The 142,434-nt window shown below is 42.9% G+C and overlaps 7 protein-coding genes across 18 annotated transcripts; 5 read left to right on the top strand and 2 right to left on the bottom strand.

Annotated features, from left to right (window-relative positions):
* Window positions 1-11,532: 11,532 nt before the first annotated feature.
* Window positions 11,533-16,137, top strand: LOC105018875 (acidic leucine-rich nuclear phosphoprotein 32 family member E). Its single transcript, XM_010884660.5, has 6 exons — window positions 11,533-11,747; window positions 13,079-13,228; window positions 13,584-13,706; window positions 13,830-13,989; window positions 14,075-14,220; window positions 14,651-16,137. The coding sequence occupies exons 1-6, from the start codon at window positions 11,694-11,696 to the stop codon at window positions 14,777-14,779; spliced, it is 762 nt and encodes a 253-aa protein (XP_010882962.2). The 5' UTR covers window positions 11,533-11,693; the 3' UTR covers window positions 14,780-16,137.
* Window positions 16,138-28,470: 12,333 nt separating this feature from the next.
* Window positions 28,471-56,325, bottom strand: plekho1b (pleckstrin homology domain containing, family O member 1b). 4 transcript variants are annotated; one of them, XM_010884658.3, is made up of 7 exons: window positions 55,884-56,325; window positions 55,068-55,214; window positions 40,378-40,518; window positions 39,313-39,417; window positions 38,087-38,143; window positions 32,106-32,207; window positions 28,471-31,882 (listed from the first exon to the last, which is right to left on the bottom strand). In XM_010884658.3, the coding sequence occupies exons 1-7, from the start codon at window positions 55,908-55,910 to the stop codon at window positions 31,094-31,096; spliced, it is 1,368 nt and encodes a 455-aa protein (XP_010882960.2). In that variant the 5' UTR covers window positions 55,911-56,325; the 3' UTR covers window positions 28,471-31,093. The 4 variants fall into 4 exon arrangements, with proteins under 4 accessions (XP_010882960.2, XP_010882961.2, XP_012994697.2 ...); XM_010884659.3 differs by lacking the exon at window positions 38,087-38,143; XM_013139243.3 differs by lacking the exon at window positions 55,884-56,325 and having other exon boundaries at window positions 55,068-55,536.
* A 15,861-nt stretch (window positions 56,326-72,186) lies between these two features.
* LOC105018873 (retinol dehydrogenase 13) lies at window positions 72,187-82,610 on the bottom strand. 4 transcript variants are annotated; one of them, XM_034288804.1, is made up of 8 exons: window positions 82,323-82,610; window positions 79,963-80,097; window positions 74,922-75,113; window positions 74,496-74,657; window positions 74,280-74,399; window positions 73,938-74,142; window positions 73,500-73,630; window positions 72,187-73,418 (listed from the first exon to the last, which is right to left on the bottom strand). In XM_034288804.1, exons 1-7 carry the CDS (start codon window positions 82,387-82,389, stop codon window positions 73,525-73,527), a joined length of 987 nt encoding a protein of 328 aa, XP_034144695.1. In that variant the 5' UTR covers window positions 82,390-82,610; the 3' UTR covers window positions 72,187-73,418; window positions 73,500-73,524. The 4 variants fall into 4 exon arrangements, with proteins under 4 accessions (XP_034144695.1, XP_010882958.1, XP_019896363.1 ...); XM_010884656.3 differs by having other exon boundaries at window positions 72,187-73,630; XM_020040804.2 differs by lacking the exon at window positions 82,323-82,610 and having other exon boundaries at window positions 72,187-73,630; window positions 74,922-75,133; window positions 79,963-80,049.
* Window positions 82,611-84,136: 1,526 nt separating this feature from the next.
* Window positions 84,137-99,337, top strand: pogzb (pogo transposable element derived with ZNF domain b). 2 transcript variants are annotated; one of them, XM_034288796.1, is made up of 20 exons: window positions 84,137-84,221; window positions 85,733-85,851; window positions 86,026-86,166; window positions 86,626-86,828; window positions 86,926-87,025; window positions 87,166-87,408; window positions 87,504-87,608; window positions 87,727-87,803; window positions 89,533-89,780; window positions 90,223-90,368; window positions 90,511-90,611; window positions 90,706-90,852; window positions 91,138-91,272; window positions 91,493-91,710; window positions 91,943-92,083; window positions 92,207-92,266; window positions 92,360-92,472; window positions 94,429-96,069; window positions 96,794-96,830; window positions 96,937-99,337. In XM_034288796.1, exons 2-20 carry the CDS (start codon window positions 85,737-85,739, stop codon window positions 98,738-98,740), a joined length of 5,775 nt encoding a protein of 1,924 aa, XP_034144687.1. In that variant the 5' UTR covers window positions 84,137-84,221; window positions 85,733-85,736; the 3' UTR covers window positions 98,741-99,337. The 2 variants fall into 2 exon arrangements, with proteins under 2 accessions (XP_034144687.1, XP_034144688.1); XM_034288797.1 differs by lacking the exon at window positions 94,429-96,069.
* A 3,595-nt stretch (window positions 99,338-102,932) lies between these two features.
* Window positions 102,933-110,916, top strand: selenbp1 (selenium binding protein 1). Of its 3 annotated transcripts, none has more exons than XM_010884652.4 (12): window positions 102,933-103,174; window positions 105,725-105,778; window positions 106,128-106,240; window positions 106,406-106,591; window positions 106,897-107,017; window positions 107,315-107,497; window positions 107,583-107,764; window positions 107,885-107,963; window positions 108,102-108,223; window positions 108,606-108,698; window positions 108,941-109,059; window positions 110,434-110,916. In XM_010884652.4, the coding sequence occupies exons 1-12, from the start codon at window positions 102,991-102,993 to the stop codon at window positions 110,594-110,596; spliced, it is 1,599 nt and encodes a 532-aa protein (XP_010882954.1). In that variant the 5' UTR covers window positions 102,933-102,990; the 3' UTR covers window positions 110,597-110,916. The 3 variants fall into 3 exon arrangements, with proteins under 3 accessions (XP_010882954.1, XP_010882953.1, XP_010882956.1); XM_010884651.4 differs by having other exon boundaries at window positions 105,722-105,778; XM_010884654.4 differs by lacking the exon at window positions 102,933-103,174 and adding an exon at window positions 103,482-103,706 and having other exon boundaries at window positions 105,722-105,778.
* A 2,615-nt stretch (window positions 110,917-113,531) lies between these two features.
* pi4kb (phosphatidylinositol 4-kinase, catalytic, beta) lies at window positions 113,532-124,145 on the top strand. 3 transcript variants are annotated; one of them, XM_020041294.2, is made up of 14 exons: window positions 113,532-113,767; window positions 115,788-116,554; window positions 116,657-117,025; window positions 118,399-118,458; window positions 119,206-119,433; window positions 119,596-119,817; window positions 119,940-120,049; window positions 120,157-120,261; window positions 120,837-120,960; window positions 121,246-121,359; window positions 121,541-121,692; window positions 121,853-121,985; window positions 122,134-122,254; window positions 122,458-124,145. In XM_020041294.2, the coding sequence occupies exons 2-14, from the start codon at window positions 115,811-115,813 to the stop codon at window positions 122,637-122,639; spliced, it is 2,664 nt and encodes an 887-aa protein (XP_019896853.1). In that variant the 5' UTR covers window positions 113,532-113,767; window positions 115,788-115,810; the 3' UTR covers window positions 122,640-124,145. The 3 variants fall into 3 exon arrangements, with proteins under 3 accessions (XP_019896853.1, XP_010882952.1, XP_010882950.1); XM_010884650.4 differs by having other exon boundaries at window positions 113,536-113,767; window positions 119,596-119,823; XM_010884648.4 differs by lacking the exon at window positions 118,399-118,458 and having other exon boundaries at window positions 113,538-113,767; window positions 119,596-119,823.
* A 209-nt stretch (window positions 124,146-124,354) lies between these two features.
* Window positions 124,355-139,439, top strand: myo1eb (myosin IEb). The gene is made up of 27 exons (XM_010884647.4): window positions 124,355-124,649; window positions 126,433-126,570; window positions 126,856-126,945; window positions 128,044-128,138; window positions 128,255-128,342; window positions 128,457-128,546; window positions 130,076-130,207; window positions 130,278-130,412; window positions 131,570-131,702; window positions 131,790-131,986; window positions 132,427-132,507; window positions 132,676-132,762; window positions 132,867-132,953; window positions 133,122-133,289; window positions 133,493-133,578; window positions 133,664-133,745; window positions 133,949-134,154; window positions 134,291-134,435; window positions 134,546-134,660; window positions 134,743-134,912; window positions 135,313-135,458; window positions 135,575-135,721; window positions 135,862-136,019; window positions 136,123-136,191; window positions 136,271-136,511; window positions 137,948-138,123; window positions 138,998-139,439. The coding sequence occupies exons 1-27, from the start codon at window positions 124,647-124,649 to the stop codon at window positions 139,072-139,074; spliced, it is 3,342 nt and encodes a 1,113-aa protein (XP_010882949.1). The 5' UTR covers window positions 124,355-124,646; the 3' UTR covers window positions 139,075-139,439.
* The last annotated feature ends 2,995 nt before the right edge of the window (window positions 139,440-142,434 follow it).

The raw sequence follows: 142,434 nt of genomic DNA, 5'->3' as shown, positions 1-142,434 counted from the left end.
TTTGTCTGCTCACTCATGTTTTCTTTACAAATGGTACATATATTATCAATTCTCAAAGAGTATGCAAACTTTTGAGCACAACTGTATTTCACGGGCTCCAAAGTAAGTGGACAAATTAACACAATCATAAATAACATTTTCATTTTTAATACTTTGCTGAGTATTCTTTGCAGACAATGACTGCTTGAAGTCTGGAATGCATGGGCATCACCACTCGCTGGGTTTCCTCTTTGTGATGCTTTGTCACGCCTTTACTGCAGCTGTCTTCAGTTGTTGTTTGTTCATGAGTCTTTCTGCCTTATGTTTTGTCTTCAGCAACTGAAAGGCATGCTCGATCAGGTTGAGATCAGGTAATTGACTCGTCCATTGCAGAACATTTGCCTTAAAAAACTCCTGGGTTGCTTTTGCAGTATGTTTTGTGTCATTGTCCATCTGTAAAGTCTAATCTGGCCTTTCTATTCATGAGGCTTATGAATGGTTTGCACCTTGTGGTGAACCCTATGTATTTTCTCTCCTGAAGTCTTCTCTTTAAGGTGGACTTGGATAATGATATGCCTACCCCTGGAGAGTGTTCTTCACTTGGCAAGATGTTGTAAAGGGGTTTTTCTTTACCATGGAAAGGATCCTACAATCATCCACCTCGGTTGTCTTCTGTGGATGTCCAGGCCTTTTTGTGTTGCAGAGCTCAGCAGTGTGTTCTTTTTTTCTCAGAATGTACCAAACTCTTGATTAGGCCACTTCTAATGTTCATGCTATCTCTCAGATGGATTTTATTTGCAGCCTAAGGATGGCCTGTCTCACTTGCATTGAGACGGGCCACCGCATGTTGTGAGTTCACAGCAATAGCTTCCAAATGCGAATGCCACACCTGGAATCAACTACATACCTTTCACCTGCTTAATTGATAAAGAAGTAACAGGCTACATATTAAAGAGCTGTAATTCCTAAACCCTTCTTCCGATATGGATGTTAATAGCCACAAATTAAAGCTGAGACTGCACTTTAAACCCATATTCACTATTTAACTGTTAATTGAATATATTGTGGTAAACAGCGAAAAGAACAAAACATGTGTCAGTATCCAATTATTTCCGGACCTAACTGTACATATTGTTAGGTATATAAGCCAGTATGCCAGTTTTGGGACATACTACCTTAACAAAAAATTGACTCTGAATGCAAGAAACTGAACTGGAGTTTGTTCTTGCTTGTGGAAGTGCCACTGACATCATTTATGTTCGCCAACAGATATTATGGTTTATTTCCATTTGTTTCCCCTGGCTCTTCCCTTTCTATTGATGCATACAACACATTTATGTCACAAATGGTTCGATATATACAGACTTCTGAGTGGCGTCTGTTGTTAGGGCACCGCCTCTCGCAAAAAGACCACAAAGGACGCATTCTGGTAATGCAGTTACTGTAATATGGACCAATTCAGCTGAACACAGTAAAGGTAAAAAAAGACTAGCACAAACGTAAAAGAGTGGGTTAAGTTGAGTTCATACTTCCACTTAAAAGTGTGTGCATGGTCACCTTTGTACATGTATCGGGTAAATGTGGTTGTTTTCCTGGGTTGTGTTACGAAGGGGGTTTGGCAGTTGGCGCACATTACTTATTTTATAGCTTAGCTGACAAGCCTCTTTACCAACCCTCAGCCAAAAACCAACATGGTTTTACTGTTGAAATTGAGATTTAGTCCAATGAGTCTTTGAAGTCATTGAGGTCACTGGGAAGGTTCAATCATTCAGGGGGTCAAAACAGTCATTCAGCGGCTAGTTGAGGAATATGAGTCATTGAAGGCAGATTAATCTCAGCCATGTTACCCACACAGTGTTAGCTTTATGGTGGGGAATCAATCATGTCCTGTGATATGAAATACTTTTTTGTCAAACTGATGGATTATCTGTATTGAATTGATAGCGGAAAGACATGAAATCAGAAAGAATGTCAATTGCAATGGTCCTGTGTGTATTCAAATGTGGATTTTCTGAAAACAATGAAGAGCATTGTGAGACAATATTTCTGGAAATGCTATCATTTGGAGACCGTCATAGGGTATTTCCATGTCCATGTCCTATGAAACAGTGTTAGGCTTTGGATGTCTGACTTGGCAAAGGGACAATAGTGCATTCATGTTTACTTTTCATAACTAATATCCCATCCCCACCCTCCACCCTACCAAAACAATACTGTACCTTGATCAAGAATATGCCCTAAATATATAAATCAAAGAGCGCTAACCTGCTAGTAAAAACATAAAAACAATCGCAAAACCACAATAACTTTTCTTCATTTTATTAAGATCCAGTTTGGATATGGAGTAACAATTGAAACATCCTTTTCAGACTTTACAAAGCAGTGTCAGGTCCCTGAGAGGCAGTAAGTGGTGGGCGGGAGGGTGTGGTTGGTGATGGGTCATTATTCAAATCACATTTTGCTTAGGGCCCCCAAAAGGCTAGAGCCGGCACTGTCCACAACATGTACAGTATTAGAATGAAATGTGGAAGCAGGCCCATTCAATTTTCATCCTCCGCAAATGAAATATTACAATGCAGTCTAGTGCGAACCGGGGAAGCATTGCTCAGATGAAGAACATGCTGCAATGTTCACTGGAATGACAGCATCCTGGTGTACACATTGTAACATATCAAACTAATTAATCTACTACTATTATGTCATTGGAATGGATAAGAGTGAAGCAGAGGTCATTATTTCCCACATTTTGGTGAGCTTACATCTTGTGTGTGCGTACGTGCGTGCGTTGGGGGGGCAGTGGTGTTGACATGTTGAAGGCTAGCACAAGCTCTGGGGTGTGCCAGTGACACATCAGAGATAATGTGGTAATGTAGTAATCCAGGACCGACTGTGTATTCAGGTGGTTTTCCAAACTACAATGAATTACAGCCTCTTTCTGCCTCCCACTTAAAGGCCACTAAAGTTCTCTAACAGATGGGGGTCAACATTTTAGGGCCAATTGCACCATGTTAAATCAAATCCCACCTAGCATGCATTTACTGATGATACTTACATTATGTTTACTTGCCGCCACAAGCCGCTCCTTTGGATATATCTATGATAAGGGGTCTATTATAAGGGGTCTATGATAAGGGGTCTATGATAAGGGTCTATGATAAGGGGTCTATGATAAGGGTCTATGATAAGGGGTCTATGATAAGGGATCTATGATAAGGGGTCTATGATAAGGGGTCTATGATAAGGGATCTATGATAAGGGGTCTATGATAAGGGGACAATATACATACAGTATATAGCCTTAACTATGCATTGGCGCTTGTTAGTAGCACAGTTAATTGGGAAATGGGGGAAAATGTTGATCCATCTACAAACCCGATTCCAAAAAAGTTGGGAAATTTTACAAATTGTGAGTAAAAAAGGAATGGAATAATTTACAAATCTCATAAACTTATATTTGATTCACAATAGAATATAGATTGGCTCATTTTGGATTTCATGAGAGCTACACATTCCAAAAAAGTTGGGACAGGTAGCAATAAGAGGCCGGAAAAGTTAAATGTACAGATAAGGATGACCAATTTGCAACTTATTATGTCAATTGGCAACATGATTGAGTATGAAAAGAGCCTCTCAGAGTGGCAGTGTCTCTCATAAGTCAAGATGGGCAGAGGATCACCAATTCCCCCAATGCTGCAGCGAAAAATAGTGGAGCAATATCAGAAAGGAGTTTCTCAGAGAAAAATTGCAAAGAGTTTGAAGTTATCATCATCTACAGTGCATAATATCATCCAAAGATTCAGAGAATCTGGAACAATCTCTGTGCGTAAGGGTCAAGGCCGGAAAACCATACTGGATGCCCGTGATCTTCAGGCCCTCAGACGGCACTGCATCACATTCAGGAATGATACTGTAATGGAAATCATAACATGGGCTCAGGAATACTTCCAGAAAACATTGTCGGTGAACACAATCCACCGTGCCATTCGACCTAAGACAGTTGAACAACTACAAGCCTGTATTAGACAAGAATGGGACAACATTCCTATTCATAAACATGAGCAACCTGTCTCCTCAGTCCCCAGACATTTGCAGTCTGTTATAAAAAGAAGAGGGGATGCCACACAGTGGTAAACATGGCCTTGTCCCAACTTTTTTGAGATGTGTTGATGCCATGAAATTTAAAATCAAAGTGATACATTTTCTTAGTTTAAACATTTGATATGTCATCTATGTTGTATTCTGAATAAAATATTGAAATTTGAAACTTCCACATCATTGCATTCTGTTTTTATTCACAATTGTACAGTGTCCCAACTTTTTTGGAATCGGGTTTGTAGTCTAGATAGAATTTACACACACATGCCTGATTTACTGATTGGATGGTTCTGAGCCAACCACTTTATACAGAAAAACAGTAATTGATCTACAATAACCAAATCAAACAGTGACATCCTCCACTTTACCAAATGACCCAATCTCCCCCAAACAGTCTGAAGTGCCTACATTTTCAACCAACTCTTACAAGAGATTTCCCAGATTTTCATAGTGTTATATTTAGCTCAGTGTGAAAATACCATCAAGAAATTAGAACAATCGCTCTGATTACTTCACTGGGCTTTACACTTTTTCTATTCGGGCCCAGATAACATTTACATTACATTTTTTCTGTTGTGTCTGAGCCCAAGATAAACGTTTCAAAGAGCATTTAGGAAACTACAAGAATCATTGCTTGGCTGTGACTGCTTAACCCCAAATAGTTTTGAGCTGTGCAATATATCTCCCTTTTAACAGACTGTCCATGTTTATCTGTTTGTGGCTGGCCAGGATTCAGACCTGGGTGAAAAGTACAATATTTTCATAACAAAACAGAACTAGAATGTATTGCTGATGGCTAACAGCACAAAACAAGGAGACAGATGTTTGACATCTGAGTCATTTACTCATTCCATCAAATGTGGCTGGAAGAGGTAGGTTAACGGCAGAGTAACAAAATGGAGCAAGATGGAACTGAGACGTGAATCTTCAAATGTTTTCATCAATTAATTATTTGATTTCTATGACATTTTCTGTTACTGGAATCTGTTACATAGACAAGGGTGAATTTAGTTATTGCCAATAAGATCACTGTATCTCATGCTTGGCTCGGCTAATAAAGCTGAGGATTGGAAAAGCTTATGCAACTGAAATAATATTGTATTTGTCACATGCTTCGTTAAAAACTTGGATAAACTAACAGTGAAATGCTTACCTACGGGCCATTTGAAATATTCTCATTCAAGTAAATAAAAAATAAAAACATGGAGAAACTGTACCAAAGAATATGTATGTGATGCAAAAAAAGAAACATTGACAAGGAACACAACATGATATGAATAAAAAACATTGGCAGTTTACAGGCAGTACCAGTACAAACTTTATTCCTAATTTTCATTCACACAAAGTAATTGTTGGCTGGATAACCTGAGAACTTTGTGGTTGAGTGATCAGGGTGGGAAGAACCACAACGGCTCAGAGGACGCATATCCCAACCTTTATAAGACAAGGTTAAAATAAAATGATTTGCACAGTTTTCATTTTAGCAAAAATCTCTGTTCCATACCCAGTCCCATGGAAATAATGCACTTGTAGGTATTTCCTATCCTGCCATATAAAACACACAATTCACGCTCAAACCTGTCATCAACAGGATTTTCGGTTGACCAAGCTGTCCATTTCACTGGTGAGACATGAGCAGTGTTGCTCAGCACTCTCTGAACAAAATGATCTATGAAAGCTCAGACCCACCTAACACATCTGGAAGCCTGGGAGTCACACAACTGGCAATGGGATAAGGGTCAAAGGTCAAGGGTCAGGGCATAAACGACAGCAGCCCAGGTGGGAAACAGTCTCTCTGGAGTATTAAAATACGTCACAAATCGAGTAGGGGAGCAACATATGCGTGGGACATTTTCTATAATGTTTAAATTGCCCTTTTTTAGTGAGTTTCCATTTAAAACGATTAGGAATTTGGTAGCTGGGGGAGGATTTGGTGACCAGGATGCTATGAGGGCCACGTTGGAAATGTTGCCAGGACACTGGGGTCAACACACCTACTCTCACAGTCTAAACAATGTAATGTAATTACACAACCCGGTTTTCAACGAAGTTGGGATGCTGCATAAATTGTAAATAAAAACAGAATGCAATGATGTGCAAATAATTTAAACCCTATGTTCAATAGAAAATAGTACAAAGACAACATATAAAATGTTGAAACTGAGACATTTTATTGCTTCTTGAAAATAAAATCCCACTCTGAATTTTATGCCAGCAACATATTTAAAAAATGTTGGGACAGAGGCAACAAAAGACTGGAAAAGTTGTGTAATGCTAAAAAACTAAACCTGGTGCAATATCACACAACTAATTAGATCAATTGGCCACAGGTCCGTAACATGAGTGGGTATTAAAAAATCATCCCAGAGAGGATGGGTCTGTCAGAAGTGAGGATGAGGAGGGGTTCACCACTCTGTGAAAGACTGAAGGCAAATAGTGCAAGAATTTGAGAATAACGTTTCTCAAAGTAAAATTGCTAAGAGTTTGGGGATCTCATCATCTACAGTACATAATATCATTAAAAGATTCAGAGAATCCGGAGAAATCTCTGTATGCAAAGGACAAGGCCGAAAACCAATATTGGATGCCTGAGATCTTGGGCCCTTAGGCAGCACTACATTAAAAACAAACATGATTCTGTAGTGGAAGAGTCAGTGGGCCAGTGTACTGCCCAAAGTCAGTGGGCCAGTGTACTGCCCAAAGTCAGTGGGACAGTGTTCTACCTAGAGTCTACCCCGGTTTGGTATGAACAGACAAAGGCAGGTTAAGACAAGTGCAACTCCTGTAACTGATGATGATTTAAACAACCAGAACTGTTTTTTGTTCAAGACTGTGTTGGCTTGGGGCTGGCTGATATGTTACAACATCACAATCCTAATTTCTCTAACCTTTTGGCTGCATGTTCTTCACACGTTCAGTGTTTTTTCAAAGAGAAAGGGGGCAAAATCTTTGTTTAAGACACATATTTATCAAATTACTTAAAGCTGTCATTGCAACAAAAGGTGACTCTGCCAAACATTTATGAGTGAGGGTTGAATACTTATGCAACCAACATAAAATTAATGTCTAATCTAACAATAATTGATTGTGTCAGTGTTTTAAAATAAAATATCAAACTGATTTTAATTTAACCAGGCATTTTTGTAAATTCTTCTAATTTTTTTCCAAGTCATAATTCATTTCAGGGTTAAAATCCTGAAACGTATTTAATGTTTGGTTGTTTTGAGCAGGTTTGAAGTTGTTTAAGAGATTTATGGGGGAAAAAACCTGAAAGAAATATTAATGTTGTACGTGTACATTTTTGTCCAAAAGGTGTCCAGAGGGTAGTACATTTGAGGAGGGCACAAGGGTTAACTTTCAATTATTTTAGCTTACTACTTTTCCTTTTACAAGATGTGTACTTTCTTCATTGTTCTGGTGTTAATTTAAGCATTTTTAACCTCCAGCAGTTCAGCAGCCAAATGAGTCACCCCCTTGCAAAATATTCACCTTTTATTGCCTTAAAGCCTTAAACGAAAACAAATGAAAATAGACTTTTTCTGGCACATCGAAGTGAACAAAACGTTCTACAAATTTTCTATTAAAATATAAACAGTAAAATAGCCAATTTGGATAAGTGAAAACCCCCCGGAGTTAATAATTGGTGGAACCACATTTTGCTTGAATCAGCCACAAGTCTCTTTGAATACATCTATACTAACTTTGCACACCTTGGTTGCGCAATATTTGCCCATTCTTCCTTGCAGAATTGTTCAAGCACACTCAAATTGCATGATGACCTCTTTTGGACTGCACTCTTCATGTCATTCCACAGATTCTTGATAGGATTTAGGTCAGGGGTCTGGCAAGGACATTCACCATCTTGCTCTTCAGCCACTGTACAGTTGCTTTTGTAGTGTAATTTGGGTCATTGTCAAGTTGAAATGTGATCCACCTCCCCATTTTCAACCTCCTGGCAGAGGATTGCAGGTTCTCCTCAAGAATCTGTTGGTATTTTGCACTGTCCATTTTCCCTTTTATCCTGACAAGTGATCCAGTTCCTGCTGAAGAGAAACACCCTCACAACAAAACAGCATGTTGTTCTTCCGATGGGAAGATGTTTTGGATTTTCGTCAGATGTAAGTTTTGCGTTCAGGACAAAAAGTAAATTTTTTGTCTCATCTGACCACAGCCCCTTTTGCCACTTGGCCTCGGAATCGACAAGTCTTGTTTGAGCTATGGCAAAGTTTTTTTTTCTTGCCTCGCTCCCATAGAGGCCAGATTTGTGGAGTGCTTGTAATATTGTGGTCACATGCATAGAGGCCAGTGGCTACTTCAAATTTGCCATTGGCTTCTTGGTAGCCTCTCTGATCAGTCTCCTCTTTGCCCAGTCATTCAGTTTGGAGGGGCGGCCTGATCAATGTAAAGTCTGAGTTGTGCCATACGCCTCCTACTTCTTAACTGTGCTCCAAGGGATAAAGTCTTTGAAATCCTTTTGTATCCATTCCCTGACTTGTGGCCTTCCACAACTGTATTTCATAAATCTTTTTCTTTCTGCCCATAGTGAATTGTACTGTACTCCTGTAAAATAATACAAGAGCACACCCTAATGGGGGGAAAAAGCGTACAGCACCTGGTATTCCCAGGCGGTGTCCCATCCCAGTTCTAATCAGGCCCGACCCTGCTTTGCTTTGGAAATTGGGTGTATTCAGGCTAGTATGGCCTTAAACAAAGGAAACACTGTCACTGCACTTCATTAAGAAAACAATATTGCTCACTTAGAAAGAGCACGACAAGGAAACGCTGCCAATTTGCAAACCAAACCAATGACACTGAAAACATACTCACATTTTGAGGACGTATATTTGATACTTCTCAAGTATTAATGAGCTGGATCACTAAATGTCCTAACTTGAGAACGTGCCTTCCTTGTGCATGTTTTTTTGTTGCATCCCAGAGCAAAAGCCATGGTCTGCAGAGAGTTTCCAAAGCATCAGAAGGATCTAATTGTTGAAAGATATCAGTCAGGAGAAGGGTACAAAAGAATTTCCAAAGCATTAGATATACCATGGAACACAGTGAAGACAGTCATCATCAAGTGGAGAAAATATGGCACAACAGAGACATTACCAAGAACTGAACGTCCCTCGTAAATTGATGACGAGAAGAAAACTAGTCAGGGAGGCTTCCAGAGGCCTACAGCAATATTAAAGGAACTGCAGGAATTTCTGGCAAGTACTGGCTGTGTGCTACATGTGACAACAATCTCCCGTAATCTTAATATGAATGGGCTATGGGGTAGGGTGGCAAGACGGAAGCCTTTTCTTACAAAGAAAAATATCCAAGCCCGGCTGAAGTTTGCAAAAACAAACATCAAGTCCCCCAAAGGCATGGGGGAAAATGTGTTATGGTCTGGTGAAACCAAGGTTGAACTTTTTGGCCATAATTCCAAAAGGTATGTTTGCCGCAAAAACAACACTGCACATCAACCTAAGAACACCATACCCACAGTGAAGCATGGTGGTGGCAGCAGGGCCTTAGTCAGGGTGGAGGGAATTATGAACAGTTCCAAATACCAGGCAATTTTGGCACAAAACCTTCAGGCATCCATTAGAAAGCTGAAGATTAATTTCACCTTTCAGCACGACAATGACCCAAAGCACACATCCAAATCCACAAAAGCATGGCTTCACCAGAAGAATATTAACATTTTGGAATGGCCCAGCCAGAGCCCAGACCTGAATCCAATTGAACATCCATGGGGTGATCTAAAGAGGGCTGAGCACAGGAGATGTCCTCGCAATTTGGAAGAGTTGGCAAATATTGCCACGTCAAGATGTGCCATGCTAATAGACACCTACCCAAAAAGACTGAGTGCTGTAATGAAACCAAAAGGTGCTTCAACGAAGTATTAGTTTAAGGGTGTTCACACTTATGCAATCAGGTTTTTTTTTTTTTTTTTTGCTCAAAGATTTCAGTTTGTTTTTCAATTTAATTGTTCACGTTATAGGTCACACTAAAGGTGGAAAAAGTTCTGACATGATTTATCTTTGTCTCATACTTTTACATCACAAGAACCTGGCATTTTAACACAAGGGGTGTGTAGACTTTTTATGTCCACTGTATGTGTGTGCGTGTGTGTGTGTGTGTGTGTGTATATATATATATATATATATATATGGGCCATGTCCCAGTTTAAGACTCACTGTTATCACAATATATTTGTATTGTATTTTTCTGTCTTCCTCCTGTAGATACCATATACCCATGTTGTACACTTAAATTAATGAATTATGACTTGAAAACTATTTCAAATGGATTTGTTTATAATAATTTTGTTGTAAAGTCATTGTATGCAGTATGCTATGCATTACAGTGGTTATTTATATGTTATTAACCATTATAACCATTGTAAGCATTATACAAACAAAAAATGTATCATTCGTTTTTATTGCAGCTGGTTTAGAACAGGTCCCAGATAAGAAGGCTGCCAAATTGCTCCATTTTGATGTAGAGGGCTCTACGACATTTGCCTTTCTACAGTGCTGCTTTCAAACACCGACCTCTACTGGGCGTCTTTTTAACCAATTTATATACACAGGTTTTCAACAGTGTTTACTTGAGCGGTGGCGCAGCAGGCAGTTTCCGGGAACTGGTAACAGGTATTACCAAATTGAATCTTCTTTTGAATATATTTTCGGTTGAAACAACTCTTAATTTTTGTTAAAATAATATGTTACATTTAGTGTATGCTATAACACTGTTGCCTACTAACCTGTTGCCCTTTGAAACAAGTATAACCATTGAGCCACGAAGTCTAAACATGCGCCAGAGGTATACTGGAAGTATCCAAATATAAAGCTTTCCGTAACCTCAGTCACATTTACCCCAGCATAACAGGAAAATAATTCTGAGTAAACATGTGATATTCATTTCTGACCAGCAGATGCCACTACTGCGCACTTGTTTTTGAACGCTTCGAGTTATTAACCGTTTTACAATGCAAGCCTCGTTTCTGAAAGTTTGGCCCCCAACTCCCCCGAGGTAAAGCCCATCATTTTTGGTGGCCATATCTTTACTTGTAGGGTCACACGTTTCCAGTACTGGTGACCTGCTTTCGGGGTATCTACCAACAAATATAGCCATAGTTAGTAACTGTGGATATGGTCGTGCCTAGTAAATTATCAACAACAACTATAGCACTGAACGTCTGACTGTGGTCAACTGTGGACAAATTGTGGATGTCTTGTGTCAACTGTCAATCCTTCATAATCGCGCCAATGACAACAAAGAGTAGGAGTATCCGAAATTTAAAAGTGGAGAATTATTCTATTCATTGGTTGGCTTGTAGTTTATTACCTGACCAATTATAAGCACCACCAAGTCAAACGAGGCGGTGTCTGTTTAATGACGCAAAAGCTGGCCAATAGTATGATGTTAAGCAGAAAGACGGAATATGTATGTTCAAGGGGGCGTGTCTTAGAAAGGGGGTTGGGTGCGAGGTAACATGGTGGTTTAGTTGTCACCTATCAGCCATTGACAGAGGAAGGTAGTAGGGACTGAGAGCTTGAGTTTTCAGCTTTTTATTTTAATTTTTTTCTCAGTTTTTGCTTGGTTTTTGCGCTTTTGTTTGTCTTCAAAATGGAGATGAAGAAGAGGATCAGTTTGGAGTTGAGAAACAAGACCCCAGCCGAGGTAGCTAAGCTATAATATTTCGTCTTTATTTATTTATTTTCGAAAGAATTTCAAGAAGGATGCACAGTCGACCATGGATGCAAAATGACGATGTTCGGTTTTATATAGAGAACTAGCTAAATAGTTGGAGAACTAACTCGGGAAAATATTGGATACTAAATCACATAGCTAACTATAAATGGCTACTACAAAAAGGATGCGATAGAAATCGATGCTGACGGAGACCAGAACCTTGATGTTGGAGGGACTTGCACTAAGCTCGCGCTGCTATATAGCAAGGGCATCAGCTTGATACATTTAGCTAGCGCAAATGGCTAGGTAGTTTCCAGCCAGTTGCTAGCAAAACTAAAGCCGGACTTTTAGCAACCCACGTAATGGCGATGTTTTGGATTAGCTAACACTATTGCTAGCAAACATGCTAGCGGGACAGTAGCCTATTTAGCTTGCAATGCTCTATCCCTCCTATACATATACGATACAGTACTTGCTAGCGACGCCTAGCCCGCCAGCTCCACGAGTTGTTTTAAAGAAAACAATAGTTGTTTGCTGTTTGCGTACCTTGAATCTGAGTAGGTTGTGTTTAGTATTTACTTGGTATATTATACAGTAGGACAACTCGCAAATACTACATTATCAATCACATGGCATTTGTAGCTGGCTAACTATATTGGGATTGCGTTTCTTCCAACCTATGCGCCCGCGTGACGTTTTGCAAGGTGGAGTTGTGCGGAATGCTGCCCGTGGTTTAGTGTGGTTAATGCATAGGTAACCGTACCTAGTTAGTTTCCTGGAGTTATTCAAACCAGTATTTGTCCATCCAACATTGCATCAGTCGATGTAGTTTTATAAGAGCGTTTAATGATGCGTTGGGCCGTCATCTTGGAGAGTATTTGAATATCACCGTGTCCATTTAATCAAGATGTTCCTTTCCAACGGCTATGTTGCTGCATCCGTTAGAAGCCACAGTAGTGGTTTTTCGTGCTTGTTGGTTACATTCACGCTACAGTAATGCATTACGCTATTCCGGCTGGTGATGGTGACAGCACACAATCTGCTGTTACCTGAAGCCGTGCTATGACAAACATTTCAAAAGCGTGAAGACCACCATAACCAGGCATTTGATTTCCTTCCCTTAAAGAAAATGATTCCTGCATATGCGTTCTTTGTCCAACAGACAAGCATTTAACGGCATTGACACATTTGATGAAAGCTGAATCCGATGTAACCTCGATTTTAAGTTTTGCCTTCTGTAAACATCCTTATTGTTATTTTATAGCAAAGTGTTATTAATAGTGCATAATTGACGTGTAACTAAAAACGTGGTTTGACAGGTGGCTGAGCTAGTGGTGGACAACTGCCGGTCAAGTGATGGAGAGGTGGAAGGTCTGTCTGATGAGTTCAAAGAACTTGAGTTCCTCAGCATGGTCAATGTGGGACTCACTTCCCTGGACAAACTACCCTCACTGCCCAAACTGCGCAAGGTGAGAGAAAACATCTGGCCTATAAGTTGCTATGAGTCATAGAGGTTATGACAATGACCATTAAAGTAATTATGATTATAATGCAGGTTGTTTAAGCCCTGAATCTTGGTCGACTTGTCAAAAAGCAATATTACGCTTTGTTTTATTTGCATTGGTAATTGGTTTATGTTAGCATTAAGGCACCTTAGGGCTTTGTGAAAGTTGGCCGAAATGCCACTGCTTAGGACTGTATTCAGTGAGTCTGTGTTCTGTTGCCCGTAGGAACTGTTCGTAGTCATGCTGTATTGGCCGTACGCTAAACGCTAGAGTGTCTTATTGCTTAATTTAGCTCGGTTTTCTCATCTGTCCCCTTCAGTTGGAGATCAGTGATAACTTGATCGTTGGCGGTCTAGACAAACTGTCTGAGAAGTGTCCCAACCTGACATACCTCAACCTGAGTGGCAACAAGATCAAGGAGCTCAGTACTGTGAAGGCTCTGGTAAGGGAAACCCCTTAAATGCCCTTAATAGACCCCAAGAAATTACAAGTTGCTGATAAGATGATGTATTTAATGAATGATGTTGTGATCACGGTTTTTACATCTTAACATTCATAATTGCAGCAGAACCTGAAGAACCTTAAGAGTCTCGACTTGTACAGCTGTGAGATCACCACGTTGGAGGACTACAGAGAGAGGGTTTTCGAGCTACTACCCCAGGTCACCTTCCTGGATGGTTATGACCAGGAGGACAATGAGGTGCCGGACTCAGAGGCTGATGATGGTGAGCGACCAACTGCGCTGTCCTGTGTCCTGTTGGGTCCTGGCCCTAGAGTGTTAACGTTAACTCTGTGTTGTCCTGCCTCCAGACGATGACGACGATGATCATGCTGCTGGTCCCACTGGAGACGGGGACGACGACGATGATGACGACGACGACGAAGACGATGAAGATGAGGGTTCTGTGGGTGAAGAAGAGGTGGGACTTGCCTATCTGATGAAGGATGGCATTCAGGTAAGCTTTAATTCCAGTGTGTGGGCAGATGACTGTCACAGGCTGTAAGGGCGACAGGAAAACACCTTTAGATCAAAGGCAGGGGAAAGCCGGCGACTGTTTTGTGATTTCTGCCAGCAAAATCAAGGCTACAGTCTTTGCTAGCAGCAGCTATTACAAAATAACTATGCATCAAGGAAACACCCCATGTCACTGGCGTTGACAGCAACGGCAGTAACCACTAGTCCCTCCTCCATCACCATGCTACGGAGAACGAGATCCAGAACCAAGCTGCAGGTTTTGGCAGTTTGTCTTTTCACTGCGTGGCAGTATTGCCCTTTGGATCCTGTTGAGATTATGTAACCCCTGGGCAAAGTAGTTTTGATTCTCCTATAATGTACTGTAAAATATCAATTATAGTTTTGATATAAATCTCATTTATGGCCCGTAGGATGAAGAAGATGATGATGACTATGTTGAGGAGGAGGAGGAAGAGGAAGATGGAGTAGGAGTCCAGGGAGAGAAACGGAAGAGAGATGCCGAAGATGAGGGAGACGACAGCGATGCCGATGATGACTAACCCTACTTTACCCCCCCCCCCACCCCCTCTCTGCTGGGAAGCAGAACCAAGCTGTAGAACAGGAAATGGATTCGGGAATTTTTGTATACCATAGATATCACTGTAGAAGCTGTGTCATTTTTTTTTGTACATGTTCCATACAAAAAGAAATTGGTTTTTGTTTGAAATCTTTCCAAAAGTAACGTCACGAACCTGGACGTGAGGTGGACTATAGTATCCAATCTAGGCATTTACCTTTAGCCGTGGCTCCCGGTTCCGTTTGCATGTAGTGGCACGTTTGGCCCATTTCAACCGAGTCTGGTTGTGGTTGTCCCCTATGCCATGTTCAAACCCAAATAGTGAAGTATCGCACCCATTATGTTAGGTGAAATTGTAGACTTGGCCTAGATGTTCGCCATCCCTGTGGCTCTTAAGGCTTGCGCTTCAGACCTTGTCGTTGAGCGCAAAGCCCCGTGTACTGTGTGGTTTTACGTGGACACCTGGCCGGCGAGACGTGTTGAGCAGTGATCCGTGCAGAAGGGAACCCTGTAGTGAGTCCTAACCCTCTCCTAGCTGTCCACCCACATCCCCTACAACACAACGTGTTCATGTGTCGTCTGGTAGAGGCGGCTGACTGTTTCCCCCAGTACTTGTTTTAGGAACCAGGATTTGATACCTTGATAGTGCGTTTGATCATGTTTTGTCGGTCGTCGATTTGCTTCTTACTCCACAGTCAAACAGCAGATTTGTAAGATTATTTTGTTACGTGTGTTGTCCTAGGGCTGCAATATCCCTCAGGGGAGATGTTGTTTTCAGGTCTCTTTTGCTACATCTCCTGATAGTCATCAAGGAAGCCCAAGTGGTCTAAGATTTTAAGATCCCATTCATATTCAGGCTACACAAAGTTAATTTTGACTCGTTTGGTGACATTATGAAGCTCAGGTGGACCCAATCTCTCAGAAGGACCTGAGTAACGGGAACGCAGTTGGTCCTGTTCTGAACCCAACTTCGTGCCCTTCACTTGGGTCGAATCCCAATCAAACCCTTTTGTTTTCATTTTGAGTTTTATGGTTTAACTGAGCAAGAATTTTTAACTTGTTTGTATGACAATATGTAAATAGATCTTGATTCATCTTTTCTGTGGTATTTGCTTGTAATTTTTGGTTTGTCTTTTTAAACATGCAATATCTCTGTCCTTTTTGTTTTGAATAAACACAAAGCACAGGTCAGGATGTAAAGATTCAGACCCTACGCTCAATATGGTTTTTATCATTTCTTTTTAATTCCACTGCTGTTGAGAGTTGTGTTTGGATTTTGTGTGCTGTAATCTTCTGAAGAGTGTTTTTTTTAATAAATAGAAAATCATTCTCTTAAATGAATTCTCATATGTAACTTCACCCGTCACTCTGGTTATTTCTATTTATAAGACTATGTGTTAACCAATTTGAAGGATCGCAGTCTTATCTGCTGATACCTAATGGATGTGACCTGCCATAGGTTTTCTGGGAAACGGTGGGTGGTAGGTAGTATTTTTAAATAGTTTCTATATATTCCACTGGGTGGGGCTGTAGCCTGTTAAAGATTAACTGAAAGACACTGCCCTGCACATTACAAGATCATCTCTGCCTTTTAACAATGAAATGTTTGTTCTTGTGTGTGTTTTTTTTTTGTTGATGGTTTGTAAAAATGTGACTTAATTTTCAACAGTTTTTTTCCCCTCAATCCGCAGTCTTTGATCAGTTTAAGGCATTCTGCCGATTTACCATTTCTGTGTTGCCGAGTAGCTTTGTACTCTGCTATTGTCATCCCTCAACCACAGCCTGATAATCATGTTCTGTGATCTCTACAGCTGTTAATATACTACAAAGCGTAGGTCATGGGGACTAATCCTGGTCTAGAGGGAGCAAAGACCAGTGTATTTAGGTGAACTGTGGCTGGCGGAGTGACAGGCAGAGCTGCTTAGCGACCCACGTAGGGCAACACACTGAACAGTTCCAGAGCGTCTGGAACACCCCAGGCAGTTCCACTCACAAATAAGATGAAAGATTTCCCTCCCTCAGCCACCCAGTGCCAAAATCCAACCGGGGGATCGCAGCTCATCCCACACTGGGAAGCATACTACAGTCACAGAAGTGTCTGTCACATCTGCAAGTAACATAGGCTGGGCTATCCCTCTCCCCTCAGTCACACTGTCCTCTCTCCCTTCCCCCCATCCACGCCCCGTCAACTGTGGACTGGGCAGAGGAGGACACAGCAGGGAGAACCAGTCTCCACAACCTGACCTGAGACGATTCCGCCCATGACTTGACCGGTGTCTGAGTCAGCCAGTACGCCGTAACGCGCCCCCTCCTTGGTCCTCCACGTTCCCTGCCTGGGGCCATACCATAGCGGAACGACAAGGCACCGAGTGCCCCATTATGGGCTCCTCTGGGGCCCTTCTACAAGGGCCAGGGGGACAGCTTCATTCACAGACATGCAGGGGTGTCCTACTGGTTGCTCATTAAAATCAATGATGCCCTGTGGACTGCTTCAAGTTGATAGTAGCAATTGAGTGTGCTGGAAACTGAAGCTATTTCTTTAATACAGGTTGTTATTAAAATCAATATATATTTTTTGTCTATATTTTCTCTGTTAACATTTCAAATATTTGTGAATGCAAATAAAAGGTATTTCTGACTTAACACTTGGCATACATCCATCAGTAAAACCCACCAGAAAGGGGTGTTCATGTAATGGTTGAACATTTTGAGTACATTGGTTGTGCTGTATGATCATCTTCCAAACACATCACACCAGCCGAAAGACAATGGCTTTATTAAGCGCTTGCTGATATGACGCTGGGGTTTTTCCTGCTTCATGTTTTATGTCTGAAAGCTGAGCAGGGTTAGGACTGTCTGCCGGCTGATGAATAATTCAAAGCCACGCAGCAGGGCAGACATGAGATCTGTCATTGTTGTCAGGTTTGGGTGGAAGCACCACTTAACACTGTTTGGCAAGCAAGGGAGTAGGGAGCAAGACAGAGGTAGATTAGTTATATATACTGTTGTGTCAATTGCACAGAATAGTATAGATTGTATACAGCAGGACCCAGGCTGTCTGGTGGCTGAGGGACGGTCCTTGTTCAGAGTCAGCATCCCTTGCTGTCTGCTCAGTCAATATGGAGGCGTTGTCCACTGCTGTTATGTAACTCTGTCACAGTGCAAATCTATAGCTTTTCTAGGCCCCATAAGTTGCTTCTGGATTAGAATCATTATAAACAGACAGACCACGTACAGTCCATTGAGCAATATCAGCACACTTCAAACTACTGCAAGTCAACACACGTTTTACATACAAACAAATACTACCATAACCTCACATGTGCTAAACTTTGACATGCACACTGATATTACCACTCAACAATTACACCCTGTGATATTACTGCTCAACATTTCAGTGTTGTTTTTTGGTTAGCCCTCGGCTACTTCCCCCCTTTATTGCAACTCTAAATATAAACTCGTACATTCACTCATGTGCATGCACACATGGACGCAAACACACACACACCTCATTAACCTCCGTCCTCGCTCTCTCTGTCTCTAAGCCAGCAGATCGTAGCACTGGGGCTGCTCCATGCCTTATATGGAGAATCAGCTTTTGAGGGGAGGGGTTTCCACATGCTTAGCAGATGCAGCAATGCTAGGCTTTTGTTGCGGAGGCTCTGCCTGCCTGCTACCCACACGCACAAAGGACTCAAGCTTATCTACTTGAGATAAGCACGGGTAACTTATCCATAATTGATGCATGGATGTCAAAAGGTGATTTGTGATTTTTTTTCACAAACACACACACACACACACACCCACACAGGAGTAAGCCAATGCCTTCTTACAGGGGGTCAGCATAAACGCTGGAGCTTCAGCTGTCCTTTAAGACAGGCTGCTGACACTGCGAAGAACAGAATCTTTTGAAAGGAGTGTATCAGCAGACCACATCCCTGCAATATACCTGTTTTGTGCCCTCTTGAGAACAATCACACACACACACACACACACAGCCCATGTCTCACTGCTGCTCATTGCTCACACATACACACACACACACACACATACACACACGCAGTCACACACACACACACACAGCCCATGTCTCACTGCTGCTCATTGTTCACACATATACACACACACACACACACACATACACACACAGCCCATGTCTCACTGCTGCTCATTGCCCACACATACACACACATACACATACACACGCAATCACACACACACACAGCCCATGTCTCACTGCTGCTCATTGCTCACACATACACACACACACACACACATACACACACGCAGTCACACACACACACACACACAGCCCATGTCTCACTGCTGCTCATTGTTCACACATATACACACACACACACACACACATACACACACAGCCCATGTCTCACTGCTGCTCATTGCCCACACATACACACACACACACATACACACGCAATCACACACACACACAGCCCATGTCTCACTGCTGCTCATTGCTCTCACCACCCTGACTCCACAGAGCCCTGAGGCTTTGTCCCGTCCCCAGAGAGGGGCAGCTGCAGACAGGGACAAAGGCTTAGCTGCTGGGGGGCTCTCCCCATAGACCTGGAGCTTCAGCTTCGCATTAGCTCCCTGTCTCGCCCACAGTTCTCGTAAACACGGTATCAACTCTCCAAATCCGGTCAAATAAATCCCTCCAAAACACAACACATTCACAAAACAAATAAAGCTTTGACGGGGTGATAGAACTTGCAAATCGTCTGAGGCAAAACAGATTTAAAAAAAATCAGTAAACAAAGCAATATACAATTCACTGGGATAGGGCTAAAGGCAAAACAAAATGTAAAGTGGATGTACTAAGGAAAATAAATCATAGCCTACTCCAGTAACTTCTGATCTCTTTAACCTGTACGTTTCAGACTCAAAGGGCTAATATTGCTTGGTACCAAGTTGTCCACCAACACAGTTTGGGCCTCAACATTCTTTTTGCAAGTGCAATGGCAAATTAACCCATCAAACTTTGACCTTGTTGTGGTACTCCAGGGCTGGAAACAAATAGGCATGCAAAGCAGAGAGGAAGAGTGTAGATTTCCACAACAACTCTTTACCTGGGTGCAATCAGTAGTCGTTGCCTGTGTCATTCCCATTATGCACTGTGCTAAAATGAAACTGGACAACCAATGTGAGAACAGCATTAGAGTAGAACGTAAGAGAAATGTGAACCATTTTTGGGTAGAGTAGATGAAAAACATTCCACAATGTCAATGAGGACATTTCACAAACAGTATATTACGTTCTCACTAGGTTCTCCAAACCTGTTCCTTGGAAGGCTGCTGTCCTGGTTGTCCTGGTTGGTTCTATCACCAACAACTCAGAATCGTTCTAACATCAAATGGCATTGTCATCATATTCATGATGTCATAGTGTTCTTACAACCATAAAGTGTTGAAATATCATTAAGAATAGCAAGTGGGTTGTGTGTCTGTGTTTCTCTGTGTTGTAACCTGTGTTGCCTTTGTCAGAGGCTGAATCATTTTTTAGCAGTAATTAAAGATGAAGTTATAAGAAACTGTAATTTGTTTATTTCCCATTTCAGCTTTATTAATAAGTTCACTATGTTGATCGTAGTTGGCTGTAGTCACAGATTAACCAAAACATCAGAACTCAAACGTACAGTTGAGGATCTTTCCCTAATGGAACATTGTCCTCTTCAGTTCAATGCCATCTGACTCAGAATCAGAGCTTCCTGGGCTGTGGTCTGATTCTTCCCAGATCCTTTTCTGGGAAACAGAAGGCACCCTTGAGGCTAACACATTGCTTTGCTCATACTTCATCTTCTTTAGAGGGATCTCGCAGTGACCTGGGTTAGTTGAAGGGGTCAGACTCCTTGGGCTTCTTGCAAGATGTGGTCCCTCTAGTGATGGGAAAACTGTCCTTTGATGCTGTCTCTGTCTTAAGGGGGTGTCCACTGCCGGTGGGCCTGCTGGGTTTCCAGAAATGGCCCATTCCGCCGCTCTGCTACAGCTGGCCTCATGCATTACAGACACACAGAGAGATCATGTACTTTATTAATGTACACTCAAAACACAGTTGTCGTGCAGAACTGTAGGGGTTTAATGGGAACTTACCGAGGTCCTCCATGGGCCTCTTTCTCTCAGAGAATGTGCTGTCGTTGGAACTCTCGCTGCTCTGGGACCTGGCTGAGCAAGGCCTTGCTGGGCCGGATTGACTCCTGGTAGCTCCTATAGGTAATGCATGGTGGTGCCACCAAGGTGGAGGGCTGGGCACATTCAGGGCTTTAGTGTCCTTGGGGCTGGAGCTCTGGAGGTTCTCATGCTGATCGTGCTCCATAATTTCTAGGTCCAGGGAGGCTATTGCTAAAATCCAAGCCTTGGAAGCTAGGGCTCTGTTGTGGGAAACTAGGTCTCTGTCTGGAGAAACAAGAAAAAGATAGTTTTTTGCCTGGGAAACTAAGGTTTGAGCCTGGGAATCTAGGGCTCTGGTGTGGGAGTCTAGGTCTTTAGCCTGGGAGCCTATGTCTGTTGCCTGGGAACCTAAGGCTGTAGCCTGGTAAACTAATGCTCTAGCCTGGGAACCTAGGGCTCTGGCCTGGGAAAGTAATGCTCTAGCCTGGGAAACTAGGGCTCTATCCTGGGCTACCGGGGCTTTAACCGGCCTAGCCAGGGCCTCTGAGCTGGATGAAGGCATCAGCGTCGTCATCAGACTCAAAGTCAGACCAATAACCAGCGTCGCAGCCTGAGTCAAAATCCTCCTGCTATACAGTGTATCAAAAAAAATGACTTCTTCTCAGAATGGTTAAGTAGTTTATGACTAGTATTAAGTTGAATCCGTTGAATCTGAGGAATTCTAGAATAAAAATATAAAAGTTTCCATGCTAATCCAAGCCAAGGTTCCTTATGATGCGGATATCAGAATGTTGGGTTGTGACATGCTCAAACTGCCTAGAGACTCCTAAATACAGTGGGGAGAACAATTATTTGAAACACTGCCGATTTTGCAGGTTTTCCCAATTACAAAGCATGTAGAAGACTGTCATTTTTATCATAAGTACTCTTCAACTGTGAGTGACGGAATCTGAAACAAAAATCCAGAAAATCACATTGTATGATTAAGTAATTAATTAGCATTTTATTGCATGACATAAGTATTTGATACATCAGAAAAGCAGAACTTAATATTTGGTACCGAAACCTTCCTGTAGTTCTTGACCAGGTCTGCACACACTGCAGCAGGGAGTTTGGCCCACTCCTCCATACAGATCTTCTCCAGATCCGTCAGGTTTCGGGGCTGTCGCTGGGCAATACGGACTTTCAGCTCCCTGCAAAGATTTTCTATTGGGTTCAGGTCTGGAGACTGGCTAGGCCACTCCAGGACCTTGAGATGCTTCTTACAGAGTCACTCCTTAGTTGCCCTGGCTGTGGGTTTCGGGTCGTTGTCATGCTGGAAGACCCAGCCACAACCCATCTTCACTGAAGGAAGGTTGTTGGCCAAGATCTCACGATACATGGCCCCATGGTTTTCTTTGAGACTGCGGTCCCAGCTCTCTTCAGGTCATTGACCAGGTCCTGCCGTGTAGTTCTGGGCGGATCCCTCTCCTTCCTCATGATCATTGATGCCCCACCAGGTGAGATCTTGCATGGAGCCCCAGACCGAGGGAGATTGACCGTCATCTTGAACTTCTTCCATTTTCTAATAATTGCGCCAACAGTTGTTGCCTTCTCACCAAGCTGCTTGCCTATTGTCCTGTAGACCATCCCAGCTTTTTGCAGGTCTACAATTTTATCCCTGATGTCCTTAAACAGCTTTCTGGTCTTGGCCATTGTGGAGAGGTTGGAGTCTGTTTGATTGAGTGTGTGGACAGGTGTCTTTTATACAGGTAACAAGTTCAAACAGGTGCAGTTAATACAGGTAATGAGTGGAGAACAGGAGGACTTCTTAATGAAAAACTAACAGGTCTGTGAGAGCCGGAATTCTTACCAGTTGGTAGGTGATCAAATACTTATGTCATGCAATAAAATGCTAATTAATTATTTAAAAATCATACAATGTGATTTTCTGGACTTTGTTTTAGATTCCGTCTCTCACAGTTGAAGTGTACCTGTGATAAAAATTAAGTAGGAAAGTAGGAAATCTGCAAAATCGGCAGTGTATCAAATACTTGTTCTCCCCACTGTATGGTCGCCTTGGTTGGTTCAGCAGTGTAAGCCATGTACTGCTGCAGCATGTGTTCAAATCTGACCCTCTGCTCTTTCAGCAGAAACTCTCCTCTATCGTTTACAGCTGTCTAAAAGAGCATATGTAAAATCCTAAAACATGATATCTTTGAAATTAAAATGGAGACAACAAGTGTGTGCAATTGTTACCTTGGCAACTGACCCGTGAGCACTAATGAAATAACTTGAATAAATATGTTTTTAGCACTTGCCTTTTAAAATAAAGAATAATCATCATGCTAATACTTCCATAGTGCTTTTCTTGACAGAATTTAAAATATTTTACAAATATTGGCTCACTGACTACTTTTGCTGTTTCTAATGATTTTAATTATCTGTCTGCCTTTGTCTGTTTAAAGGAAACAATAACTAGATTGAGCTCATATCCCCTTCACTCTTACGTTCCTGTCTGATCAGCTCAAGGAAGAACAGAGATGAAAGAGAGCAGTGCAGAAACAGAGAGAGACCTTGATGGCATGCTTTATCTAGAGTCTACAACATTGTTCCTGGAGAGCTTCTGCCCTGGTGGTTTTCCAGGATTAAAAGAAACTGGATGGAGCTAAGTACAGGCAAAATACTAGAAGAAAACTCTCTTTAATCTGCTTTCACCAGAGACTGGGAGAGGAACTCAGGAATTCCTTTCAGCAAGACAATAACCCACAACACAAGGCCATACCTACACTGGGGTGGTTTACCTCGAATGTTCCTGAGTGGCCAATTCACTGTTTTGAGTTCAATCGTGACCATCAATGGCAAGACTTGAAAAATGCTGTCTAGCCATGATCTCAAACACTTTGACAGAGCCAGAATAACTTTCAAAAGAACAGTGTGCGAATATGACACAATCCAGGTGTGAAGACTCAGCTGTGATTACTGAGAAAACTAGGTTGTATACAATAATGAGCAATATTGTAATTCTGCAACATGGGATGTATATGGTACTTTATTAGAAAATATTAAAAAAATGATTCCCACCTGTGTATATGCCTGGATAAGGACACTGAGATGTGGGCCAGTCCTCCATACAGAATCGTTCCTGATATTTGAAATAATTCTAGTATGTACTTAAGAACTGGCCTCTTCTATTCAAACCCCAGGTTTTCAATGGTATTTAATTGTCCTTTTGTGGTCAATTAACCATTTCCTTATGGATTTCAGTGTGTGGGACCGTTTGTTTTTGCTGATATAAACACCTACTGGATAAAGTCAACCATTTTGTTGACTTTTAACCTGAATGTAAATTAACCCATATCAGGGGGTACCTCTGTTACTTAAATACGTCCAGTCTTATATTAGAACTGTAGGCCCCATCTAGTGTGACTCACTAGCACAGAAATCAATAAAATAGTAGAACAGGGTTTTACATATTTTTCAATGGGTGTAGTACACCCCTCTCCCCAACAAACAAAAGCAACTCCCAATCAGGGCTTGACATTTGCATCGGCCCACCCACCAAATGCGGGTGGAATTCGGCTGTGGCGGGTAACGCAGTCACTCTTACTGGCCACTTTGGCAGGTGGCATTCTATATCTATACACAGGGTTTTTCCAGCTTTCAAAACTCAAAGGCGACAGCCTTGCCAAAATTTTGCACCGCCTCTGTGTGTTGGCATGGTAAAACATGGTTTTGCACAGGAGAATAGCATGACTGTCAATGAAATTTGGCAACCTTGTATACAGGACCACATGGGTCCTGACATCACGGAGGTGAGATCAGAAATACAAGTGGATCCTAGTTTTCTTTTACACCCACGCATGTCAAAATATTTCAATAAAATGCAATAACCTCAAACTACATCCAATCCGTATACATTTTAAAAACTTTTCAGGTGAATTCTAGCCTACAATTATAGATTTATTTAAAGAGAGATCGCCAGACAAATGAAGATGACTGGTAAAAAGATAATCAGATTAGGGTGTGTACTGTCACCAAAAACATTGGGCTATATATTCAAAATACAGTGACATTTTTTTTACGATTAATATTTTTAAGTCACTGAGAATATAAATATATGAACGTAAAGACTTTGGATCAGCGACAGCAGCAGAGCCTAGTACAGCTGAAGGAAGTCGAGAGAGGGGAGATTAACGATGTGGCGTCAAGGCAAGGCAAGGCAGTAATATATACAGCTCTGTTTCGTTTTTATGCAAGGCTATATTAATAACAAGAATATAGCAAAACAACGAAAATAGACAACAATAACATTGACTGCTATTTATTATATAGCTGATGAGTGAGTTCAAATTTAATTTAAAAATTACATGCTAATAGGATTATGTTTAGAATAAATATATTGCATATATATTTTGGTTGATATTAGGGAGGCTGCTCAAGTGGAAATGGACAACAGGGCAGATTTAATAGTTGTCTTTTACAAGTGTGTTGCCACATATTATACAAAGTATTTCACAGAGGGGAGTCCGGTAGAATGCGAGGGTTGTGGTACCACCTTTCTCTAATTTTCTCTTGCCAAAATATACATGTATACACTTGACTAAAGGATTATTAGGAACACCTGTTCAGTTTCTCATTAATGCAATTATTTAATCAACTAATCACATGGCAGTTGCTTCAATGCATTTAGGGGTGTGGTCCTGGTCAAGACAATCTCCTGAACTCCAAACTGAATGTCAGAATGGGAAAGAAGGGTGATTTAAGCAATTTTGAGCGTGGCATGGTTGTTGGTGCCAGACGGGCCGGTCTGAGTATTTCACAATCTGCTCAGTTACTGGGATTTTCACGCACAACTATTTCTAGGGTTTACAAAGAATGGTGTGAAAAGGGAAAATCATCCAGTATCAGAGGAGAATGGGCCGACTGATTCAAGCTGATAGAAGAGCAACTTTGACTGAAATAACCACTCATTACAACCGAGGTATGCAGCAAAGCATTTGTGAAGCCACAACACGCACAACCTTGAGGCGGATGGGCTACAACATCAGAAGACCCCACCGGGTACCACTCATCTCCACTACAAATAGGAAAAAGACGCTACAATTTGCACGAGCTCACCAAAAGTGAACAGTTGAAGACTGGAAGAATGTTGCCTGGTCTGATGAGTCTCAATTTCTGTTTATTTTCTGCTTTCTCATTTCCATGTCAAAATCACAACTGGTCTGTGTGGCCAATGGCCTGTATATTATAACACCCCTGAACTTGTATGTACAGCGGAGGCCTCATTAGAATATTTTGTAAAAGCACACCATCTCTGTCTACAAAAGAAAAATGAAACCTCAAAGTGAAAAACACATTCACAGTCAAAGGAGATCCAGTGATGTTTTTTTTGGCCTCTGCCTTTAACGTTTACATGGGATCATGACGAGGGAAGAATACCGAGCCAGTGTCAGAGATGCAGGTGTCTGTCAAAGGTCCTAGGTCTTCCAGCAGGACAATGTCGATCCCAAAAACACACTTAAAAAAGCACCCCAAAATGGTTCAAGATAAAATACTGATTTGTTCTGAAGAAGCCATTACTGAGCCCAGCTCTTAATCCAATTGAAAACCTGTGGAGAGACTCAAACAGCAGTTGAGTGGCATCTTTCATCCCAAATCTGGGAGAACTGACGCAGTTTGGACAAGAGAGTGGGCCAAACCACCAGTGCAGAGGTGCAGGACACTCTTCCATGTCGATAGGAAGTGATTAATTGCAGTTACTGAGGCCAAAGGCTTTGCAACAAAATATTTAGGATCTAGGGTGTCAATAGTTTTAGAGATTTTTTGTAAAAATGTAAATGGATGTATTAGGTTCTGAATCAATAACAAAGGTGTTATTGACAGTGAAAAAGAATTATTCTGGACATCAAATATTTTGGTAAATTTCAATTCTTTTTTAGAGCTGTAGAAACTTTTAGTTGTTACACAGAGGGCCAAGGAATTTGTCTGTTACTTGAAGAAAGGGCAAGGGTGCCAATACCTTTGACCACGACTGTAGCTTTTGAACCAGGGTGCTGAAAACTTGGTGCCAAGTGCCAATGTCAGTCAGATTTATAGTGGGCTGGGCTGGCCAAAATCAGGCCTGATTGTTTACCTCATAAACCCTTCCATTGGAGGGAATTCCATTTCAACCCTTGAAGATTGGATCTTTGATTACCTAGAAAAAACTAACAAATTAATCCTATAAACAGACCAGACAGACAGAACAGACCAGACCTGACAGACAGACACAGCAGACAGACAGACCACACCGGACAGACAGTCCAGACTGACAGTCCAGACAGACAGATTGACAGACCAAGCAGACCACACCAGACAGACAGAGCAGACAGACTGACAGACCAGACCACAGCAGACAGACAGACCACCCCAAATAGACCAGCCAGACTGACAGACCACACCAGACAGATTGACAGACCAAGCAGACCACACCAAACAGACCAGACAGACAGACAGACCAGACCAGTCTGTGTTCCGTTGAGATGTTATTGGCTCCAAGCTCTGTCCATCCTAGAAGTAAACACCAGCAAAAAACAACAACATGTTCAGCCTCCTCTTTCTCTACCCCTAGTTGAACTCTCGCCGAACTCTTACATTGACCGGCTGTGACATGCAAGTGCTCAACCAAAACAAACACCTGAAGCACACTTGAGGTGTCCAAGAGAGGCTTCTCCTCGATGCGTGATGCAGTACGACATGGTGTAAGTCACCACGGGTTCACAAGCACATATATACACACTCCAGACAGGTCAGAGTGTTAACATCTGGAGGGTGACCGCAGTCAGTCACGGACCAGAGCCGCAGAGGAGCATGACTTCTAATCAGAGGAGGCTGAGGGGAACTCTCTCAATGAGCGGCGCTTGGTGTGAAGGAGGCTACAGGGGCTTTCTGCCCTATGGGAGAGGATTCTGCCTGCTGGGGTGTTAGGATCTCCTCAGGCCTGGAGTGGGAACCTGAAGCGTATGGTAAGACCACCGTATCTGTGCACTGGTCTCAGAATTACTAACTGGAAGACGCTCAGAATAATGCAGGGTCTGCTTATTGGCTAAAAATAAACTTTTTCAGATGGTGTTTTTTTTTGTGTGTGTGGTTCAAACAGAACAGGCCTGTTCGTACCGCTTCTCTTCCTGCCTAGACCTTGCTGGGGACATTGGTCCCTTATTCGGTTCTTATTAGGCCATGGTCTGCACATATATCTGTGTGTGTGGGCATGAACAAGCTACTGCATCCAGAGGGTGTGTGAGTGTGCACTGCTCTTAACCAGTGTTTCCTAATCCAGGTCCTTGGGACCCAAAGGCATCTTTTTGTCTTCGCCCAAAGCAAGACAACAAAAACACCTGATTCCACTAGTCAAAGGCTTGATGATGAGACGATTAAGGCAATCAGGGGTGTATTGCAAGACCAACAAACAAAACAATGTGCACCATTTTAGGAAGCACAGAACCAGGATTATGAAACACCGCTCCAGGCAGTGGTCTGAAACAGATATGTCCAAAAATAAATATACAAAGCAATACTCCATTTATTTATTTTAGCACATTTATTCAAATGAAACCCTGAGGGAGCAGGATTTAAAACCTCTGAGTCTGTGTACAATGTGTTTTCCATTTACATCAAGTAAGAAACCAAGCTCATACTCTATTGTATTCCTATCATACAATCTTCTTTTAATTCATTAAATGCAATAATTCAGATTCTGTAAATAGCAGGGAAACCATCTTTTGAGTTGCTGAGTAATTGTCCTATAATTGTGTTGGTTTTTAAGGCTATGGTAGCTACTGTTAGACCAACAATTGGTGAACAGAATTGAAAGGGAAAATTGACTAAATAAAAATATCAAACATAAAGAGAAATACATTTCACCTTACAGGAAGAACAACACTGGTTAACACTTCAGTCATGATTGGATGTTATGAATCTTGTGACCATGTGTGGGCAATGTTGGCTGGATTTTGCTACTTATATCCACAGATGTGATCCCAGAATACAGTGCAAAGCCAGATTTAGAGGAGGTTAGGTTCATTTTGTGTTTGTGATTCTGTTGGATTTTATGAATTCAACCAACAATTTTACACAACATGTAGCTTTTCAACAGTTTTGTTACCTTGTACAGCCATCTTTGGCATAGCTTCACAATGGTATTATTGCTGCCATAAAAAAATAAAATTGGATCAATCACTTTATACCTCAGCATTTACTATGAAAAACCTCTATATTCCAGAGCTTGAGGGGCATCGGAGGGGCATTCTTCTCAAAGGACATACAAAATCACATTTCTTACAATTATCGACTAGGTTTTGAATTAAAAAAAGCAAACATTCAATATAGAACAACAGTAGCTGAATGAGGCTGATTGTTATAATTGCACAAATGGTTGTGTCTCAAGAACTTTGAGGGTTCAGAAGTGAGGAACTTCAGTGCAAAGCAAAGCTACTTCCGTTTTCATCATAATGTAACGCAATAAGAAAATACAGCAACAACCTTTGAGATGATTACAAATGCAAAGAGTATGTACAGTGCATCCAGGGTGGGGGACATTTCTTCAGAAAAGCACAAGCATTTGGTTTCAAGTTCAGCCTCACGAGACAGTACTTCAGCCCAGACAAAAATACAATGACGCCAACACTGATAGAACAACAGGAAAATATAACATCTGTCTGACAAGGTTATATTTTTTTCTGGGGAAATATTGGATTCCTGTTGTCTTGTTTCTTTTTCCACATACCTTTCTCCCCTCACCCTCTTTTGCGTTCATCATAAAATCTTTAAAAGACTGGACGTGAAAATCTTTACATGACTTCTGTTATTGGGTCGTAGTGGTTGAACAGAGTAAAAAAAGAAATGCAGAGGTGAAACCTCGAACGTTCAAAAATACCCTGCCCACTTCCTTCTAAAAAGGTTGCCTTAAATAGTCCTATAAAAGCATATTACAAATAAAAATGACAAACAATGACGATAACACCATAATACTGTTAGTTGGTCTGACAGTCCACAGCAAACCGCTACCCCAGCACTGCTGAACATACGTAGCTATAGACCAGAAACCAAATACGGGGTGCTTGGGCAGGACGCGCTGGGTGTTCTGGTCAGGCGCTGCAGTCCAGTGGCTCTATTACCATACCTCTCTATCCCTGTATTTGTGGTTGTGTGCATGCCTGCTACGTTGCATATCTCCATTCTCCACCGTAAACCCTGCACGACTCCAGGCGCAACAGCCAGGTCTGAGGCCAAGTGCTAGGCTCACAGCTCACTAGTCGGAGTGGTGTGTTTGCCGACACCCCTGTTTACAATGATTATATCGATGAGGAGCTACGATTTTTTTTAAGCAGTAATCCAGCCCCTCCCTAAGGTGTGGTGTTAAATGCGGGACCGTGGTTTTCATACACAGTAGATTGTCAGAGAAAAAGGTGCAGAACGGAGTGATACGCCAGCTCCGATCCCTCCAGTTTACGCCCGCCAGTTTTATCTTGTTTCACAGCCTTCCTTTATAGTGCAATTATGTACTTATTGGCTGCAGTGGCAATGAAGACGGAAGGCCAGTGAGTTCCTAATATGTGACCCCCCCCCTCCGTCCCATCCCTGTCCCGGTTAATAATGACGGGCCAGCAGAGATGAGGGCTTTACTGAGCTCCATTTCCTCAGCAGCCATGGGCGCTGGTGTTACTGTCCTGACTACTTTTAGAGTGGGGCTCTATGGGAATCTGCTGGCTCAGACCCACCTTCCAGTGTGTTATGTAACCGAAAAAAGGAAAACATTCATATTCTCAATCCGCCGGGCACTGTGTTGCATCGGATCAAAAGTTATTCTTGACCAGCGTGTGTCTAACCCTGGCGAGGAGAGCCCTTCTGATTCCCTGCTCAGACCTGACGTGGGGAACATCCCCTCTTTTACAACCAATGTTGCGGAAAACATTGAGACTGTGAAGCAAATCCGACCCTGGACCTCTTTCTTGTAAGGGCACAGTGGTCAACAACAGGGGATGTTGTCAGGCAAATAAATGTCCTCACTTTGTCACAACATCAATAAAGTGAAAAGAAACAGAACGGGAGACACAGACATCTTTTACAATATTGTGGCTTTGCATGTTTAGGTCTTTCTTTTTTTTTGCTGAGGGATTCAAGGTGGAGTCCGATCCGTACTCTGACGGTCACATCATGCTCTTCCTGTAGTGAGTCTGCTTGCCGCTGCTAGAGGGGCTGAGGGGCGAGAGGGAGGCGCACGCGGTGGGCTGGGAATCCAGCTGCCGGTAGAGTGCCCTCAGCTCCTTCACCTCGTCCAGCACCTCCTTGGCCTGGCCCCACGTAGCTGCTGCCTCCTTCAACAGCCTCTCCACCTCTGCCCGGCCCCCTTCGGAGCAACCCTTGGAGCCCCTGTTGACTGGCGAGTCCTTCCCTTTCCCTTTCCCGCGCTCATTCTCCTCCCCCTGTGCCCCGCGCACCTCCGTCAGCAGCTCCTGAGTTCTTTCCAGTTTCTGGGCAATGAGGTCCTGCAATTGGCTTATTGGCGGCACATTTCCCGGGGGTGCGGAGGCCGCTGAGCGGGGAATAGCCGCCCTGGGTTTAGTCGCCCGCGTCTCGGAGTGTGAGAGGATCTCGTCCATGGAAGCGCAACGGTTTTTCTCAGCCGGCGTGAGCCTCTTGCCTGGCTGAGGTGTGCAGCACTTCCCCACGGGGCTCTGAAGATGCTGTTCACCGTCGCAGGCCACGCCAGTCTCGCGCGGCAGGCTCTGGGACTTCCCAGCAGCCTCTGCGGGGGCCGCTAGGCGGATATTACTGATGGCGCTCTCTGTTTTGGACCTGATGCAGTCAGGGCCGACCTGGCCGGATTTATCTGAGTCGACCCGGAAGCTCTCACAGTCCTGACCATCGGTGCTGGGGCCGTCCTCCTCCTGGATCAGGTCAAGGGTCAGCATGCCGTCGGAGGTGGAAGTGGATGCCTTGACATGGAGAAACACTCTGTTAGAGATATTAGGTCGAATTTCTTTCAGTCCACAGAAATTAACTGGATGAAACTCAAGGAATCCAATCCCTATAGGAAGAGACTGTTACAGTGGATTGTAATGGTCCACTGAATTAACCTAGTTGGAGCAGCTACCAAGGAGATGTTACGGTAATGAGGAGAGCTCAGACAGGACTAGCCAGGAGAAACCGGATACACACCACAGCCATGAGGTGTCCTCGTGTAGGCAGACGCCGCGTGTGAGGGATCTTAGCCCGGTCCCGCGTAAGGTGGGATAGAAGGTTCTCATCCTCAACCGTCACCTGAGAGATCAAAGGAGAGGGAATCAGAGGGGGGGGGGGGGAGTAAAACAGAGGGGGTGGGGATAGATGAACAGAGAGAATGTAATGAAACACAGTCAAAGGGAGCAGGGTTGACGTGTTCTCATATCAGCCAGAGGGTTGTGTTTGTCTTGTAGTGGATTGATAAGTATTATTGACCTAATCATCGGCTTCTTATCTCCAGGCATGTGATTCCCTGGGCCAAATGGGCCGAAGCCTATTGCATAAGACCTCCGACGCCTGTGGGAACGGAGTGTTAGCCTAACACAGCGTAGCGACACCGGAGACCAAAGCCTCTGCACTGTTGTCTGGGGATAACACCCTTTCCCTGGTGGAGCTAGAGTCTCGTTTGTTCACTGGCTTGTGGCCCCGGGCGACGCGTACAACTTTGATTCACTGGGATTTTACGCCCGGTATCAAAGTTAAATGCTAAATTGCACTGAAAGCATTTAACCATTACATTATCGAGCGTAACGAGAAGAGCTTCAGCGTGCGAGCACATGGGCCTTCACTCCTTCTGACCACACCCAATCAGACACCCCAAGAGCCTAGTCCAGTGTCCTAAACAGAGAAGCATTGGGGTTGGGTGTTGGATTTAGGTATTTATGTGAAAAAATGAAGCTAATCTGTATTTTATGCTCCAGAGGCTTATAAGAGAGGTTGGGGGTTGTGTGTTCAGGCGAGGTGGAGGCAGTCCATTAAGGCATAATGCAACTCATTCCCAACATTTTCAAGGATGTTGACTGTCATTTGTTTGCCAACATCATCCGTGACCAGTGTTGGACATAACAGAGGAGGTTTAAATGGTGGTTACATGAAGCACGCAGCTGTTACGTTGTTCCAAACACACCACTGTCTCGAGTGTTGTAAGCACCCTGCCGCTATCATTAAATGTATGCGACAACAACTATGACTAAGCTTATTTCTTTCCAACTTGGCAACCACCAAGAAATCCCAGTCATCACCCAGAAAATGCTTCCATCTTCTCATCAACTGTCAAATCTATTGTATCTACTGCATTTTAAGTGAACTACGTGATACAGCAGACCAGGATGAATCCATACATTTAATAGAAATGTAATGGGACAGTTTTTTCATGTGAATAATGTGACTGTCTTTTCAGAGTTATGCTGTTTGTATGACAGTGAATATAAGGGCACTTGGTTACCTACTACATACATCCCGTGTTACCGTGTACACAACAGACATGTTCAAACAATGCTTTCTTATGAATCAATGTTGTTTGATCAGCGTGGATCTATGTGTGCCAGCCATCACGTGACTCCACCCGCATAAAGCCCACAGTTCTGTTGAGGGCAACGAAAAAAACCCATTCTCTGGACTAGTGAGTCCCGTCTCTGATTTCAACTTATTGAGCGGCATAGACACTGGAGCCCTGGAGGTAACTGATACCTCTCGCTGCTGGTGCTGTTCTAGCTTTGCCATCCTCACCACTATCTATTTGTCCTCCAAATTATGGGTTTTAAAATGTGAAAGTAACTGATGCATTCTGTATTTGGTCAGTTACTGTGAGTGTAAGCATGGATTTGGATGAAGCCAGTGAGAGTCCTTCTGCTGCTCCCAGCTGTAACTGTTTAGGCTGCGTTTATGGAGGCGCAATATTGATATACAATAAGTCACTGTGTCACTACCTGTATTGTCCTGTCACTAACTGTGTCACTAACTGTGTTTTACTATCACTAACAGTGTTGTCCTGTCATTAACTGTGCCACTAACTGTGTTGTCCTGTCATTAACTGTGTCACTAACTGTGTTGTCCTGTCACTAACTGTGTCACTAACTGTGTTGTCCTGTCACTCACTGTGTCACTAACTGTGTTGTCCTGTCACTCACTGTGTCACTAACTGTGTTGTCCTGTCACTAACTGTGTCACTAACTGTGTTGTCCTGTCACTAACTGTGTCACTAACAGTGTTGTCCTGTCACTCACTGTGTCACTAACTGTGTTGTCCTGTCACTAACTGTGTCACTAACTTTGTTGTGCTTCTGTTGTTGTCTGATTTTGGTGAGCTTTACAGTTTTTTTACAATTGCTAACAAGTATTGTTCAATACTGCGGAAACGTGCAAAAGTCTATAAATACAGCTACCAAAACAACATGTAATTTGGCAATGCACATCCTATATGTCTCAAAGGCTAACAGTCTCTCACGACGTGCACACTTTGTCATTCATAGTAGAATGACCTACAAAACTCTAAAAAGAGTTACCACTATAATGTGTCAATATGTTTTTAATATTATATGTTTTTAGATTAACCAAAAGTACTTTTTATAAAAGATGAGTGGCAAACCTGTACTGTATAGAATGTTCTGCAAGATATGTAAACAAATAAAGCAGAAAGGCTGCAATATGCTTCAACACAATTCACTGTATTTTTGCAAATTACTATATTTGAGTAATTCCAAAATACACACAAATAAATCATTACAGTACTGTTAAACAAACCATAAGTGTATACACACTATGAATATGTTTAGCATATTGTCCAAATGAAACAGATACATAACAATGCTAGTCAACCCTGTCTGCTGTAGTGTTGTCAAAAATATCGATATTTTGATAAATATCGATACTGAAATTTCTGAACGGTACCAATACTCATTTCCCGAAGTATCGATACTAGCCGCGCTTTCACTTTCACTTGTCTCCAAAGGCGCGTTGACAACCACCACACGCGCACGCGCACTCGCACTCCCACTCGTCTCATTCGCTCTGGTTAGCAAAGGTGAAGTGAATGGAAAGATGGCGAGTGCAGCGCCCGTGCGACCGGCTTTGGTTGATAAGGAACACAGCAGGAGTGCTATCTGGAAATATTTTGCATATGAGGCAAATGAACATGGAAAGCCGAAGGACACAAGCAAGCCAATATGCAAGAGATGCTACAGAACAGCGCTAACAAAAGGCGCTAACACCACTAATATAGCAAAGCACTTGAGAGACCGACACCCGGATCTGTATAAAGAATTTCTCAAGGTTGGTATTATTATTATACATTACTGACACTCTATCCTCCAATTTGATACTGTTAAGAGCTTTGACACAATCTGTATTGTTAAAAGCACTATATAAATAAAGGTGACTTGACGACTTCATGTCGATCCAGTGAGCACAGTTTTCGCGTGTGATGCACGCACGTTTGCGTTTAAATCTGTTCATCAAATTAATGTATTAACCAGCTTTTATGACCGATGAGCAATGCATTTGTTACAGTATATTTTAATCTTTGATAACTGTAGGTATTAGGTAATAAAAATATAACGGATCATGTTAGCTCTGGTCCAATGAAAAAATATTAACAAATAGAACTTTGGATTTTAATCAGTACATGTATTAGTGAATGTTAGTTTAAATCAACTTTTAACTTTGATTAAAAAATGTTTTGTAAGTATTTTTCATTGCTTATTCATGTTAACAAATATCTATTACCATTAACCTAAGTTTTTAGATTAGTTCATTCAGTTCATTTTAAAAGTGTGGTCTAAAATGTTTATTAAAGTTTGGCATTCTCTTGTAGCACCAGAAAGAAGATGAGACTCGACCTGCAACAAAAACAACACAATCACAACCTACACTACCAGCTGTATTTGAACAGCAAAGTAAGTATGAAGCAAACTCAAATGAAGCCAAGAAGTTGAACAGGGCTGTAGCAGTGTACATCTGCATGGATCAGGTTCCTGTGTATACTGTTGAGAAACCTGGCTTCAAACAACTTCTTGAACATTTGAACAACAGGTATGCCCTTCCTTCACGCAACTTTTTCATGCACACTGAAATCCCAGCCCTATATAACGAAACAAAAGAAATAGTAATGAACCATCTTGGAAGGAAAACCTTTTTTTCATGCACCACTGATCTGTGGACAAGCAGAGCCACTTCCACGTTCATGGCAGTAACTCTGCAATTTGTCCCTGAAACCTGGGACATGCAGAGCTGGTGTTTGGGCTGTGTTGGGCTCAACACTGAGCACACTTCTTGGCATACTTTATTGGTTTTTGAATGTAATGCAATCTGAGAGGCTTTTGAACAAGTGCACTACCTCAGGACATTTTTGTTAATGTAAAATATATGTTCTAGACTTGTTATATTTAGCTTTAAATAAAAAAATAACCCCTTAATATTGTGGCAGTTTTTTTCTCTGTGGTATCGAAAATGGTATCGAATATCGATATTTTTCAAGGTATCGTATCGAAGTTAGAAATTCTAGTATCGTGACAACACTAGTCTGCTGCATTAGACCACAAGTTCTCATCCACATCACACCATATGGCCTCTCGCGCAAAACACCTGGGAAAGAATCTCTTTGCATGCCTCATCCATCCCTGACAATCCTCCACAGAGATGTCCAGGCATCCTGCATTCACTGCATCCAAAAGTGACATTGGATCATGTGGATGGTGGTCATCCACCTCCATAAGGAAAACCATTCTTCTATGGGGTTGTGGAAGGGAGAGTCATGGGGGAGGAAAAGTGACACCATCCTGGGATGGGCTGCAAACCACTCTGTGACTGCATGGGAGTGGTGAAATGTCACATTGTCCCATACAATCACCCAGGTTTCCATAATCCAAACCACTCTGTGACTGCATGAGAGTGGTGAAATGTTACATTGTCCCATACAATCACCCAAGTTTCCATATTCCAAACCACTCTGTGACTGCATGGGAGTGGTGAAATGTTACATTGTCCCATACAATCACCCAGGTTTCCATAATCCAAACCACTGTGTGACTGCATGGGAGTGGTGAAATGTTACATTGTCCCATACAATCACCCAGGTTTCCATATTTCTTCGGATTTGCCGTCTTTCTTCACCTGACAAAAGTCTTCCATAAAGATCTTCCATTAATTAAATAAATAAGAGTTATTATTATTATTTTATTTACATTTTTGAATTTTGCTTTTGCTGTAGAAATGGAAAAATGTGCAGTCTAATTAAAGCTTTAATAGCTATTGAACTTAAGTTTAATAGTTTTGATAAGGGTGTCTTAATGTTTGCAAAATGGTCTCTAGATACAAAGAGTTTTGTTGGTAAACGTATTTTTGTGAGATAAATATTTATGACATTTGAAAGATCGAAGCAATGAAAAATGATCCACAGATTGCCACATGGAGTGTTGTTTTGATAACTGTATTTAGAGTTTTGCATGTATCCTCAGTATTGAACAATGCTTGTTAGCGATCGTAAAAACCTGTATTATTACAATTAGAGCACGCAGGTGCAATACATTATATGCATGTGTGTATGTGTACACATATATATATATATATATATATACTCACCTAAAGGATTATTAGGAACACCTGTTCAATTTTTCATTAATGCAATTATCTAATCAACCAATCACATGGCAGTTGCGTCAATGCATTTAGGGGTGTGGTCCTGGTCAAGACAATCTCCTGAACTCCAAACTGAATGTCAGAATGGGAAGGAAAGGTGATTTAAGCAATTTTGAGCGTGGCATGGTTGTTGGTGCCAGACGGGCCGGTCTGAGTATTTCACAATCTGCTCAGTTACTGGGATTTTCACGCACAATAATTTCTAGGGTTTACAAAGAATGGTGTGAAAAGGGAAAAACATCCAGTATGCGGCAGTCCTGTGGGCGAAAATGTCTTGTTGATGCTAGAGGTCAGAGGAGAATGGGCCGACTGATTCAAGCAGATAGAAGAGCAACTTTGACTGAAATAAGCACTCGTTACAACCGAGGTATGCAGCAAAGCATTTGTGAAGCCACAACACGCACAACATTGAGGCAGATGGGCTACAACAGCAGAAGACCCCACCGGGTACCACTCATCTCCACTACAAACAGGAAAAAGAGGCTACAATTTGCACGAGCTCACCAAAATTGGACAGTTGAAGACTGGAAGATTGTTGCCTGGTCTGATGAGTCTCGATTTCTGTTGAGACATTCAGATGGTAGAGTCAGAATTTGGCGTAAACAGAATGAGAACATGGATCCATCATGCCTTGTTACCACTGTGCAGGCTGCTGGTGGTGGTGTAATGGTGTGGGGGATGTTTTCTTGGCACACTTTAGGCCCCTTAGTGCCAATTGGGCATCGTTTAAATGCTACGGCCTACCTGAGCATTGTTTCTGACCATGTCCATCCCTTTATGACCACCATGTACCCATCCTCTGATGGCTACTTCCAGCAGGATAATGCACCATGTCACAAAGCTCGAATCATTTCAAATTGGTTTCTTGAACATGACAATGAGTTCACTGTACTGAAATGGCCTCCATAGTCACCAGATCTCAACCCAATAGAGCATCTTTGGGATGTGGTGGAACGGGAGCTTCGTGCCCTGGATGTACATCCCACAAATCTCCATCAACTGCAAGATACTATCCTATCAATATGGGCCAACATTTCTAAAGAATGCTTTCAGCACCTTGTTGAATCAATGCCACGTAGAATTAAGGCAGTTCTGAAGGCGAAAGGGGGTAAACACAGTATTAGTATGGTGTTCCTAATAATACTTTAGGTGAGTGTATATATGTGTGTGTGTGTGTGTGTGTGCATGAAGAGTATGTAAGTGTGTGTAATACATGTGGCTGTTCATGGCTTTTCATTTGAAGCTGCTCCTCTCTGTCTATAGAAGTGTCGAGGGAAACGGACCTGCAGCGATCCGGGCCGCCTCCAAACTGAGAGGCAAGTGAGAGGATGTATTTTTGATAAGCAGCCTCAGCTTGGAGACATCTGGCCCCATCAGGCTCTTCTGTGTGGAGTGAATGACGTCTACAGTACACAGTGGGATTGGAGCATTGATAAAGTCACAGCGGCCAGGATGCATGAATGGTTAGCCTTGCTACAGTGAAGCTGTACAAATTCCCCCGTCACAAAACAAGACAGCTGATGTTCTTTATAAAGCACTTTTCACCAGGCAACATACTGGGGATCGGTGAGGAGGATGGGAGGGGCATGATGTAAAATATTCTGCAGCCGCTGGTCATCAGACGGATTAAATATCGCTAGTAAGGCCACTCAAAAAATGACATTCAGAAAGGATGTTGTGGTTTGTGTGTGTGAGTGTGTGTGGAGCAGTGGGGTGCAGCAGTGTCTCACTTCATCCAGGATGCGGTTCTTGGCTCTAGTTATGGCTCCATTTAAGGCATTTATCCAGGACTCCTTCTCCTCTGGACTAACAGCCAGGAACACTAGGTTGGAGACCTGGAGGAGATAAAGGACACAGAAGACAGGTCATAATCTTACACAGCCTAAAGGAGTGCTGTGAACCACAACACAGCTCTCTGACTGACTGACTGACAGTGTCAAAACACAAGCTGTCTAACAACCTAACAGGAAACCCTGACACCTCACCCCACCCCATGTCGCTCTGGGGGATTCTGGGAGACCCTGCATGTAGCGTGCGCGTGTTGCTGTGTGAGTGCATGGGCCTGTAGGGGTCAGAAGGGAATCGCTGCCTAGGCATAACAGCCTCTCCCTGTTTCCAAGTCAAACCGGGCTGGTCAATCGTCTGATTTGAAGTTAACAAGCTTTTGGAATTGGACACTTCCACTCTGTTTCTCAGGTCAGTCTGTTCATCAGCGTTGGAGTCGTACAGTATGTTGTAGGAGATGGAGGCGTGGCAGGGCTGGAACACAATGTCCCTCTGGGAGAGAGAGAAAGAGGGAGAAAGGGAGGGAGGGAGGGAAAGAGGGAGGAACAGTCTCTGGGCAGAGGCAGAGGACATGATGGGTGGAGCCAAAGGCGATCACAGCTAATGATTATGGCCAGGTAGTACGGGGCGGCTGCCCGGTGATCCGGGATCAGGTTAGCGCCAATCAAGCAGTCAAAGGCTGCTGTTACTGATCCGACAATGTTAAAGGCTGCCTATAGTACCGAGGGACTCCTTTCAGAGGTGTGTTGTAGAGGGAAGTACCGCGCTACGCTAACGGTGGAGTAAATCTAAGAAAGGTCCTGTTCTTTGATGGGTTTGGACAGGGGTTTCTATTGTGAGTTCAGTGACAAGGCTGAGTACATCTAGGTGCCCAAGGATGTGGTCAACCCGCTGGCCTCTAACTGCCCCTCAGCCTGGGCTCTGTCAGGGGATCTGAGAAGTACATTGGTACCTAGAGGTTTGCACTTGAGAAGGTTTAGGTGTGGGTGTCTATGTGGACGGAGACTCACGGTGTTTCCTGGCGTTCGGGAGCGCAGCAGTGTGAACTTGCTGTGGTTTTTCTTGCTGCGGCTCTTGGCCTTTCGCAGCTCCTCGGAGCGCTCGTAATCCGTTAGGTCAACCACCTCCTGGATCTTCTTCTCATCCTTTACCTGAGGACAGACACAGTGGACAGATTTAGATGTTGCATAGCAAGCTAAGACCCCAGTACATGCGGGAACTGTATGAACTGATTGTATTAAGTACTATGTCTCCAGGGCAATGTGTGAGGTTGTGTCATGAAGGCAGAAGGAGGCTAAAATAGAAACAAACACAAGCATCCAATTGTTGAACGACAACCCCCCCCCCCCACCCCCCCACACACACCATGAAAGACCTCCCCATCCTCCTGCGCGTTATTAATAACTGCCGTTACTTTTCTGCTTGCCCACCGTGCCCCCACTCTCCATGCCCCATGCTGGGCACACCTCGGGACAAAGGCCACAGGCCTCCACAGCACCCAGTGACAACACAACTGCTAATTGGATTAAGGTCAGTCGCAGCTTTGTGACGTACCCCGTCCTCTCACGCATTAAGGCTAGGCCGCTGTTGTTGTCTGTGGGGCATCCAGTGTCCCTTCAGCAGGCTTAGCCCGGCCTAGGCTAGCCTATCGACAGCCCCCTGGGGTATCCTAATGCCATCAGCCCAGTCAGTAGTATGATGCAGCAGTTTGGAAGAGGAGACCAGCAACCGTCACCAGCTCAGCCCTTCCCATGAAGCAGTGGGTCGTGGTGCCACCATCACGTCAGCCTGACCTGAGGCACTCATTCCGGCCCTTTCCCGAGGTTGGAGGTCAGGGTCTGATGTTTGGAAGTTTAGTCAGAGGCAGCCAGTTGCCTAACGGGGCACAGCTGTGACTCTACGACACATCCCCCACAGGATTGTCTATCACAGGGCTGTGTGACCAAATGACAGCCAACCCCTGATGTACATGTGACCAAATGACAGTCACCCCCTGATGTTAATTTGTATACAGAAGACTATGATAATTTTGTTTTGCCTTGTACATACTTGTGCCTCTGTGAGTCAACACACTGCTGCCAAGTGTTTGCATTGAGATAAGATACCTGTTATCTAGTTGCTATGTCCAGGCAGCCAGCCAGCCAGAAGAAAATAATAAAGGGTAACAATGAAGGGTTTTTAAATGGGTTTATCTGTGCTTTCAGACAGGAATTACAAACAAAAGTGGTCATTGTTTTATCCTGTGTAAAAAAAAGAAGTAATATATATAATATATAAAAATAAATAATCTTGTGTAATTATTTCAACTAACCACACACTTCAATAAACACGATAAAATGTGGGTGATTTAAAGTGTTTACAGCATTACCACGACTTAAGTAACAGCTGAACAGCACAGCTGTTTGGAGATGTGTTGTGGCTCTGGGTGAGGGAGACGGGCCGTCTGTGGGCTTGGGATTGAAAGAGTGGATGGCACTTGACAGAAGGTTTTTGGGGAATATCAGACCCCATGAACCCATCACCCCCACTCCCCAACACATGTCCCCCCAGCCACGACACTCACATTGGTTTTAATCCACTAGCCCCTCCCCATCACACTCACTTCTCATCAGGCCATAAGGAAGGGGAAGGCGGGTGTCTTCCTCTTTCCCAGTAAAAGTACATGTGACTAACCACCCTCTGTTGGCATCATATTATATATATATATATATATATACAATGTCCACTCAAAGTCACCAATTCCTTCCAATACAAAAATCTTGCCACAGGTACTCTGACACATATTTTCAGTGACAGGGGTATGTCTCATCATGATGACTGTGTAACTTTCCCGTTTCCCGTGTTGTTCAGTGAAGAGACACTTTGTGATTGATGGACAGAAAAGACAATCTACAGCCAGACCTTACCTAACCATCAGAAAGCCTCTCTCCCAACAGGTTCCAAGCAAACACCAGGACCTGCTTTGACATCCATCAACCCCCAAGCACAACAAGCACAAACCCCCACACGCAACCACCACTAAGTGCCAATCAATTTCCATTAGTGGAGCGGGACAAAGTCTGATGAAACTGTCTAGCTTCTGTCTAGGACATGTACGGCTGAACGCATGTCTGGACTCATGGCTGGATGCATGCCTGAATGCATGACTGGACCCCTGTCTGAATGCATGGCTGGACCCTTGGCTGAATGCATGACTGGACCCCTGGCTGAATGCATGGCTGGACCCTTGGCTGAATGCATGACTGGACCCCTGGCTGAATGCATGGCTGGACCCCTGGCTGAATGCATGACTGGACCCCTGGCTGAATGCATGGCTGGACCCTTGGCTGAATGCATGACTGGACCCTTGGCTGAATGCATGACTGGACCCCTGGCTGAACACATGTTGGACTCCTGGTGGAATGGATGGCTGGGTGCATGACTGAATGCTTGAATGCATGGCTGGACCCCTGGCTGAATGCATGGCTGAATGCATGGCCGGATACATGACTAGAAACATTTCCGGATACATGACAAGACGCATTGGTTAGACGTATGGCTGTATGCGTGGCTAAATGCATGGTTAGATGCATGGTTAGATGCATGGTTAGATGCATTGTTAGATGTATGGTTAGATGTATGTTTAGATGAATGGCCAAATGTGCGTTTAGATATATGGTTAGATGCATGGTTAGATGTATGACTGAATGTATGGTTAGAAGTACAGTATGGTTAGATGTATATTTAGATGTATGGTTAGAGGTATGGTTAGATGTATGGCTGAATGTATGGTTAGATGTATGGCCGAATGTATGGTTAAATGTATGGTTAAACGTATGGTTAGGCATATATTTAGATGTATGGTTAGAGGTATGGTTAGATGTATGGCTGAATGTATGGCTAGATGTATGGCTGGATGTATGGCTGAATGTATGGTTAGATGTATGGCTGAATGTATGGTTAGACGTACAGTATGGTTAGATGCATGGTTAGATGTATGGTTAGACGTATGGTTAGATGTACAGTATGGTTAGATGTATGGTTAGATGTATGGTTAGACGTATGGTTAGATGTACAGTATGGTTAGATGCATGGTTAGATGTATGGTTAGACGTATGGTTAGATGTACAGTATGGTTAGACGTACAGTATGGTTAGATGCATGGTTAGATGTATGGTTAGACGTATGGTTAGATGTACAGTATGGTTAGACGTATGGTTAGATGTACAGTATGGTTAGATGCGTGGTTAGATGTACAGTATGGTTAGACGTATGGTTAGATGTACAGTATGGTTAGATGCGTGGTTAGATGTACAGTATGGTTAGATGTACAGTATGGTTAGATGTATGGTTAGATGTATGGTTAGACGTATGGTTAGATGTACAGTATGGTTAGAGGTATGGTTAGATGTATGGTTAGACGTATGGTTAGATGTACAGTATGGTTAGATGTATGGTTAGATGTATGGTTAGACGTATGGTTAGATGTACAGTATGGTTAGATGTATGGTTAGATGTATGGTTAGACGTATGGTTAGATGTACAGTATGGTTAGAGGTATGGTTAGATGTACAGTATGGTTAGAGGTATGGTTAGATGTATGGTTTGATGTATGGTTAGATGTATGGTTAGATGTACAGTATGGTTAGAAGTATGGTTAGATGTATAGAAGGACAGGATGGTGCAGCAGAAACATAGGGGTTCAGACCAAGGCAACGCCAACACTATTCCAGTCAGCTGTGACTCTACAGACTCTCATCTCTCAGCCATGGGGTTCTCCAGCTCGGAGCACAGATCTGCTTGTCGTGGAACATAGGGAACAAATTCCCTCCGTCAAGCTTGATTTAGCACCTTTTTGTAGGAGATCTATTTCAAAAGCCGGCTGTACACTGTGGAGGTGGACAAACAGAATTGCAGAGTGTTCTGTGCCCCTGATACCTGCCTAGGAAGTAACAGATCTTAAATTGCCATCTTGTCAGGCTTTGTATGAGGCTCTTTTGTAGTATGGAACTATTCCAAGACTTGGCCTGGGCAATACACAGATCCTCATCACATCTTCTATAGGTGGGGGAAACCCAAGTGCTCTCCACACAAAAGATGCCTGATACTAATTCTGCCTGAAGACGGGTTGTGAGGACAAACTACGGGGGACATTTTCCATAGCGCACTGAGGGGGGTGTCGTGAATAATTAACAGCACGTCTGTGTTGCATTACGATTTTGGTTGGGGCGTCCCTTTTCTAACTAAACACCTTCCCTAAAATATGAGAAATCTCAAAAACGCCTAGCCCAAAGACACTGATGAATAAAACTACATATCTCTCCTGTCACACATAATCACGTACGATACGTGTTTTCCAGTGGTGTAAAGTATATTTGTGAGGTCACAAGCAGGCCAGAAAATGGTCTGATTATGTATCATGTAACCACTAATCACCATCACAGGTTTTTGCCAAAGCGCAGCAAATACCCTGTAATACCCTATAATCATTCATCATGAAACAACTTCCATGCTTGGGTGACGGAAACATTTCCTTCACTGTGAATTTGCTGCAACTGTTTTTTCCACTGTGTATTTAAAAGCAAGGCTCTACATAATATACAGTAACACATGCCACTTAGCGGACCCTTTTATTCAAACCAATTGACAGAATTGTGAAAACTCAACAGAACCAACCACCGGCCGGGCAGAGCTGCAGAGAATGAGCACCAATGCTGAGCCGGAGCTGCAGGACTGCCGGCCCTGTGATTGGCCCTGTGATTGGTCCTGTGATTGGCCCTGTGATTGGCCCATACATCTCACCAGGGGACGACTTCAGCCACCGGTGAAGACGCTGTATTTTTTCGATTCAAGTCCTCTGCGTATATCTACTGAGTTCAACCAGTACCTGACGCAAGTCAAATCCTGACTGACTGGCTGATCAATGAGGATGATGGCAAGTGACGATGTGTGCTCATGGTCTGAGCGCTTTTAAAGAGTAGAGGGGCCCATCAATAAGCATGCTGGCTCCAGTTTCCATGTAATCACAGTCAGTTTCACACCAGCTGCCTCAAAGTCTCCAGAATGCGTCAGCTCTCGGTGTGCACCTATTGTTCTGCTTTCTACTGTTTTCCAGATTATTTCCGGGTATGTTGATCATCTGTAGCCCCATTTGGGTTACCAGACTACTCCTGCACTTTTTCCTTTATGTTCCAAAATGTATATTTGCAATAGTTGGTCTTTTACATTTCTTCTGTGTGCAGATGAAATCAACTAAAATAACTAGATAGAAAGGTCAGATGGAGCAGGGGAGGTGTGCACTGTGGGTATACCCTCAATAAAGCTGAAAGAATCACAGTTCAGAGGCTACCAGAGAGGCAGGTGGGGTAGGACCATGACTACATGCTGGAATAGAAACCCAGTTGCACCAGTAGCACCTCCTCTCATGCTCCCAACTCTGGCAACTTTTTTCGACAGAGGGACAGGGGTGAAGAGGGAAGGCAGGGCTGGGAGAGTGAACTATTCACTGTGCTTTTGATGGGGGAAAAACACAGAGAAGCTCTAGAAAACAAGATCAAATGTTTGGAGAACTCCCCCTGGGATCCAGAGGCAGAATGGATAGACTGTAGAGTACACAGAGAGATGAACAGTGTGAGCGATTAGTTTCCGCAGTGTTCTGACAGGAAAAAAAGTACCCACGAGGCTGCCTTCTTTGTCTCCAAAGTGAAAAAAGATTCTCTCCTTTGTCAGGTTATGATATTGACCGAGGCCCACTTCAGCTCAGGACCAGCTTCAACAGAGCAGCACAAGAAAGGAAGAGACAAACAAAATGGGCCATTTAAACCCTATGCGCCAGGTGTCATATTCAATATACAAGAACAAACCAAATTCTGGTTAAAAACATTTAGGAACGTTCAATCACACTTTCATTATCTGGAGGTGTTATTAACTTCAACACCTCAGTTTCCAATGAAATGTGCCTCAAGCCCGTTTTGTTTCAAACTCAATTGTGTGCCAGCACAATCCATTGTGTGTGTCCACAGGAGAACCAAAATGCCCTCCTACATTCACACGAGTGAGTCACAGGCTCTCCGCATGAGTCAGGAATCAGCTCAGCGATGTCTTCCTAGACACAGTGTTCACAGCAGATGAGGTTCCCAAATCAATGCCAGGTCTTAAAACAGCCACTAGCCCTGGCCACAGCTTATTGTTAGCAGAAATGAAGCTAACCAAATATTGCAGAATTGCCTTCTGCGATGCTAGGTGTTGCAGTGGAGCCGGCCTCACACCTTCACCCAACTGGTCCGTTGAGATGCCCAAATCCCAGTGGGAGTGGCACTGCAGAAAACTGACACAGTCACTTGTCGAAACCCCAGTTAACACGTCGAAACTGTAAGTGGTTAACACGTCCTGAAATACAACTAGGCTGCACTAATGTGTACGCAGAAATAATGCCTTTTCTCACCTGTTCCCTCAAAGTTGTACACAGTAACACAAAGGTCTTCAAATTCAAATGTAACCCGTGTGCTTATGTATAACAAACAGTGGTCTATTAAACGGCAGAGAATATTGGTCCAGAGGTATTCCACGCTCTCCTCAGGGAACCCGAGCCGTTCCATGTATTGTGTTTGATCTATTCCAAAATGAGCACACCTGATTAGTCAGCTAATCACGAAGACCTTGATTAATAAATTAGATGAGCCTGCTCAGGGCTACAACAAAACGGTAACATGTCTGGGGCTCCGTGAGGAGAGGGTGGAAAACCTACAATCTAGCAGTGTTTCTCAAACTCAGGTCTGCGGGCACAGCCAAGCCAAGCACCCGGCTGTGCTTGGCTTTGCTAATCCCTCAACAAAACTTCCTGTTGATTGCATTGAAGCTTCCTTCATAGAATCAGAGTTATGCAAGAAATCACTGATGATCTCCGTTATTTCACAGTTGGCACATACGGAGTGGTGTATATTTAACTCCAACAACTTTTACTCTAGGGTGTAATTACATGTCTTCGTTGTCCCTCTATGATGCTCTTGGGCTGTGTGCGATTTGTTAGAAGGGACTGTGGTAATATAGAAATTGAAAAAAAATGCATATCTTACTTTGTACTCTGAATTATTGTTTAATATAACCTGCCAGTTTTTCATGGGCAACTTTCCAAAACCATCTTGATGAATTTCGATCACAACAAACCAGAGACCTCACTCATTAAAATGTAATTTACCTACTTTAAAAGTGTGTTATTCACATGTGTTTATTAACATTGTGAGCAGCCTAACTAAAAAGTGATCACGCAATCAATCCCTCCACGTTCATATAGTGTTTCCCCCAGTATTTACTGAATCCTTTAAAATGAATCACTCATCACTTCAAGCTTTATTTCCATTAGGTGCAACTAAAAAACTTAAATGTAATAAATCCCAGGTTGAGATCCTGGCCCGTGCCTGCAACCAGAATTACAGCTATGAGATCTGGCCCTGCATTCTCAACATGTGCAACTACAACTGTCAGTATCACACAATGCCATCAACGTGATTCCTCAACTAAACATTGACTTGTGCGTTCACTTGTTCAAAGTGCCTCTCTCAACCTGAACATGTAAAAAAATTCAGCATCTTTTGTTGGAGCAATTCCTGCTGCAGGCACCTGCTATTTCTATAATAAGTAGTTGTACACTCTAAATGCAACCCCTAGAACCCATACAGAAACATACTGTTTACTTGCCTTTTACATGGAAGTAATTAGGTACCATTGTTATAAACTTGGTCAAACACGGACAAAAAAACGAACAGCTAATAGCGAATGCTGGTAAATGCTTGGGTTCGTTCCATTGTTTCACTTTTGTATAGAAAATGTGTTTCTCCATAGAGGGAGAGTAAGTGGAGCAGGATGCTGCTGATATGAGGATCAGCGATGTCTGGCAGGATCCCATTACAGAAGTGAGTCAGACACAGCTGAAAGCGAGTCATAGCATACAGAAATGATTTCTACTGTATGTGTGAGATCATTCTGATATCATTTAATGCTGGGTTTCTAATCAGACCTGTTCCAGTCTTTTATTGTAATCATCATCACACCACACTTTCCATCATCCTGAAATTTAAATTCCTTCAAGCTGTTATTTTATTTCTGTTTTCCTCATTACTATAACCATGGCATGAATATCCATGACTAACAGAACCTGCTTCTCTGTTGGAAATAACGAAGGCCCGCCTCAGTAATGTTATATGGAAACACTATACTTATTCTGGACTACTTCATTCAAAACAAGCAGATGGTTGCTCCAATTTACTGCTTCTGCAGCAAAACATTCTGAGCTCACAAACTGGTGCTCAATGGAAACTGCATTACCAGAACTTTCCATCTTCCATTCAGATTCCACACGCTGGTCGTGGGCTTTCAGAGGGACCCGCTGAGTGCGTAGGTAAGACGGGAAACATCTAGGCAGGTGCCTGAACTCTTCATTGTATTTATGCAACTCTCACAACCAGTGGATAATATTTGTGTTAGCATAGCATTTCTGGCAAGGCTCGAGCGTGACTTAAATACATTAAAACGAAGGAAAGTGCACTGAGTGTTACAGCCTTTTGACTCCATTATCCTCCATGCCAGAGGTTAATGGCCCCGGTGCATCCAGTCATGGTGCTTCTGGACGCCTTAAACCGCCCGGTGTTGTCCACTTCTGATCTGGATGACAGCTGGGAACACCGTCGACTCAGCACCAGTGCCCTTCGCAGTCGGTCCAGATTCCACCGCCCCGTGTCTTTGAAACACTGGGGGCGAGTTCAACAGCAAGCTGCACATCTATAATATATGTGTCAGCGGTGTCTGTTCATCTCACTCACACCTTGAGTCCAGCCCATTATTACCCTCAGCCTGGGAGGAGGAGGACTTCAAGGTCCGCCCCGTGCCAGGGCTTTGAAGGCTTTCTACCGGTTGGCAAGGAAACTAGCACCCCTGCTCGCCCTCCCAATCCTCATTTTCTGGCCAGAGTCACACGGGCAAACACCCGCCGCTCCCATGTCAGAAGAGAGGGACGGAGTAGGCGATGACGAACCAGACTTAATAACCTCTGTCCCATCACAGAGGAATGGGGAGAGACAGATGGACAGGAAGACGTTTGGCCATGGCAACCTGGAAGCCTGCCGCGACAGAACCACCTGCACGGCTGGTTATGTGCATTGGTTTACATGTTGTTTCACTGCTGTGCTATAAGGGCCACACCCAATGACACGCTCTCCTGGAGCTGGTCCTGACCCTGCTATAGCCTGGCATGAGCGGCCAGTTGGCAAACATTAGCGTGCGTTATGCCAACACTCACCCTCACATAGCTGAACAAAGAAATTTACTAAAAGGGGAAGTTCACTCATTTTTACTTGCAGATGTATTTTTCAGGATCTTTGTTTGTAGTTCTTCGCCCAGACCTAATTCCTCATTTTGTTTGGTTTCAGAGAAATGTGCTTGTCACACTTTATTGTGTAAACACATGCAACGCTATTGACCAAGATGCATTATGAAAATTACGTTTTAGAACGCTTCAAACCACTCAAAACCAACTCATGTTACATCCAAATCTCATTCTAGATGACACAGCAATGGACTTTAAATTATGAATCTATGTTTTCATTCATTAATGTTGATGTAAATATTCACTGATGGCACAGAAGGGGAAAAAACTAGTTTTGGAGAGTTTTATCATAAGCTTTGGCACATTTTTATAATGCAGTGTACACACACATTACCAGAGACCATGCCAATCGGACCAATTGTATGTGTTGCAATACAGAATATATGGTCAGAAACAAACCTACAATCACAGAAGGAATGAAATATGTAAGAATGTGTGAACTTCATTAAAAAAAAAGTATTCTTTGGTTTGTCTTTGTTCTTTTTCTTTCCCCTCTCACTTTTTCCGTCTTTCAACTTTCCTCCCCCAGTCACCCCCACCCCTCATGCAGCATTCACTTTAGAAAACCATTGAAAAAATATATATCCTCCCTTCAGTCAAAATGCTATAGCAGCAAGCAGACTGCTTGGGGAAGGCCAGTAGAGAAGAGAGGCCACAGAGAAGAGAAATCCATTAGCTCTTGGGCTCTGATCAGGCTAATCTGCAATTCAAACAGATGATCTTTCACACATTGCACTCTCTCATCACATCACCATTGCCAGCCTCAATAAGAACAGGCCCAGAAAGATGAGCTAGTGCATTTAAAAATATAGTTCAGGAAGTATAACGGTACCAAAAAGGATACAGAATGTATGTTGAGGGATGTGTACTAGTAAACAGTGTTCAGAGAAGCGATGCTGAGAAAAAAAGCTATTGGATCCTGTAGCAAATGTTCTCCTTAAAGATAAGAAACCATGTGCAGAGGGTTTCAAAGACCCAAGCCCTTTGGTCAATGAGGTTATCAGCTAAAGTGAAAGCTGGGCCAGAAATGATAACTAGCAAATCAAGGAATAGAGGTTAGTGGGCAAGCCAGTTGGCTCGTCTTGGGCCATTAGTATCTCAGTCAAACGCATGTGTTTGTTCAGTGACACTATATCACGGTCAAAGTTTATTTTCTGGTGTTACCTAGAGCACAGACTGGCTCACTTTATGTTTTCAAAGTGCTCTTAAAAAAATATAAAAAAGGTTTGTCTTGAGACAGATGTTTGAAGAAGAGAGATTAAGCTGGTCTGTTTCTGAGAGGAATATATATTTTCTCATGACCATTATAACCACTAATACACAAAGTCCAACCAACACAAAGGCTGTTTTAAAACACCCCAGAGGGAAGTAAAATCTTCCCTTTATTTGAAAGAGGAACTCCTTTATGTCATGGCACATCACCGCCAGTCAAAACTTTTTTCATCATCCTTATCCCTTTGGTTGAAGACAATATAAGCTTAATAGCGAACAGGGACAGGGGAATATGGTTAGGTAAACAGATAAAAAAAAAAAAAAAACACTTATAGTGAAAGTGGACTGAACCTCAGAACACAAGAACAGGTTGGCCAGTGATGTGAAATCAGAGCTCTCCCACTTGCCAGCCCTGATTCCTCGCAGATGTCCCAACTATGGTAGGGCTTCACTCACTAGATCTCAATGAAATCTGACACTAAGACCAGACTGCCTTAGAAAACAATGTTCTACTTCCACAAAATGCTTAAACCAAATAAGGGGACTACAGTGTTTCTGGAAACTCTCATGTGACTGCATAGTTAACAAAACAAATTACCACTAGATTGATGTAAGTGATAAAAATGTACTTTTGCCAGGTACACTTAAGTTACTTAGTAAAACATAGATGACAAAGAACATAAAAAAATATATATGTTTACAGAAATGTCATAATTTGTTAAACAAAATGTTTCCAGTAGGCCCTATACTTTTCTTAATCTGGCCATACAAACCATAATTATTAATATTATTACTAAAAGAGACTTCCATCTCTTTTCTTTTGTCCCTATGAACCCCCAGAGAAGAGGGGGACACTTAGAAAGCCTCTATATCATCTGTACCCATAGTAGAATCCTTTGAATAACCCCTTTTGGTTCTACATAGGACCATGTTAGGTGACAGGCCCTTTGTGTTTCATGCCTTTTGTGTTTTCAAGATCCCTTTCCACAAATCTAAAAGATGAAACCAAAAATAGCTATTCATGGAAATAATCTTTTTAGAACCCTTTTTGGAACCTTAAGCCTTGTTTATGCCCACCATTAACATGTGTCCTTTTTCTTGATGTTGACCTGATCTGGTTTGTTGAACACTTGTTTAAGATCACCTCAAAATCAAATTACTATACAATGTTTAGTAGTCCAGATTTATCATGAAATGAGAGAAGAATCAGATTATTAACAAGAACAGAACAAAGGGTTCATGATAGCGGCAGTTACAAACCAGGCATGAGAGTGTATAGAAAGAAGGACAGCAGTTTGATTACAGACTGGACCTACTCCAGCTCAGTCTCTCTCTATCGTAAATCTCTCACAGGACTGCTGACACATATATAAGACAAGGCAGTCAAATAAGTAAAAGCTTAGTGAGTAAATACTGTAAACTATTAGAGCAGCACAGAAATCACCCATCTTTACAAGCACCTTGATGGAATTTGAATGGGAAATTGTCATGAAACACATTTTATCTGACAATGATCAAATCAAATGTAAGGTTCTGGTTGGGTTTGTACTTGTTAAGTACTTAGAGGGTTATTAATTCTGTGACAAATGACAGAATGGCACTACATACACGCATTGGGTTGTCGGTTAGTTCCTCTTCATGTGACCAAAACCTTGGAAGGCATTTCTTGGCCACATACCCCTTGATATTTAACTCCAACAGACTATACTTTCCCTCAGAGCTTTAAATAGATCAGGATTGACCACATCACCGTTTGGAATGTTCATCTGTCGGATTCCACTGTGATCCTTAGAGTTCTCTTTACAATAAGATAAAGGTGTTAAAGCTCTCCCTGGGAGCACCCAACACTCTCTTCTGTAAATGTCAGCCGAGCTTGGCAGAATGTTAATACCCCACAACTCTAAAGCAAGCCAGGAAGGACAAGTTTACCTTGTGGGACAATTTCTGAGAAGCCCATGGGCAAAAATGCTGTCTTTTGCTTTTGGGTTAGGTTTAGGGTAAAAGTTATAATTGGGGTTAGGGTACAAAATAGGATAAGGGATTAGGTTCATGGTTAAAGTTAAGTGTTTGGGATTAGTTTAAGGGATGCATTTTCAAAGTGTGAGACAGTGGGCATCCATTTAGAGAACATCAAGATGAATGAACACAACGTAACGCGCACGTAAAACAGTGCACAACAGGGACGTCAACAGAGGTCAGAACATTTGGGTCTGAGCAGGTAGAAAATACAGATTCAAATAAACACTGCAGGTATATTTCAGGGTCCAAGAAAAAAAATACTTTTTCAACAACCATAGAGTAGCTGCATTTCTAGGTCATTTAGCGAGACCGAAAAATGTATGTTTTCATAGACTAGTCTAAAATGACTGACAGGAAATTACAAGATGCTCTGAGACCGACATGTTGAGAAGAATAAGCTAATATATACCACATAGGCAGATAATACAATAGAAAAACAACATAACAGTCCAAAAACCTTCTAGTGACTCTGACCACTCCAAACAGTTTTTCACTCCAGTAAAATGTTTTAAACATTGCCAGAGGTCCAGCCAGCTGTCCAGTGACAACCACATTGAAAGCCCTAACAACAGCAATACTCTGTTTGATATTTACTGTTCATGTTGTCAGTTGCGGGCTTCCCAGATGAAACTACTAAATGCACGCATTACATGATAAAACAAAATCAACAGCATTACAAAATAAAATAAGCTATTAATCTACATTGATTGCTAAATAATCTGTGTATTGAAGAGGAAAACTTTCAACTGGATTGTGGAAAACAGGGTCTAGTTGACACAATTCTCTCCACTATTGCGCCCTGCCCCCTGCCAAATTTTTCTTAATTTATTCCAACAATTTCGCTAGACGGGATGCATTTTGTTTTTAAGACCAGTATTCTGAATATACAGACAGTACGAAGTCTACATAACCTTGGAAACATATAAGTGTAGTAGGTTACATTCATAACGATTATTGCTAGCGCTGTGTAAATAAATGCATTCACCATTCACCACACCCGCCTGTCCCCTTAGGAATCTTTGTGTAGACACACAGTGATGGCTCTGTCCGAAATTGTTCTCAAAGTTCTGTTTTCAACAAAGCGGTAGTTGCACTGTGGCTCGGGTTTGTAGCTGACAAGGTGAGCGACCAAGACAGTGGGAAAGTGGTCAAATTCAGATTGTCAGCACATCAACCCCTGAGGGATGATCGATGAGACGGCCAATTGCTGTGGAAGCCGGGGGGAAATGCTCAGCCTCAAGCTCAGCTTAGCACACAAACACAAAGCTTTTAGAGTTGTTCATTTCATCCAATAGGTCAGAGTAGATCCAGAACAGAAGAGACCATGTCTCATGGGACTGCTGCATGACTTCATGGTTTAACTTGCCTGGCTACCTAAACTCCTTGCCCCAGCCAAAATGCTACGCCTTGCTCTCAGACGTTTCTCAGCTACAAGGAGTCTGGATCTGACAACATCCCAGGTGTTTTCTACTAATTTATGTATAATTCCACGTCAGTTTCCACTTAGAAGCGTTCAATATATATATATTTGTTTACCTACGCAGAAAAGCAAAAGCAACATTCTGAAAATTCGCTTTCACAGTGTTAGGTTAAAGGAGAACCAACCACTGAAGACTTGGTCTTGTTACAACACCCGTCATTTTGACTAACATAGGAAACAGCAAGAGAAGGAGACTCAGACTGAAACACATTAACGTCTGAGTTTCAGTCATCAGATAATAGTTGCACACAGGATTGTATACAGTTACGTTGCCGTTAGAGATGGGCTGCTTACACATAATGCAATGGGGGGGGGGGGGGGGGGGGTATGTACGAGTGGCCTGTCATAGCTATGGTATACTGATAACACACCACAAACCATGCATTGCCTTGGTGCTATAATAAACCTGTTACCAATGCATTTAGAACACTAAAAAGTAATGCACAGAGCTTTCTGACAATCAGCATTGATGGTTTAAACCAATCGGTTAATAACATGGTTTATTAACCGCAGACCGTAATGTCATTCAAAGCATAATGTCATAACGAATGTAAAAAAGTTCAGGGCTCCCCAAACTTTTAACTGTTTAGGCCTAAATGTAATTGTTTCAATATAGAGAGGTCACTCACCTCTTTCTCTGAGATGTAAAGTTGGTCCCCTTTGAGTATAACAAAACGATTTTTCCAGATCTCCCTAAAAATCCCCTTGCCACAGAACTTGCGAATCCAACCGATTTTGTCTGGCTGCGTGGGGTGTTGATTTGTCTCCTGCAGGCCCTGCATATTGAAATAAAAGACACAAGCAGAAATGACGTGAAATGACCAGAGCCGCTCATGTAGATTCAACACTGCACGGATAAGAAAAGAGGAGAGACTTTTTGTAAAGGCGATTCTGCCCCCTGTCATTTCCTTTGTCATGTAGATGCTGTCACATTCCTTGCGCGCACCGTTTTTCTTGGTCTTGTATTTTTGTCAGCATCTCAGTTACACCAACCACGTTAGCCAATTGTATTCCAAGAAAATGGCCTTCTTTTAAAGCCTCTGGCTACGTGACACAAAAAGAGCACTCCCTAAAAACATTTGTTTCATATCCACAACAAGAATATCATGAGGACACTTTTAAACTCCACATAGACTAGACCTTTAGTAGAATATTTTATTAATCAAAGTTAAGATAGTGGTACGCTAACTGAAGAATGCCCCCCCACACCCCTTCCACTATGAATAAAGATAGCAAAGCAGCATGTTAAAATAACAAATGCGTTACTGTGGATTTTAGACAGAGTAGACTATGAAGTAATCGAGTCAGTATGTATCGAGTATCATTGATGTGCGCAAAAGTCGTTACACAGTTGCGGTTTGATGTTATTGGGAATAACGGCTAACCACAACCCCTTTATTACAGACGGTATGTGTTCATCTCTGGTATGGTTTCGGAACCCTTACCCGTTTTGATGAATTGTTTTTCTTCATTGTGAAGGATAGGGCTGTTTATGACTATCCCCGACCCGACTTCACCCAAATATAAATCCGTAATTTAGCCAAAAAGGCAGATGCCAAGAATCGCAGAGAATTCGGGACACCGGGTGTATTGCCCGTGCAGCTCGGAAGCCGTCTGTATTTCTTGTCCCTTTCCTCGCCGCCACCCTACGTTGAACACTTCGGTTGTCTCCCTCTCGACTCCTTTGTAGTTATAACTGAATGGGTTTGGTCTGGCTGCGCTCTTCTACAATGAACTGAACTGGTGTCTAGTTACGCGGATGAGTCTGTATCATTGTCTCCCCATTGAGTCCCCCCTCCCTCTCCTCCGTTCACTGAGACTTCGGTTATTACAGCACTTTCAGCTGCGGAGTGGATAGGCTGATCCTAGCCGCTGTAAAACTCGACAGCTCCATCTATCTAAAGCCGGAGCGTTAGGCCTATATACACACGCGTGATGTCATCAACAGAAACAGAAAAGAATACAGGAGGAATACAAGCACGAGGTTCTTGTGAGACACGTTATGAGCATGTGGAAACGTATATGTTTTAGGTAGTGGGAGGTGTAGAGGGTGGGTGTTAGACGTGCAGTGATACTTCGAAAAAGTATATGTTATATCGAATTTTATGTCATGATATTAATACAATACAAATAAATAAAAAAAAACATGTTACATTTTGCGCCTAGGCCGCTAGTCTGTCAAACATGTCACACCTAACTATATAATGATATTTGTAATTAACAAATGGTCATATTTTGATTGAAAAATTGGTGACCCTCTTAGGTTTCCTAGAATAATTATAACCAGGGTTAGAGAAAGCTGATGAAAGTCTCCTCTGAACCTTTCACACATTTGCTTTTGTAAACTGAAATGATCCACGTACAATTAAATATAAAAGCGTGCGTGGTAGACAGTTTATTTTCTTTTTGAATACATCACCACCTCCTTTAAAAAAATTTAATTGTTTTCCGAAAATGGCAGTGTTAGTTTCCTTTGTAAATGTTGTGTCTTTGTCAACATTTGTCAGTGTCATTAATGTATTATCCAGATTTCAGTTTGTACTTTTGTCACCTTCGTGATTTGATGTTGCTTGCAATGGTTGGGATTTGCAGATCGCTAGGGCATGTGCTTTTCCAGATAATTAACAATTTGGATCTTCGATGTTATACATTAGAAGGCTAAAAGACGTTAGTAATCAGGATTACACAACATACAATACCATTAGGTGGAGAAATTTTACATTTCAGGTTTAGTTTTAGGGTTACTTATCCTAACCTAGGTGTATAGCAGAAAGTACATAAGAACATAGGATAATACATATTTTAATTAGTTATACTGAGTCAGTACTGCATTGACATCAAACTATGTACGTTTTGCCAGTCTCCAAAGCTTTTCAGTACCTTCAGAAAGTATTCAGACCCTTTGCCATGACAAGCCAAATTGAGCTAAGATTCATCCTGTCATTTGATTATCCTATAGATGTCTCTAGAACTTAATTTGAGTCCACCTCAATTCCACCTTGAGAATTTATTTGATTGGACCTGATTTAAAAAGGCACACAGTGGTCTATATAATGTCCCACAAAATCACAGTGGATGTCAGAGAAAACCCAAGCCATGAAGTCCAAGGAAACCTCTGAATACCTCTGAGAATTGTGTTGAAGGATAAATCTGAGAAAGGCTATATAAAAAAATGCTAAATCATTGAAAGTTCCCAGGAGCACAATGGGCTCCATCACTGTGAAGAAGCTGTCCCTCTGGCTCCACCAAGGGAACCAGACAATAAGGGCATTGGTCAGTGAGGTGACCAATAACCCAATTGCCAATCAGCCTGTGCCGTGCCGGCTGTTACATTTCGATGTTCAGTGTATTTTGGTTCTGTTTCTATGTTATTTGATTGGTTTCATCCGGCTCTGCTTTGGTTATTTCTCCATAACCCGACAAAATGTGGAGAAGGGGAAGGGGTCTGAATACTTTCCGAAGGGCGCTATGGGCCAGCAAAGCAACATGCTATGTATTTTGGGGGTGAACAAAACATGCAAACAGATCTGGTTAAAGCTGAATGTGTTATAAATCTGTCATGTCTTGTCTTCCCTTATTCTCACTTTGCTCTTTCTCCGAACAGACTCATGCCACCATCACAACTCACCACACAGACAGTTTACTCAGAGCTAAGGAGAGAGAAACAAAGGGCAGTAGTCTGTTCCATCCCACAGTCTCTGAACGCTGGGTGTTGAAAAAAGGAAATCCAGCCAGAAATGGGATGATTTAATCAAAGAATGGTCCCAGCAGCCTGACTCAGTCAGTACTGTAAAGAGGTACTACTGGCCTGGAATAACACAAGGCTCCTCTGCAAACACAGAAGACAAGAAATAATGTAAATGTTCCCAGAGTGTTAACAGCATTCTTTATGTCTTTGAACAACATATTGTTCTTTCTCAAATGGTCTTCCCTATAGGGTTATCTCTTCAAAGAGAGTGTTCCTGTTTGTGTGATTGTGCGTGTTTATGTGTGCGTGTTTATGTGTGCGTGTTTATGTGTGTGAAACACATCTACGTGTTCCCCCCAAAGATAACATATCGACGTGTCCCCTCCAACAGGTGTTATTAAAGATATTGTGGACCAGACTAGCCAAGCTGGCATGTGTCTTTCTGATGTTGAGCTCCACCACTGGATCCTGAGGCCCGGATTAGGTTGGAAGGGGAGAGATTAGGGCCCGTGGATCGTTTTGGTGGGCTCTAGAGAGGGGCGCAGATGGCTGGGGTTTATAAACCAGCAATATAGGACAGTGGGTCTCGGACATGACAGACGGGAGGCCAGGGTAGTGGGATGGGGGCTGGTGGGACAGGGGTTTGTGGTTTCTTCCTGGGCCAGGGATTTGGGAAGACCAGGATACTCCCAATGACATGGGATTAGACTGGTAAAACCCCTGGCTCTCCATCCCAGCCCTCTGTACTTGGATGTTATCCAGTGGTCATCAGCGGGTTAGGTCAAACGACTGAGGATCTTCATCAGTCCCGCACACCCTCTCTTCCAAAATGAGAATTATTTTAATCCTTCAGCCTAGTGGCTTGTAAATAGATGCTCAGTGACTCTTAGATGTGAAATCCGATTGAAGTCTTCTCATTCTTCTCAGTCAGGGCTTTAGCCTTAGGCAGATGTTGAGAGGAGTTTGATCCCAGGCACGATGCAACTGATCATTTCAGTACAAAGTGGAAGGCCAAATAAATGTCTGCTGTCAGTCATGTTGTGACATTATGCTTAAAACCATCTATGGTGTCTATTTCGTTGAGGAATTCCATTCCATATCTTCACATGTTGTTATATTACTAAATGGAATTAAAAAGGGGTCAAACCAAAACATTCCTGTTACTTACATGGTTAAATAACTGAAATATTAACAATGATGTTTATGTTGTGAAATTTTTTCTGTATTTCATAATGCAAACAACGTGAAATCTACTAAGTTGCCTCACATTAAAATGATTTTTGCAGTACTGGAGTTCTGTCAGTTAGGGTTGTATTTAGGAGTAACTACAATATTGTTGATACAATCCTTAGTTATCTCCTTTCAAAGCCATTAAACTCTGTTACTGTTAACAAATCAATACTGGCCTCACAGTGAAATCCAGAGTGGTTTTTCTATCCTCTCCTACAACAGTCAGGAAGGTCACCAGTATCTTAATAGTGACTGGGTGTGTTGATACAAGATATTAAGCCTATTTAATATATCTACTATGATCAAAGGGTTATTTTATTTCTTAACTTATCACTACTTACTTTAAATCCCTTACAGGTTAGTGTATGTGTAAGTTGCAGTGACAGGGAGCTTGTTCAGCAATCCAGTGAATCACTGTTATTGCGCAGAGAGCGAGTTAGTCCATATAACACATGTATTTGTTCAGCGAATGTTTGCTCCAGAATTTAATTTGTCTTGACTTAGGACATTTTGGCATCATGGGCAATCATGGGCTATTTTTTAATTCACGCTCAACAACCCTTGGAAAACATCAACGCAATCTAAAAACGGTTATTAATGCAACGACTGCAAAAAGTTACAGTCTTTTAAGGCTTCTGTGTTGCTCCCTTCAAGGTTATGTTCTGCTGTGAGTCACGTGAAAATGCTGCTCAGGACTACAATGCACACAAGACGTCATCAAAAACACCTCTTTCAGAAAGCCTCCCTTTCATCCCCAAGGTCTTGGCTCTGTTGTGGTTAAGGTGTCAGACTAACACACCATAACTCATTCCTAACTACCATTGCAAGACTATTCTCCACACAATCAACCACTCTTGAAAAGTTTGCTGGACTCCATAAATCCAACCTCAGCAGAACCTGTTAGACGAAGTTAAAAATATATACTGGTGTGTTACTTAATAGCTCCGACCATTTTCTGAAAATAGTTTGTGTGATCAAAACAAAATGTGCTCAGTAGTGGAAAATTGCCCAATTTATATAACCTGTCATTAGAATGCCAGGAATAAGCTGAGGAAACCGTGAGTCACATAACTTTCTTGTGATAAAATCAACAACAGCAGCACCAAAACTAGAAGGGGGTTATCTCTCAATCAGGTGGTTCTGAATAGAGGGGGAACTGAAAGAGGGAAGAGGAACTAACTAAAATGTATGTTGTAGCAAGTGTCTGGAGATTATTTACCATATTAGGGTACATCAAGAGACACAGTGGATATGTCATGGTAGTATATTGCCCTCTCTAAAAAAAAAGACGTAAGTCATCATTATATTACATTGTGTACACACATACAGCTTACTATCTTGATCTGGAATGGGCAAACTGGTGGCTGCCATTTTTCCTCAATGTCAATTTTTTTATTTTATTTAGTGCATTCAATTTATAACTGACAGTCGTTAATTAGTAAATGAATAACATTTTAGTAATACTATTCTCAAAATGTCTACTAATCATGGTTACCCCATCTTTTTTCTTTCATATAAAAAAAGGCTAAATGTTCTCTCTACCCCATTGTAAAATAATTAGAGCTGCGTAAGAAAATGTTATTTAAAATGGCAAAAAAGTTTCAAAACTGCAAATTTCTCTTTTTGTGTTAGGGTTACATTTAAATAGCTATAAAATTTAAATATCCATAAAAACCAAGGAATACCTTTCAGTTTTAATGACCCAAGTGTGGTTTCACAAAAATGAGTCAAAATATATGGATATTATTTCTTATTGAGCAAAACATTTATGTATATACAGCATTAATATAAATGAACGTTTTGCATTGGTTTACCTTTTAATTTTGCTAATGTTCAATAAAATGAAGGAATGCAACATGTATTTTAAATACTTAACTCTTTGCAACCCTGGTAATCTGGATTTGATAATGACAATGATAAGGGTCCAGCCTTTATATTAAGCCTTCATTTAGAGGCTTTATATAAGGGCTGGCCATGTTCATTTCTTACTGGCATCACTGGACTTTTTTGTTGTCTTTAATTTCACCAACCCAGTATTTGTGACAACCTACCTCTGGTCAAGTCTGTTTGGCAACCACACCCTGTGTCTCTACAAGCCTTCCATCTGTTTTCACTGAACGTACGGAATTCTAACGAGGTTTGCTATGTTGTTCTATGCAGACCCATACAGCCTCCCACAGCGCCAGAAAGCCAAAATCAAACTTTGAGTGGGCTGACGCTGCACAAGAGAGCAACAGCAAACCCCTCTTCACCTTATTCTGTCAGCCAATAGTATTCTACTTCCTTCAGATCCACTTGGAAGAATGAACAAACATCCAACTTCCAGGACAGACCTTTAGATGGCTGGAGGTTAGGGAGAGAATTGTAACAGCTGTTTCAAGCTACATCATGTCTGGGGACTACTAGCATACATTTGTATGTTGGGGTTATGGTCAGGGCTCAATGCATACTGGTCTCATGGGCTTTTTGGTTGTGTCATTGTGCAGACCAAGGAGTCCTGTGTAGAATGATATATTTTTTTGCATTGATTCAAAATTGCCCTATTATATTTGATATCATACAGGTATATTTGTGTATTTCTGTCTGCACTGTAACACTTTTCCTGCAGCCCAAGTAGGCTCTTGAGCTTGTTCATTTCCCTTCACTCCTTCACAAAACACAGAGTGAAATTACACTGGACCTCTAGTTTTCCCTGACATGTAATTTTAGACACCCAAAATAAACAGTCATTCCGGAGCAACCTTGATGATTTAGTGGTGGGTTTGGTTCTGGAATGTGAAGAATGTGTCGTGGGAAGCATTGTGTAGTCTCTCAGTGTGTGTCTGTCAGAGTGCGTGTGTGTCTGACACTGTGTGTGTGGGTGTGTGTGTGTGGATCCCACATGATCTCACAGTCTCTTGTCAATATTTGACGGTTGTCCACTGTGAGGTCTGTGAGTTAAATGTGCAAAGTGAAAGCGAACATGAATAAAAGATACATGGAAGATTAGCATGGTCTCTGCACAGGGATGGCTGTGAACAGTAGAGGGAAGATTAGCATGGCCTCTGCACACGGATGGCTGTGAAGTTTATAGTCCTGTGTAGTCCGGTTGGTACAGTATGGCAATTGCAATGCCAGAGTTTGGGGGTGCAACAGGGGCCAGTCCAAAAAGTCTGAAAATAAATGCATGATTGACTTGTTAAATGATTAAAATTTAATGTAAGATTATCATAGCCTCTGCATGAGGATGCTGAAGATAATGTATAAAGGGTTATGATTAGTTATTAAGGGGTTCTCTCTTCTCGCCTCTCCCTTTACTGTAGTTCATGATCAGCTCGTTCATCTTGCTGACATTGAGGAAAACATTGCTGTCCAGGGACCACACTGCCCAATTTCTCCCACGCCCCCCTCTTGTACAGGATGTCTCGTTGTCATCAGCTATCAGGTCGACCGTCCGTAGTGTACACACCAAACCTGACGAGGGCGCTGTGGTCATTAGTCAGGAGTCAAGAGTGGATGAAACACGGAGCCCTGTGGAGCCCCAATGTTGAGTGTCAGGTTGCCTTTGCATATGAACACAGGGACTGTCAGGGAGAGGTTGAAGATCTCTGCGTAACTGGTCCGTGGGTGCTCTCTGCTCACAGGTAATGTTAACATGTTTTTAATCCGCTACAGACAGTGAGTTCACATAGGTGGCCAGAGCAACAGGTCCTCTCCAACATGGTCCAGTGTTTCTTGCTATCAAGAAGCATAACAAGCATTTGTCTCATCCGATATGCCTCCGTCACTGGGCAGCTTGCAGTCCTGTCACGTCCGAAGTGTCGTAGCTGGTGTTCGGTCTTCACTCCACATACCGAGTACACATTTGGACTAATCTGAATAAATGAACATTACAGTACAGTACAGTACTGTATAGTTCAGAACAGCGGAATAAATTAAAATACAACCAAGTACAATGCTGAGTGGTAGAGTAGAGAAGTACAGCACACAAGGGTATTGTACATTATGGCACAATAGTCTTCAGTATTACAGTAGATAGAGTATAGGGTACAATACAGTACATTTGACTGTGCTCTACGCTTTCCTGTATATTCTACAATACTGTCCTCAGTACTCCACTGTAATGTCCTGTACTCTGCTCTGCTCAGCTGTACTATTCAAACAGGTAAAACACACAATCTGAATCAAACACTGACATCTAATATTGGCATGAATTAGCCCGGCCTGGACCAGACATCTGCAGGAATTGAAATCAGGGCCAATTTAGACAGCACCACAAACGACCAAACACGGACAGGACCAATAAACACATGACCAGAAGACAGTGGAAACTCTCCCTCACTTTCTCTCCCTTTTAGCTAATGGGCATATCGTCCCCCCAAACCCAGGCGATGCCCTTGTCCGTCCTGTACCAGCCTAACAGCCACACGATCAATCAGTCCCTCACTCACATACTCTTCAATTCCCTTCAGTCACTGGCATGTCGTGTGATAACAGGAGCGCGTGCACACATTCTCTCTGACTCACCGGTCATAACCTCCCACTCACAGTAGATTCTGGTCCAAATATACACTTGCCCTTAAGGGTAATCTACTTCGATTATTGTTGCATAACTGTTGCATAATTGTTGACTGGTCCCACAAAAACTGTTACATAACTTTCTGCAAGTACTATCAATGCACTGCGCACCAAGAGTGGAAAAAAATGCTTCCTGCTTGTCCAGACCATTGAACCAGACACCTAGATGTATGATCGATCTATGCATCCCTGGGTGATGGTGCTGTTGTGGTGTGTGTGTGTGTGTATTTGTGTGCATGTGTTTTTGGGTGTGTGTGTTCCTGTGCCCTTTTCCTGGGCTACAGACAGACACACAGATCAAGCCTTTTTTCCATTTAGGGAACACTGTTTGCCTCTGGAAATGTCTGCCAGCGATTTCAAGTTAGGTAACCTAATCATAGTCTGTTAAATCAATACAGTCACTGTGTCTCTCCCTGCCTGTCTGTCTCTGTGTATTTCTACTTTCTCCTCTCTTGTCTCCCTCTCTCTTTCTTATTTCTCTCTCCCTCTTTCTTATTCAATTGCTCCTCCCTCTGTTGGTTGTTCATTCGGTCATAGAACAATGTCAAACCTTTCTATAATGACATTTTCTAATACCAGGGCTATTAGTTTGCTTCATGATTACAATTAGAAGGTTGTGGAGTGGAATGAGATAAAGGAATGCTTACGCAGTCATTCTTCCCCTTTTACTTCCAATTCTGTCGGGCCTTTTTTGTCTCAGAACACAGGGAAAAAATATCTTGCCCAAAATGTTCCCCAAAAAGACCACTGATTGATAGATGAGTTCATTCCTCATAATGATTATGAAGACTTCTGTGCATTATAACACAATTAAATACACTGGATATAACTCATAGTTATGAATCAGGAACCAAGAAGCTACTTTGGTAAGTGTATGAAGTCAAAATACTCTCTGATAGTGCAAATAAATCCTATCCAATTACAATAAATTGTTATGGAACTTGCATTTCCAGTTAATTGCTTATGTAGTTAATGTTTTTTTGTAATTTGTATGATGCTTAAGTCATTGTTGTAAGTCAACATGCACTACTGCTCTAATGTTTTTTTAATCAGACACCATCACACTGGAATTATTGAATAATGTTGTTTTGACCAAACACTCCAAAAACAAAGGCCTTTCATCATTTGGTCGGATAATTGCTCATCCTCTTTCCTCTGTTCTCTCTGGCCCTCTTTTCGAAAAAGTTCAAAGATTATTGAGGAGAAGCAGCGAGGAAAGCAAAATATATGAGTGTTTGAAATTAGATTGTCCTGCTCACATATTCGCTATTTGATCCTCATTAAACCAAAATAAAGGTATTGGGCTGTACCTTTTTTTTTTTAAATAAATTATTATTAGCGTGTTATTTTTAAATGTGTAAATCTTTTTAAAAAGATTTTCTCCTCCAACTAAACAAAAACTAATTCAAAGATGGTATGACAGATTTCAATAGAGGATGGAGGAGAGAGGATGTAATTTGAACCTCTCCCAGAAGAGAAACCCCTAAGCAGCCAAACAGGCCCCATAGTAACAACCTTCCAGGAATCGTAGCGTTCAACGCGGCATCATGGGAAAGCTATCGTTTACCTCACTGGTGAAGCCTCAAATGGGACACATTAAAAATACATCAGTGCGGATCATAGGGGAAACACTAGTGTTGAAAAGTACCCTTCCCCATGAGCAATGTCTTTCCTGAAGGACTGTACCTCTCTGACAGGAACATGAGGACTGGGAGGTTTTAGGAGTAAAAGCTCTGTTTCAGACACAGACTAGTCAGAATCAATACTGACCCACTCTCCCTAGAAACGGCTCCTCTTTCTCCTCGTGTTCCTTTGTGTGTGTGTCTGTGTGTGTGTGAACGGGTATTACGATATACCAAAATATATTTGATATATGTATGTATCCTTTGATTAGACAAGACAGAGGAAATCGCAATAGATGGGTGAATTTTGCATGTCATATTTGACAAAATCCTATTTGTTTGGGTTACAGAAATGTTACATCTCGGGTTGAGTTGAATGCAGAATTAGGGTTAAGGTTAATAGTAGTCTCCATTTAGATGGCTGTGTGTGTGTGTGCGTGAGTTTGTGTGTATTTGTGTAATCTGTATTTGAGTATGGCAAAACAGATGTGGTCGCTTCAGCCGCAGTTGATGAAGACCTAAGGATTGACATGTTGTCCTTATGCATACGAGAATGATGATTATATTGGATACAGGACACGGACGAGGGGTTGGACTCTGATGAATGTTGCCTCTGCCTGTGGCACTGGAGCAGATAAAATCCCCCAAGGCAAATCACTATGTATGTATGCATGTATGTTTGAGTGTGCTTGTGTGTGTGTGCGTGTCTGCCCGTGTGTGTGTGCAGTTGAGAGAGACAAGGACAAAAGTACAGTATGTGTTCTGTGAATATCTTTGTAATTGTAGAAAAAAGGCCACTCTGCTTCCAATGAAAGCAGACGGCTGTCTTCCCTTTGACCCCCGTGGCCTCTGCGGGTTAAATGCTGAACAGAGCACTTCTCAGATTCAATGGACAAAACTGAGTCAGAGAGGACAGAGACAGAAAGACAAAGAGACTCAAAGAGAAAGAGAGACACACACAGAAAGTGACAGAGATAGAGACTGCCAAACCCAACACACCAATATGCTATGAACAGAGTATAAATTACAACCCAGCCCTAATTTCTTGCTAGATCCTGCTCTAAACATGTTCTCTTTAATCCCTCCATCCATCTAAACCTCTCCCCTTCTCCCCCTTTTAAAGCAGTACTCAAACCAAGGGTGTAAACCAGCCTAACCATGTGCTGAATGACAGTCTACCAGCACCTGGTGAGTCTGGTTACCACTCTTGGTTTGAGTACTGCTTTAAAAGGAGGGGGAGGGCTGGAGTGCCAGTCTACAAGGCACCTAGTAACAGAAGGAGAAATTATATAGTAGAGATGGTCTGATATTTTCCCTGTGCCCTCTGTGAACTGGTACAAAGAGACGCAATGTGTGTGTATACAGTATATATGCATGTGTGTATTCACTGAAAACATCATGACCACTCACAGGTGAAGTGAATAACGTAGATCATCTCCTAACAAGGGCAGATGTCAAGGTCTGGGTAGGTTAGATGGTAAGCGAACAATCAATTCTCGTTGTCAACAAGCTGGACGCAGGAGAAATGCAGGAGTAAAGACCTGAGGGACTTTGACAAGGGCCAAATTGTTATGGCCAGACAATTGGGTCAGAGCATCTCTGAAATGACAAGACTTGTGGGGTGCTCCAGGTCAGCTCCTGGTCAGAGTACATAATGACAGTGGTCGGAGCAGGGACAAAACACAAACCGGCGACAGGGTGTAGGATGCCCAAGGCTCATCAATGTGCGAGGGCAACAAAGGTCATCCCATCGGACCAGAACTGACAGAGGGGTCTAATGTGGCACAAGTCACAGAAAATGTTCATGATGGTTACGGGAGGAATGTGTCACAGCACACAGGGCATCACAGCGTGCTGTGTATGGGGCTGCGTAGCCATAGACTGGACAGAGTGCCCATGATGACCCCTGTGACCACCATCAAAAGCGTCCAAGATGGGCAAGCGAGCATCGGACCTGGGGGCGGTGGAAGGTCGCGCGGTCCAACGAGTCACATGTTCTTTTACATCACGTGGATGGCCGTGCACGCCGTTTACCTGGGATGCACTGTGGGAAGACGACAAGGAGGTGGAGGGAGTGCGATGCCCTGGGCAATGTTCTGCTGGGAAAACCATGTGCCCCGGCATTCATGTGGACGTCAATTTGACACGTGCCACCTACCTAAACAATGATGCAGACCAGGCACCCCCCCTTCATGGCAATGGTATTCCACGATAGCAGTGGCCTCTTTCAGCAGGATAATGTGCCCTGCCACACTGCACACATTGTTCAGGAATGGTTTGAGGAACATGGTGTTGCCCTGGCCTCAATTCCCCAGGTCTCAATCTGATGGGATGTGCTGGACCAACAGGTCCGATCAACGGCGGCTCCACCTCACCACTTACAAGACTTGATGGATCTGCTGCTAATTTCATGGTGCCAGATACCACAGGACACCTTCAGGGGTCTTGTAGAGTCCAGAGGGTCGGGGCTGTTATGGCGGCACGCGGAGGACCAACAGCATATAAGGCAGGTGGTCATAATGTTTTGGCTGATCAGTGTATGTGTGTGTGTGTGTGTGTGTGTGGTAATTTGCATGTGTGCTTGCATTCCTGTGTGTTTGCCTCATGCATGCCGGTGTGTGTGTGTGTGTGTGTGTGTGTGGTAATTTGCATGTGTGCTTGCATTCCTGTGTGTTTGCCTCATGCATGCCGGTGTGTGTGTGTGTGTGTGTGTGTGTGAAAACAGGTGTATCCCAGATAGTGTCAACGCAGGGTCAAAATGGAGGATACTTGCAGCTGTTCCTAGAATCTTTGTCGGTGTCACTCTCTTCATCTTTCACTTTGTCTCACATTCTGCCTTCCGACCGTGGTGCCAACACCCTCAGCCTGGCAGAGAGGGATTTAAAGGCCACGGGGGGTTGAGAGGTAGAGGTGGAGATGTGGCAGGGAGACGAAGGCAAGACGTGAGGTAGTGTGAGTAGAGGTGAGGAGGCGAGGAGATGAGGAGAGAGGGGAGCAGGCGTATTTCCAAAATGAAGAGAGAAAGAGCACACGTGTGAGACAGACAGACAGACAGGCAGACAGACAGGGGTGGGGACAGAAGGAGAGAGGGGGGTGAACCGGCAACCAGAAAAATGTCAGTGAGTCAGGGGAAAACAGACAGCGGGGGAGACTGCGGGGGAGGTGGAGAGGCCACCAGGGTCTGTGAGAGAGTGAAAGGGTGACCTTGTGACCTGCTCCAGTCTCGGGACTGAACTGCGATCACCCACCTAAATCAAATCTCCCCGTGCACCCGTACAAACACAGACCCCAAAGAGTGACTGTGCACCCGTAAAAAACACAGACCCCAAAGAGTGACTGTGCACCCGTACAAACACAGACCCCAAAGAGTGACTGTGCACCCGTACAAACACAGACCCCAAAGAGTGACCGTGCACCCGTACAAACACAGACCCCAAAGAGTGACCGTGCACCCGTACAAACACAGACCCCAAAGAGTGACCGTGCACCCGTACAAACACAGACCCCAAAGAGTGACCGTGCACCCGTACAAACACAGACCCCAAAGAGTGACCGTGCACCCATACAAACACAGACCCCAAAGAGTGACTGTGCACCCGTACAAACACAGACCCCAAAGAGTGACTGTGCACCCATACAAACACAGACCCCAAAGAGTGACTGTGCACCCGTACAAAACAGACCCCAAAGAGTGACTGTGCACCCGTACAAACACAGACCCCAAAGAGTGACTGTGCACCCGTACAAACACAGACCCCAAAGAGTGACTGTGCACCCGTACAAACACAGACCCCAAAGAGTGACTGTGCACCCGTACAAACACAGACCCCAAAGAGTGACTGTGCACCGTGCTCTCTGAACGTTGCAGTTACATAACATCATAGTCGGATCCGATTTGCTGTTCTCACCCAACCCAACCGGGCTGTTTCGACTCTCTCCCCTGAGATTTCCCGCCTCACCCAAGAGCGACCTTTCGTCATTCTCTCCCTTCTCCTCTCTTCCAGACCCCTTTTTTCTTTCTGTTTCAAATTCAAAGTGCTTTATTTGCAAAGCAAGTAGCTAGGGTTCGCTCGTAAAATGACGTAAGCCCAACAATTGACCCCTTCAGGCGGTTGTGACTGGAATTCAGCCAGCCCCCGTCCTGGGGTGTGTGGGGTGTGTCGAGCTAATGTGGTGTGTGGGCCATGGCGTTTCATGGCATTGATACCTCTGAGACATGAAACCCTCTGCTGTGTAGTATGACTATTGAATAAGCAATAATCAGGCCATGACTCATTGTAGCGCAGATATCCAAACCTACTTAGCACAGTGCAGGCCCAGGACTCTCCTTTTGGTGGTGCAGTGTGTGTGTGTGTGCGTGCGTGTGTATGTGTGAGAGGTGTCGTCGGGGTACAACAGGGACCCCCCCAAGGTCATCATCATAAGGGCTGGGGTCGGCTGTGCTGACGTGTCCTATTCATGCGCCCATGTGCTATTTTCACTGTGTCGGGTTAAGTACGTCACAAGCCATCATTAACATCCTGTTAGTCATCTTGGCGCATTCCTCCATCCACGGCTTCTTTGGAGACACTATCACTGTGTTTTATAGTGCCCGTTGGCCCTTCAACTTGTCTCTTGATGAAGTGCAGCTGGACACTCATTCCTTTAATAATTATCCATTCAATGAGCTCCTTAGATTTGCACACATAATCACAGAACAGCCTGCTTGAGAACAGCTCTGAGCATTTCCCACATGGGAAAGGGCGCTGTTTGTTTGGTGATTGATTGCACTGTCATGCGTGCTGTAAAAACAATACCGCACATATTACCGGAGGGGGGCGCATGTGCTGGCAAATTCTGTCACACAGCTGTGCTTGTGTAGCAAATCAGACTGACGAGGGATTCGTTGCGTTTTATCCGGGAGTCCTCCCCCAGGTGTTTCTGACTATCCCTCCCTAGGGAGAGGGAACAGCTGAGAGAAAGCCTGTTTGTAGCCAGACAGACGGACGACAGACACATTGGGGTGGGGTGGGGGGGGGGGGGGGGGCACTTGCCTTTGGCACACCTTCTGACCTGGAGGAAACAGGGATTTGTAGACTGGTCCAAACATACAGCAACATCTTAAAAGACAGAAGGGAACATCTAAAACCGAGGATGTCATCCACTTTGCAGGGGCTGGATAGAGTGAGGTACCAAGGAGACAGGGGTTTATAAAACTACCGATAAGTGGCCCAGTGAAGGGGTGGCTGTAGACATTACCGTCGCTACAGCCCAGACTGCCTGGCGTGATCAATGATCCCACACCAACAGGATGCATTACAGCAGTCGAGGCCTTCTGGGGATGCAAGCTCTGCGTGTGTGTTTGTAGGTTTGTGCGTGTCTCCATCCTGGCAGTCATTGATCCAGGCCATTATGCGTTTTTATTTTATGTCTACGGTAAATGAGGCAGTTAAAGAGATCTGAATGGAGTGGCATAGGGGTGGAGACGTTCTGTCCATTGAGCAGCCTAGAGCTTTTACATCATCTTTTGCCAGATCAATATTAACCAACATTTGGATATACTTATATTATTTGGAAATGGGAAAGGCAGATCTACATCTGCGCCGGGAAATATTTGTCACACAGCTGACCCGTGACATGTTGTACCATTTAGCTCAAAGTTATCATGAATAAGACATAACACATTGAGAACATGAAATGACACAAGCGTTGTATTTTTTAAACTAGAAACCAGGCTAGCCTAGTTCAGCCGGCCCGCAATAGAAAGTGTTGATCATGGCTGCCCTCTCAAGATTCTAACCTAGGTCTCCCACATGAAAGGCTGTTTCTTTAACCACAACACCACAGAGCTGACCATTTGCCGGGTGTCAGTATAGCATATTGACATTATATAATGTTGTCACGCATTAACATCACGTCAAGTTAGAATATTTCGTTAGACACCATCAACCATTGTGTTAAACTGAGTAACGTTTCTTATGAGGTTTACCTCCACCACAAATAGCATCTATTAACTGTATGGCTTTTGCCACTGGCCGTTTGAACAGCTTATTTGCCATTCGTGAATTACACTGATACAATAACTACTGTATCAATTTAGGTGACGATAACAGACTTTTAGAATCGTTTAGCCAGCTAAGTGTTTGACTATCCTGAAGAAATGCTAACACATAATTCAAAAATCCACCAGAAATAGTCACAATATAACAGTAAACTAGTGATGGCCATTCTTCTAGAAGCAGGATATTATGCTAGCAGCGCTAACTCAGATTTTCTTTTTCAAAATAAAAGCCATAATAGAATTATATAAGGCGATATAGTTCACAATCTAGTCTGTCAATCTAGATCTTCATTTTATGTTTAATGTCCGTTCCAATGTTGTTCTTGTCTGTTCTTCTTTTTTATTCTGAACAAATCTTTTTACCACTGGCCGTTTTAACAGCTAATTAGCCATTTGTGAATGACAATGAGGATCTATCAATATAGGTGACGATATATTTATAACTGACTTTTTGGCAAGTGAAAAGACGAAAGAGTGTTCAGCAGCACGGCAAACACGGGAAGGACTCTCTTCTTAACTTTACTCTGCTGCTCTCTTGTGGCTTAATTATAAAAGACAAACTGCCCTCTACTGGTTACTCCTATTCATTGGATGATAGACACACAAATTAATAAAATCAACACAAATTTTTTATTTAAATAAACATCCCTTAAATAATAACGATTTGATATACTCCCTGTTATGATCCCAAAGTTATGTAAATGCTTGATCACCAATGCAGAACTGAAATGCAGTCAGGTCAAAGGCATGCCACCCATGATAAAAACACCAACTGACAGTATATTGGGAAAACATTTCATTTACTGTATATTGTTCTGTACAAATATTATTAATTAATAATAAATATAATAATATCATTACTTTAAGTAGGACATTTTGTTCAAGAAGTACTACAATAAAGAATACTTAAAAACATTTAACCAATCGGGTGGCCAAGCATTCCAATCAGTGTCAATACTGTTTAAGAAAATCACCCAGTTAGTGCTTTTGCATCTTAAGAAAGATGTACTTGTATTAAATATAATTTTGGATCTTTGATATTACTTAAAAAATATATAATTTTGGATCTTTAATAAGACCAGTGGGGCTATTTTGCTCCCACTGTTCTTACGCTCTTTTTGAGAGAAAACCTTTGTTTAAATCATCAAGAGTGACAGTCATTATGGGCCTGACTAGTCTGTACGCATTGTTATCAGGGTACAGAATTCTACATGATTGTAGCGACGGATGCCCCAAATGAATTAACCTGATTGCTTTAAATATGCTGAGTAAGGTGAACATAATGACCACAAATGTTGAACATAATGACCACATAAGACTTTCTTCAGGGCTGTTGGTCCATCAGACTGCAATATCAAAGCACGGACACACCAGTCTGGTAAATATAGTGCTACAGTGTCTTTGGAAAGTATTCAGACCCTTTACTTTCTATACATTTTGTTTTGTTACAGAATTAATTTCTACATGTTTACATTAATTATTTTTGCATCAATATAACACAGTACACCATATTGACATAGCAAAAATAAGTTTTTAGAAACTTGGGCCAATTTATTGAAATAACTAAAATATTTCATTTCAAGTATACAGACCCTTTTGGCAGCGATCCTAGCTTTCTGTTTTCATGGATATGCCTCTACTGGTTTTGCACAACTGGATTAGGCATTTCATTATTCCTTGTAGATCCTCTCAAGCTTTGTTCGATTGGATAGGGAGCCTTGGTGAACTGCGATGTGCTTTGTGTTTTTGTAGTGACCGGCCAGAGAAGACTTGAGGACGTCATGGGACCAGTTGTCAGGTTGTCAGAGAGGGTTGGTACTGTCCTAGGTTTCTCAGGCAGTTCCTGGTTCTGAGGTTAAGGGGGCTGCTCAGTCTTTCTCCGGTCAGAGAGGGTTGGTACTGTCCTAGGTTTCTCAGGCAGTTCCTGGTTCTGAGGTTAAGGGGGCTGCTCAGTCTTTCTCCATGAGACCCACCAGACGGGCGCTCTCCTTCCAAAGCCTCTTGGCCACAACGTCATCCCTGCCCTCGGGGGCCAGCTCCTTCACCGCACAGTCACTGGGTCATACAGATACATGGCAGATGCACGCACATATACAAGCACACACACACACAGACACAAAAATAATTTGAGGTGAGACAATACAGAAAAGGGTTTAATCCATGTTCATGCCCTGCCCAGCACCAGTGCCGTCGGACTGGGGGGAAAGAATATACGGCTCTAACGTGTAGAGGGGCCCTCGAAAATGTTTGAATCGTGAATAAAGAGGGGAGGGGCCCGCAGAGACCGCCTGTGTACAGGGCCCAGAATTTTGCGCTACACCCCTGCCCAGCATCCACCACGTCCCTCACCACCCGGGCTTACCTAAAGTAGCACCCTGATTTGGACTCAAGTCCTGGGGTGACGGCACAGTAAATGGAGGTCTGGGCGCCTTGACTGGGGGTCTTCATGAGGAGCATGGACGGGGCTGACAGGATGGCCCTCATCATGGGGAACCAGCTCTCCACATGGCGGCTAAGCTCTGTCCTGATCACCCCGGGATGCAGGCAGTAGGATGTCACTCCAGTACCTACAAGGGGATGGTACAATTCATCTGTGTTTTAAACCTCCACACTGTCTAGGGAAGGGCCTATCTGCCAGTGAGCTGCTGCTGTAATGGCTGTGGTAGATGGACACATGACTCAACAGTGTAAATGTTTTTCTTACCTTTCATCCTTCTGGCCAGCTCTCTGGAGAATAGTACGTTTGCCAGTTTGCTCTGTCTGTAACTAGCCAATGAGTTGTATGGCCTCTTTTCAAAGAACAGATCATCAAACTGGATCTTACCTAGAGGAAGGGAAACACAGTGTACATTGAATTTACAGTGTGTGGCAGCTAAAGTATATTATGGAGTAGCAAGACAAAGAAAAGTAGCCGATTCACCTCCTTTGTGTGCAATGCTCGACACATTGACCACACGACTTGGGGAGGAGCTCCTCAACTTCTCCAGAAGGAGATTGGTCAGCAGGAAGTGTCCAAGATGATTGACGGCCAGTTGTGTCTCAAAGCCATCCTCGGTTAACCACTTAGGGCACATCATCACACCTGACAAAGGCAATCATTATTTATAGTGAACAGACGCTGTTCAGGCAAGAAGATGTTTTTGTGCAAAAATGTGTTTATTTTATAGTTGACAGTTAATTAATTGTCTCAGTAGAAGTGTGGATCTAGGAGTGTGTGCGTATCCATTTAATTATATCAATTTTGTCTTTAAAAGGAAAGACAAAACCCTAGATCAGCACTTCTCGTCTGGGACATTGTGTAAATCTTGGCCCAGCCATTGCTGTTCCAATGGTGGCTGAGTCTCACCAGCGTTGTTGATGAGTATATCCAGCCGATCTTCACTGGCAATGAACTCTCTGGCCAATTCTCTGACAGAGTACATTGAGGCCAGGTTTAGGTGTCGTACCACAATTTTTTTGTTTCCTGTTGCCTTACGAATCTCCTCTGCTGCCCTCGTTGCCCGTGTCAGGTCCCGGCAGGCCATTACCACACGCGCTCCTGCAACACCACAAAGACACCTGGAGAAAGTACAAACACACAGCAACTTTCTGTCCAATAACGTCTCTATCCTGCACTCAGTTCTCTACACATTTCCTACACCCACACATATACAGATAAATATATCTATACATATATATGTATATATTTTAATATATTGCTGTATACACATATATATACATACAGTGGATATAAAAAGTCTACACACCCCTATGATAATGCCAGGTTCTTGTGATGTAAAAGAATGAGATGATAATCAAGATAAATCATGTCAGAACTTTTTTCACTTTTAATGTGACCTAGTGTGTCTTGTCTACAGTCAAGCATGGTGGTGGGAGTGTCATGGTCTGGGGCTGCATGAGTGCTGCCGGCACTGGGGAGCTACAGTTCATTGAGGGAACCATGAATGCCAACATGTACTGTGACATACTGAAGCAGAGCATGATCCCCTCCCTTCGGAGACTGGGCTGCAGGGCAATATTCCAACATGATAACGATTCCAAACACACCTCCAAGACGACCACTGCTTTACTAAAGAAGCTGAGGGTAAAGGGGATGGACTGACAAGCATTTCTCTAGACCTAAACCCTATTGAGCATCTGTGGGGCATTCTCAAACGGAAAGTGGAGGAGTGCAAGGTCTCTAACATCCACCAGCTCCATGATGTCGTCATGGAGGAGTGGAAGAGGACTCCAGTGGCAACTTGTGAAGCTCTGGTGAACTCCATGCCCAAGAGGGTTACGGCAGTGCTGGAAAATAATGTTTGCCACACAGAATATTGACACTTTGGGCCCAATTTGGACATTTTCACTTAGGAGTGTACTCACTTTTGTTGCCAGCTGTTTAGACATTATTGGCTGTGTTTTGAGTTATTTTGAGGGGACAGCAAATTTACTCTGTTATACAAGCTGTACACTCACAAGTGTCATTTCTTCAGTGTTGTCACATGAAAAGATATAATCAAATATTTGCAAAAATGTGAGAGGTGTACTCACTTTTGTGAGATACTGTATATACGTATATATATATATATATATATATATATATATATATATATATATATATATATATATATATATATACACTGCATGCACAATTATTAGGCAAGTGAGTATTCTAATCGTATTATTATTTCTATGCACATTTTCCAACTCCAAACCATATAAACCTGAATGCTAATTGGATTGAATAATTTTCAGGTGATATGTATTTGTGTAATGAGGGAGGGTGTGGCAACAGTGAATAACACCTTATATGAAGGTGTGCATAATTATTAGGCAGCTTCATGACCTCAGGTAAAATGGGCCAAAAAATTTATTTAAATGACACTGAAAAGTCGCTAATTGTAAAATGCCTTTCAGGTGGATGCAACACGTGAAATTGTTTCAGCACCCAGTGTCACGTGACCAGCAGTGTTTTCGAACACGTCTCAGAATATTGTTTCTATGCAGCAGGTGCCGAACAGATCAGAACAGTATTGAGTGTGAATGTCAAGCAGCCCATCACTTCCATTTGGCTCTAACCAGAATAGAGAAAGGAGTGGGAGGCCCCGGTGCCCAACTGAGCAAGAGGACAAATACATTAGAGTATCTAGTTTGAGAAACAGATGCCTCACAGGTCCTCAATGAGCAGCTTCATTAAATAGTACCCGAAAAAACACCACAAACTCAAATAGACACAGGTGAGATGAATCCAGATGATTATGACAGGAAGGTGCAGCGTTCATGGAACACAGGATGACAAGGAGTCTGGGGGTGTGCAGATAAGAGAACCAAGATGTGGAGTGATAAAAGTAAGTGTAGTGAGTGAGTGCCAGGGCTGGGTGCAGGGGCTTGGGAAGGCAAGGGTGTGCTGCGTTCAGGAGGTGCTGGAAAAGAAAGTGACCGAGACCTGACTGCAGGTATTATACTCAACACCATCTATCAAGCATGGTGGAAGCAATGTGATGGTCTGGGGGTGCTTTGGTGGTGGTAAAGTGGGAGATTTGTACAGAGTTAAGGGGATCTTGAAGAAGGAAGGCTATCACTCCATTTTGCAATGCCATGCTGTACCCTGTGGATAGCAGTCAGCTAGTATTCTGTCTATAAAGGAGTGGCCAGTGCAGTCACAGGATCGGAGTGGCCAGCACAGTCCCTGGATCTCAGACCTATTGAGCTATTGTTGGGAGCAGCTTGACCGTAAGGAACGTAAGAAGTGCCCATCAATTCAATCAAACTTGTGTGAGGTGCTTCAGAAAGCATGGGGTGAAATGTCTTCAGATTACCTCAACAAATTGACAACTAGAATCCCCAAGGTCTGCAAGGCTGTAATTGCTGCAAATGGAGGATTATTTTATGAAAATAAAGTTTGATGGACTCAATTATTATTTCAATTAAAAGTAATTATTTCTGACCATTTTGCTATATTCCTTTTCAAAGTAATTTCATGTATGTTTTCATGGAAAACAAGGACATTTCTATGTGACCCCAAACTTTTGAATGGTAGTCTATATACAGCTCTGGAAAAAATTAAGAGACCACTCTTTCCAGTGTCTGTTAAATTCCAACACAGGCACACCTCATTTTACTTAATGAGGTACTGATTAGGTGATTATCTGAACCAAATCTAATTTAATGATTTGCTATGGTCGTCACTATCCTCTTTCAATAGGACCAGCTGGATGGCAAAACAGTGCAAGTAGCACCTCAAAGGCAATTTGAATAAAAAAATTACTATTCAGCATGACAAAAGAGTTGAAAAGAAAAGCTTTGAGTGAGGAAAAGAAGGGTTAAATTCTGGCTTTACTGGCAGAGGGATACAGTGAGTGTGGAAGATGGAAGATGTTCGCAATTTATCTAGTAAAAACTCCTTCAGTCATTAGCATAACAGTTAATTATTTCAGGTTTAATTGTATATACGGGAACAAGCATCATGACAAAAAGAGTACAAGTACAGGGACCAACATAGAGTGGTGTCATGACAGTTGTTCTGATTATGGCATTTCAGGTTCAAGCTTATATTCTCTTCCAACAGTCCAGGTGACGACATCAGCACTTGCAAAAATGTACATACAAAGAATTGTTGTTGCCATGATGTAGCCTAGAGAATGCAAGGTTGCATACAGACATAGATCCAGGAGTCATAGGTAATCATAGAATGTCGGTTGCCCAGGCAACTTGGTGAAAGCTCACACAGGACAGCAGGGGCATGTTACTATTGGTGGTTTTGCTAACTCAACTCTCCCAATAAGGAATAGAGTCCTGTTCACCTCTATAATACAAGGAAAAAAAAAAACATTGCTGCTATTAATATGTACCCCCAAAACGGAGATGTCTTCTAGTGGTTTCTGCTATGCCCAAGGCCTAGTGTACCACACATAGAGGGAGACTAGGAGCATTACTTAACCGACATTCCATTCATTCCTGCCCCTGAACTCAGAGACATCATAAGTTGCTGACAGGGAAAGACAAGTTGTTGAGTATACGTAATGTTTCGAGAGTACAGAGTACGAAGGCCTTCTAAGAGAAAATTTAAAAAATAAGGATATATTTGTAAATACATTTTCTATATGAGCGTCAGGTTGCTTCTATCCTGAAAAATTCAAAGACGGCGGTTCATAAGAACAAGGTCAAGCAACAGAGATTGGGGATAACAAAGCTACAGACTGGCAGAGGGCGAAAACGACTGTCCACTGACCGAGATGCCCGGCAACTCATTCGAATGTCACTCAACAACCGTAGGATGACATCAAGTGACCTACAAAAAGAATGGCAAACAGCAGCTGGGGTGAAGTGCACGGCGAGGACGGTTCAAAACAGGCTGCTAGGTGCAGGGCTAGAAACATAGCCCTTCATCAATGAGTTGCAAAGAAGAGCCAGGCTGAAGTTTGCAAAAGACGATAAGGATTGGACTGTAGAGGAATGGAGTAAGGTAATCTTCTCTGAAATGTTCAGCTTTGCCCAACACCTGGTCATCTAATGGTTAGACGAGAATAGTTTTTTCCAACAGGACAATGCTCCATGCCACACAGCCAGGTCAATCAAGGTGTGGATGGAGGACAACCAGATCAAGACCCTGTCATGGCCAGCCCAATCTCCAGACCTGAACCGCATTGAAAATCTCTGGAATTTGATCAAGAGGAAGATGGATGGTCACAAGCCATCAAACAAAGCCAAGCTACTTTACTTTTTGTGCCAGGAGTGGCATAAAGTCATCCAACAGCAATGTGACAGACTGGTGGAGAGCATGCCAAGAAAGCTGTGATTAAAAATCAGGGTTATTCAACCAAATATCGATTTCTGTTAAAACATTAGTATTTTGTTATTGAAAAATGTATATTAATTTGTATTCTTTCCATTATTTGAGGTCTGAAAACAATGCATCTTTTTTTGGTTATTTTGACCAGTTGTTATTTTCTACAAAGAAATACTCTATATGACAATAGTTTTATTTGAAATTTGGGTGTAAAGTTGTCAGTAGTTTATGGAATAAAACAAAAATGTTCATTTTACTCAAACACATACATATGAATAGTAAAACCAGAGAAACTGATAATTTTGCAGCAGTCTCTTAGTTTTTTCCAGAGCTGTATATACAGTGCATGACTTGGGCCGGAACGATTTTGGCAAAAGAGCCGTATGGGACATGGCATAGGCTACTTCAATGGAAAAAACCTTATTAACACATACATTTTGACGAACATGTCTAATGTGCCATTTGTCAGTTCCTGCACTTATTTTACTTATTTTATAAGTCAAGAACTCACACACACACACACACACACACACACACAATCAAGCAAACGTACACAGAGACATGAACAAAACCCTTAGTGATAATGTACTACCTACCGAGTGTGATTGTACCATACCTCGACGTGCCATGTCACGACACGTTTCCTTTCCGATGCCAGTGTTGGCGCCCGTTACCAAAACAGTCTTGCCACGTAACTGGACAGTCGACCGACACACACCACCTGCAATCCATTTTCTCAACAGAACGATGCCTAGGGGTTCGACAACCAACATTAAATAATTAATAATCTCCTAAATGTCTGCTCTGAGAGATACAGTGGGTGGATTTTAGTGCAGAATATTCTAGTGACTCGGGAACACACCATGTACTAGGTATCAAAAAAGCTCTTATGTCTGATCTGTTTGTTTTTTTAGGCAGACGGACTACGTAAGTTAGTTTAACATGCTCCTGGAATGTATTTGATTTAATTATGAACATTATAAGGAGAGTTGAGATAAGATTGTGAATAGCACGGTTAAAATACATCGAATATATGTAGATAACACCTAAATAACACCTGGATGATGTACCATTAAGGACAGTGGCAGACTGTAATAGCAAAGCACTATTTTTGTTTATTAAGACAACTGATATGAAGATTAGCTTTTAATTTGGTCATAACTTGAATTTGCTTCCTTTTTAATTTGCTTCCTGATTTCGCAAATGACCTTCCACTGACCTTGAATAACACCATGCCCATGTACACTGTAAATACAATATTATACAAATCAGCTAAAGTTAAACACATAACTAATATAATAACAACTATAAACTCTATTGTAGTGGCTATTCGTAGCCATTTAAAAACCCTAGTGTCTTTTCAACAGCCACATGACCTAACTGTTTGTTCTTGACGCATGTCAAGCTTGAATAGAAAAATCTAATGTCTGCAGGATGTATGCCATAACCTTAAGTTGCATTCACTCCATGTCACAGTAAGAAAATAATCAGAATATAAAATAACATTTAAATAATAACTTAAAAATGTTTTAATTAAAAAATGTCAACAATACTGGAGACAAAGGAAGCATGGTCAAAAACTGTATGTGTTCCAGTCAGCCATTTTCCCCAAGGCCTCAGCACACATTAATGCTTAAGTATTCCCCTAGCTGGAGAGGCAGGTGTAGACAATCACAGCTAATTCATTTCAGTCAAACAATATGATCAGAGTATATAATTGGAGTGACCAACAATAATATTATTCCATAATTCAAATATGAATCTATGGGAAGTTCAAAAGATGCTATTTGGCTCTTATGCGTATCTAGTTCTAGCACTGAATGATGAGGAGATCAAGCAAGTTTAGTGAAATGCTAGGATACCTTTTAGATTGCAAGCTGACATTGTCAAAACATATCGATTTAGTGGTTACTAGGATGGGGAGACATACAATAATGCATCAGTGATAAACGTTGCTCTGCTTTCTTGAATGACTTGACCAAACAAACCCTACAGATCCTACTTTTATCTCACCTGAAATATACTGCCTAGTTTAATGGTAAAGTGTGGCATAGAAGGATATAGGCAAGTTGCATTTTCAAACACCAGAGCAGCATGTATTTAAAGTCCTCAGGTATACAAATAGGGCAAATGTTAACAGCATTTATTGTCACCCTCTGCTGGCTTAGAATGGAGGAGTAATTGACTGCCTCAATTTTGGCCTTTGTAAGAGGTGGTGACTTATTGATGGTTCTCAGCTGTATGTTCAGGTAGTTAACACACAGCTCAGACACTCATCCATACCACAGAAGACATGCCACTAGATGTCTCTTGGAAGTCCCAAAATCCAGTAGACTTAGTACAAAACTGAGCAATCATTACTTGGCACTCACTGGTAACTCAGGCAAACAATAAAACCGATAAAACATAGTGGTAGGATGGAGACTCAACAGGCACACAGACAGTATTTGGTATTACCTTAAGCATTATCATTTTCATTTTGTATTTTATTACTAGTCATTGCTATTGTGTCTATGTTTATTTTGTTGTATAATGCAACCTGTTTTGTTTGAAATGAGTTACCATTGTGGCTAAAAACATAAATACAGCCAACCAAATACCAAGGATGAGATTATGAGTATGCAGGAACATTTCGTAAGGCGTCTCTTTTAAAAGACAAATTAAGATAAATGCTGCAACTTTTGTTATTTACTTTTTAATTATTTCAATTGAAAATTCAAAATAACAGCAATTAGGTCTATATTTTCTCTAATAAGAAAGAAAATAAACCAAAATACAAACCAAGTAAAATTCTAACAGAGAAGAACATTGTCCAAAGAAGCCGTTCTTCAAACTATTACATCGATTTCATATTCTGAATGATTTCCATCTTCCCATTTCATTTAACGTCAATTGTATATTTTCACAAGTTTAATTGCATCAAACAGTCTTCAGTTAAAGATAAAAGTACAAAGAGGCACAAAGGCCATGACTTACAGATCAATGTGACCGCAATGACAGCGCCGTATTTAACCGGCACAGATTCAACAATTTCATCCCACATTTTATCCGTAGTCTAGGCAAAGACCTGCCAGACCATGAGTGGACCGTATTGTACAGAATAGCGTCCCTGCTAGTCACCTCGTTCTGTTCGAGGAATATTATGATGTTTGTCCGCTACGAGGCTCTCATCTGGGAGCGAGGCTATGAATAGGTTTCAAGCAACTTAAAAATAGGGGATTTAGCGTCTCTTCAGATTACGCAGCGATTAAGCTCGTATTCTCTGTGTATCATGGTCATAGACAATGAGAGGCAACTGAGCAGTGAGGTCAAAATACAGAACTATCATCCACTGGTGTGAAGTCTGAACTGAGCGGAGTCAACAAATGAAAACTCTGCAAACACAATGTGTGCTTACATACCAGTGCAAAACAACAGAAATCGGAGACATTGCATTTTTAGATTATCAAAAATAAATAATCAATAGCTAGATAAATCTGTTGCCCCAATGATACGCGTTGACATCAAAGTTCATACAATGACATGGTTATAGACTATGCTATGAAACACCTATTATATAGTATATAATATACAGCTATACCAAAAGCAAGCATGCACGGATGTTTGTATGGCCCACATTCCTATATTAAATGTAGCCAGGTTACTCAATTGCACAATAGCTTAAACTGAACAAATGACAAATAAACTTTTTTTTCTTTCATAAACGTTCTGATGTTTAAACATATGAGAATAATAATAATAATGAAATGTTCATAATAACATCTAAAGTAGAATGTTATTTAAAAGCACAAGTAGCCTATAACATTAAAAAAAAAGAATGTAAGGTGCCCAGTCCAGTGGCTATCCAACGTCCCCTCAGGTATGCAGGCCATATCCCATGGTACCCCATAGAGAAAAGCACTACTCAATTTGCTCTATTCCGGAGCTAACACAGCAGATTCACCTTGAACTAACCATTAAACTATTTTCTAGATGAAATTCTTAACTTGCTCATCTGATTCAACAAGTATAAAATCTCTGGAGTCCTAGGATAGAGAACCACCATTGTATCTATGTGGAACATCATGCACTAAAAACCAAACTTGAAAACTGTGACCGCAGAATATCAGCATGGGATAAAGGATGTGGACTGTATTAGTAGTCTGTCAACTGAATCTTTCCTAAATTTGGTAGCCTACTTATACATACCATTTCCCTACTGTTCAAGGTTTACTTAAGTGTGTGGTCGAGTCAAACATCTGAGGGAATTAATTGGTGACCGGTCTTACATAGGAAATTGTTTAAAAATGTTAAGTGAAATATGAAGGGCATCTCTTTCACACACGCACACACGAAAACACACGCCCAAACACTTCACTCACAAAATATGCCAAATTGCAAATACTGCAACTTGCTTGCAGTGATCAATGGTAACAGTATAAGATTATCACAATGGTATCAGTGCAAAATAAAATGGCTGCTAGGAGCTCCAAATGAATTTGTCTTTATTGACTTTATAGATAAACTTATTGACATGATTTTGGTTTAAAATAAATATATTTGATGCACTAATTACTAATGTCGGTGTTAAAAAGTAATTTAATTGAATTATTGGACGTGTTTAAAGTAATTTTCCCAAACAACGCAGTTTTACCAGAAAATACTTCCTGAAACACTTTGCTCCGCCTTTCTTCTTTACATTGATGGAAGCCAACCACAGTGCACAATTTAAAGAGGAAATGGCGTACAACTTTGTTTCAGCCAATGTCTTTTGGTGAAAAAGGTAAACGCCTGCCTTCTTTACGCGGATGAATATGCCTCTAATGGGGAAGATGTAGCTAGCCCGCGAATAATTTCTGCGTGTTCTTGTGTGTAGTTTTTTTTGTTTCTCGAAGGGTAAGTAGACTATTTAACTTAAATTGTTTGTTCTCATTTTTGTATGTCACTTATTAGTATTTGACGAGAAACTATGGATACAATATACGTCGCAGTGACAAGGCATCAATCGGTTACACGTTGTGAGTGTTGTAACATTACGCCAATGCAGAATGCTGTTCCCCTAAATTTTTGCCGGGCGGTTTTCTTGAATTTAGTTTTTTTTATTATCTTTTGGAGGGAAGCTATTGCATTAAAATGAGAATTTATACTGTAATGCAACTGCATAACTTGTTTGACTGAAGGAACAGCTATTTTGTTGCAGACATGCAACATATGAATGCTGCGAACTATTTTCCCTTCTGAAATAGCCTGGTTGCCAGAAATCTTGCGAGTATTCGTATCACAAAATCGAGAAGAATAGGTTAACTCTGAGTAGATTAATTTCGCTTGTTACTGAAAGAAACTCGTGGTATGTTTTTATAAATTCAATTTCGGCAAATTTGAAGGGCCAATCAGCAGATATGTTGTAATTCTACAGGTGTATGATTTGCACATTTTTTTTTTTGGTTTGGCATTCTTTTGAAAAATATGATTCTCCACCATAGAAACGAAAATATAGAGCTTAGCTACTCCATGTTGTAATAACAATTATAAACCAACGCTGTAAAAATTATATTGTTAAGTATAATAATGTATGTACTGGAAGTTAAGAGTAGTTTCTCAATTTTTCAAATTTCTCCAGCACATGCTTCAAATTTACAAAAAATGGGCTGTGAATACACTTAATTGTATATAATTATATATTCACGAGTAGTGAATATACAAGTACATTGCTAATTGCTGCTACAGAGCCATGATTATATATTTTTTTACATTACTGAATCAAAGTCTAAGCGTCCAATTGTCATGAATCAATCAATCACTAGGTATGAGTCAAGTTGTCATCAAGAAGAGGGACACTAATTAGGGCTGTCAAAATGAATACATTAATGCCATGACATAAGCATGACACTGTAATAGATTGTGTGTTTAGCCCAATGTGTGAAGTTATTGAAATAGTTAACATATTGAGTGTTTATGTGACATACTTGGACAGTTTTAAAAGCTCTTTTTTGTTTGGAATCCAAAGAGGCAGTTCATTCTTTCAACATTGGGAGCATTCATTCCTTTTTGTTATGTTAATTAAATGCCTATAAGAATAATTCTGAAATAAAAAATTCCAGTTCTTACAATAAAAGTATTATATGCCTGTAGCACAATACTCATCTTTTTAAATGGAAAAAATATTTAGGGGCCATATTTGAGCAAATTCTTTGTGATTAACTTTTTCTTAGTTGGACTGCCTTATCACAAACATAATAGTGATACATTTAGCTTACATTCTACATATGGCTATTTTGAATCTAATGGGTGTTCTGGGTCTGTTCATGGTGCATACGTGAAAAGGGTTAAAGTTCTGAGTATTAACTTACTACATATTTAATTATTCATTGTGCATTTGTTGTTTATTATACATGTGGTTCTTTCAGCAATATGGATGGCGATTTATTTATGGAGTGTGAGGAGGAGGAGCTGGAGCCATGGCAACAGATGTATGATGACGTGGATGAGGAGGAGTTGGAATTCATCGAAGGTGACAATGACAATGGTGAGCATACCTACTGCCACAGAGGCCTACTGGCAAACTCTTTTTTTTTTTTTTACATCCTAGTGACGGACGGATCACTTCCGCTCTTGACTTTTGAACGCATTTTAAAGGTCAATGTGAATATAGTTTAATTTTATCTTGCTGTCTTGCACTTAACTGTTGTTTTTCACGCAGTCTGTGATGCCTCCTTTACGACCGCCCAAAAGACTGCAGTTCCCAGCGTACACCCAGGCAATTCCTCGGGTGCACAGCAGGTCCCGGCAAAAGTTTCCAACCCAGTCATGTCATCTGCCTCGCTACTCACCCCTACAGCAGGTGAGTTGACCTTTTAGGGAAAGATGGTGTCACACTCCAAACAAACCGCAATAACAGCTGTTTTAGAAATACTTCAGATGCTCCGAATTTGAGAATTTACACCTGCTTTATACACCACAGTCATTAACCGTCAGACGCTCAGACCAGCCTCACCTTTTAGGGGCAACACTGATTACAATATACAGTACACACTAAACTCAGACGGACTCTTGGTCTTGAGGTTACAGCCCGTACCCACCACTTAAAACTGTGTCAGTTCGTCCTGATGAGGAATTTCCGCATGGTGTGATGGTCAAGACGTTGTGTTTTTCCCAGTTGAAAACCCTTTGATTCATGGTCTGTGATAACTTTCTAGGGATTTGAGGTTCAAGGGGATAAACGTGGTGGTTTATTGATGACTGTTCCGATCTGGCCCCTGACACTGACTAAACACTAAGTGGTCCCCTGTGTGTCTCTTAGCCCCAGTGGTGTCATCAGTGATACCTCAGTTTATGGTCCCCACTGGGTCCCCCAGTGTGCCCCCCCTGATGCCAACCGGCCTGGTCCAAGGACAGCAGCTGATCCAGATTCAAACCCCCACGGGCCTGAGCACCATGCTGCTGCCCGCTGCTGGAAACACTGGTGCCAGCCCTGCCAATGCCCAGCAGATCTTCTTCACCCAGGTACACACTGCATTTGTTTAAACTGAGCACGGGGGGTGGCTGGGTGTAAAAATGTGTTTCACTGGTCTTTTCTCTCTCGTCATTTCGTCTGTCGTAGGGTTTTCCTGTCCAAAATGTGAGACCTGCACAGAAGCCTATGGGAATAGTGCTGAATTTACAACAAGGGCAGATGATTCGACCAATCACTCTGCTGTCTGGTAAATATACCTCCTACCCTTTTATCCCTGCTCTGTTTTTACAGCTCAGCAATATCGAGCGGCATGTTTGTGTGTCGGCTGTATACCCGGATCTTAGCGTAACACTGCTCGTTTAATGGCCTGCCTGTCTCCTACGGCAGGCCCTGGAGGGCAGTTCTTCGCTCCGGCTATGGGGATGCCCCAGGTTGTGACCCAACCTGCGCAGATTAGGCACAGCACTGCCCCCAGTGGTGGCGCGACGCAGGTGCCAGCCAGCACATTTGCCACCGTGCACATTCCTGCCACCCTCACCGTACGTACCGCTGGGTCGGCCGGCCACGCCACCCCGGTCACCCCGGGGCTACGGACCACCATACACTGCCCTGCGTCACAGCCTCAGATACGTGAGTGTAGCCCACGTGCATCTAATGCGAACGCTGTTGAACCAAGTCGTGACCCCCTCTTGAATCGTGCACCTCTGCTGTGCCCTGTGCTGCAGTGAAACTGAACCAAGCCCCAGTCGCTGTCCAATCACAGATCCTGCAGGTGAACAACAGCCCGGCCAGTGGGCCTGTGGCACCGCACCTGAGCCAGGGCAACAAAGGTACAGTAAGTGCATCCATGTCAGGTCTGCTATGCCCTACATGTGCCTGCCAGTTCTAAAAGTGACCCCTTCATTGACCAGAACGTTGGAAGAATGGTTCCTGTTGTTTGTTTTGAAGCTGATCAGGTGCTGAAAATATGTCCCCGATGTGGAGCCCAGTATAAAATGCCAGAAGCCCTTCAAGGTCATATGTGTGTAAGGAGATTTATTATGTTCACCCAAAACATTTCAGAAAATCACAGATACAGTGGGGAGAACAAGTATTTGATGCACTGCCAATTTTGCAGGTTTTCCCACTTCCAATGCATGTAAAAGTCTGTAATTTTTATCATAGGTACTCTTCAACTGTGAGTGACAGAATCTAAAACAAAAATCCAGAAACTCACATTGTATGATTTTTAAGTAATTAATTTGCATTTTATAAGTGTAATTTGCAACATAAGTATTTGATACATCAGAAAAGCAGAACTTTTGGTACAGAAACCTTTGTTTGGAATTACAGAGATCATATGTTTCCTGTAGTTCTTGACCAGATTTGCACACACTGCAGCAGGGATTTTGGCCCACTCCTCCATACAGACCTTCTCCAGATCCTTCAGGTTTCGGGGCTGTCGCTGGGCAATACGGACTTTCAGCTCCCTCCAAAGATTTTCTATTGGGTTCAGGTCTGGAGACTGGCTAGGGCACTCCAGGACCTTGAGATGCTTCATACGGAGCCACTCCTTAGTTGCCCTGGCTGTGTGTTTCGGGTCGTTGTCATGCTGGAAGACCCAGCCACGACCCATGTTCAATGCTCTTACTGAGGGAAGGAGGTTGTTGGCCAAGAACTCGCGATACATGGCTACATCCATCCTCCCCTCAATACGGTGCAGTCGTCCTGTCCCCTTTGCAGAAAAGCATCCCCAAAGAATGATGTTTCCACTGCCATGCTTCACGGTTGGGATGGTGATCTTGGGGTTGTACTCATCCTTCTTCCTCCAAACACGGTGAGTGGAGTTTAGACCAAAAAGCAAATTTTTTGTCTCATCAGACCACATGACCTTCTCCCATTCCTCCTCTGGATCATCTAGATGGTCATTGGCAAACTTCAGACGAGCCTGGACATGCACTGGCTTGAGCAGGGGGACCTCGCGTGCGCTGCAGGATTTTAATCCATGACTGCGTAGTGTGTTACTAATGGTTTTCTTTGAGACTGTGGTCCCAGCTCTCATCAGGTCATTGACCAGGTCCTGCTGTGTAGTTCTGGGCTGATCCCTCACTTTCCTCATGATCATTGATGCCCCACGAGGTGAGATCTTGCATGGAGCCCCAGACCGAGGGAGATTGACCGTCATCTTGAACTTCTTCCATTTTCTAATAATTGCGCCAACAGTTCACAACTGCTCACCACAGTTCTCACCAAGCTGCTTGCCTATTGTCCTGTAGCCCATCCCAGCCTTGTGCAGGTCTACAATTTTATCCCTGATGTCCTTACACAGCTCTCTGGTCTTGGCCATTGTGGAGAGGTTGGAGTCTGTTTGATTGAGTGTGTGGACAGGTGTCTTTATACAGGTAACAAGTTCAAACTGGTGCAGTTAATACAGGTAATGAGTGGAGAACAGGAGTGCTTCTTAAAGAAAAACTAACAAGTCTGTGAGCCGGAATCCTTACTGGTTGGTAGGTGATCAAATACTTATGTCCTGCAATAAAATGCAAATTCATTATTTAAAGATTATACAATGTGATTTTCTGGATTTTTGTTTTAGATTCTCACAGTTGAAGTGTACCTATTATAGAAATTACAGACCTCTACATGTTTTGTAGGTAGGAATACCTGCAAACTCAGCAGTGTATCAAATACTTGTTCTCCCCACTGTATTAAACCATGAACATTCTCCTCAAATTATGATCTTGATGTCAATGCATTACATTTCCCCCTTCACAGTTCTGCTGTCCGGACCTGGTCAATACTGCCAAGCCTTCGACCAGTGCTGGCCCTCTGAATCCCGCCTCAGACCGGCCACGGGCCCCCACCTCCAATCCAGACCCTATGCCCAAAGTGGTCATGTTAGTGGACGATTTCTACTATGGCCGCTTCGAGGGCGAACCAACACCGGTCGACAGCCAGACCTCCAAGCTCACCTTCTCCTTCAAATGTATACTCTGCCCAAAACGATCCAACAGCAACATCAGGTGTGAATGTCATCTGCCCTAGACTCACACACTTACACTCAAGTGAAATGGGAGTGACAACATTTAGGGCAGGGGTGGGCAAACTAAGGCCCGCAATTCCATCCAGCCCGTGGTAGGTAATAAAATAACTCACCAGCCCACTCTTATACATCTATTTAGACATTATGATGGACCTACTGTATACATCTTGTAATAACTGCCCTTTTCTGGCCTGCAAATCATTTATTAAATTACAAAACAAATGTGGCCCTCCATTGAATTTCACAATTCTCATCTGGACCCCATGGCCAAAAAGTTTGCCCTCCCCTGATTTAGGGGCGGATGTTTGAAAGGTTTGTATTTGATAATTTGCCACATTACTCGAACCCTTCTTCAGCTTAGTTCAGTGGAACCCTTAACTAAGCCCGGGGTGATGTTAGCTATGTGTGTTGGCGCTCGGCAGGTTGATGGACCACATAATGCAACACCCAGAGATGACTCAAGGTGTGGACCCACTGACCTTCTGTGAGCACTGCTTCCGCCAGTTCTCTACCACTGCCCAGCTTCAGCACCATATGGAGAATGTCCACGGGCCCATGCAGACTTCCAGTAAGCACGGACAGTTTCACATCCTACCACGCGGTTGTTTTCGGTCCGTTGTTGATTGACTGTCGTTGGTCCTGCGAGATTTCTGATGACAGCGTTCAGAATCTAAGATGAGCAGCTGTTCTGTATGTGCAATAATCTGCAGGTTGCTGCAAGATATGCGAGTGGGCTTTTGACAGTGAACCTGTGTTCCTGCATCACATGAAGAGCACCCACAAACCAGGAGAGATGCCCTATATCTGCCAGGTGGGTGACCTTTTGCCTCCAGTTAAACGTGACTGTAGACGCTGCCCGTTTACTCAGAACCAAACTTTGATCAGTCCTATGCTTTGTTCTGAAGGTGTGTGGGTACCGGTCCTCTTTCTATTCGGACGTGTTCAACCACTTCCGTAGCGCTCATGCAATGACATGCAACCAGCTCTGCGTGTACTGCCTGAAGGTGTTCAAGAGTCCCAACTCCTACCAGCAACACTTTGTCCGGCACCAGGTAGACCAACAACCCAGGCCAATACAATAAAGCGATTTCCATCTATTATATATAAATAGATTTCCATCTATTATGTCTAATAGTAACATGTTTAGTGCAAATAAACTTGAAGTGAATACAGATCAAGTCTGTGATCAAACCCTGTTATCAGTCAACCATTTTAATGGACGACGTGTCGTCATTCAGAACCAGGCGCAGTCTAGGTCTGTTGCGTAAAGGCAGCATATTTCAATGTAGAAGAAAGCATGTTTTCAGTTTCTTCTGCGTTCAACCCGGACTGTTTAGGGCAGTAAACTGAGCCACTGCAACAAATGCCGGCTGCAGTTCGTCTCCTCCTCAGACAGGATGGAACACAAGACGCGTCACCACAGGACCTTCCGGAAGCCCAAGCTGCTAGAGGGCCTGCAGCCTGGGACCAAAGTGAGTTGGAGATCCGCCTCATCTCTTGGATCAGTCCACAAGCTGGTGTCATCCACACTGAGAAACGCCGCCAAATTGTAGATGCACATGTGCCTGTTGGACCGACCGGTTACCCAGAAAAACCCCAGTGAATCCCATAGATCTAGAAAGGCTTCATAGGAGAATCTGTGTTTGTAGTTGAGTGGGGTTTAAACATTCTTGTGTTCTTGTCCCTGCTTAGGTGACCATCAGAGCGTATGCTCACCACAAAGGAGCACTGCCGAAGAATATACCTCTTGACTATAAGACAACAGGCCCCACACCTCAGGCAGGCCAGGCCAGCGTTAACCACGTGCAACACAAACAACATCAGCCCAAAACATCTCCACAAACCACGCAAATAATCACTAGGAAATCCACTAAGCAGCTGGAACTGCTCACCAAGTTTCAGAAACAAAGGTGACTAATACACTATATTTAAGCAATACAGCACTACGGGGTGTTTGTATATGGCCAATATACCGCGGCTATCAGTCAATAAGCATTCAGGAATCGGAGCCCCAGTTTGTACTGTTGCACGCGTCTTCGTGGAGGATCTTCTATATCTTCTCTCATGATACTTCTGAATATATTCTTTGCATTAATTCACATTGTCCTTGAATTGTCTGAGCTCTGTGTGTGACTTCTCCAGGGTGTCGGTGGACAAGCAGCGGTGTATGGAGTGCAGCGCGGATGTGTCCAGCTTCCCCGACCACTACCCCACCTTCGTCCATTGTGCCGTGTGTCCCTACAGTACCTGCTGCTCACGCTCCTACGCGGACCACATGATCACGTCAGTCGAGCGCATTACCTAAACTGTTATATAACAGATTGCCTTTCATTAGTCAAGCCGACTTTATTTCTCGGCCGTGGATGACTTGGAAAGCTGAATTAAGTTTATTTCTTCCGGTTGCAGAAATCACGCCCCGAGTATGAAAACCAACCACGTTCCCTTGCACAAGCAGCCACCCCCTTGGTAATGCATACATTTTTCCGTTTAATCGGCTTTGGTCTTCATCTCGCCACGTGTCTGTCACCTTCTAACCCTCTCGCCCTTTGTCCCACACAGCTACCTGAAGTTGCGTTGTGCAGGTTGTGATTTCGTCTCTCAGACGGGGGATCTGATGGCCAAGCACCTGGGCCAGTTCCCAGGCCACGGCTCCAGCAACTGTACACCAAAGGGTGGGTGTCTTCAAGCTCCCACACACGACTGCTGGCCGTGTTGAAACGTGCCATATTAACTATTACATACTATTTAGAAGAAAAAAAAATCTAACTATTCCTTTTTTATTTATTTAGAAATATTTATAATAATGTACACTACATTGATAATTTACGGTCCATAAACCGCATGGCCTTGTAATTAGCGGACTGATTAGGAAAACAGAATGTGAGCTTGCAAGACTACCAGGTGACTGCATGAGGTTATAACCAGGATGAAAAATATATTTATTTATATAACGCATGTCTTTGTAAGAATTTGCATAATGGCAACATGAGTTGATAAGATTTCTTGCTGTACGGTGTTGGTGTTACGTTTTTCGAGTACTACCAGTTCCTTTGATGTGTAACTTCACTGATGTAAATGTGTTTTTTTTTTGCACAGGATAACTGGGTATACAATTGTAAAAAGCGATAGGCCTCATACACGAGATCTTGACAATGATCATAACTTCCCAAAGGGAGTATGCACAAGATCTAAGTAACTAAGACCAGATATGAAGCTATGGTTTTGGGAAGAGGCTAACATTTCAGGGGGTGAACATTCAGAGGGTCCTCCAGATTTGGAATTGCACAGTGCTAAAAAAAGTTGCTGCTATTAATTGTTGTCAAACATCAACAAGTAGGCCATACCAATACCCAGATGGAGCGTACATGTTAATACAACGCAATGTGCAATGCACATTGAACAAGAACCTGGAAAAAACATGGGCAATTAAATGGACCAGAACTGTCACACTGTAAAGAAATGAACATGTTCCTCTAAAACATAAGAAGCAAACACGTTCTTTATAATCCAGTATTGCTCGCTCAAGTGAAGCACAAGAAACTGAATCCCCTGTCTTGATTGTGATAAAGGCACGGAAATTCAAATAGCCATAATTCTGAAGAAGCAACCAGTACAAGTTTAGGTAGGCAATCTAGACCTCTCAAGTGAAGGTTGCAGCTTTATATCACTTCATAAATAAGTCATCACTACTGCATGTTGTTTTTGGTAGATTATCTTTTGGTACATTATCATGGGAAATGTTAGGTCCTCGGGGTGACACCGTGCCAATCAAAAGCTAGACATCTCTCTCAAGTTCAGGGGTTTGAATCCTGGTCACGGCACACCAACGGTGCTTGGGTGGGGGGTCTAGCAGAGGCTGGGATGATTGATAGCGCTGCCTTGATTTTGACTGTCCCAAACCTGATGTAGAGTTATGACGCAAGGCCCTATTGGCCCTATGTGTTTTTCAGGGTGTTATGGTTATTGGAAAGGAAAGTGGTGAAAGAGAGTGAGTTTTTGCTGAAGAGCAGGAGCTCGAATTCAAACACACTGTAGCTGTATATATGCATTGAAGGCAGTGGCTTAAACCGCTGAACCAACCTAGGCCATTGTAAAACCCAAAAATATAATATTGAGGGAAAATTGTGAGAGCATTTGTCTACGGAAATTAATGTTGCAAAAGATGATCCACACCTATTCACAACAGCACTGAACACTGGTTTGCTACTATATACTCCTTCTCTTCATTAAAGTGTGAGGTAAATGGACTCTACATGGCTGCTTCCCACGTTGCTAGCTCGTACACTAAAGGACCTGGCAAACATTTTGTACAAAAAGCCACTCCAAAGCATGCTTGTGCCAAAGTAAATGGGAAAATGTGTGGAGTACAAAAATTACCACTGCAGAGGAATGTCTTATCAAGGAAAGTCTGCATACCAATCTGTTTGCTTCTACCGTTTAACTTCAGACTTCTCGTCAGTGAAGAAGTGGTTATTTTTCTTCTTTCTATCCACATGATGTTGTAAAAGTGGAGTTGCGATGACCTTAAAAGAAATGGCCCTTGGTGTTTATAAAAGAGAAGTTGTGTAAACTTGGCTCTGTGGAGCAGAAGACTAACTGTTGTTCCTGTGATCCCCCCTCCCCCACAGAATATCTGGAGTCAGACATTGATTTCTGCCAAGAGGACGAGGAGGAAACTGGAGAGGATTTAGAAGTGAAGCCTGAATGGGCGTTAATGGAGAACTGGAGGGAACCTTCGCTGAGTGGAGGCGACTGCCAGTTAGCCACCATCCTTGACTTCACAGAGAGCTGTGGTCCTTGCCATTCCTTACACAAAAACAGTGATGCTATAGACTACTTCAACCTGCTTTTTCCATACTCGCTCATGGAGCTCATTGCCAGCGAGACCAACGCTTATGCCAAGACCTGCCAATTTCTTGGGCAGCGTGATCTGGACTGGGTCCCCGTCACCGCTCACGAGATCAAGGGCTTCATAGGTCTCAGCATTCTCATGGGCCTCCAGAGCCTCCCAGAGCCTGCCAACTACTGGTCATGGCAGCACTACGACAACTGTCATACGTTCTTTAGGGCTATGTCCGTCAAGCGCTTCCAGCAGATCTCCACCAACATCCGGATGGGGAGCACGCTCATCTCCACGGAGGAGAAGGAGGGTGGCTGTGACATGCTGAGTGTCTTCAGACCTTTGCTGAATATCCTAGGTGACTCCATGTGGAAAGCCTACCAACCCAACCGCTGCCTGACCATCGACCGAGCTCTGCTGCCCAGCCTGGAGACAGAGGCTGGCCAAGCGAAAGGGTCCCCCAAGGCTCAACCAGGGGTGTGGCTGCTGTGTGACTCCAAATCGGGCTACTGCCACCGACTTCTGGTCCACATGCGGAGAGAGAATGTGAAGGAACTGGGGTTCAGTGTAGTGCCCACCTTAGTGGAGGGACTCCAGGAAAAACACCACCAGCTCTTCCTGGGCAGCTCCCTGGCCTCTGTCCCCCTCATGCACAACCTTTTGGACGAGGGCATATACGCCTCCAGTTCCTTTCCTCCGCCAAGTCCTATTTTCCCTAGGGAACTATGGGAGCACGGTCAGCTCAAGAAGCCTGGGGACTACCTGCAGAGGCAGTTTGGACCCTTGTTGGCCACCCGCTGGAAAGACACAAAGGAGATGGGCTGCTTATCCACCAATGCTGTTCCGGGGCAGCCAGACACAGTGTGGAGAAAGTCTCAGACCAAAGTAGGCGAACTAAGCCCCATTGACCGGCCCTTAGCATTCCGACTTCTGCAGGAGAATATGCGAGGGGTGGATATCTGCAAACAGCTGTTGGCCTGCAATCCTCTTGGGGGTCTGCCATTAGACAAGCACTGGCGTAGCCTCTTCTGGTTCCTTGTCAATCTGAGCATAGTCAATGCCTTTATAGTGCTGCGGGAGAGCCGTAAAGACAACCCTCCACCATGGGTGCAGGATGGTCTTTTTACCCAGGCAAACTTTCGCAAGCGCTTAGGGCACCAGCTAGCCAAGTGCGCGGAGAGACAAGCGCGCATTCACTCTGAAATTAAGGAGGGATCAGCTGGATTGCGAGATGTTGCACTGCAAGGCAATCCAAATACGCTGAGGCACAGATTGGTTAAACTCACTGCCAAGACCAAGAGATGCAAGAACTGCAATCTGAAGAACCTCCGACATGAGAGTGTGTTTGGATGCATCGTTTGCAAAGCCAACCTGTGCAAACGCCCCAGCTGTTTCTGGGAATATCATGGCTTCTCACCCCACCACTTAGGTCAATCATTTATTTGATGCTTTGAAGATGCACGCATTGTAGTTTAATCTTTAATAATACCTAAACTATGTATAAGAAATCCTAAAACTAGTAACCCTCATGGAGAATAAACAATAATACAAGTCAAATACATTGACCACGATTGCTTGAGAGTGAAGCTAATGGGTCTAATGGTGATGGATATTATATACAGTATCTCACAAAAGTACACCCCTCACATTTTTGTAAATATTTGATTATATCTTTTCAACACTGAAGAAATGACACTCTGCTACAAATTTAACACACCTGCTCCCCATTCACACCTGAGACCTTGTAACACTAATGATTCACATGACACAGGGGAGGGAAAATGGCTAATTGGGCCCAATTTGGACATTTTCACTTAGGGGTGTACTCACTTTTGTTGCCAACGGTTTAGACATTAATGGCTGTGTGTTGAGTTATTTTGAGGGGACAGCAAATTTACACTTCTACAAGCTGTACACTCACTTTACATTGTAGCAAAGTGTCATTTCTTCAGTGTTGTCACGTGAAAGGATATAATCAAATATTTACACAAATGTGAGGGGTGTACTCACTCTTGTGAGACACTGCATATTGTACCTGATATGTCATAGCAGTTCCACTGAGATGTTTTTGTTGTACCAACTACATTTAGATGCAAATGCTTTCTCTTGAAATGTAGATTCTTATCTGGTCTTTTCTTTTTTTTTTTTTACAGGCTCCCCTAAGGTTGGATTCATCAATGAGGATATGAGGTACTTAACCTGTTGATGTGTCCACACTCCACTTATGTTTTATATTAATGTGTGTGTTTTCTATGCCTCTTACCACTGGTCTCTTTCCTGCTTTGTCTTTCCATAGGAACACTATGGAAGCAGATCGCTTTGATGACGGCAGTGAGTGGGGCCCCTTAGGTCCTGAGAGTGACCTGGACGAGGCAATGGCCCCGGTGGAGGACGTGGCCACAGACACAGATGACGAAGAGGCTGAGTTTGAAGTTCTTGCCAAGAACAAATGTGATCTTTCTCCTGAAGGGGAGTCCAAACAGCAGCCCGTCCTAGCCGATCCTCCTGTTGCCCCTCCAATAGAACGCCCGGTGGTTAAGGAAAGGGAGGACACTCTCTCTGTGCGTCTGCTGAGGATTGTGCTGTTTGCCCTGTGCTGCGGGGTACGTCAAGCCGCCAAGCAGCTTTCCACCCAGCCCAGTCTCATCCGTGCCTGGCTGAAGGAGAAAGAGAAGCAGCTGGAGCGCGACGGACGGGGACCCGGCAAAGGAGAGGCGGTCGAGCGCATGGTTGAGTGGGTCATGGCACAGCGAGAGCAGCAGCTGCCGGTCAACGAGAAGAACCTTTTCCAGAGGGCCTCTGAGATTCACAGCCAGGGCGGACACAGCAGCTCCTTCCGCATCTCTTACGACTGGGCAGTGAGCTTCATGCTTCAGCACAGCCTTGGCTGGCAGGCTGTTGGGCAGACGCCCATGGTAAGCCGCCGCCTGCCACGCTCCATGGAGGACAACATTAACTCCTATACCAAGTTCACCCATAAGCACATCCAGGCCCACAATCTGCCCCAAACAGACATAGCTGCCATGGATGAGCTCTCAGTCTTCGTAGACTTTGAGGCTCTTACGGATCCTGCAAAGGTTGACAAAGAAGGGGCTCTCCAGCTGGTAGGAACTAGAGATCCCCTGGTCACCATCTACCTGACAGCTCTCGCAAATGGCACCATGCTACCCACCCTGGTCTTATTCAAGGGACAGCTCCCTGAGATGCAGGACAAAGGCCTGCCCAACTCTGTCCTGCTGAAGGCCAAAGTAGAGGGATTCACCAGGGATGAGGAGCTGGCTCTTTGGGAGTCTCTAGTGTGGCGCAAACACATGCTGGACCAGAGTAGGAGGACCAAAGGCATGCTGATCCTGGACAGCCATCGCGGACACATGTCTAAAGATTTTCTGACCTCCCTTGGTGCAACTGCTACCCTGCCCGCCGTGGTTCCGGCTGGCTGCACCTGTCGCCTCCAGCCCCTGGAAATGTGTGTGAGGCCTGTGCTGCAGAGCTTTCTGCTGGCCCGCTGGGCTTGGCTGACTGCACAGGGCGGGGCAGCAGGAGCCACTCAGAAAGACCTGGTGCAACTGCTAGTGGCCTGGCTAGTGGAGGCCCTGGCCTGTATAGAGAAACAGCCAGATTTGCTGCAACAATCCTTCCACCTTACTGATGTGGTCCCTGGACAGAGGGACCAGGAAATGGCAGAGACTCTGGCAGAAATCCAGTCAAAGCTAATGGGTACTCTTAGAGAGGCCCTGCTAGGTCCTGAGAATCTGGAGGTGGAGTCACCAATGGAGCTGGTTCAAGAAGACTGCATGGGCACAGAGGACATGGAGGCCAGAGTAGAGCAGGTAGTATATGAAGAGCAAGATGTTGGACAAGGGCAGGTGGATGAGGACCAGGGATGTGGAAAAGTCAAGGTGGACGACAAGCACAAAAATGGAGGAAAGGTAGATGATAGTCGCAAGGCAGCTATTGAAATGGACATGGACATAACAGAGTGTAACATCTTGGAGAAAAGGGGGGAATGGACGGTGCCATTACCAATGGGCCAGGAGACTGGTGTTTCCCATGAGGATGATGCAACCAAGTCTCCCCCTCTGGGTCCTCCCTTTTCTTGAAATCTGAACTGAATATTGTTCTTCCTTCCTGCACAACATTGGCCTTCCTGTAAATTGCAACAGAGTGCATACTTCTACCGTTAATCATATCACGTCTTTATTTCGTCAGTGGGGATTACTTGCGTTGGACATAAGTTCCATGTTTTGCTTTTGTAAACACAATAGGACAGACAGCAGTTTGGATCCAAACTCCATGAACTAAGACATGTTCTTCTGGTATAAATTATTTTACTGATAGAGCGCAAGCCAGAGACTGTTAATAAACTGTACTCAAACATTCTTAAGGTGCTGTACTGGTAATACATGAATACAGGTTTAATGCAGTTTGATATTTACTATGCCATGTTTAGTTTTTACAGGAACATATATCCTCTGACACATTGGTGTTCACAGAACTGTTCCAAACCTTTTCATCACATAGTGTACTCTGGTGGCTGTATGTTATTTCCTTACCTTTAAAGTAGCCTGATGGTAGCCTAGTTGAGACACTTTAATACCTTATTTGGATATGTAAATAGTATGTCTGGTGTCCAGACACAGCCATATTGCTAGAAAAAATCATGAGTTGTTAGGTCAATAATAAATGGTTGGAATATGGTTGATTAGCTTCTTTTCAGCCTCAATACAATGTTTCTTTCAGGAGATTTTGCATTAAGTGCTAATGTTGGTTGTAATATACATTTGCCTTTGTGAATGTACGTTCTTACTGAAAACAATGAAGAGATTCCAGCATGGGCTAGCTACTGATATATCAGCATGGTTCTTCAGTATTGCTGAAAAGCTGTTGTTGCTTATCTGTTTAAAACCATAGCAGGAGAATTTTCAACAAACCTGTAACGATAAAACGTGACCAGAGATCTTTGTATATTTAGAAAATCTGTTATTAACTGATTATTTGCTCAACGAAGGAATCAAAAAATGTGCTGCATCTTGTCTTTTTCAAAATTTCTGAGGTTGTTGCTGTGGTGCAGATTGACTCCCAGTGAAATTATCAGGCTTCTGATAGAATTAAGTTTAGCTAAGCAGACTAGTTTTGCTTTATTTGCCTAATTGTTTTTAGTACCAATCATATCTACTCTGAAAAAGATCTGGCATTCACTTGATCTGGCATTCAAGTGGAAATATGAGAGTTGTTCTGCCTATCTAAAGGCACAAGCATTAGTGTTTACATGGTTTTGTGTATGTGCCAGGCCCTACACATTTAAACTACTTAGCCTCAGTTAAATATTTTCCAGTGGATATTCTTTTTCAAACCAAACATGACCAAACACAGAAAGTTCAGTGAAAGGTTATTTCACCGCCTGGTTGAAAAGAACAAACATGTTTTGTTTTACTCGTTTTGATTAAGTGCAGTGGAAATTCAGAATGAGTTTCGTCCAGAATGAATAGTTCAGAAACATAGCAATAATTTAAGCAAACTGAACACATCTCATAGAGGCCCAGTCTGGATTAAAAAATAAAAGGTATCTGAAATAGTCGGATGTTTACATTATGTGCTGTCTGTTGTTGACCTGATGTAAATGGGCCACCATACCTACACAGTAAAACCTTATAAATTCAGAATACTCAAAACTTTTGTGGAAACTGATTACATCTAAATATTTAAGTCAACTAACTTAATTTTGTTAAGTAATTATTTACATTTATTGGAACTTAATAGTTATTTACTGTAAATCCCCAGGTTTCCAAAAATGAAATAACTGCTTCTGCTGATATTTCTGGAAAACCTGGGAACTTACCCAGACTTTTGCAAAGCTACCCACAAGGCACTGGCTTGCAAAGGAATACAGAATTCCTTTTGAAATCCAGCACATGTTTGGACAGGAATATTTTTTATATAATATAATACAATCATTTCAGTTGTGGGTGCCAAATATGTTTGACTAAATGATTGGATTACTTTAGACAAATGTATGTGTTTGATGTTTGTGTAGCTAAGATGAATCAATCATTCAATGTCCATGCAAAAAAAGGATAATAAAACCATTCCAAGATATCAACCTGAAGCAGAGCATGCTGGGAAAATGTTCTAGAAATTGAGTAAAAGTCAGTATAACAAACATTTTAAGTGATTGGGAACATTTCTCTAACTTTGAGTTACACTTAGTAGAAACATTTGAGTAAGAAATACATTTGGGTTTACAGTGTAATATTAGAGTCACTGTCCACCTTTCCCTCAGCATTTCAGTAAAGAGATGACCATGTAACAAAGTATAAGAATAAATAACAGCACATGTTTAGTAGGCTGTAAACCTATAGCCTAATTAGTATGTGGACAACAGGAAATAAACTGCAGAACTAATTAAAGTATAAAGATATGTTTGTTTCTGAATTCAGACATTTCACCACTTTACCTTGGTTGGTGCCAGAGTAGTGTGGCAGATACCGTATATTTGTTGCTGTTAAATATTAACTTGAAGAACTTCAGGAAACATGTTGAGTAATCATAAGAGGTGAGGACTGCTGCACGGATATGTCTTTGTTCATGTTTTAACCCATTAGTGTGCTTGAAGGATAATATGTTAAAAATACAGTTTAGACTTTTATTGCGATGGTCTAATGAATTGCTTTGTTTATTTGGTGAAAATAACTCAAAATGAATGCCTGTTCCTCCACTGGCCCTTGAAGTGACCATGGTCGAAAACAATGAAAATATTTACATGACAGTTCTGGCTGATAAGCTGGTCTGGAGCCCATCTCCTTACCCGGATGAACAGTCATTGGTGTACTTTGTTATGTGCAAATGGATCACGTGTGTCATGACAGAGTAGGCCAAGACTTCCATCCCACCCCTACAAGCTGACATTTCTGGCCTTTCTTTCAAACAGCTCTTAAACACAAAGGACTGTTTTTAACACTATTACAGTGTGAACATACCATAAAAATGCTTTACGAAAATGCTTTACAGTTAGGACTGCTCATGGCTATTACATAGCAAATGTGCACACTGAACTTGGCTCCTGCTCACCAGCACCTACAACCGGTACCAAATATGCTACAGAGAATGCTAGAAGGCTACATGAGATTATTTTTGGAAAATGTAAAATGTTTGTAATTTAGCAAACGCACTTATCCATACAAACATCATGAAAAGGCAGCCAGGCATCAATGATCATGTCACCAGAATAGGACCCTCTACAATTATAGTCACTGCAACTGCTCTCCAGATTCGGAAGTCAGACTCTGGCTTGTGGCTAAAGTTAGATAATGGCTGTTTTAAGGAATAACAATTGTTCTTGGCACATTGTCTTTAAGGTGAGGAAACTTCTAAAATCAGGATGGAAAAAGAGAAATGTGCCTTTAATGTTGTCATGATCTGATGAAAAACAGTGTTGATTTAAGCCAGAATTTTCTCTCACAGGTTTACTTTGTTTTAACTACCCCAGATAAACATGTAAAGGTGAATTGACATCTCTAGTATTTGTGTATGTTAGCGTATTGGTGAAAGGGAGAGGGCGTGATCCAGGAGTTAGGGTGTTAGAGAGACAGGAATGTACTTAGGTATGGTTCGGATGGTCTATAAATCAGATCATTTTAAATATATTCACATGGCTTATTAAATATTTACAAATAAGTGGGGGGGGGGGAGTAACAGACTAAAATGTTGGCTATTATACACCACCAAAAACATTGCATCCAAATGCTTTCGCCGACTTAAAAGTTTGTTCATATTTGTTCATTAGTTAGCTCTGAGAAGAAAGTGTTAAAAAATAAGAACATCTGAAATGTTAGATGGCTGATCCAGATTGACTTAATTTTGTTTAATGACAGCATACATTTGTCGCTAAAATTGCACTTTATTGATGTCCATACATCAGCTACTCTTCCTGGAGTCCACACATTACATGGTACTGCATAACCACCACCCACCACACACACACACACACACACACACACACACACACATATACATGGACAGACCAAGAGTTTTAAGTGAGCCGGCTCTTGTTTCTCATTTCACCAGATCCGTCTCATTTGGCTCCCGAACGGCTCTTGGTTTAAAACGCTTGGGCTAAAAACAACTCAAGAACAAACTTCTCCAATCTTCACTGTGAAGGCGAAAGTTTAGGCTAAAATGAAAGCGTTCTAATTATCCTAATTATTATTGAATCTGTTTTTTATTTTACCAGACAATTCCCTTCTGGAAATATGTGCATGGAACACTGTTGACAGGTTCTGCAGTAGGGATATATTATATTGAGTTTTTTTTTTACGTATCTGCAAATTATCGTTGTTTGAGCGAAAGAAAAATGGATATCCTGGAGCCCAGTGAACGGTTCTTTTCACGAGTGCAAATCGGTTCCCAACGTTCAGCAAAAAGAGCTGTTCGCGAACGACCCATCACTACCCTGAACACACAGGCCACCCACCCCAAAACTCAAAAGATCAACAGAAAGCGCGGATCTCTGTGGACGAATAAAGTCTGCACAATGGGTTTGTGTGGTTTTCTTGTTTTTGTATGTATAGTTATTCTCTGTACAGTTTCACATACGTAGTAACAATGTTGATGATTAAGAGGAGTCTTTAACATTATATACTCTGATATGTTATATTTCTATAAAATGCCTGTTTGGACCAATTTCTAAAAAGAAGCGCTCGAATTCCTCACGTGAGGCAGTTTTTCATACGGTAATAGACAAATTCCATCGTTCATTTGTGATTTAGTTTTGCAATTACTTGGACAAACGTTAATTTGTGCTAGGCTAATTTAGACTACACGCTATCCTGCATTGCCTAATACAAAACGAATGCGAATTTCTGCTCCGAAATGTCATTAATGTAAATTAACTTGTGTTTGGCCAATTGGCAGTCTAGTATGATGTCCATATTCTGCCAACCAATGTTTATCTTTCGAAACGTTTCTTCAACGCAAACTAAGAAAAACAAGAAAGGGACCTATATCTGAAACATGAAATTTAACTAAAACGTTATCGTTCTCAAAATCCCCAGATCAATACCAGAAACAGTAAGTGCCTTGTAAATCCTAAATTATCTGAACTGTGCAGTTTGCTACACATTATGCATGTGCAATAACGTAAACTTGAACTTTACAGTGGTCAGGCTGTATAGCTACATGTAGGTAAAAACGGATTTATGTCAACTTTAGACTGAAAATGTTAGTGGTGAAACTTAAAATATTATTTCCGAGTTTACCTAGTTATAAGTTAGACTTGTCTTTCTAGTTAAAATGTCTCAAAGGAGTTTTCAATATTTCGACATCACGGACAACCAACCGTCATTTTCAACTTGATTGCATGGACTATATGGACTAAATATACAAAACATTACTAAGAATAGTTCTAAATATTTACTAAATATTCTGAATATCCTCTCAACTACATTCAAAGCAAGTTACGGTGGTATCTCAACTTAATCATTTGACCGTTCTCAGATACATTTATACTGAACTCAAACTGAAAACGTCTCTTGGCAGCAGAGAGGAAACTTGTTAGTGTCAGTGGGCGGGATATATCGTCTGGAGAGAGAACAAATATGTTGGGTAGCAATCCCATAACCTTTCACTAAACTTTATGACACACTTTTTATTTAATATATAACCCCCAGAAGAACAACTTTTGGACCTTCATAACTGCATTGTATACAGCTGAAACTTCAAATTAGAATTTGAAGGCAGGAAGACCTGGCCTCATCCAAAAGGGAGAGGAATTTAGAAAGGATGAGGGCAGTTTGGGGGCCAGTGCAGAATGGGGCAGATCCAGCAATGATGCAACATCGTCAATCCACATGGGCTACGTGTTGTATATTTTGGAACAAAACATATGCACTTCTAGACTGAAAACTTTTTCCTGCAAGATTCCTTGATATTTTACATCTGTTCTGGTTTACACATGCTCTCTCACCATTGTTTATGAGCTGCAACAATTATTTAGGCTTTCATTTAACCATTGTTTGTTTTATCGCCTTGAAATAGTAATTGGTTATACTGTAGGTAAATATCTAAAATTGTGTTTCTGGTTAGTCAAGTGTGTTCTGTCATATCAATTGTGTAAGTATAAGCTGAGAGTGGTCAGTATCTAGTCTTGATTCTCTTTTTTTCTTATGGAGTCCAGTATTGGTCTCTGTCAACACACTGAAAACTTAAGTGCCAAGGAAGATTATGAGGATGTACAAATCGACCAGAAACATAGCCAAAATCTTAGCCTTATCATCTTAAAGAGGTGAAAAGCATCGGTGAGTGCAGCTTTGCAAACAGGCTGGTAAGACGTCAACAGTGGATGACAATATAACACTCACCCTATTGAAGGAAAATAAAAAGCTTTCCGACAGATCACAAGCAATCTCCAAGAGGTAGGTGTGGATGTGTCAGCCACTGCCATCCACACTGCAAGGTGCAAATTACTAGTTAGCTTTGAAACAGGGTTCAAGTTTACAATTAAGAGACCACCGCACCTTTTTCTTTCCTTTCCAAAAAGTCGAAAAGGAAGGTTTTGAGTGAGGAACAGAAGCGTTCAATTTGCAGTGGTCTCTTAATTTTAACCCAATAGCAAATTGAACGCTTCTGTTCCTCACTCAAAACTTTTTTTTAATTTTTATTTGTAAGTGTACTGGAACAACTTATCTGCTGAAGTACAAGCTTATGCTTCCAAAGTCATTGAAAAGCACTGGTTTGCTAGGGCTTCATCATACTGCAATGACTCCAAACATACTGCCATAGCAACTAGAGTGATTCAGGGCCAATTCATTGGTTCAAGGACATTTCTTGACTGGCCAATCACCAACTTTAAACTCAATTGAACATGGGCTGAAGATGAGATTAAAGGAAAAAATACCTCTAAAGTAACAATGGTTGCAATACAGACCTAGCTGGGCATGAAAAATACTCAGTGTCTGGTTGGGTCAATTGTTTGAAGACTTGTTTTTTGGCAGTTGTTAGTGTCCTGACATTCAGTAAGGGGACTGCACTAAAGTATTTTCATTTCTAAATCCAGTATGTACCCAAATACCGCTTTTTTCCCCCAGCAGCTCAGTGCAAAGGCTGTGGACCTGGCTACAAAAGCCCCCTTGATGCCATGAAAGGTGAGTCATGTACTGAAAAGAACATGAGCTATACTTACACTACATATTTAAGTAGGGATTGACGTAGAAGTGTCAATATTGCTTCACCATCAGTCAAGTTTGGAGATTTGTTATGGTTGATTGAATTGTATTGTCCCTTCCATTGACAGTTCTAGGTGCCAAAATGCTACTGAGTTTCTTTGCCGTCTGCTTTTGGTAGAGACATGTTAAGGGTCCAGTGGGACCACCATTGAGCCCGCTCCACCTCTCTGTCTGTCAGTTCATTGAGGTTTGCATGGTTCTTGCTGCTGTGGTCAGGGCAGAGTATATGACCATAGTGCCTCCTAAAATGGGGATCTTCGTTTTGAAGGACCACGTGAGGAGATTGTGTATCTGCCCTGCATTTATCGCAACACCGGCATCCAGAAACCTGACTACCTTGCCACTGTCGATGTGGATCCAAAGTCTCCTACTTATTGTCAGGTACTACTGATTCATATTCATCTACAATGGCCTTCAGTTTCAAACCCGTGCTTTTCTTCTGTGGTAAATTTGGTCGCCAGCTGAAACACAGAAGAGACGACCGTATCTTCTGTAATGACTTTTGACTGTAGCTTGTGTCTGTCCTGGTTTGGTCCACGCCTTCAGGTTATCCACAGGCTGCCCATGCCCAACCTCAATGATGAGCTTCACCACTCCGGCTGGAATGCCTGCAGCAGCTGCTTTGGGGACTCATCCAAGAAGCGCAACCGCCTCATCCTACCATCGCTTATCTCCTCCCGGATCTACGTGGTGGACACTGGTACAGACCCCCATGCTCCACGGATCCACAAGGTAAAGGCTTGGCTTGCTACAGTTGGCCGTTGGCTGATGTGGTACTACAGTACCTGTTGATCGCATTGTTTTATTCTATGTTTCACTAGCTTACATGACATTAATCATACAATGTTTTGCCAAATTAAAAGCCCCCAACTCTTAATCCACATGACTGTACACTTCGGACTGTTTTACATTTTCTTTATACACAATCCCTTAAACAATAAGTTAACATTTTGATGTTGGAAATGTTGTTGTTGTCTTTCCCATGCAAAGGTGTAATCTGATCTGAACCAAATGATTGTCCATTTTATTCCTTGCAGATTGTAGAGCCGACAGATGTGTTCTGGAAGACTGGCCTGGCAAACCCCCATACCACGCACTGCCTGGGCAGTGGCCAGATCATGATCAGCAGTATGGGAGATCCCTCTGGGAATGGGAAAGGTAACAGGAGAGCCTATACACGGCAGTACGGGGGAGAACACTGCTGATCCTCTGCTTGTCGGCAGCCTCAGACAATGTGTGCATCCTACAACGTGTTCCTTTGTATCTTACAGATGAAAGGATTCATAAAACACTCTTACTTTCGGGGACTATCTTGTCTTACAAGGCCATACTTCCAAATGTCATGTAGAAGTTGCACCGTGGTAAAGAACATTGGGGCGCTGAGGGGCCAGGTGTCATTCAGACGCGTAAGCTATATGGATTAGATGACTAATCCTGGATTTGTCTTCCGCTCAGGTGGCTTCATCTTGCTGGATGGTGAAACGTTTGAAGTGGTCGGTAACTGGGAGCTGCCTGGTGAGGCCGCGCCTTTTGGCTATGACTTCTGGTACCAGCCTCAGCACAACGTCATGATGAGCACAGAATGGGGAACGCCCAAATTCCTGGCCGATGGCTTTAACCCGGAACATGTCAAAGAAGGTGTGTAAGTACAAGCGTGTGTGTGTGTTTGTGTCACACCCGTTGTGTAGAGAGAGCGGTGTTTTTAATACTGCTGTTGTTATAGGTCGTTATGGGTCCATGGTCCACGTGTGGGACTGGACCACTCACAAGCGTCTGCAGTCTCTGGACCTGGGGGAGGAGGGCGCTATTCCTCTGGAGATCCGCTTTCTCCATGACCCTGCCTCCTCGGAGGGCTACGTCGGCTGTGCGCTGGGAGGAAATGTCTTCCGTTTTTACAGGACAACCGTGAGCAACATCTCCACGTTAACGTCTTACCTAGGAAGAAGTTGATCGTAATCCATGAAGTCTTGGATTTCTTTGCTTTTGTGCCTGTTTTCCGTTTTTAAATGATAGTGTTCTTTGCAGAAAGGAGACTGGGCTGCTGAAAAGGTTATACAGGTCCCAAATAAGAAAGTGGAGGGTTGGGCTTTGCCAGAGATGCCAGGTAAGTGTGTTTGGGCAACGTTTAAAGTGGGCTACCATTACGCTTACTGTTTTCAGTTCTTATTAAACAGTTGTAATTGGGTTTTGCTTTCCAATTATTGGCAAAAGTGACAGAAGATGTGTGATCTGCACATTCCAGGCCTGATCACAGATATTCTGATCTCCCTGGATGACCGCTTCCTCTACTTCAGTAACTGGCTGCATGGAGACATACGACAGTATGACATCACAGACCGCAGGCACCCACGTCTGACTGGTCAGGTGAGATCACAACATGGCTAACTTATATTTTATACCCATGAAAGTTTCCTATCGCCAAGGGTTTTAAAATTATGTTCATAAGCCAAAATGAGTACCCAGTCTTTTGTGTACTACATCAGCCTAATGTTTCATTTATCACCCATTTTGAATATTTTATGACCTGATGTGCTCAAGATTTCAGAATACATCCTTAAATGATTCTCTTCATCAGTCTGCCTATGTGAAAAAACATTGTGTTAAACATTGTGTCAAGAAAGTGACCTACATTTACATTGTTAATTTAGCAGTCACTCTTAGCCAGAACGATTTTTAATTACCCTAATGTTTCTAGGACAGACAGACGGCCTCGTGAAATAATGGTTTGTGCACTGACTGTATTCAGGTCTTTTTGGGGGGGAGCATTCCAAGCGATGGCCCTGTCAAAGTATTGGAGGACCCAGAGAATCAGACCCAACCACCCCCACGCGTAATTAAGGTGTGTGTGAAAGTAATTATCTGTCCACCTACACCTGCTGTAGAAGTAAATAACCTGGCACCCTGTGTATCCATTTTGAAACCTGTACCTGGAAATTGCCACCGTAATATTATAAACACACTGGCAGAATGTGCGGTAGGACAGGCGCTGCACCGGTTTACCTTTGCGTGTGTAGGGTGCTGACTCTGACTTGTGTGTGTGTGTGTGTGTGTGTGTGTGTGTGTGCGTGTGATTCCCACCAGGGAAAGCGGATCCCAGGGAGTCCCCAGATGTTGCAGCTCAGTCTGGATGGGAAGAGACTGTATGTCACAACCTCTCTCTACAGTGGCTGGGACAAGCAGTTCTATCCAGAGATGATCAAGTGAGAGGACCTCTTTTGTTGAGTTTATTGTGGAATATCTGACCCACTTGTCAGTACCAAGTTTCACTTGTAAGCATGAAACATTTTGGATATGTAAGCTGTAGCTCTGGTTGTGTATGTGTGGTAATTCTATATTGTTTGCTTGGTGTGTAAGACGCCAGCTTTTGAATGCCGGTAACTAGGGCTGTCGCAAATAATGAAATAATTGCCTGATCACGATTATTTGTGCCACTTTTGTTTTATTTGCACAGTATTTTGATTCCAAAATCATGTGTCCAATCTATATAAGTTTTTTTTAGGCCGATGTTAGAAATGTCTCAACACATACCATGCAATTGATGTCCGCTTCCATCAACAGATACGCTAGACATGCGAGCAGAAGAGCGATTGACAGCTCTGCAGAACGTTTTAGGCGCCAATCATTTACTTAAAATAGTTTTCTGCTACATTTCAGTATATTTAAACCTAATTTGGAATTGTTTTGCTATGCACAGAAATGTTATTTCGCAATATTATTATTAAATAATGCGTTTCAGTCGCTTATCTGTTGCATCAACTCTGATCGACAAAAGAAAAAAAACACGTGTGTGTAAAATATTTTTACTAATATTGTCAGCGGAATTTTGTCCAACCATATTTCCTAATTAGATATTGCGCACTGAAACGTTTGGATAGAAATACTGTATATGTTGTCCCATTGCATATTAAACATTGAAACACCTTTTGCTAAGTAAGGATGGCGGTATAATATTTACAGCGAGCGGTGAAAATGTCACGATGCGCAGCAAAATGTTATTGTCATTACAACCCATAACCATAACTGGTTGAATGTTGGTCTGTACAAAAAAACTGCGGGACGGTGTAAAAAGAAAGCACAGTCGGATAGAATGTCAAAAATGATATTGCAAAGTCTTGTTTTCATTTAGTTCACAAATTCCAGAGAAGTTTCCGGTGTTGTAGTACATGCCAAAATAAAGAAATATGGAGCGCTAAGAGGAGAGAAGAATACTCTACTGACCATAACAATTAATCACTAATACGAAGACCTAGGTTTGGCTTTCACGTTCGGTCCCAAATAGTAGGCACCGTCTTTTCTAGACCGCCCTGCGTGGTGTTCTCTTCCCATAAGTGATCCTCAGAGAGTGATCACAGGTGCACCTGAACCTTAAATAGATCTAGACTCGACAAATCAGTGGACTCAAATGATTTGCAAGTTTTCTGGTACCACCTCCCAGGACACGTCACTGTTGGTTGGCGCTTGCCCAGCTGGCCTCTATTGCCACACTAGACACATTATATTTAAGTACTTGACAATTATAATTAAGTACTTGTCTATTATATTTAAGTACTTGTCTGTCTATATTTCACTTTTAGGGATGGGTCGGTTATGATGCAGATTGATGTGGACACAACCAGTGGTGGGCTCAAGGTGAATGAGAACTTCCTGGTCGACTTTGGGAAAGAGCCTCATGGACCGGCTTTGGCCCATGAGCTACGATACCCGGGAGGAGACTGTACCTCAGACATCTGGCTGTAAAATTACAGACGGCTACAGTTCTGCCTGTTTCATTCATACCAGGTGTGGTTTAAGATGACCACGCCCCCAAGTAGGGTAGACAGGCCTTGGAGTTTAAATCAGTCCCATGCATAAATTGCATACTTTGCTGACTTTATTCTGATACCACTGTTTAGACATTTATGTACCCTTAGCATAAAATGAATACCGATGATTCTTCTGGGGATGCTTCTCATTTCTACAAATACTAATTCTGTCATACAAAAGTATGTGTGTATGTGCAGTGGGGAGAACAAGTATTTGATACACTGCCGATTTTGCAGGTTTTCCCACTAACAAAGCATGTAGAAGTCTGTAATTTTTATCATAGGTACTCTTCAACTGTGAGTGACGGAATCTAAAAAAAGAATCCATAAAATCACATTGTATGATTTTTAAGTAATTAATTAGCATTTTTGCATGACATAAGTATTTGATACATCAGAAAAGCAGAACTTAATATTTGGTACAGAAACCTTTGTTTGCAATTACAGAGATCATACATTTCCTGTAGTTCTTGACCAGGTTTGCACACACTGCAGCAGGGATTTTGGCCCACTCCTCCATACAGACCTTCTCCAGATCCTTCAGGTTTTGGGGCTGTTGCTGGGCAATACGGACTTTCTGCTCCCTCCACATATTTTCTATTGGGTTCAGGTCTGGAGACCTGAACCCAACAGCCACGACCCATCTTCAATGCTCTTACTGAGGGAAGGAGGTTGTTGGCCAAGATCTCGCAATACATGGCCCCATCCATCCTCTCCTCAATACGGTGCAGTCGTCCTGTCCCCTTTGCAGAAAAGCATCCCCAAAGAATGATGTTTCCACCGCCATGCTTCACGGTTGGGATGGTGTTCTTGGGGTGGTACTCATCCTTCTTCTTCCTCCAAACATGGCGAGTGGAGTTTAGACCGAAAAGCTCAATTTTTGTCTCATCAGACCACATGACCTTCTCCCATTCCTCCTCTGGATCATCTAGATGGTCATTGGCAAACTTCAGACAAGCCTGGACATGCACTGGCTTGAGCAGGAGGACCTCGCGTGCACTGCAGGATTTTAATCCATGACGGCGTAGTGTGTTACTAATGGTTTTCTTTGAGACTGTGGTCCCAGCTCTCTTCAGGTCATTGACCAGGTCCTGCCGTGTAGTTCTGGGCTGATCCCTCACCTTCCTCATGATCATTGATGCCCCACGAGGTGAGATCTTGCATGGAGCCCCAGACCGAGGGAGATTGACCATCATCTTGAACTTCTTCCATTTTCTAATAATTGCGCCAACAGTTGTTGCCTTCTCACCAAGCTGCTTGCCTATTGTCCTGTAGCCCATCCCAGCCTTGTGCAGGTTTACAATTTTATCCCTGATGTCCTTACACAGCTCTTTAGTCTTGGCCATTGTGGAGAGGTTGGAGTCTGTTTGATTGTGTTGACAGGTGTCTTTTATACTGGTAACAAGTTCAAACAGGTGCAGTTAATACAGGTAATGAGTGGAGAACAGGAGGGCTTCTTAAAGATAAACTAAGAGGTCTATGAAAGCCGGAATTCTTACTGGTTGGTAGGTGATCAAATACTTATGTCATGCAATAAAATGCAAATTAATTATTGAAAAACTGTATCTCCAACCTTTTGACTGGTACTGTGTATATTTTTCAATTTTCTTGCACCTGCACATACATCCAGTCAAGCACAACCTTAACATCTGTACATTTCTAATTTAACATTGATTAATAACCTTAAATGTATTATATTTACAATACATAATATTTTCATCACTATTAGAAAAAAAAAACACTGTCCGATACAATAAATCTGCACTTATTTTTTCATTAATGAAATACCAATTAACAGTCTTTATTTTATTTTGGCAACCCCACTGGAGTTCCAGGTCTGACCTGACTTTGAAAACAACTGGATGAAATGTTATCTTTGGTTGTCATACAGCTTCTGTGCCAATTATCAAATAAAAAATAACTAATAACCAACTAATTTCAGGCAAAGACTAACACTTGTTATAGTTGTTATAGCTTACTGTTTAATTAAGTATATATGATGACCATTTTAGATTTCTATATGACCAGAGTGTGTATTTGTGTGTATCAGCTGGGTTGAATTAATCTGTGGGTTTGGATTGTTGTGTACTTGACATGACTTGTGTACTTGACACCTTTGAAATTCATTTTATGTATAGTCATTATATATTGCACTGTTATTGATGTTCATTTGGAAGAAATCAATGCCTTTTAATAATACCCCAGCATTTTCTAAATGTACTTTATTCACACTGGTTTTTAGTCCTTGAGTGATAATTGATCATTGGGTCTAATAGCTGTGTTTCAGTAAGCGCATGGAATGTCTTTGAAGCAGGACCTTAAGCAAATTCTGAAATGGATAACTGAAGCTTTCTCAGAGCTGAGCAAGTTAAATGCAAAGGATATCATTGCAATTATTTTAGGTTTTTGATTCTAAATAATCTTTGATGTAACATTATTGCCATTATTAGTGTTACATCGGTTTGCACGGGAATAAAAAAAAACACCTGATTTGAATATTTACTTTCCTTCTTCCCAAACTAAATGAATCAACGTTAAAAAAGAAAAATATTGTAAAAATGATTTGGATGTTCAAATCATGGTTAAAATGAAATCTCTATTTCCGTTCTCCGTTCTGTAACTCTTCCCACCAACCTTTCCACACCTCTCCATCTAACCTTATCTGAAAACATACTTTGTGGGTAATAAGTGTCCAACGCGAATTTAGACACATTTGGAGTGCCAAGATTGCTGCGCTGTGGTTTCAAATCAGCCTCCCCTATCAAATCATCATGAGTTTATTTAGACAAAAAAGAAAATACGGAGTGGACATGTATCTTTGTGAGTGGACCAGAGTGAACTTTTTTTCAGCAATGGCTCTGTAACTCACTTCTAGGTCTTTTTAATAATGTACACGTTTTTTATTCAGCAAAGTTTCATATTCAAAAGAAATATGAACTATTTCTGTAATACGAGCATTTTACACAGGCACTGAACGGGCAACCCTGACTGTCACTGTTCTTCAAATTGTTCAGAGAAGTCGGACAGTGAGAGACTGACTGCTTTCTAAATGGAGCAGATAAACTGGATTTAAACTAAACGTTATTACCACCGAACACATTTTAAGGTATGAGATATGTTGCTGCGCATTTATACCAGTCATAAAGCGTGGCATGGAGTTTGCAAACCAAATGGCTATGCAAGTTAGCCACTACTACCACAACTATATTAATGTTTTAATTTAGCTACTATAGTGTGTGCAGTTAGCTAACTAGCTAGCTAACGTAATCCCTGAGATTAATGTTAAGATTACGGTAGCAAATATCAACCATTGACTGGTTCGGTTTCAACATAATTTGATACAAAAACTAAGTAAAGAATGTAGTTATAATAGTAACCTCACGTTTCAATAATCGTGTAACTAGCTAGCTAAACTGTACAGCTACGACTACGTTAGCTATGTATACTATACAGTAAAGTGTACTCTGAATTGACCGGTGAAAAATGCTAGCTTAGTAGCTAATGATTACATTTACTGTGGCGGAAAATGAGCCGTTGACATGTTAGTTAGACAAAACAACATTTAGTTATGAATCATCAACGAACCAATGAAATATGTTGGACCCTTCTTGGCTAGCAGTAGCTGTCTTACTTTAAGTAAATGTCAACAAACTTGCCTAGCAATCTAGCTAGCTAGGTTACGAGGCTAAAGCAAAGACTGTTTCAGGATTCTAGTCATTCATGATTGATTAGTTGGTTACCACATCAACCCTTACTCCAGATCATCTAGTTCTACATGTTGTCTGTCGATTCGTCTGTTGATTGCAGGTTGTAATGGCCTAATCGGTTCTTGCTTACTAGTTTGCTTGAAAACAAATACCACGTATTGTACTAATTTGACAGGAGCTATTTACAGTAACTATATTAATACTTGCAAACACTGCAACATAACCACACTTTCCCAAAAGCCCCATCTCCACGAGACATTAGAAATTAGACGCAGTAGTTGGTTTGCTGGAGTCTAGACACCTGTGTGATTCTGTTAGGACGTTTTAGAGCTGTTGGAATAACGTTGCTAACTAACTCTGCGCATTTGCATTATTACTATTTTAATTCCATTTTAAATAGCTAATTCAATAAAAAATAAATAAAAAAACTGCTGCAGGCAGCTCACAAAGGCTTCATTCCATCTGCTGAACACTGTAAATAAGCCCAACACTGATTTTCTTCACCTACCAGCTCATTCAGGCAAAGTATTGAACCATTTCCCAAAGCTAGACTCATATACTTTTTCAACATTTGGAAGAATAGATTAATCTTCGATATTAGCCCTATGGGAGTCTACCACCCACACAATTATTTTACAGCATGACAAGGATTTCATTTCATCTATCAATCTCCAGGATTGGATGATTGGAGGATTGGGGAATTAATTGTTTGTCTCTTAGTAGTTGTAAAGTTTAAAGTAGGTCCATGTTAACTTCTCACATGCATGATTGATAGTTTATGGGTTTCTATTAACGTTTAAATTTTTTATTCAACGTGCATTCATTCCGCCGATTAACACTGAGACTGAGACAGGGAAGGATCTCTGTCCTGTAGAAACTCAACACTAAAAAACACGATATTTGGTTGGCATGAATATACCTTTCTCAGAAATACAATCCTTCCTCTTTGCTTGGCAGTGCTGTTGCGGTGCTAATCTGCTCAGTTGGATTAGCAGATGTGTGCCTGGCCGTGCATGTTACATGGCCTGCTGGGACTCCGTGACCTCGCTCAGTCAGACACACATGTTCATAGCTGGACAGACGGATGGACAGAGTGACACTGACAACACCGTAACCGATGTTGGCTATATGCTAGCTGACTGATGGCCAGACAGACACACATCGATTGTCTGTTTTTGTTTTACACAATGAGCACTTTATCCCACAGCTTGTTTGTAAAGTTTCAGTTATACAAGTGACTGAGTCATGTTGACGCTTTATAACAGTCTTATTACACCGGCCTCTTTCTGTTCCCCATTCTCCCACTCATTCCCCCACCCTTTTGACACCCCTCCCTCTCTCCTGTTTTCTCCCTCTTCTGTCTCTCTTTCCCTGCCCTCTCTCTGCACTCTCTCTGCCCTCTCTCTGCCCAACCCCCAGTGGGAGTGCGGTGAGTGGCCGTGATGGGTGACGTGGAGCTGGAGCAGTCCGTTGCTCAGACAGAGGAGCCACAACAGCACACCCCCTCCACAGCCTCCTCTGTGTCCATCTCATCCTCGCCGTCCCATTCTCTGCCCTCCTCCCCGTCCTCCGGACCGTACCACCATCACCAACCCACCAGTTCCACCCCCAGTCCCACTCACAGCGATGGTCCGGCCATCCCCAGCCCATCCCTGGGCGTAATCTCGGAGGGCGTGACCGAGCTGACCCTGGTCATCGACCCTGAGGTGGCCAAGAAGGCCTGTCAGGAGGTCCTGCAGAAGGTCAAGCTCCTCAAAGGCGAAGGTGAGGGGTCAGGGTTCGAGGGTGGCTGTGGTCCAGACCCAACACTGGCCAATGGGACTGTACATAACAAGCCTACTGACCCAGTCAGCGTTGGAGGCGGGGGGATCATCAAGCCACAGAAAATCCATGAGGAAGAGGACCCCGAGTCCCTGACCCCCGGCTCGGTGAAAAGCGCGAGGAGGCGCCAGCGCCACAACCCTTCCAAACAGTCCTGGCTGCTGCGTCTGTTTGAGTCCAAGCTCTTTGACGTGTCCATGGCCATCTCCTACCTGCACAACTCCAAAGAGCCGGGCGTCCAGGCCTACATCGGTAACCGCCTGTTCAGCTTCCGCCACGAGGAGGTGGACTTCTACCTGCCGCAGCTGCTCAACATGTACATCCACATGGATGAGGACGTGGGGGACGCCATCAAGCCCTACGTGGTGCGTTTTCTTACCGCTGTGAGCCTTTCCTGGGCGCATAGGCATTTGTGTGTGCGGTTTCCAAAGAGTCTCGTTCACGTCTCCTAATGGTTTTCCCAACAGGTGCACCGCTGCCGCCAGAGCATCTCCTTCTCGCTGCAGTGCGCCTGGCTGCTTGGCGCCTACTCTTCCGACATGCACATCTCCACGCAGCGGCACTCGCGCGGCACCAAGCTGCGCAAGCTCATCTTCTCTGATGAACTCAAGCCGGCAGGTCTCAGAGCCCGCCGGCCGCCCGCGCTGACACCCTTCTGCCCCCTTCCGAATGCCACGCCGGCCTTGCACGGGCACGGCGTGGGCGGGGAGCACGGTCTGTCCCCGACCAAGCGCACGCATCAGCGCTCCAAGTCGGACGCCACAGTCAGCATCAGCCTGAGCAGCAACCTGAAGAGGACGGCCAGCAACCCCAAGGTTGAGAGCAGCCAGGACGAGGTGAGGGTTTGCAGATTCTTGCTATATCCATGTCCTCCTCTGACTGACCAAAGTCAGGTTTGAGTTTTTTCCCCACTCCCCTCTCTTCTCCCTTCAGACCTATTGTGGACATTCTGTTTGGAATGTCAAATCACTAAGTCACAGTATTGAATTGGCGTGCATTTTGTATCACCATCAAGGGTTCTGATGATGTCGCATTGTGAGGTCCCTGGTTGTTCATGGGCCTATAATACAGTAAGATACAGGTAAGGGTTGACTGTTGTCTGCATCGGTTATCCACAGCTGTCTCACGGGTAAGCCCAAAGACAGGATGTTGTTGTGAGGGCATGGGGACTAATTGAGAGGAATGCATAGATTATATACACAGCACAGAGTAATGCTTCCCCTTCTTTCTCTGCAAATCAGGTGTCCAGTTTATCCACAGAGACTGACACATGGCTGAAGAGAGGGCCAGTTTATCCACAGAGACTTACACATGGCTGAAGAGAGGGCCAGTTTATCCACAGAGACTGACACATGGCTGAAGAGAGGGCCAGTTTATCCACAGGGACTGACACATGGCTGAAGAGAGGGCCAGTTTATCCACAGAGACTGACACATGGCTGAAGAGAGGGCCAGTTTATCCACAGGGACAGACACATGGCTGAAGAGAGGGCCAGTTTATCCACAGGGACTGACACATGGCTGAAGAGAGGGCCAGTTTATCCACAGAGACTGACACATGGTTGAAATTTTGTGCAGTTTTAGCCTAGCTACACAACAGCACATTATGCCCAAAGCTCTCTAGAATTTGAGGTTCAGTGAAATATTGATTAACCTAGTTCATGGCATGGTGACCGACCAATTGGTAACATCATCACATCTCAGAGGGTCGTTGATTCAGTCATCACCAATAATAATGACCACTGGGTAATGGATGGGCTCAGCGACTGTCCCTGAAACTGCAGAGCTGGTGTATATAAGAGAATGTACTGGCCTTGTGTGCAAAGTTCAAAGTGTCTGGTGATTGTGTGGAACCTATTTATCTCACAGTTTCAACTCTTTTGTCCCCCCCCCCCCCCGTTCCTCTTCCTGCTGATTAATGTATAAAGAGAAACTGTTTTGATTACATGTTTTTAATCACTGGGTGTGTTGTGATTTTGTTTAAGGACTTTTACTAAGTATATATGCCTTGTGTTTGCTTTGCCCATGAAACCTCTCATCTCACTCTTTACTCTGTTACCCTGCTTCAACTTTTACTATGATTGGAGGGTGTTGATAGTAGACTCCGCTTCAGTGGTCATTTTGGAGTGATTAATATGAATCTAGAATCGAGTGTGTAACTGTGATTGTCTATTTTCATATTTTGCATTATAACCCCTCATTTTTCCCAGGATCTGAGCTCCAGCTCTGAAAGTCTTGAGTGTGAAAATCATGATTGTAAGACTGGTACAGTAAGTCAACTGCCTCCATTACAACAACCTTGTGTGGTGCATTATGGGTTGAGGGCTCTTTTCCATTGGCAGAGCCCAAGCTATGCTCTTTATATGAAAGGACAAGTTTTGAGCATGCATCTCAATGTGCCACTTTAGGCTCCAGTGCTAAAAGGCCTTCTGAGGTCAGGTCAGGTCAATGATGAGGCAGATAGATACATGCTTGTAAAACTACACTGTCTGTTTTTCTTTCTTTAAAAAAAATTATGTATTTGTGTATGTGCTGCTTTGGGGCTGTTGTTAACTTTGACATCTTTAAACCACTGCTGAAATATTTTACATTGAAATGACTCCTGAGTCCAAACTCGAATGATGGGTCGCTAATTGGTTGAAGTTTCAGTCTTTCTCATTTCACCTAGTCTTCTAACATTTGTGTCAAGTTGATTGTAAAGTGCCTTTCAGCTGTTTAACGGCGGGTATCTTGAGACTACATGCAATAATGCAAATTTGCTCGCTAAAAATCACCTGGGCTCCTAACGCCTTAATAGTTCCAACTAACTTGACCCAAATGGACAAGCAGCTCGTGGCTGTAGTGTTGGGTTTCTCCTGTAACAGACTGGCCGGTGGTGCTCTGATTTGCCCACACTCCGACGTCAAAATGAGAAGGTCCTCTGTATTCGCATCCACTGCTGAACCATTCTTTTCTGCCCTCCAATAACTGACAATGTCGGGTAACAACTCTGGCCATGTTCCCTGTCCTCCCTGTAGCCAGTGCGTCTGACGCCCCAGAGGGATTTCATTAAGTCCCTGATGGGCATCGGGAAGCGGCTGGCCACTCTGCCCACCAAGGAGCAGAAGACCCAGCGGCTCATCTCGGAGCTGTCGCTGCTCAACCACAAGCTGCCTGCCCGCGTCTGGCTGCCCACCTCCGCCTTTGACCACCACGTGGTCCGCGTTCCCCACACACAGGCCGTGGTGCTCAACTCCAAAGACAAGGTGAACACACACACACAGAGACACAGACACAGACACACACAGAGACACAGACACACACACACACACACACACACACAGACACACACACACACGCATTGTGGGGGGTGGAGTGAGACGGCACACGCCGTGCAGACGCGTAAACCGTTGCGCGTGCCTCGCCAGGCTCCGTACCTCATCTACGTGGAAGTTCTGGAGTGCGAGGACTTTGAGACCTCCAGTGTTCCGGTTCGCATCTCCGAGACGAGGATCCGCAGCACGCGCTCGGTGGAGAACCTCCCGGACTGCGGCATCACGGCGGATCAGCGCGCCGTGAGCTTCTCCACGGTCCCCAACTACGATGACGACAACGAGGCCTGGTCTGTGGACGACATCGGGGAGCTGCAGGTGGAGGTGGGGCTTGGGAGATATGCATTTCAGCTTCCCCGCCATATCCAGCTGGCCACTGTTCGCAGACCTCTTACACGGGCGAATCGTTCCTGCTCTCTCCCTTCCCTCTGTTATCCCAGCTCCCAGAGATCCACACCAACAGCTGTGACAACATCTCCCAGTTCTCCGTGGACAGCATCACCAGCCTGGACAGCAAGGAGCCCATCTTCATTGCCGCTGGAGATATCAGGTATGGAGGAACGGCTCCGGGCGTCACGGCGCGTGGCTTTTTCAGGCGGTGGTGCGTGTGTCAGAATGGGCCTCATTTGTCGGCGTGTTTCTCCTGTCGATGCACAGGCGACGTCTCTCGGAGCAGCTGGCTCACACACCCACCACGTTCAGACGGGACCCAGAGGACCCTTCAGCAATGGCCCTGAAGGAGCCGTGGCAGGAGAAGGTTCAGTAAGTACTCCCCTCCCCCGGGTGGACCGTGGAGGTGGCGAAGGCCTTGTTAGATTCTGTCCATTTTTGACACATGAACCAAATAAAATTCAACCGGTAGTCAGGGGAGAATCTTTATTTAGCGTGAGTCCAAGATATTGATCTTCCGTAGTTCTTACATGTTCTCCAATAATTATAAAGTTATGCCAGTCTTTTATGCCAGGAAACATAGGAGGCGGTCAGTGGTCATAACCAACCATTACAGAGTCCAATATCCTCCAATAAGAAAGGTTTATCCTACAAAATACCCTTGTATGGTATGTTCCAACCTATGGTCAATGGGCCTTTCCATACAGCCTATGACAGTCACATGGACAACTCCTAGCAGGAGGTATGGACAGGATGTATGGATAGAATGTGTGGGGCCCAACAGTAACAGGCATCACATCCTATCTATTGTCCTTTGTCCAGAGTTAGTCAGCACATGCGTTGTGTTAAGTTTCTCATGCCCATTTTTTCTCACCTTGATAGTAAACCTAAGGTTTGGGGCTGTTATTAATTGTGCGTGTCCGTTCTCTTTGTGTCCTTTTGAACAGGCGAATAAGGGAGGGCTCTCCCTACGGTCACATCCCTACCTGGCGGTTATTGTCAGTCATTGTCAAGTGTGGTGACGACCTCCGGCAGGAGCTCCTGGCCTCACAAGTGCTGCAGCAGCTCCAGGTGACGATGAATAGATACTTTAATTCCAACTCCACGCCCCCCTTGTCCATCTCCACGTCCCCCTCGTCCAACTCCCCGTCCCCCTCGTCCAACTCCCCGTCCCCCTCGTCCAACTCCCCGTCCCCCTCGTCCAACTCCACGTCCCCCTCGTCCAACTCCACGTCCCCCTCGTCCAACTCCACGTCCCCCTCGTCCAACTCCACCTACACAACCACACCCAGCTTTTACACTAGAATGTAATCCCCCTGTATTTATATCATCTTATCCCTTACCCCACTCCCCAAGGTCATCTGGGAACAGGAGCGTGTGCCTATTTGGATCAAACCCTACAAGATCCTGGTTATCTCCTCTGACAGTGGCATGATCGAACCCATAGTAAATGCAGTGTCCATCCACCAGGTGAGTGTGCTCAGAAAAGCTGGCATCAAATCACACGCAAAAACAAAAGTCAGAAAGTGACTACTTGAGACTGCATTGCTCTTGCAGAACTCCTTCCCCCCCCTCAGCCAGCCAGAACAACAACTTCCTTCTGGGCATCGGTGTCATGCAATGTTTAAGGCTCTTTGATGTCCCTCGCCAGGTGAAGAAGCAGAGCCAGATGCCTCTGCTGGATTACTTCCTGCAGGAGCACGGCACCCACACCACTGAGGCCTTCCTCACGGCCCAGCGCAACTTTGTCCAGAGCTGTGCGGGCTACTGCCTCATCTGCTACCTGCTGCAAGTTAAAGACCGGTATGGCCGCGCCCCCCCCCCCCCCCCCCCAAGCGTGTTTTATCGTAAACTCTTCTTCTTTCTTTCATTCCATGCATTCTGTTCACTCTAATCTCATCCTTACTCTTTCGTTCCGACCATTTCTGCTCTCTCACCTCTGTCCCGTGTGATTTCTCCTCAGACACAACGGCAACATCTTATTGGATGCCGACGGCCACATCATCCACATAGACTTTGGCTTCATCCTGTCTAGCTCGCCCCGCAACCTGGGCTTTGAGACCTCCGCGTTCAAACTCACCAGCGAGTTTGTAGATGTGAGTTTAATGACAGGGACCGACAATGAGGTCGGCCCGGGGGGTAGCGTTTGAGAGCAGCTGTTGCTCTGAAGCATTTAGTTATCCCCAAGTCAACGTATTTCTATCTGTTGTGACGCTGACGGGGGATATTTGTTCCTTTTTCTAGGTGATGGGTGGTCTGGACGGAGACATGTTCAACTACTATAAGATGCTGATGCTGCAAGGCCTGATAGCGGCACGCAAACACATGGACAAAGTCATCCAGATAGTGGAGATCATGCAACAAGGTTCAACTATGTTTTAGAAATACTCTATAGACAGAACGGGCAAAGCTCAGGCACAGTTAACGCGGAGGGTTGTTGAGCAGAGGTACAGCAGTGACAGTCCTGCTGTGTACATTGGTCGTGCAATTTTTCTTCTGTTTTAATAATGTTGTTGTTGTTTTTTTAAGCCTTTGTATTAAGCTGTACTACACTGTGTTTCTGCCTAGGATCCCAGCTTCCCTGTTTCCACGGCTCCAGCACAATCCGCAGCCTGAAGGAGCGTTTCCACATGAGCCTGACCGAGGAGCAGCTACAGGTACTGGTGGAGCAGATGGTGGACGGCTCCATGCGCTCCATCACCACCAAGCTCTACGATGGCTTCCAGTACCTCACCAACGGCATCATGTGAACAAGTGTGTGTCTGAGTGGGTGTGTCTGAGTGGGTGTGTCTGAGTGGGTGTGTCTGAGTGGGTGTGTCTGAGTGGGTGTGTCTGAGTGGGTGTGTCTGAGTGGGTGTGTCTGAGTGGGTGTGGGTGTGTCTGAGTGGGTGTGTGTGTGTGTGTGCGCACATGTACAGTGGACGTACATGGACTGGACTCACGGGCGCTTCCGGACTGGAGAGGCCACACCACTGGCAAAGACCACTCCTTATTAGCCTCTTTACGTCTCTACTGAGCGAATGTTTCTTTATAATTCTATTTCTAACAACCTCAACCCTTTGAACTGAAATCTTTCCCCACAGGATTCTTTTTTTTACTTAGTCTGGAGAGTTTCAGTTAAGTTTTTCTTTCTGACCTTTTCCTTCCCCATATTTGTGGTTCCTGCCCTACGTTTGCCCTTTTTCCATTAGCTTCTGTAGTCTTTTGGCCCCTTAAATCTTGGAATTTTCTGTATTTACTTCAAGAAATATACTTCCCACTTCACAGTATGTAATGGTCCAGTTTCCCTGTGCCTCAGCAGAGATTCACAACAACCACCAGCCCTTTCATCTGTCTCAGCCAAGAGTGCGGGGACGTCTCCATGTATATCACACACATCTATATTATTTTGGCTTTCTCATTTTCTCCGTCACTGAGTGAACGCTCATCCTGAAATACTTTACAAATGATTCTGTCATTAGACCGTTGTGATAACTGTTCAAAATAAGACTTGTGAAGACGTCCTAATACCCCCAGAGTGGGTTTGAACTTAGGCACAAGAAGTTCTATACAATGGTGTATCTTAGGTCAGATCTTTAGTTTTTTTCCTGTCTGTCTATTATACATCGTTGTGTGTACAGAGGGATGGCAACACTCAACTGTGAAGATGTATTTTTTGCCTGGTTATCTCTTTGGAGGAGGTGAGGGAAGCAGCCTACTGCTGTCTGTAGTCTGTAATGAGGCACACTACACTTGCTCTGCCAGTCTGAACAGACAATAGAAAAGCTGAGAAAAGAAATACAGTCAGGACACCGGTGTGATGAAAATACCTCAAAAGAACCTAGTTCTTTGCGAAACCAGTGCAGGCTAAAACATGAAGAAAAGTGTCCATTTGACTAATGGTGTTGAATTAAACATTTCGGCATACTTTTACATTGAGGTTGATAAGGATAGAGTCAATAGACTGAACAATCTGTATGTCATTATGTGCTGGGTAAAGATGCGAATACTTTCCTTGCAGTTTTTTCTAATCCATTCATCTCACTAAAAGCTTGAGTTTCACCTGTTTCTTAAAAAATGTTTGAATGAGTAAGGAGAAACCATTTACAAGCCAAAATCCTAATTAACTTTCAAGTTTTTCTACTACCTTTTCTGTTTTTGCCCAACCTTGTATTTCTTTATGAACTGATATTTAATTGACCAGATCTTATGATCATGTGACTTCCCCTAACTTGTGAATGTTCCTATGTGTAATAAATTAAAGGTCCTTGTCTCAGGCTGCTGAAAATGTATCTGTGTATATATATATATATATATATATATATATTAAAAAAGAATGTCATTATACCTGCTACATATGCCTTAAATGAATTGGGTCATAGGCTATGAACAAGTATTCTAATAACCTAGGAAGAAAATAAAATGCCACTAGGTTGCGCTACTGCTTAACCTATCGTGTTAACACACCCACAATGCCAGAAGAATACTCCCTTACCTGTCCACACTTGCCGCTAGTATTTGTGTCTTTCAATTGCCTAACAATCTGACCACACCTCCTTAAAAGTTAGGCAAAGCTATTCTATCAGTTTTATGCACCAGGTGATTTATTTTTAAATGTTTATATAAAGACTATAACACCGAAAATGAAATGAACCTTAGATATGTAAGTAGGATATTAAGTTTGAGCTTCACCTGAGCTCCGGACACTCCTTACTTAGCTCAAGCTTTCCGTGGAAAGTGGATTTCTCAACATTTACAGGAAGTAATACAAAGTCAAAATGGTAAGTAGCGTTTATTGGCATTTCTTTCGTTTTCTCCATCAGAAAAGCAAGTGTTTTTCCAACATAAATCCTAATTGTGAGCTATTCGGAATCGTGTGCTTATCTACCGACTGAAAGAATATGCAGCCCAAGAAAAAGTCGACAAGTCGGAATTTGTCTTACCCTGGTGGAGAGCAATGCGAGATTGTGCACTTTTAAATCAACTTGAAAAGACTTAACAAAATGTAATCAATAAGTTGCTTTTAATTGTAAATAGTTAAACATTTTCTGATCGGTAGGAGTCAAATCACTGCTCAACTTTCCTTGCATAGACTTCTTTGGTGTGAACCGGTATCCGTGTCTACCTTTCATTCAGTCGGTTGGCTATCGATATGTTCAAGTACTCATTCACATCTTTACATGGCTAGACCAGATGGACAGATATTCATCTCAGTTCTTGCATCGGGCTTGGTCCTTGTTATCCTATATTCTGGTTATGGCTGTGGATATACTGCTACTAATTTCAATTTCGCCTAAAATTGTACTATAGCCAACTACATTGTTTTGTTGTTCCCTGTCAAAATGTTAACCTGACTCAAATGAATCAACCGGTAACAACGTGTCTGGGCAGGGTTATCCTCCATCACTTAACAAGCCCTGAGAGGACATGGAATGCTGAGTATTTCAGGAGATGATTTCAGAGGGCCTTTCTGTGACGTTATGTATGCAAAAGTATAACTGGTCACGTTCAGGAGGATGTCACACTGTGACGTCCTCTGCTTATCTGTTCTTTATCTGCGCTGATAGTTATGGAGACCTGAGGACATTCACATTTCTATACTCCTTGCATTCTCGAAACGTAGGTCAGAGAGGAGGGACTTCTTGCTCTCTTATGCAATAGGTTTGTGAAGAAGACAAATTTACAGGACTAGCGAACCACTGGTGTTCATCCTATGACTTTGGTACTTCGTTCTTAAAAATGGCACAGAATTATTCTATGTGAAATAGACTGCTGCAATACTCTTAAAACAGTAAAAGTGAACTGTGACTAATAATTCACAAGGTACTTCCCTCATGGCATTAGTTAATCTTGCCCATATGACCCTTCATGGGCAAGCAAGTGTCAGGAAACAACACATCTTGCATACTTCCTCCTTCGTTAGACATTCTTTAGTTAATTTACTACCCATTATTATGTGAGGATATGTTTGATGATTACTTTACATCACTAATTTAACTAGGGTCATAGGTAGTAATCAATACAATGATAATAATCATAATGTATAGCTGCCATCTTCAAGGTTTTAACCTGGTAGGAACACAGTTATATTATGAGAGCCATGCATTGTAGTTATATTGCTAGTGGCTAATATGGCAATAATCAGTGTGTACATTATTGTAAACCATTGAGACATTTTGTCTTCAGATGCACCACACCAAGTCATCCTCTTTTGAAATGGAGGTCACTGATTGTGTAATATGTGTTGCACCTTTTGTGGTGGACAAATGTTTATGGTTGGGTGTTGCAGTGAATTGTCTTAGGCTTTTTTTCTATCAAACTCTAATACCAAAATTAATGTTATTTTGTTTTCCCTGCTGCTATCACATTACTGATGTTTCTGCATCACATTCAGTCTGTGTTGTGACTTAATGAGAAAATGGAAGTGTTTATTAACAGATGAGTTGCAAAGGAAGTAAGGTGGCTTGGATGGTTACAAATGTGGCATACTAGGGCTTCACAAAGCTGAATATGTTAGAACTGCACAGGCAATAATATTTTTGTTTCTCTTTTTTTCTGTATTAGGGGAGCAAGGAGCGCTACCACTGGCAGACCCAGAATGTTAAGATCAGTGGGGTGGATGACATGGTCCTCCTCTCCAAGATCAACGAGGACGCCATCACTGACAACCTTAAGAAAAGATACATGGATGACTACATTTTTGTATCCTTCAACACACACACACACACACACACACAAACCTGTGATCATTAGGCTTACGTTAGCCTGTTGTTACGAGATTAGCCATAATGACATGCTTTAAAACGGTGTACAACACAGAACAACACGGCAGGATTTTTGTTTCTCAACAGTCACATTTATAGGGCACCGGCTGTAACAGTGTAGCCAACAGCGCTAATCTCAGATACGCCTGCCAGATCAGCACTGGATCGGCCCCTGGTGTATTATTAATGTGTTGTCCAGCTTTCCTTAACGTGTATTCCTCAGACCTACATTGGATCAGTACTGATCTCCGTCAACCCCTTCAAACAGCTTCCCTACTTCACAGACAAAGAGGTGGAGCTCTACCAGGGAGCAGTGAGTATTACTCTAAACACACGCTAATCCCGTCAGACCGTCCGTCCGCACCTAGCAGATTGAGGATTTCTTTTCACAGTTTTTTTCCCCCTGGATTGAGAGAATGTAGGAATCGCAGATTGTTCAGTAGCGCTTATCAAAAGGTCAGGCAAAGTTGGCCACTCCTACTATCACTCCGATTTCCTTTTCGTTCCCAGTTAGTCGGTCATTGTTTACCTCCCTTTGGTAGCTGCGTGTTAATGGATAACCACCATGTCTTTCTGTTGTAATGGGCCCTGGTCTAATAAACCAGTAGACACTTGATTTATTAGAACTGCTGCTGAAACCCTAATACATGAATTAATTTATGCCTGTCTTGACTATTGCAATTCTCTCCTTTCTGGCATTAACTCTTCATCTCTCCATAAACTACTTCAAAACTCGGCTGCAAGACTTCTCACACACTCCAAATCCTGGTGGCACATCACCCCCATCATACCAGAACTCAGCTGGCCCGCAATCTCTAAACACATTGACTTCAAAATTCTTCTTCTCACGTATAAAGCCCTCCACCAGCTTGCGCCACCCTATCTCTCGGACCTTATTCCCCAGTACCATTCCTCCAGGTCACTCCGCTCTGCCACTGCTGGCCTGCTTGTCATCCCTCGGTCCAAGCTGCGGAGCTTTGGAGACAGGGCTTTTTCACGGGCTGCTCCAAGACTTTGGAATGTACTTCCACAATTAATTTGTGACTCAAAATCTGTTGCCATCTTCATCCACCACCTCAAGTCTCATCTGTTCACGCAAGCCTATCCCTAGCCCCAGCCCTATGTTGTTTGACCCCGCCCCCTTTTTTGTTTTGTTTTGTTAGCTACCATTTCTCTATCTGTAGTTGTTTATGTATGTATTGTAAAGCGTCTTTGGGTCTTTGAAAAGCACTATAAAAATGTAATGTAATTTATTATTATTATTATTATTATTATTAGAAATGTGTCACAATTATTATGCTCCTATAAAAACGTGAAACTTTTTCCTGCTATGACATGCATCTTAGGTGCCAGATGCTTGATAGGATGTTATAGAAATCAAGTGGAATAATGCTTGCTCCTTCTGTGCCAGGCTCAGTATGAGAATCCCCCTCATATCTATGCCCTGGCTGACAACATGTACCGCAACATGATGATCGACTGTGAGAACCAGTGTGTCATCATCAGGTCTGTCCAATCATCCTTCTCGCAGGCATTCTGTCAGTGTCGGGTCGGGGGGGGGATTTTGTGGCGACAATGTGTTTGAGTGTTGGCCTGTTTCACACGGTTTCTGTTGTCTGCAGTGGGGAGAGTGGAGCAGGGAAGACTGTGGCAGCCAAGTACATAATGAGTTACATCTCCAAAGTGTCCGGAGGTGGTGCCAAAGTCCAGGTATGAGGCAATCATTTTTCTGTCTCTCCCCCGTGTCTCTTCGTTATATAAGTTCTTATTTTTCCCGACACGTTTTGGCATCAGTGTGTTGTTCTTCATTTTCTTTCTTCTCAGCACGTTAAAGAAATCATCCTCCAGTCCAATCCACTGTTAGAAGCATTTGGGAATGCCAAGACTGTGCGCAACAACAACTCCAGTCGCTTTGTGAGTCGAACAAGCAGTTCACCGCTTACATGTGCAGTGCTGTGATAAGTATTCTTCCCTTTCAGATTTTCTCTAATAGGTCGTGCAGTTGGGTATTTTTGTCATTTCGTGTTTTCAGATCTTCATCCGTGTCAGCATAATATTGGAGGAAACCGGAGTGAATAAATCGCTTGTTTCCAAATGAATTCATTTAACCAAGTTTTATGCAGCACCTGTACAACACCCCTCTGCGATAATGTTATTGTTGGTCCAGTAAGTGGACTGCAGTCCAACCCTTCCCTTAGTTGTTGAGTCGTCACTCACGATGCTATGGTTACATTTTGGCCTATTCTTCCATGCAGAGCTGCTTTACCTTAGCAACGTTTGTGGGTTATTGAGCATGAATTGCTCGTTATAGGTCCTGCCACAACAAATCAATTAGAGTTAGGCTTTGACATTGACTAGGCTATTGCCAAAATGTTTCTTTTTATTTATTTTTTTTGCTTTAAAGTGCTCTGAAGTCGACCTGTTTTTGTTTTGGTTTATTTTCTTGCTGCATGGCCATTTGTGTTTCTGCTGCTTGATTATATTCAGACTTTCTTTAATGATTGCAAGTTTCCTAGGGCCTGAGGCATCAAAGTATTCACAAAACATCACCCTACCCCCATCATGCTTGACCGTTGATAATGGGTAAATACTGTGGAATGCGGTGTTTGGTTATTCCCAGAGATAACTGCACCTATATTGTCTAAAAAAGTCCTTGACTCATCTATACCTCATTTTATAACATTCTTTCAGGAATCTTGATGTGCTCTGACTTGTGCTTCCAGGTGCGTTTTGACAAACCGTGGTTTACATTTTTAACAACACGGGTCCCGTTATATCTGATCCCTGTGTTGCTGTGTCAGGACCAGGACAACACTAATATTCTGTCAGAGAAAATGTGTGTGGATGAGTGTGTGAAAAAAATAACCCTTCAATGACAATTTGAGAGTCTGATCAAAAACTACACAAAGCTTTTTGTTACGGTCGTTACAGCCAAAGGTAGCGCAAACCGTCACTGAGTGTGAGGTGGCAATTCATTTTCATACTGGGGAATTCAGGGTAGCATGTCAATTAAATAATTCACTCAGGTTCCCTTTAGCTGATATTAGGTTTGTTTTGAAAATCTGATTACAGTGTCAGAAATACTCCCCAGTAAAAAACGAATTAAGAAGGAGGCAATTCCTTTTGAGGCACAGTAGTTCACATGCCGTCACTACCTAATGTGGGATCGCTGTCTCAGGTTCCAGGTCTTACACCAGGATAAACACATGCCTGGACCTTGACAGGAACTGACCCTGTAGTCCTCATGCCACTAATGCTAGTTAGCAGTTTTACAAAAGCTAGATAACTCTTTCCTTCCACTCTTTTCCTTTAATTAAAAAAAATGTACATAGTGACCAATAAAATGGCATGCACAGGGTTATCCAACTCTGAGGATGTAGATAAATGGCATACTTCCCCAAATCCTAACTTTCCCATTAAAAACGTGTTCTTTGGCCCTACAGGGTAAGTACTTTGAAATCCAGTTCAGCCGTGGAGGAGAGCCTGATGGAGGGAAGATCTCCAACTTTTTGTTAGAGAAGTCGAGAGTTGTATCACAGAACCAGGGAGAGAGGAACTTCCACATTTACTACCAGGTGAGACTGAATAACTATGAACTCCATCACTTATTTAACCCTCTAACAACCAATGCCCTTTGACCCTTAGCTCCTTGAAGGCTCCACAAAAGAGCAGAGGGAGAATCTTGGTGTCACCACACCCGACTATTACCTCTACCTGAACCAGTCTGGCACCTACACTGTGGAAGACGTCAACGATAAGAAAGAATTCTCTGACACCATGGTAAAATATCTTGCTTGTTCTCTCTCTCTCACTCTCACTCACTCATACCACACATATATATACACACACACACTTTTTCTCACACTCTATTTCTCTATTCACACAGTCAAACATTTGGAAACCCCTACTAATTCAAGGTTATTTCTTTTGTTTTCCTATTTTCCGCATTGTAGAATAATAGTGAGTACATCAAAACTATGAAAAAACACATACACAATATGTAGCAACCAAAAAAAGTGTTCAACAGATCAAAATACATTTCGTATTGTAGATTCTTCTAAATAGCCACCCTTTGCCTTGATGACAGCTTTGCACACTCTTGGCATTCCAGGTGACTACCTCATGCAGCTGGTTGAGAATGCAAAGAGTGTGCAAAGCTGTCATCAAGGCAAAGGGTGGCTATTTAGAAGAATCTACAATATGAAATGTATTTTGATCTGTTTAACACTTCTGTGGTTACTACATGATTCCATACGTGTTATGTCATAGTTTTGATGTATTCACTACTTTCTACAATGGTAAAAATAAAGAAATTCCCTTGAATAAGTAGGCTTGTCCAAACCTTTAATTGGTACTGTATATAGGCAGGCATGCACAGACAAATTACAAAAAGAAAAACCAACATAGCAGCAAGTGTTTCAGAACAGTGTTGGGCTGCCATAAGCCAACAGAACAGCTTCAGTGCACCTTGACATGGATCCAAGTCTCTGGAACACTACTAAAGGGGGGGGGACCATTCTTCCAACAGATATTCCATCATTTGATGTATTGATGCTGGTGATGGAGATCGCTATGTAATACGTCGGCCCCTAACCTCTCATAGGTTTTCAGTTGGGTTGAGATCTGGTGACTCTGAAGGGCTTATCCCATAATATAACAGTCCATGACCCAATAATGAAGCCTCTTTCAAAGTCACTCAGATCCTTTCCTCCAACCATCTTGATCCTTGGCCTGCTCAGCTTTTTTATACATGCCCCAGAGCACGATATGCAGTACATCTGTATGGAAGCATCTGCATTCGTTATGTTCCTCCACTCAATTATTCAGGATGTCTCCTTTTAATAAGTCACCCATCTGCATGTATCCATATCTGTCTATCTAGCCATGCATAGTGGGGCACTTGGTCTTCATCCTGTGTGTGTGTGTGTGTGTTTCAGGAAGCCATGTCAGTGGTGGGCCTGACTCTAGATGAGCAGAACATGGTGCTGCAGATCGTAGCAGGCATCCTGCACCTGGGAAACATTGCCTTCAGAGAGGAGGGCAACTACGCCGTGGTGGAGAGTGAGGACTGTGAGTTACCAGCACACCCCCAAATCGACCCCGGTCCTGTACCCTGCCTCTCTCCCACCTCACGTTCCCTTCTCCATGCCTCCGCAGTCCTGGCATTCCCGGCCTACCTATTAGGAATCGCTCAGGAGGGCCTGAAGAGCAAACTGACCAGCCGGATCATGGACAGTAAATGGGGTGGCAAGAACGAGAGCATTGCTGTCACCCTGAACACCGAGCAGGCCGCCTTCACACGGGACGCCCTTTCCAAAGCCCTGTACTCCCGTCTGTTTGACTATCTTGTGGACGTATGTTTCTATTAGACGACCTTGTCGTTTCCTTTCTGCTTCTTATTCCTTCAGCTTATATTGTGACCAGTTAACTACTAGAGATAACTGACAGCAAAGCATGGCCAAACATGCTCCCACTTTAGTCATGCTCTGTTATCGCAATGTGTATTGGGCTTGCTGTTTGGATATTTGTTCAGTTGTTTGTCTTTTTACTACCGGCGTGGGAGCTACACATGATGGAGCATGTTTAGAGACAGGAATAGGGAGGAGGGAGTGAATTCACATTTTACGTCCAACTGCCTCACAGGGACTCTACTGCACTAATGCTGCATTTGTGTCAGTTCATTTTATTGTCGTACAGTGTCATGAATGCTATATATTAAACATGCAGATAGGTTTTTCTTTCTTTCTTCCCTTCCAATTTGTTTTGTCTTTGATTCTGCCTTTCTGCCCTCCAGTCTATCAATAAAGCCATACAGAAAGATCGTGAGGAATTCAACATTGGGGTGTTGGACATCTATGGCTTTGAAATCTTTCAGGTGGGTATTTCTGAGCTGCCTTATGTAGGAGGGGTCCCATTCTTATGGGCTAGACCCAGTTACTCTTCAAATTCACAAATGACCACATCCAGGTACCTGCTGTTTAATTGTTACTGCTTTCATACCAAACAATCATGACTTTTCATCCTCTGTATTCAATTCAAACAGAAAAATGGCTTTGAGCAGTTTTGCATCAACTTTGTGAATGAGAAACTGCAGCAAATTTTCATTGAGCTGACATTAAAAGCTGAACAGGTAATTGTGGTCACTCGTTATTAGTTTTTTCAGTCTTTCATCTTGTGATATGTCTACATGATTCTAGCCTTGGTGTTCCCAGACACTGACGTTGTTTCTTTTAGGAGGAGTATATACAGGAAGGGATTAAATGGACACCAATTGATTATTTCAACAACAAAATTGTCTGTGACCTCATTGAGTCTAAACTGGTGAGTTTGCCCAATTTACCCATTGCTGAGGTGCTAAAGTTGGGCTGCCGTTTGATATGTAATTCAGGTACAATATCCCTTTAGTTTAACACACAGCCCTTAGACCTTGTGTGTTTAAACTTGCAGTAGCATCACTTTAATGTACCCTGTTATATGCTTATTACCCAGAATCCTCCAGGCATCATGAGTATCCTAGACGATGTGTGTGCCACCATGCATGCCAAGGGGGAGGGGGCCGACCAGACCCTTATCCAGAAGCTACAAGCTGGAATCGGCTCTCACGAACACTTCAACAACTGGAATAAAGGCTTCATAGTGCACCACTACGCTGGCAAGGCAAGGACACCATGCATTACTGACTCCACAGGCCTTTAAATCCAACAATGACCAACATTTACGCAACCCCAAAAAAGTTTGGTTTGGTCATCTGCTATAATTTGATTGCTGCCTGGTGGGGCTTTGAAGAACATGAAAATACATACACTAAAGGCATCGGGCAAATTGATCTGGAGACTAGTAACCTGTCATCTCTCTCCTAGGTGTCCTATGATGTCAGTGGCTTCTGTGAGAGGAACAGAGATGTGCTCTTTACCGACATCATCGAGCTGATGCAGAGCAGTGAATTGTTAGTGTACCGGATGCGTTATAACGGGCAGACTATGATCATTCAATAGATTGATGCTGACTAGTATCTCTCTCTTTTTGGGCAGTGCCTTTATAAAAAACCTTTTCCCAGAAAACCTGGAGGCAGAGAAAAAGGGTCGTCCCACCACCGCCAGTAGCAAGATCAAGGTAAAGACCTGAAATGGCTGGTTGTTTTCTACGATGGGAGTCAGATTTCAGACGAGTGACTCTTCCCACCTCATTCCATATATCCTCTGGTCACCTCGTGTGTTTTTGTAGATTGTTCTTTTTCTGTCCCAACATTCGGTCCATTGCTGTTAATGCCGGGTCTTTGCTACAGAGCTGTGTTACTGAGCGTCTGTGTCCTTCAGAAACAAGCCAACAACCTGGTCCAGACCCTTATGAAGTGCACACCCCACTACATCCGCTGTATCAAGCCCAACGAGACCAAGAAGCCTCGGGACTGGGAAGACTCTCGGGCCAAACATCAAGTGGAGTACCTGGGCCTGCGCGAGAACATCCGTGTGCGACGCGCTGGTTACGCCTTCCGCCGAGCCTTCTCCAAGTTCCTGCAGAGGTGAGCCTCTGTTGCTGATTGACTAAGGGGAGATGGCGTGGGGTCAAGTGACTTATTTCCATTTTAGCTTCACGTGTTTCATATGTCAGGACAAATGTATTTCTTTTGTGTCAACGTGTGGTGTGGTATGGTGCAGGTATGCCATCTTGACCAGAGAGACGTGGCCCAAATGGACAGGGGAGGAGAGGAAGGGGATTCTCCACCTTCTCCGCTCCGTCAACATGGACCAAGACCAGTACCAGTTGGGCAAAACCAAGATCTTCATCAAGGCCCCAGAATCGGTACACATTTCAATGCTTATGTGGAGTATCGTTGACTGACCCTGAATTGGTTTGGTTAGTCTCTGCTATGAAGGTAATCACCCATCAACCCATGTTGAATGTCCCTGTAGTTGTTCTTGTTGGAGGAGATGAGGGAGAGGAAGTATAATGGCTATGCTCGGGTCATCCAGAAGGCCTGGCGCAAACACGTTGCTGTCCGCAAGTACGTCAAGATGAGGGAGGAAGGTGAGTTTATCGGGCACTTCTCTGTGGGAGGCTCTGGTCTACACAAGCTCTGTGCTGCGTCCGACTGTTGTGCGTCCTGTAGCCTCAGACATCCTGCTGAATAAGAAGGAGCGGAGGAGGAACAGCCTGAACCGGAACTTTGTGGGCGACTACATCGGCACTGACAACCACCCCGAGGTCCGGCAGTTTGTGGGCCGCCGGGAGAGGATCGACTTTGCAGATGTGGTTGTGAAATATGACCGCAGGTTTAGGGTAAGAGTCCAGTATGACCTCAGTACCAAAATAATGTACAGTAGACGCTGTCACCAGTGTTATTCCATTATACTGTAGAAGACCCTGCATTTCTACTCCTGCCATGGTCTGATAGATACTGCTTCTAGCATCCCTGGCCAATCCATGTCTGCAGAAAGAAATGAAATGGTAGTTTTTACAGAGTTGGGCAGTCCTACTCCCTTTCTGCTTAACTGAAGAATTAGTAGTCCTGGGAAGACAGCAAGATAGAGGAGGGCGGGTAAAAGGACAGTGGGGCAGATTCAAACCCATGTTGGCTGGCATATGTGATGTTACCACTGGAATACTGCTTGTTGAACCCCATAGAACTGTTGGCTTCTTGTCAGTGTGCACGTGTGGTATTCCTCTCTCCATCTTCCAGACTGTAAAGCGTGACCTCATCCTGACCCCTAAGTTCCTTTATATGATTGGCCGGGAGAAAGTGAAGCAGGGACCAGAAAAGGGGCAGATCCGAGAGGTTTTGAAGCGACAGATTGAAGTGGAAAAGGTTCAGTCTGTTTCGCTAAGGTACAATACAACGGGATATATATTTATTACTAGAGATGTTGCAGTAATGGGGAATTTAATACAAAAAATATGAAATGCTATTTCTCCTCAGTGGGTTGACATTTAGTTTTTTTCAGCACCCTGCAAGACGACTTCTTCATCATCCACGAGGAGCATTACGACAGTGTCCTTCAGTGCATCTTCAAGACCGAGTTTCTCAGTTTGCTGTACAAACGCTACGATGAGAAGACCAATAGGAAGCTACCGCTCAAGTTCAACAACCTGTCAGTCACAGTCCGAACTATTTGTAGGCTCAGCCTCACACTGGAAAACTGAAACGCACCATTGACAGGCTTTTAATGTTATATTACAACATTTTAACTGGGGGGGGGGAAAAACTTTCTTCACTCCTTTCCTGTTTCAGACTGGAGTTTAAGGTAAAAAAGGGAGGCTGGGGACCATTCTCAGCAGCTGGCTCCAGGCAGATCCAGTTCCAACTGGGCCAAGGAGATGAGGTGGTTCTGAAACCCAGCAGCAAGGTCCTCACAGTCTCCATTGGATCGGGCCTTCCAAAGAACTCCAGTGAGTCTAAGCACTTTGAATGGAGACTTCTATTAGCAGGAATAATCTTTGTGCAAATAGAAATTTCTGACAAATCACAGCTCATTTCCTCATGTGTTTCCAGGACCAACCCGCAAGGACAACAGGAAAAGTCGCTACATGGGCAACTTGACGACAGGTTCAGGTCAGCAAGGTGAGGCTACTGTCTGAGCCTCTCCAATAACATTTGACTTTTTACCTGATTTAACCCCGTTCATGTCAATGTGGGTCAGGGGCCCCCAGGGGCGGTGACCGAGGTGGAGGTCGGGGTGGGGGCGGTGGTCGAGGCGGTGGTCAGCGAGGTGGACCGCCCTCATCCAGGGCGTCCAGGAACTCCGTGCTCAGTCGGCAGTCCAGTATGGATCAGCCCACCTTGCCCAGGCAACAGGGGTCCCGGCAGACCATCAACCGTTCCAACAACCAGGGCCAGGCAGACACCACCTTCATGAACGTGCCTGACCAGGGAGTGGCTGGGTGAGTTCCCAGGGACAGGAAGCCTTGCTAGGTTGTGGTTTATCAGCGTTTCTGGAACTTTCACTAATATTAGTATTTAACTGGTAATCTATGATTATCTGTAATACGTTTAGTTAATTCAGACTTTAGTAACTGAAATTAAATATGAAGTGGATAAACCTTGTAGTTCAAGTGAACAAGTAGCCTAATGGGGGGCATATGTTGTTCTAGAACTTGGATATAACTGTCAGCATTGATGGTGCCTTTCCAGATGTGTAGGCTGCCCATGCTACACGCACTCATGCAACCCCATACCATCAGAGATACAGGCTTCTGAAATGAGCGCTGATAGCAACTTGGGTTGTCCTTGTCCTCTTTAGTCCGGATGACATGGCGTCCCAGTTTTCCAAAATGAACTTCAAATTTTGATTTGTCTGACCACAGAACACTTTTCCACTTTGCCACAGTCCATTTTAAATGATCCTTGGCCCAGAGAAAACGCCTGCGCTTCTGGATCCTGTTTAGATACAGCTTATTTTTTGACCTATAGAGTTTTAGCCGGCAACGGCGAATGGCACGGTGGATTGTGTTCACGACAATGTTTTCTGGAAGTATTCCTGAGCCCATGTTGTGATTTCCATTACAGTATCATTCTTGTATGTGATGCAGTGCCGTCTGAGGGCCCGAAGATCACGGGCATCCAGTATGGTTTTCCGTCCTTGACCCTTACGCACAGAGATTGTTCCAGATTCTCTGAATCTTTGGATGATGTTATGCACTGTAGATCATGATAACTTCAAACTCTTTGCAATTTTTCTCTGAGAAACTCCTTTCTGATATTGCTCCACTATTTTTCACCGCAGCATTGGGGGAATTGGTGATCCTCTGCCCATCTTGACTTCTGAGAGACACTGCCAATTGACATAATAAGCTGTTCCTTATCTGTACATTTAACTTTTCCGGCCTCTTATTGCTACCTGTCCCAACTTTTTTGGAATGTGTAGCTCTCATGAAATCCAAAATGAGCCAATATTTGGCATGACATTACAAGATGTCTCACTTTCAACATTTGATATGTTATCTGTATTCTATTGTGAATTAAATATAAGTTTGAGATTTGTAAATTATTCCATTCCTTTTTTACTCACAATTTGTACAGTGTCCCAACTTTTTTGGAATTGGGTTTGTACTTTATAACTGCCAAATTGACAGTGTAAAAAAGTGTACAATGAAATGGCTGAAACCTTAATATTAAACCACAAAGGTGTTCGTTGTTTATATATTTATATATATATATATATATATATATATATATAAAATATATATATATATATATATATATATATATTTTTACAGCTGTCTCAATGTATTTTATTTTAAAAATATCGTATTCAACTATTTCTAAGGTATATTTTACATATGGTTTATTTGCATTTATAATTTCTCCTGTCCTTTAGTCTTCATCGTAGACGGTCAAAGGAGGTCAAGCCTACCCCAGGCGCAGGTCGTGCCAAGCCAGTCCCCAAGCCCAAGCCTCGCTCCCCACAATGCCGAGCGCTGTATGCTTACGATGCCCAGGACACAGATGAGCTGAGCTTCAATGCTGATGATGTCATTGAAATCCTCACTGAAGGTACTTAGCACTTATAGTGCTTACTTTGGACAGTGTATACAGTGGACCCAACGTGTTTGGAGGGCGTATACAGTGGACCCAACATGTTTGGAAGGTGTATACGGTGGACCCAACGTGTTTGGAGGGTGTATACAGTGGACCCAACGTGTTTGGAGGGTGTATACAGTGGACCCAACGTGTTTGGAGGGTGTATACAGTGGACCCAACGTGTTTGGAGGGTGTATACAGTGGACCCAACATGTTTGGAGGGTGTATACAGTGGACCCATTGTGTTTGGAGGGTGTATACAGTGGACCCATTGTGTTTGGAGGGTGTATACAGTGGACCCAACATGTTTGGAAGGTGACACGCTGAGCTTTTTTGTTACTGAATGTCATAGCCCCCCATTTTAGGGTACATAAACAAGTCTGAGTATATTACATACAGTAGTTTGAAATCATATTAAACCCTACACTGAGTTACTGCTACTGGTTTGATATACAAGGGTCATTTGTACGAATTTTATTGTCCTTACATAAATTACTACTTACAAGAATGTTTGAAATATTTTTTGGAACAAAATTTGTTCTTGAGATATTCCCAATTAAATGTTCTCACCGGTCCGACTTTCAGTTTGCATTGACTTGTAGTTTCCTCACACTCGTTTTAGACACATGCTCATGTTTACTATACCGATTGGGTTCAGTAAGGGAAGGGGAGGAAGAGACTAGTTGTCATTGTTTAAATTCAGTCTGGCCCGATTCTACACTGCCCCTTTAAGGCATACCTTCATTACATTGTCAGTTTTAAATCTGTCTGTGGAGAGAAATGGGCTGTATACATTTTTTTAATGACTAGATTGACTGACTGTTTTTTCCAACTGTTCTCTCTCTAGATAATTCAGGTTGGTGGTATGGTCGTCTTCGTGGGAGGGAAGGCATGTTTCCTGGAAATTATGTGGAGAAGATATAAGTTGGAGCAATCAGGGATGTATCAAATGGGAGAACATTGAGGCTGTAGATCGAGGAGGCCATGGTGTCAGGGCAGCTGTTGAAGGACAGCAATACAAAGTGCATTATCACTGAGGGCAAAAAACATTATCACTGTGGGCAAAGAAAGCATTATCAAAGCATACTTTTCTCCATCTCTCTTTGAAATCAGGAGGATTGTTTTGGGCAAAAGAAAAACAAAGGAGGATTTCAAGTTCAAATAATGCTAATGTTTTATTAATGGATTTGATTTATTGTTTTAGCATTGGGGAAAGATTATTTTAAAGTTATAAAGAAATGTTTTATCTTTCATCTTTTTGTTGGCATTTACCAAGTGTTCAAATAAAGCTGCATATGTATATCATTTGTTTTATTTCATCTTTTTAATTCTGTTTATGTAGAACCAAAGCACTATATTATTATCAGTTCAGATATAAGATGTGTACCAGCGGACACTGTTTATATTGTCAAAATGTGGTTCTTTTCACCTTTGGCAGTCATACAAATTGTGTATGGCCACGAGAAGATGTTTTGAGCAAGGGGGTGCTGATGAAGTTTTGAAGGAAAATCAAATGCACAAGTAATGTGTGCCCGTCCCCTGAAATTACTGGCGTTTGCTGGACGTAATCTCAGGGGGGGCTGAAGCTGTGTCTGGACGTAATCTCAGGGGGGGCTGAAGCTGTGTCTGGACGTAATCTTGGGGGGCTGAAGCTGTGTCTGGATGTAATCTCGGGGGGCTGAAACTGTGTCTGGATGTAATCTCGGGGGGCTGAAGCTGTGTCTGGATATAATCTCCTCAGGGGGTGCTGAAGCTGTGTCTGGACGTAATTTCATCAGGGGCTGCTGAAGCTGTGTCGGGATATAATCTCGTCAAGGGATGCAGAAGCTGTGTCAGGACATAATCTCGTCAGGGGCTGCTGAAGCTGTGTCGGGATGTAATCTCATCGGGGGTGCTGAAGCTGTGTCTGGGTGCTGCAGCACCCTTATTTGCCATAGAATTGGACAATTGACTCAAAAGCTTGTGATACACGCTCCCTTTTGAATGCCCGTTCCATCTCCCTTACGACAATAACCACAAGACAACCTGACTATACCACCCATTAAGACATGTTGTGTTCCTGGTGGCTGTAAATCTTAAGCCACACAACTTCCTGCATTTAACATGACTGATATCATAGGGTGTCTCCGCAGCTTTGGTGCCTCAAATAGTTTAGGTCAGATTAAGTCCTCATTGTGTTCCTGTATATATGAGTTAAATGCTGTGGGGGGCGCTAGTGTATCACTGCTAATCAACCTGGACACCATGCTCAAGGCGTGAATTCCTAGACCTGCAGGTACTGAATGTTTGGATGAATGCCCATCATTGGAAAAACTCGTATTCACTAACCGTATCCCTGCCCCTATAGTTTACCAGCCCGTTTCACTGATACGTGTCCCTGGTATTTCTCTATCCTGCTATGCGTCACCAGACACAACATTCTCACCGCCTCTCTTCTGGGAAAGAAGATGATTTATGGATTCCAGGTGTAACCTGTTCCCAAACCACATGGTCTCAATATTTAGGTGTCCATTTCCCAAATTATGAGGTTGTGGTAGCTTTAGACCAATTACGTAGTATATCTCCTATTGATGAATTGGCTAATGACACGTTTATGTTTTGGAATGGCCAAGTCTAAGTCCTGACCTTAATCTGATCGAAATGTTGTAGAAGGACCTGAAGCATGCAGTCCTTGTTACTTGCACAAAGGGGCATTTCTAGAAAACGTTACATGGGGTGGCAGAAGGGTGGCATATCATTCTGTTGTTGGTTATGTCCACTTGTACAAATCAAGCTGCTGAAAAAGGACAGTGTAATGTCTTGCTAATAAATATCATGCAGGTTCTACACTTTGATGTTTGTGTTCCAAGTTCGGTATGAGTCTTTCCAGTGTGCAAAATCTCTGAGTGTTGGGAGTTCCCTAAGTATTACATACACAACTTACAAATTGAGGGAAAAGACGCAGGATTTTACTTGGACACATTGTTTATATTATTCTGCCAAGTGCAGAAGCATAAATCTATGCATCCTGAAAATTAATGGCTTATATTGCTTGAAATAATATACAAACACTAAATATAGGTTACTGAGGTTATAGAGTAGCAATTTAATATACTAACTAAATTTAAATTACAACTGATAATCACATATGACCACACATCACGGTTGATGTTATATAGATTTCCAGAGATGTCTAATTTAGAATTATTGTAGATAAACCTTAACTTTCTCCACAGAAATAAACCATTTAATTATCCATAGCAAGCTACATCAACATTGTTCAATTGTGGCATTGATGGCAAGCTATTCATCTGCAAATTTGCTAGCTCTCGAACTTTACCAATAATATTGACGATTGCATTACATTAGCTAGTAAACAATATCAGACATATCTAAACTACAATAAATGGCTGCTGTTAATGCAAGATTAAACAGTTACATTTTGTATTGTATATTTAGTAAACATGTGCAGAAGTACCTTCTTTTATTACTGAAAGTCCTCTGTAAAATATCACACACATCTGAGCCTGTAATACTGGCTGTTGGGTAAGCCTTGTTTAAGATCACTTGTATGAGCAGTACTTGCTAGGGGAAAGGTGTTTACTTCTGTCTCCTGATACAGAATGGCAATAGATTCTTCATTAGCAATCTCAATCCACATGTGAAGAAAGTGGTGATATTCTATAGGGTCCATGTTAATGCTATTAAAAAAGAAGTGAAGTCATGGAGTTTTTTGTTCAGCAATATACGGTAACCATTTGAGGATCTTGGAGAACTGAAGAGTTCATGGTCTTGTTGTGAATTAACTTGATCTCAGAGTAGATCACATGTAAATCAGTGTAGTTCAGTGACAAGGTGGATACCATTGCAATGGCACTGATTTGCAGGGAAAAACTAACTTTCAAAGGAAATGTAGTTGAGCTTAAGCACAAGGGAGGTCACTTGACAAATAAATCCACTGGGTGGAGATGTTTCTCTGCCCTGCTCCTGTAGGTAATATCCTAGACCTAGAGCATCTAGGCCTTTTTAGAACTTCGTGTAGAGGCACTCCAAACCAAAAGTGGCCAAGTGTACACCATTTTGATATTGAATAGGTTTGGACTGAATAAAATTGAAAACATCCTACTCCACAATACTACAATGTATGTATAGAAGGGTTACATAGTTGAGGCACAAATGTTCTCTTTGGTTACAACACAGGCATACTTGGCATTTATTTGTTATTGGAGTCGTGTCAATAATGTCTGGGAAATTGTTTTATCAGTGTTTGGTTTTAAATAATATTTTGGACTAATATTTATTTGA

This window comes from Esox lucius, chromosome 20, assembly GCF_011004845.1.
Source record: "Esox lucius isolate fEsoLuc1 chromosome 20, fEsoLuc1.pri, whole genome shotgun sequence".
Classification (NCBI taxonomy): domain Eukaryota; kingdom Metazoa; phylum Chordata; class Actinopteri; order Esociformes; family Esocidae; genus Esox; species Esox lucius.
The sequence above is the reverse complement of the archived record's forward strand: the minus strand, read 5'-3'. Positions and strand labels throughout refer to the sequence as shown.

What these genes read in the sequence shown, in the direction of transcription:
- plekho1b (XM_013139243.3), bottom strand. Translation starts at nt 55,355, where the DNA reads ATGACAAAGGAAATGACAGGGGGCAGAATCGCCTTTACAAAAAGTCTC. An exon ending in TCTTCAACTGTCCAATTTTG is followed by an intron (nt 32,208 to 38,086) that starts GTGAGCTCGTGC and finishes TTGATCTCTCAG; the next exon opens with GTGACGGTTGAGGATGAGAA. An exon ending in GAGGACACCTCATGGCTGTG is followed by an intron (nt 31,883 to 32,105) that starts GTGTGTATCCGG and finishes CTCCATGTCAAG; the next exon opens with GCATCCACTTCCACCTCCGA.
- pogzb (XM_034288796.1), top strand. Translation starts at nt 85,737, where the DNA reads ATGGATGGCGATTTATTTATGGAGTGTGAGGAGGAGGAGCTGGAGCCA. An exon ending in CGATCCAACAGCAACATCAG is followed by an intron (nt 89,781 to 90,222) that starts GTGTGAATGTCA and finishes GGCGCTCGGCAG; the next exon opens with GTTGATGGACCACATAATGC. An exon ending in GCCTGCAGCCTGGGACCAAA is followed by an intron (nt 91,273 to 91,492) that starts GTGAGTTGGAGA and finishes GTCCCTGCTTAG; the next exon opens with GTGACCATCAGAGCGTATGC.
- myo1eb (XM_010884647.4), top strand. An exon ending in CCTGACCAGGGAGTGGCTGG is followed by an intron (nt 136,512 to 137,947) that starts GTGAGTTCCCAG and finishes CCTGTCCTTTAG; the next exon opens with TCTTCATCGTAGACGGTCAA. An exon ending in CATTGAAATCCTCACTGAAG is followed by an intron (nt 138,124 to 138,997) that starts GTACTTAGCACT and finishes TTCTCTCTCTAG; the next exon opens with ATAATTCAGGTTGGTGGTAT.
- selenbp1 (XM_010884651.4), top strand. Translation starts at nt 102,991, where the DNA reads ATGGATATCCTGGAGCCCAGTGAACGGTTCTTTTCACGAGTGCAAATC. An exon ending in TCCGTTTTTACAGGACAACC is followed by an intron (nt 107,765 to 107,884) that starts GTGAGCAACATC and finishes TGTTCTTTGCAG; the next exon opens with AAAGGAGACTGGGCTGCTGA. An exon ending in GGCTTTGCCAGAGATGCCAG is followed by an intron (nt 107,964 to 108,101) that starts GTAAGTGTGTTT and finishes TGCACATTCCAG; the next exon opens with GCCTGATCACAGATATTCTG.
- LOC105018873 (XM_010884656.3), bottom strand. Translation starts at nt 82,389, where the DNA reads ATGTGGGATGAAATTGTTGAATCTGTGCCGGTTAAATACGGCGCTGTC. An exon ending in CATTGCGGTCACATTGATCT is followed by an intron (nt 80,098 to 82,322) that starts GTAAGTCATGGC and finishes TCGAACCCCTAG; the next exon opens with GCATCGTTCTGTTGAGAAAA. An exon ending in TATACTCATCAACAACGCTG is followed by an intron (nt 74,658 to 74,921) that starts GTGAGACTCAGC and finishes TGCCTTTGTCAG; the next exon opens with GTGTGATGATGTGCCCTAAG.
- LOC105018875 (XM_010884660.5), top strand. Translation starts at nt 11,694, where the DNA reads ATGGAGATGAAGAAGAGGATCAGTTTGGAGTTGAGAAACAAGACCCCA. An exon ending in GAAACAAGACCCCAGCCGAG is followed by an intron (nt 11,748 to 13,078) that starts GTAGCTAAGCTA and finishes GTGGTTTGACAG; the next exon opens with GTGGCTGAGCTAGTGGTGGA. An exon ending in TGATGAAGGATGGCATTCAG is followed by an intron (nt 14,221 to 14,650) that starts GTAAGCTTTAAT and finishes TATGGCCCGTAG; the next exon opens with GATGAAGAAGATGATGATGA.
- pi4kb (XM_010884650.4), top strand. Translation starts at nt 115,811, where the DNA reads ATGGGTGACGTGGAGCTGGAGCAGTCCGTTGCTCAGACAGAGGAGCCA. An exon ending in TTGAGAGCAGCCAGGACGAG is followed by an intron (nt 117,026 to 118,398) that starts GTGAGGGTTTGC and finishes CATTTTTCCCAG; the next exon opens with GATCTGAGCTCCAGCTCTGA. An exon ending in TCACCAGCGAGTTTGTAGAT is followed by an intron (nt 121,986 to 122,133) that starts GTGAGTTTAATG and finishes TCCTTTTTCTAG; the next exon opens with GTGATGGGTGGTCTGGACGG.